At 48.3% G+C, this 131225-nt stretch overlaps 2 protein-coding genes and 2 pseudogenes across 4 annotated transcripts; 1 reads left to right on the top strand and 3 right to left on the bottom strand.

The window, feature by feature from the left end:
* Positions 1 to 13331: 13331 nt before the first annotated feature.
* On the top strand, positions 13332 to 55594 carry CDC42 (cell division cycle 42). Of its 2 annotated transcripts, none has more exons than XM_045548466.1 (6): positions 13332 to 13456; positions 41532 to 41686; positions 44507 to 44579; positions 48815 to 48924; positions 49047 to 49244; positions 54067 to 55594. In XM_045548466.1, exons 2-6 carry the CDS (start codon positions 41582 to 41584, stop codon positions 54154 to 54156), a joined length of 576 nt encoding a protein of 191 aa, XP_045404422.1. In that variant the 5' UTR covers positions 13332 to 13456; positions 41532 to 41581; the 3' UTR covers positions 54157 to 55594. The 2 variants fall into 2 exon arrangements, with proteins under 2 accessions (XP_045404422.1, XP_045404423.1); XM_045548467.1 differs by lacking the exon at positions 13332 to 13456 and adding an exon at positions 33277 to 33298.
* On the bottom strand, positions 27794 to 28129 carry LOC123634880 (annotated as a pseudogene).
* Positions 30805 to 31263, bottom strand: LOC123635869 (annotated as a pseudogene).
* Positions 55595 to 83393: 27799 nt separating the features above from the next.
* On the bottom strand, positions 83394 to 107191 carry WNT4 (Wnt family member 4). Of its 2 annotated transcripts, none has more exons than XM_045548463.1 (5): positions 106892 to 107191; positions 92907 to 93142; positions 84839 to 84970; positions 84608 to 84750; positions 83394 to 83966 (listed from the first exon to the last, which is right to left on the bottom strand). In XM_045548463.1, the coding sequence occupies exons 1-5, from the start codon at positions 106966 to 106968 to the stop codon at positions 83499 to 83501; spliced, it is 1056 nt and encodes a 351-aa protein (XP_045404419.1). In that variant the 5' UTR covers positions 106969 to 107191; the 3' UTR covers positions 83394 to 83498. The 2 variants fall into 2 exon arrangements, with proteins under 2 accessions (XP_045404419.1, XP_045404420.1); XM_045548464.1 differs by having other exon boundaries at positions 83394 to 83867; positions 106892 to 107006.
* Between the last annotated feature and the right edge of the window lie 24034 nt (positions 107192 to 131225).

Raw genomic sequence — 131225 nt, 5'->3', positions numbered from 1 at the left:
GAAATGTTTAGGGATAAATCTGAAAGATATGTACTGAGAACTAAAAAATATTACTGAGAAAAATTAAAGAAGACCTAAATAAATGAAGATAATGTATATACCTTATTGGTTGTAAAACTCAACATTGTTAAGATAATTCTTTCCCATATTAATCTATACAAACAATGCATTTCCAATCAAAATCCAAGCAGTCTGTTTTATAGAAATTGGCAAACTGATTCTGAGATTCACGTGGCATGGTTTTGCAGTCAGGAAACCTTTGTCGGTAAGCTGAAAAGTACCTATTTACTTCTATGTCTAGCTAATTTTAGGGGGCCTGCTGTTCAGATAACCATTTATGGGACAGAAAAACAGGAGTTGGTAGGTCTGTACCTGGACTTGTTCAGCAGGTTCAGGCAAAAGGGAAAAGATCTAAGTTTGACCTCTCAGGGAAACAAGGGTGTCATTTGCAATCCTTATGGAAGCCATGAGTGGAAGCGACATTTTAGTCGAATTTTAAAAGAGGAGTAGATCACTGGATAGAAGGCATACCTCAGGCAAAAGCAAGGGAATGCAAAGGTATATAGTGTTTGGGAAGAGTGAACATATCAATGAGTGAATGTTCCTTTTATTAACTGTAGATTAAGGTTTTCTACCTTTTTTTTTTTTTTTTTTTTGAGACAAGGTTTCGGTCTACTGCCCAGGCTAGAGTGCAATGGCATCATCATGGCTCACTGCAACCTCAAACTCCTGGGCTCAAGTCATCCTTCTGTCTCAGTCTACCAAGTAGCTGAGACTATAGGCACACACTACCACACCTGGCTAATTTTTCTGTTTTTTATAGAAATGGGGTCTAGCTATGTTGCTCTGGTTAGTCTTGAACTCCTGGCCTCAAGTGATCCTCCTGCCTCAGCCTCCCAAAGTGCTAGGATGACAGGGTGAGCCATGGTGCTAGCCTTAAACTTTTCTACCCTTAATTGAATAGTAAAATTTAACACTGGCAAAAGAGTAAACCTGAGAGGGTCATAGTATCTCCAATACTTCAGTTTGTTCCAAACATTCTGAAGATATTTTCTTTAACTTGCAGGGGTCAGGACCTCTTGGTGTTCAGGAATTTCCTGGTCTGCACCAGTTTCTCAGCTGCTTCAGTGGTGTAGGATTTGGCATGCAAGTAAAGGATCATGGACACAGATGTTTTCACCTCAGGGATTTTGTGGCACAACAGCTGAGGTTTCCTGAATTAAGTGAACCTAGTTAGTAGAAGGAGAGCTCATCAGGGGCACTTGAGGAGGTCATGGAGTTCAGGTATGTTGATGAAGATTCCCTTTAGATCCCTGGCCTTAGGCTTAATGTTGAATTCAGAATGCTACAGCAAGAGTGATATAAATTGGTTTTTATTTCCATTATGTGTTTGGATAATGCCACCTACTCTGGCAAATCTTTTTATTTTATTTTATTTTTTTAGGTTTTTTTAGGGACAGGGTTTCACTGTGTTGCCTAGTTTGGAGTGCAGTGGTGTGATCGTAGCTCACTGTAACCTCGAACTCCTGGGCTCAAGCAATCCTCCTGCCTCAGACTCCCGAATAGCTAGGACTACAGGTATGTACCACTATGGCTGGTTAATTTTTTGTAATGATGGAGTCTCACTATGTTGCCCAGACTGGTCTCGAACTCCTGGTCTCAAGCAATCCTCCTACCTCAACCTCCCATAGTACTGAGATTACAGGCATGAGGCACCATGCCTGGCTTCTGGCAAATCTTAAGAACCTCTTTGGTGTGAAAATTAATACAATACCTCCCAGAAAAATACAAATTATACACATGTGAACAGATACACATATATATGTATACCTTTTTTATTCACACAAAACATTATGCTGGGGGGGGAGGGGGCGAGGGCAATATATGTAACCTAAACTTTTGTACCCCCACAATATGCTGAAATAAGAATAAAAAAAATTATGCATGTTTAGTATATATTTTTTCATTGCCCAATAAGTCTTAGAGGTCTTCTGCTGTCAACATACAGAGATTTACTTTATTTAAACTTTTTTTTTTGATTCTGAGCATGGTGGCACACACCTTACAGTTCCAGCAACTCGGAAGCCTGAGGCAGGAGGACTGCTTGAGCCCAGGAGTTCTGGGCTGTACTGTGTTATGCCAATTGGGTGTGCACACTAAGTTCAGCATCAATGTGGTGACTTCCTGGGAGTAGGGGACCATCAGGTTGCCTAAGGTGGAGTAAACCAGCCCAGGTCAGCAACAGAGCAGGTCAAAACTCCCATGCTGATCTATAGTAGGATTGTGCCTGTGAATAGCCACTGCACTCCAGCCTGGACAACATAGCTAGACCCCCATCTCTTAAAAAAATTATTTTTAGCAGTTGCATAGTAGCCCTTTGTATGGCTATACCTAGCCTTACAGTTTCCAGTGAGAAGTGTAGGGTAGAGAACTTAGGTATAGAGTCAAACCTCTGAAGTATAAGTGAGGTTTAGGGAGGCCAGTGACACAGCCAGGGCTCAGCCTCCATGTTCTGAACCCAGCACTGTCTCCCAACAATCCTGTGGTACCAGTTCTTTCTTATGGAAGAGAATTTATAGGTGGGATTCCTGCCCCAAACAAACCATGTAAGTGGAGAAGCTGTGGTTCATCTCCATTTCATCTGGCCCCATGCCCTTACCACAAGGTCACACTATCTGAATGTCAAAGACAAGGCCAACTCCAGTGTTTCAGGGGCTCTCTGGGGATTCGAGAGCAGAGGAATTCCCCATCTCTGTTGCCACTCCCTGAGAGGGGCCTGTGCTTTCTCTCCGAAGCTGGGCAGCACTACCCATAGTTACCACCTGTGCCTGTCATTGTCTTTCCTTGACTCAATCTAGACCCCAATTCTAAAGGGCCCTAAAAACTCTTAGTCCTATGAATGTTGAGGAAGGAGGAGGGCAATGTAGAAATACTTCTGTATTGTAATTGTAAAATGTCACGTGTCTGTTTCCCCTTTGTGACTATTTTGACTCCAAGTTCCACAAAATAATAATTTCATCTAGTTATTGAAAAATGCTCCTGCCAGATGGCTGCTGGTGAAAACCAGTGTTGGGACCACAAGGTAACGTGAGATTCCTAGCAACTGGCTGGTGCCATGGAAAAATATGTCATCTGTCGGGCAGCTACTCCCTGTGCAGCGAGTGGGTGCCAGGCCCTGGCTGCCGGAGAGGAGGCCAGCTGCAGGGGGTGTGTGGGGGCCGAGAGGAGTCCACTGTGGTCATAGTGGCGGCGGCGGTGGCTGGAGAATTCCAGTGCGGCTGGCTGTCCTAGGAGTATCCTGTGTGGTCATTTTCCATAGGCAGCTCAGTATAATAAACTTGACAATGACTTGACTATTTTGCTAGGCATTTTCTTTACACCCACTACCATGCATTTATTGGACGCTCTCCCTTGGCATGGAATGCCCCTCCTCCATATCTCCCTCATCTTTGCTTGCCTACTCTTGTTCATTCTTTATGATACAGATAGACACGGTCACCTTCCTGAAGCCTTCTTTGATTTCTGCCTTGAACTGGCACTTGAAGCCCTCCCGTGAGCTCCTGTAACACCTTGGCGTTAGTTCTCTCTCAGCCCTTGTTCATTCAGCAAATAAATATTCTTACGTGCCATACCCTGTGCTAAGTGCACACTGCAGTGCAGCGTCCAGTTTGTGTCCCCAGGCAGATTGTGAGCTCCACCAAGAAGGAATCTCTCTGTTCTTGGCATTGAACACAGGGCCTGCACGTGGTTGACCCTCAAAGAACAATTTGACTTTTGTAAGAGACATAATTGTTCCCTGATTTAAGGCGTTTCTTTCTAGTGAACACAAATAACTAAGGTTCATGGGTGACCATTAAATGTTACACTGGGGAGGGAGCAAGGAGAGAGACTCCTAATTCCTGTGGAAGGACTGGAGATGGAGGTAAAAATAAAACCCACAACAACAAAAAAGGGAAGGCTTCACTAGGGTGTCTGGCTTCCTTCTCTGTTCTGCCCCTGACTTTGCAATGAGGTGAGGTTAACTGCCTGGCTGGCTCTGCTTGAGAGCGCAAGGGCCCCTTTGGTGCCTAGCAACAACCTGACTGCCCAGAGTGGTGATTTTGAAGCTGGGTGTGTCTCCTAGGCAGGAAGCCACCAACACAGCCAAGGCAGCCGGGCCCTCCCCCTCACTTCCTCTGGGCCAAAACTCCGCCTCCGGTTGGGGCCAATACTTAGTGTTTTGGAGCCATGTTTAGGAGCACAAATGAAAGGTTTCTAGCAACAATAACTTCTACCACTTAGGAGATGTGTGATGTCAGACAAGACATGCCACCTCTCTGAGCTTCAGCTCCTACACCTGTCTTGTTCCTGAGCTTATTCTCAGGTCAGGTCACCCTAGCACAGCACCTAAGGCACAGAAACACTCAACAAATGCTATTGTATCTGAATCTGCTTGGTTGGGGGAAGATTCTTGTAGTATTTTTTCTCAGCTGACCTTTTGATCTTGTTCTTTCCTTCTGAGCCCCTCTCTTGGGCCAGTTGCTTCTTCCCATTTCTAATTTCTATATGTTACACATCAAATCCTATTTTTGTTTTTTTGAGATGAGGTCTTGCTATGTTGCCCAGGCTAGAGTGCAGTGGCTATTCATAGGTGCGATCATAGCTCACTGCAGCCTCAAACTCCTGGGCTCAAGTGATCCGCCCACCTCAGTCTCCAGAGTAGCTGGGACTACCGGTGTGTGCCACTGCCATCATGTTCTGCGAAGTCCTGTGCTTACCTTCCTGCTCCTCCCCTTCCCTCTCCTATTTGCTTATCTTTTCTACAGCCACTAAACCTGTCTCATCACCAGACACACAAAAATTCTTCACAAGTGTTTCATCTTTTAGGCTAATATTGCTGCTAGAGTGATATTTCATTTTAAAAATTTCAATATAACATGCATTTATAAAGTGCCCAAATCTTAATTGTACGGCTCAATGAATTTGTACAAAGTGGGCATAGCCCTATTACCACCTTGCAGATCGAAATACAGAATAACACCAGCACCCCAGACGCCTTCCTCATGCCCCCTTCCAGGCATTAACCCCCTGAAAGATTATTGCCCTAGAGTATTGTTGTCTGTTTCTAAACCAAATGGAGTCAATTTGTGTCTGGCTTCTTGTGTTCAACATTATGTCTGTGAGATTCATCTACCCCTGAGCGTCCTGCTTGTCCATGCCTGTGCACCTGGGCATGCCTGTCCTTTCTGCCAGGACAGGGAGTGCCCTACCTTGGCCCAGGCAGCCTGGCAGATCCCAGACCCATATCAAACCTTGCTCCTTTGGGAAACCCCCTGGTTTGAATCCCAGCTCTTCCATCCCTCAGCTGTATGACTATGGGCATATGTTAGGGATCTCTCCATGCCTGATTGTTATTGAATGGTTTCTGTATTTCAGAGCTATTGTGAATTTCAAGTGAGATAATATTAAATACTTAGAGCAGTACCCAGAGCATACAAAGTACTTAATATTAGCTATATCTACTGTGAATATTCTGCCTTTCTAATATCCCTGTCCTAGTACTTACTTATTTATTTATTTTTGGAGACAGAGTCTGGCTCTGTTGCCCGGGCTAGAGTGCCGTGGCGTCAGCCTAGCTCACAGCAACCTCAAACTCTTGGGCTTAAGCAATCCTTCTGCCTCAGCCTCCCAAGTAGCTGGGACTACAGGCATGTACCACCATGCCCGGCTAATTTTTTTTCTATATATTTTTAGTTGTCCAGATTTCTTTCTATTTTTTAGTAGAGATGGTCTCGAACTCCTGACCTCGAACGATCCTCCCGCCTCCCCCTCCCAGAGTGCTAGGATTACAGGCATGAGCCACTGTGCCCGGCCTCTAGTACTTATTTTAATTGTCGTTTGTCCCACTAGGAGACCTCAATTCTTTGAGTAGGGATTTTCTTCGTTTAATGTATTTCTTTAACAGATATTTACTGAGTGTGCACTGTATTCTAGCACTGAGGATACAGTGGTGAAGGAAGCCCTTGAATTTACTTTTTAATGGGAGGAGACAGATTATAAAATAAAGAAGTGACATCATTTTGGTTAAGGACACGCACTAAGAGGAAACTGAAGCAGTGTGGTGTGATAGTGGGTGGGGGGTGCTACTCCAGCGGAGTGGAGGGAGGTGTTCTTGAGAGGAGATGATATTTGAGCAAAGACTTGTGGGGTGAAAAGGAGTGGGAGGGGAACAGTAGGTGCAAAGGCTCTGAGGTAGGCATAATAAATTCAGCATGTCTGAGGGACAGCAAAAAGGGTGGCATGGCTGGAGCCAGTGATGGAGTGCTTGGTCCAGATGAGGCTGGAAAGAGGGACAAGGGTCAGCTGCTGAGGGCCTTGTAGGTTATGGGACTGAATTTCATCCCAAGTTCCAAGAGAAGCCATTGAAAGCGTTAAGCAAGGAGATATCGCTCCTCTTTGCATCTGATGTGCCCCGCATGGAAGAGAAACTCGCTAACTATTCAGTACTGGCCACAGAATGCCTGTGACCATTGGCCCACAGAAGCGATTCTCAGATTGTTTTCAAGTTAAAACTTTATCATTGTGCCACGTGCCTATGGGTTCTTACTAAACTCTACAGGATGCGGGCAGAGTTGCTCAGTTATTTCTACATTTTTCTCTTTCCCCTATCCTGTCCCATCCACCCTTGCTCAGTGACGCAGATTATCTCTGCCAGAGATGTGTCACTAAGGTGAAGGAGGCAAGCCTGGGCCAGTCAGAGAAAAGGCAAGCGGGAAACAAGTTTGGTCAGTTCCTCTGCTTTCTCTGACTCCCAGAGGGGTCCAGGTACCTGGATGAGTGAAATGATGTGGGCACAGGTGGAGGTGGGAGGCTGCACAGCAAGGGAGCAGGGCTGTCAGTCAGAGAAGCCTCTGCAGCCCCATGGAGAGTGGTAGGCGAAGCAGGAGCTCACCTGCAGTCCCAGCAGCTGGGTGGGGCTCTTGGTAGGGGTCGGGGAGGGAGCTTGGGTCTTAGCGATAAGAATGTCCACAACGGCCAGGCTCGGTGGCTCACGCCTGTAATCCTAGCACTCTGGGAGGCTGAGGCAGGAGGATCGCTTGAGGTCAGGAGTTCGAGACCAGCCTGAACAAGATCGAGACCCCGTCTCTACTAAAAATAGAAAGAAATTATCTGGCCAACTAAAAATATATATGGAAAAAATTAGCCGGGCATGGTGACACATGCTTGTAGTCCCAGCTACTTGGGAGGCTGAGGCAGAAGGATTGCTTGAGCCCGGGAGTTTGAGGTTGCTGTGAGCTAGGCTGACGCCACGGCACTCTAGCCCGGGCAACAGAGTGAGACTCTGTCTCAAAAAAAAAAAAAAAAAAAAAGATTTCCACAACAATGTCAACATTTTTGTAATAACAAGAACACTTTATTTCCATTGAATGTAAGTATTTTTAAGTTTTATTTTTAGGAAATATTACACTTGAGAAAAGCACATAAAACAAATATACAGTACAATGAATAATTATAAAGCAAACATCGAAGTAATCATTACCCAGGTCATGAAAGAGAACATTGCCAACACTGCCCTCCATCTCTTCTAAGATTATAGGCCCCTTTAGAGGCAGCCAGTAGCTGGATTGTTATGATACTCACTTCCTTGCTTTTCTTTGTAGTTTTATCCCTATGAATCACATGGCAAGTCTTTTTTTTTTTTTTTTTTGAGATAGAGTCTTACTCTGTTGCCCGGGCTAGAGTGCCGTGGCGTCAGCCTTGTTCACAGCAACCTCAGACTCCTGGGCTCAGGCAATCCTCCTGCCTCAGCCTCCCAAGTAGCTGGGACTACAGGCATGCGCCACCATGCCTGGCTAATTTTTCTATATATATATTTTTAGCTGTCCGTATAATTTCTTTGTATGTTTAGTAGAAACGGGGTCTCGCTCTTGCTCAGGCTGATCTCGAACTCCTGAGCTCAAACGATCTGCCCACCTCGGCATCCCAGAGTGCTGGGATTACAGGCGTGAGCCACCGCGCCCGGCCATGGCAAGTCTTAAGTTAGGATTTTCTCACATAAATCCAGAGACTGAAGACCTCAGAGGAGAGCCTCCTTAATGCAGATCCTCCTCTTCTTCGGTAAATCTTGGCAGGCCCTGGGGAGATGGTAGTGGATTTGCAGACTTGGGCATTGGCAGAGAATGTGGTTTGACGTTTCTGTTCATTCAGCCAGTGTTTAATTGTTCAAGGCGTCTGAAGAGCACTATGAGGGGCACAAAGATGCATCCCAAACTGGGCATGTTCCTGGAAGCTTATGGTCAGGCAGAAGAAGCATGGATAGACATGCTGGAACAGGCCAAGGTCCCAGGCAGAAGTGCTCTGGGAGCTTAGAAGAGGTAGGGATTGTTTCTTGGCAGGGGGAAGCAGATCTGGCTTTGTGGAAGAGATGGCAATATGTTTATTCATGCATCATTTATCAAACATTTTTGAGGGCTCACAGTGTGCCAGGAAATCAGGTAAAAGAGTACAAAAATGGGCCGGACTCGGTGGCTCACGCCTGTAATCCTAGCACTCTGGGAGGCTGAGGCAGGAGGATCGCTTGAGGTCAGGAGTTCGAGACCAGCCTGAGCAAGAGCGAGACCCTGTCTCTACTAAAAATAGAAAGAAATGATATGGACATCTAAAAATATGTATAGAAAAAATTAGCTGGGCATGGTGGTGCATGCCTATAGTCCCAGCTACTAGGGAGGCTGAGGCAGGAGGATTGCTTGAGCCCAGGAGTTTGAGGTTGCTGTGAGCTAGGCTGATGCTGTGGCACTCTAGCCCGGGCAACAGAGTGAGACTCTGTCTCAAAAAAAAAAAAAAAAAAAAAGAATACAAAAATGAGTAAGATAAGATCTCTGTCCATTCATGGCCTAATGGTTTATTTATTTATTTATTATTATTATGTTTAGAGGCCCTGGCCCTGGCGCCCCAGAGTGCCTGCAACCCTCAGCTCCAGCCCTACGGCCTAATGGTTTAGTTAGCATAGATACCTATAATTCCAATATGATATGCTTTAAGTACAAAATATCATAAGAATGTGCGGTTGCCTCGGGTTGTCAGGGGAGGCCTCAAAGCTGAGGCCTAGGCTAATCTTTGAGGGAGAGAAGAACAGAGTTTGGCAGACAGAGAAACAAACCACCAAACCTGCAGAGGCACAGAAGCAAGAAAGCAGGTCAGTTTGTAGCTGGAGAGGTGGCTCATGCCTCTAATCTCAGTACTTTGGGAGGCCGAGGTGGGAGGATTGCTTGAGGCCAGGAGTTCAAGACCAGCCTGGGAAACATAGTGGGACCCTGTCTCTTAAAAAGTAAAAAAATTAGCCAGACAGAGTGGTGCACTCCTGTAGTCTCAGCTACTCCAGAAGCTGAGGCAGGAGGATCGCTTGGGCCCAGGAGTTTGAGGTTGCTGTGAGCTATGATGATGCTATTTCACTCTAGCCTGGGCAACAGAGCGAGATCCTATCTCTGAAAAAAAACAAAAAAAAAAGGTAGGGTTCATGGAAGGAACGTAGTGGGAAGGAAAGTGGGACTTGACAAATAGGATGGATGAGCAGGAAAGGTGTTTTAGGCAAAAGGAACAGCATGAGCAGGAGCAGAGAGGCAAGAAATCATGGTACCTGCCTGCCTAGGTAATTCAGTCTAGCTGCAGCATAGGTGTGTGATGAAAGGTGTGACAGTTAATTTTATCCATCAACTTGACTAGGCCGTGGGGTGCCCAGATAGTTGGTCAGATATTATTTTGGGTGTATCTGTGAGGGTGTTTCTGGATGAGATTAACATTTGAATTTGTAGACTGAGTAAAGCAAATTGCCCTCCCTAATGTGGACAGACGTCCTCCAATCAGTTGAAGGCCTGTGTAGAACTAAAAAGTTGACTCTCCTTTGAGTGAGGGAAACTTTATCTTGCCTTCAGATTCAAACTAAAACATTGGCTTTTCCTGGGTCTTGAGCATGCTGGCCTTTGGACTGGAACTGAAACATCAGCTCTCCTGGTTCTCAGGCTTTAGGATTTGGACTAGAACTACACCATTAACTTTCTTGAACCTCCAGCTCACTGACTCACCCTGCAGATCTTGGGACTTGTCAGCTCCCATAATTATGTGAGCCAATTCCTTATAAAAATCTCTCTCTCTCTCTTTCTGTATATATTATATAAACATCCTCTTGGTTCTGTTTTTCTGTAGAACCCTGAATAATACAGATGGTAAAGGCAAATAACTTTGGAAAGGCAAGTTGGTGCTAGATCACAGAGGACCCAGAATGTGTGGCTAAAAGACTTGAATTTTATTCTGAAGACAAAGGAACCAACACTGAGGGTTTCTGAGCAGGGGAATGACTTAATTGGTGCTGAGATCTGGGAAGATGAATGCTGTGCTGTGTAAAATGAATTTCAGCAGAGTTTCTTAAAGGAAACCTCTAGAAACTGGATGTGAATTTTGTGGGCATAGGATTTGTGATGCAGAAAAGGTTGGCAACCTCTGGACGTACAAGGCTGTGGGGCTCAAGAGCAGATGTAGGTGCCGTAGAAGCCAGAGTAGGTCGGGACTGAAGATGACTTCAGTGGTGTGGTGTGGAGTATCTGGAAATTTGAAAGTGAGGGTGGAAATAGGGGCTGGAAGAGGCATAGATTTGGGAGTCGTCTACACAGAGGGTGGCGACAAGGACCACGCAGGGGCAGACTAGCGTGGGCGGGAGTGGCAGAGTGAGTGAGTCATCAAGAGTCTTGCAGTTGTAAATGACAGAAACCTACCAACCTGGTTCAGGAAGTAGAGGGAATTTATTGGCTAATGTGACTGAGGATTGAAGCAGGACTGGATCCAATGGCTCATGCAATGCCACTGGGACTCAGTTTCATGTCTCCATCTCTCAGCTCTGCTTCCTCCCTCTGTCTTGGTCTCATTCTCAGGCAGTCTCTCTTCACCCAGTGGGAATCTGGCTGCCACCAACGCCATGATTATGTCCTGCCCTCAGCAAATTGATTCATTGAAGTGGAGGGTTCTGACCAAAGTTCCAGAAACGAATCTCATTGGGTCACATGCCGATTGCTGTAGTGCTGTGGCAACAGGGGTCTCTATAATTCTCTGATTGGCCAAGTCAGGGTCACATGTCTATCCCTGTAAATGGAGGTACAGTCATCTTCTTTAGAGTCACATGGTTTGAGAATTGGGGCAGGGGCTGCTCCAGAAGATTTGAAAGTGCTGTTGCCAGAAGGAGGAATGGACACTGCAGAGGTAACCACAGGGGAAGGGGAGCTAGAGACCCACAGGCTGCCCCTCCTGTTAAGCTAAGCCAGTGGGGCAGCAGGGAGAGGCACCAGGAGGCTGCGGTCTGGGCTGGCAGGGAGGGACGGGATTGACTGGGGTCAAGAAGTAATGCCACTGCCCTTTGGGGCTGTTAAAAGATCCGGGAGAGCCCTTCTGACAAAAACCTGACAACATAAGAGACAAAGTACTAAGTGAGTCCTTGTCCTCAGAATAAAGGCAAGAAAAGCTGAGCAGTTGGGTGACACCCCATCAAGATATTGCTGTTGATAGAAAGGGCAGACATTGTCTGGGGACATTCATGGGAGTGTGAGACAGAATGAAGGAAAGGGCACTGCCAACTGGCCTTGTGGAGGGAGAAAATGACCACTTTCTCCTCAAGTTTAAGAAACTAAGCTTATGCATTTTTTACAATAGTCAAAAATTTACAATAGCCCAAAACAACCTAAATTCCAACAGTAGGAGATTGGTAAACGTTGTAATGCCAACACAGTAGAATGCAGACTTTACAAATGATGCTTTATTTGACACGGAAAGATGTTCACAATGTAGTTTGGAGAGAGAAAGGGGATTACAATCTTATTTTTATGCAATAAATGTATATATACATAGCAAGAAGTCTGGGAAGGGGTACACCAAAATGTTAACAGTTGGTGTCATTAGGGATGGGACTACAGCCAAAGCATATCTTTTGATTTCTCTATAATAAACCTTCTGGGTAGTGTGATACTATAATGGTCAACTAGAACCAGCATCCCAAATGCAAGTCCCAGCTCTGCCACTGCCTGCCTTGGTGACCTTGGGCAAGTCCCGTAACACCTCTGAGCCTCAATTCATGCATTCATAAAATGGGGTAATAGTTCTTAACTCATAGGGTGGCTGTGAGTATTAAATGAGCTACTACTACATGCAAAGCTGTTGGCACTATACCTACAGTAAAACTAGAAAATGTAGTTATTATGTAATTTAAAAAATCCAAAAGAAAATATGACTATCAAGTCAAATATTTTGGAATTAGGTGACTTTCTTGTCTTGGCCAAATAGCTGTGGCAGTAATCAATGAAAGCACTATTAAGATAAGCTATGGGCCAGGCGAGGTGGCTCACACCCAAAATCCTAGCACTATGAGAGCCACCTCAAATCCTAGCACTATGAGAGGCTGAGGCGGGAAGATTGCTTGAAGCCAGAAATTTGAGATCAGCTTGAGTAAGAGCTTGACCCTCTGTATTAAAAACAGAAAAATCAGCCAGATGCAGTGGCACACGCCTATAGTCCCAGCTATTTGGAAGGCTGAGGCAGGAGGATCACTTGAGCATAGGAGTTGGAGGTTGCAGTGAGCTAATGATGCCACTGCACTGTAGCCGGGAAAGCAGAGGGAGATTCTGTCTCAAAAAACAAAACAAAACAAAACAAAACAAAAACAAAAACAAAAAAAGCTATGAAACATCTGAGAATAAGAGAGGGAAGATCCCCATTCTCCCGAAGCTTGTACACTAGCAGGGAAGACATGACAAGCAGATGCTGTGAAGTAGGATGACCAGGGAAGGCAGTGACATTTGAGGGCTGAGAGCCAACCAGAAGTCTGGGGAAGAGGAGGCCAGGCTGAGAGAGCAAACAAGTGCAAGGCCTTGTGGAGAGGAGGAAGTCTCTAACCCAAAAGAAGACCTATGTGGCTGCAGCGGGGGACACCGTGTGCAGGCAAGATAAGAAGAGCTGTACTCGGTTCTCCCACCAAGGCTAACTGCAAACAGGCCTGGGGGCGTCAGAAGACCTTCCACTTGCAGTGTGATCTCAGGCAAATCACTATTTGTCCTTAAGAAGCTTCCATCTACTTTGCAAAATAGGGATGTTAATACTTTGCTTCACCAGGTTGCAAAGATTAAAAGAAATGCTAGCGGAAGCACTTTGCAAACTACAGTTCACAGTGCTATTACAGATACAACCGTTGGAAAGAAGTGCAGAGCACAGCCCTGAACACACGCCTAGCGCTGCTCTGCGCGTGCGCCCTAAGCGGGCGGAGCCGGTGGAGGCTGAGGCGCCACCTCCAACCGCCCCAGCCCTGCTCCTTCCCCGTCCCTCCCACTTCCGCGGGCGCCCAACCCTGCGTCTCCTGCGTGCTGACGTCAGGTGCGTGCCCCTGTCCGGCAGCCGAGGAGACCCCGCGCAGTGCTGCCAACGCCCCGGTGGAGACGCTGAGGTGAGTGCGGGGCCCGAGGCTCCCCGCGGGAGCGTCTCCTCACCCGTGCCGTCCCCGCAGTGCTGTCGCCGGCCTCTCCCCGTCCTCGGGGACATCCCGTCTGTGGGATACCGGGGAGCCTGGAAGCGCGGGCGTGGGGGAGCGCCCGGCTCGCTCTGCGCTCTCCGGGCGAGCGCGGGGCAGTGTTCTGTCGGGGAGCCGAGGGGAGGGGTCGCGCGCCCGCCGAGAGGTGCGCGGCCCGGGCTGGGGCGCCGGCCGGGGGGCGCGGGCGGGGCCGGGCTGTCACCCGGCAGCGGCGGAAGGAAAGGGTCACACCCATCTCGGCCGCCCGGGCTCCCCTCCCCCTCCGGCCCGGCCCCGCGGGCTCCCGAGGGCGGGCGACCGGGCCGGGGCGCCGGGGACCGCGGGCCGTGGGGCCGCGCGAGGCGCCTGGGGTGGGCCGGCAGCCGGAGCTCGAAGGCTGGGCTCTGCCCCGGGGGCTCCCGCTTCTACTTCCTGCTTCGCCCGGCGCCGCCGCGGACATTTTGCGGCGGGCTGGGGGAGGGGAGCGGAATTGCAGCCGCGGCGGGGAAGTGGCGGCGGGGAGGGGGCCGCTTGCGGGCTGCTCCGGCCCGGCCTGCGCCGCGCTTCCCTCCGCTGCCGCCCGGCCGGGCGCTCCGGCTGGGCAGGGCGGGTCTGAGCCCGGTTTCTCCAGAGTCCTTTATCCCTGCCTTAGGTTGAGTTCCTGGTATTTCCGTTTGCTTCTCCAAGTCTCTCCTTGCTTATTCAGCTGAAGCTTCCCTTTCAGGGAGTTACCTAACTACCTCCCGAAACTGTCGTTCGGCCGCTTGCCTAATTTCTCTTACCAGGGGGACATTTTCTTTGTTCGTTTGTTTTTTTTCCTCCCCTTTAAGTCCGAGAGAAATGCAGTGTGGAAGATTACGTCATCTCAGTATAAGGGGTGAGAGTTTTAACTCATACAAGTCGGGGACTCACCAAATGAAGACAGCATTTTGCAACCTTAGTCGGTAACCCCGTGGCTTATCCTGCCTGCTTCCCAAAGCATGGTATCCCAGAGATGATTTTTTGAAATCTTACTGTTTGTGTTCATGGCCGCCTTAAATGCATCTAAAAGTCAGGAAGATTTAAAATCTCAGGATTAGCTTGCGCCAGGGAATAAAGTGTAAGACAACACCTTCTGCAACCACTTGCGTAGGCATTAACTTTAAATTTAGGTCCCCTTGCCTGTACTAGAATGAAGTGAACTGAATTGTGGGACCAAGTCTTCGGTCACAAATGACTTCCCAGACTGTTTGAATTCTCCCATATGACTTTTTTTTTGCTGAGACCCCACCTAAGTTGACTCAAATACTCTTTTTGTGGCAACTGTGTTGAAAAGAGGATGAGTTGACTTTACACCTGATCTTTGCTTGCTAGCCATCTTAGTTTCAACAATGAGTTTTGTATTTTTAACCAAAAAAATTTAAGTGTGTAATATTTTCAGACTTTTGGGAACACAATTTTTGTCCCTGGAATGTTAGGTACATCTTAAATTTTATATCCTTCCTTGACTAAGTTGTATGGTAGGACAGAGAAATGTTGACATTGTAAAGCAGATGAGATTAAATTGTGTAATGCATTGTTACAAGGGTAGTTCATGTTGGAACAAGTACTTTCCCATTGTTTTTCATTTGTATAGAGAGAACAGATTGCTTGTTAAGAAACACTTGAATGAGTGATAGGTTCAAATCAGCTTTCTGTAGTATGTAGGCATTACAGACTATTGCATAGGTGCTTAGCTTGGGTCTTCTGAAATACACTTGTTTTAATGGGATGTCTTTAGGAATGTAAAATTGTAACAGTGCCTATTTTCTTGTGTTTTCTATATTTAAGATATTTACATATGTATCAATTTGTATCTTTCCTTTTAAAAATATAACCAAGTAGTTTAATTGAGTATTAAAAATGAGCTCTTTTTCAGTAATTTCTTCAAGACTCGAAAGGTAGCACATCCTCTGTTTATCCTTAAAGTGTTTTCATATTACGTCCAACACTTGTGCTTAAAATTAATTTTTTTGAAATCTAAGGCAATTGTTATAGCCTACAGGAGTAAACCAAACATTGGTGAGATTTTTAAAGCCCACCAAGACCAAATCTTGAAGTTTTCTCTAACTTCAAGATTTGTTTTCCTTTATTAGGGTACTTTTTCTACTTGCAATTTTATGATTTATTAGAAAAGCATTTCTAGTTATTTGAAAAGTGGTTATACTAATAAAATTTTTTGATCCAAGAACTGTCAAATTTGGAAAATTTTGAAGTACGATTTACTGTGGCTCTCTGGGGAGTAGTACTGACAGGCTGTCTGAGAAGTAAAAGACAAATTGTACTTGTATTTGTAGGTACATTTTACATGCATTTTTCTGGTATAGTCTTTGTTTTTCTCAGAAAGGATGAGGAGCATGTAATGAGTGCTTTAGGCTCCAGGGCTTCCTCCCAAGGCTGGGAGGGTGGTGGTGGTTAAGATTGTGTTAACGTATCTCACATAAGCAGATTTATATATCACTCTGTGTTAAAGGGCTTTATTCATTCCGGGCTTTTATGATAAGGCCTTACTCAGTGTTCTCTTCCAAATATATTTGTTGTCAGTTTCCCACATTAGAATGTAAGTTCCACGAGGCAGGACTTTGGCCTGGCATGGTCAGGCCATATCCCGAACACCTAGAATACTGCCAGACACATAGTAGATTTCAAGAAGTATTTGTGGAATGAATTTGATGGTATCTGAGGGTTAACATTCTTCCTTGCTGCATATTCCATAGGCCTTTGTGCTGTGTTTCCTGAGACAACTTTTGTGCTTGATCAGCTATATCTATATTTGGGCTCATTGAAGTGATAATTACTAATCTACTCTTGCTTGACTTTATCCATCTGTTTAGTTCAGTATTTTCTGCAGCTACCCTATCTGGACAATTTATCATCACTTAGAAAATCTTCTCATAATTAGTTTTTATTCTCCAAAAGATAATTCAGACTTAATGTTTGTTTCCTTATCTTCCTTTATCTTTTTGTTTGCAGATAGCAGCTATTTTGGCACTTCTTTCCCTCTACAGTATCGGATTCCTAGTCATGTTATGCTTTGTCCCTTACCAGTTTCTACTCTTAATTACCCATCTTTTTAGTCCTAAATACTAAACAAATTTTCGTTACTTGCTATTTCAGCTGTGTCTGCCAGTGCTGCTATTATAAGCCCTGAATGTCAAAACTCTTCTTCACTAGTCACCTCTGAACATTGGTCTCAAACTGCTCATTCCTTGAAGTGAAACAAAGCGTTTTGCCAACAAAATGGTGTCCCTCCTGGCAATTTTAGAAAATTTTTTTCTTTTGAGACAGGGTCTCACTTTGTTGCCCAGGCTAGAGTTCAGTGGTGTCATCATAGCTCACTGCAACCTCAAACTCCTGAGCTTAAGCCGTCCTCCTGCCTCAGCCTCCCGAGTAGCTGGGACCACAGGCATGTACCATGACATCCGGCTAAGTTTTCTATTTTTAGTAGAGATCGGGTGTCATTCTTGCTCAGGCTGGTCTCGAACTCTTTTGCTCAAGCAGTCCTCCTGCCTTGGCCTCCCAGAGTGCTAGGATTATAGGTGTGAGCCACCATGCCCAGCCGAAAAATATTTTTTTAATCAAATACTTGGCATTAGCTATGATGCTGAAGTCCAGAACAGTTTCTAATATAGCAAATGCCTATATTGTTAAATCATGATATTTACCAGGCATTGGTGTTCTGTCCTTGAAAAGAACCTCTGACTTAGGTTGTTATTCACTATTGTTATTTAAGACTTTACATTTTAACCCTATATCATTTTCTCCCAAAATAAGCCTTTTATTTCCATTTGCCATTTTAATTTTGCTGTGTGTTCTTTAGAGGTATACTGCTACTGTGGTGATTAAAAGCATCGACTCTGGAACCAGACTACCTACCTGGGTTCAAATTCTTACTCTACCATTTATTAGCTATGTGTATTCTAAGGTCTTTGTGACTCAGGTTTACCTCCTGTAAGATGGGGTAGCAGTAATGCCTGCTTCACAGTGTTGTTAGGAAGATGAAATCAGTTAATATATGTGAAGTGCTTAATACTATTCTCTGTCACATAGTGCTATATAGGTGTTTGCTCTTATATGTAATCTCTTAGGACCCTATCCCCCACCTTTTTTTTTTTTTTTTTTTTTTTGAGACAGCACCTCCCTCTGTCACCCTGGGTAGAGTGTAGGGACGTCATCACAGCTCACTGCAACCTCAAACTCCGGGGCTCAAGCGATCCTTGTGCCTCAGCCTCCCAGAGTGCTAGGATTACAGGCATGAGCCACCGCTCCTGGCTCTCCCCACCTTTGAGAAGCTATGTTTCCCCCAAACGCAAACATTTTAATACCATCCCTCTCCCAGACTAATCTCATGAATCCATAAAAATTTCTAAATGAAGTGGAGATTGTTGCCTCCTTTACATTTTTATCCATTATCTTTACCAGCGTCATAGAAGCAAGGGAGGGTGTAAGCATCAGGTATGCAGTGTGTGGTCGGTGGCCCCAGCAGCATAAGCAGCACCTGGGAGCTCATTAGACCTCTCAGGCTCCATCCTAGTCCTGCTGAGTCAGAATCTGTATTTTAACAAAATCCCCACATTATTTTTATACATATTAAGATCTGAAGCACCCTCTTCAGGACTGCTAAGTGATGTTAAGGAATTTCAGAAACAATGTGAATGCTTTATTTTTAGTTTTCCTCTACTGAGGTGTAACCTGGTTTCTTTTAGGTAATATACCAGAATTTATTGCAGAGATCATAATCTGAAAATGAATCTGAAGCCTGTTTGGTTTTTAAAGGAATTATAGTTTCCTGACTATTGTGTAGAATTGCCTCATGTCTGCTCATTATCAGGAACTAATATGTTGCTTAAAGTTAGAGTTATTAAAAGAGCCATTGCCCACTTATTAATAACTAATCTCAAGTTCTATAGCTCAGTGAACTTGGACAAGTTAATAAAAATTTAAGTTCTAGTTTAGTATATGAATTATACATTTGAACTTAAGTGACATTTTGAAAACTAATTGTTATGAAGAGGAATGATCTAAACATATGATCAGGATAATTTATATTGGTTATGAAAACTTAGAAGCAAGAGTTGGCATTTAGGTGGTCAAATGTAAACAATATTTTCTGCTTTCTTTGCTAAAATAAACCATACTTCCAATCTCAAGGGAAAATGTTAATAACTAAAAATCTAGTCTTTGTTAGCTGTCACCCTGAAAAAATTATTGCTATTTTTCAAGGACCAGATTGAATTGTATTTCCCTAATATGTTTCCTTTTTCCTTCTTTAACTATTTGGTATGGGAAAAATTCCACAGTATTATCCCTGTGCAGTATATGCTCTAGAGTAATGCTTCCTAAATCTTCTTAAATCAAGGCAGACATAGAAAAATTTGCCCCCCTGGGAAAAATGGAGACGCTGCTTGACTGGCTAGAGGTGCTCCACATGCCAGATGCCAGGAGATCTGGGGGATCAATGTCTCAGGCACACCTGTGTCCATTCTGTGTCTTAAGTGGCAGTCTGAAGCCATTTACTGTTGGATATAAAGCCACAGTTATTCTTTGCAGTGTGAAAAGATCACTGTTACTCCCCATGGAAAGAGAAGAGCTTACTGAGAACAGATTAAATGAGGGAACAAATGAATCCAGAGGGAGAGATGGAGGCGGAATAAAAGAATATTGTGATAATTAGTGTTAAAGAGTATGAGAACAGAGAATATATTTAGTAAAGAAAGCATAAGCAAGATTGCAACTACAATCTATTAATATTTGCTTTGTCAGTAGACAGGACTATTTGTAATATTTTTGATTTTTTTTAAGTCTGCTTAAAAGCAGATGAAGAGGAGTGGGAAATAAAAGAATAAAGTTTCTTAAATAATTGTTATCTCTGGTTTCAGGGATTTTCATTATTATACAACTTCACTAGAGCTACTAGTGTTTGTTTCACTAGCTAAACGCTGTTTGAGAGGAGCTCAATTTTAGATCACTTCTGAAATGGAATTAGTCCATCCACATCACTCACTACTTTCCTAGAAAAACCATATTTTTATTGTAGAGTTTAAGATTAACAGTAAGATTTTAAAATAAATGATTAGATTTTAAGTGTAAATATTCATTTATCAAATAACTTGAAAAAAATGGGTAGTTCCTATGAATATCAGTGCTAGAGTTTAAATCAGTATGTAAAACTCTCATTTGTTTCAGAACATATACAAATAGTATTCCTAAAATAAAAGCTAGGCAATGTTTGAATTATTTTAGGTCACATTATTTATTTGCTCTGCTCATCATAGGGCCAAAGGGAATGTTAAATCATCCTAACAGTTTATAAGCCAGTAAAAATGGGGGAAGGAGATAATTTTAGTCTTTAGATTAACGCCTGTGTTGTTTAGTGTGTTTCAGAATACCCGAAAGGTGTTTCTGTGGGGTTGGGTGTTAAATAAATGGGAAATTCTGGTTATTATATCTCCATCTTGGAAATCATAATGTATATAATTTATTAAAGGGTCAGAGATGTTAGATCATTAGAGAATCTGTTTAACTCAATTTTTTTTTTTTTTTTTTTGAGACAGGGTCTTATTCCCTTGCCCTGGGTAGAATGCAGTGGCTTCATCATAGATCACTGCAACCTCCAACTCCTGGGCTCAATCGATCCTCTTGCCTCAGCTTCCCAAGTAGCTGGGACTACAGGTGCATGCCAGGACACCTGGCTAATTTTTCTGTTTTTAGTAGAGACAGGGTCTTACTTTTTGTCAGGCTGATCTTGAGCTCCTGAGCTCAGAATTCCTGATTATAGGTTTGAGCCACCTTGCCCGGCCAACTCAATGTTTCTTAAACTTGTTTGATGGAGTTCCCCCCCTCCCTGTCCCCAAACCCCCCAATGGAACAACCTTTAAAGTTTTGAGAAAATGGACTGGGAGACACTGGTGTCTGGTGCTTAGTAATCTCCATTTGGCTCAAGGGCTGTTGGTATATAGCTAAATAATGTTTGCCATGGTAGAAAAATGGGAAAATTTTCTAAGTTTCCAAGACAGGTAAATGGTAGAGACTTCAGCAGTTGTGGATGATTTATTCTTGCTTTGCCCTAAACCCCACTGAAGGGCTATTGTACAGCTACCCTTATTTAGAATTTCTTGGGACAGGACTGAGCATATTATATATAAAACTCATCTTTGGGGTATCCGTGGGGAGCTGCCTCCAGCTTAACATAAAATTGGGCAAGGGATCATGGAAGGGAGAAGCAGACAGATAGGACTGGAGACATGATTGTCCACTGGCTGCAAGGGAAACCTCTGAAATGGAGTCACCGTCTCCAGTTTCCTCTGTTCTTGGATCAGTGATCCTATTTTGAGTATTTCGTTGTTTTCTAGTATTCTGAAAATCTTGCAGCAATTTCAAAGCCAGTATTTAAAAATTATGAAAGTCATACAATTAACTTTTATTTGTGATCCAAAGAATTTCAAATAGTCTTATGTAATTTTTTTCTTAATTGTTCACCTTTGTGAGAAGTTAAGTTTTTTAGGAGCTTGTGACAGTAATCTGTGAGTTCTTTGTACTTTATAATTTGGTGTATAATTTTGCATTTTCTTTCTTGCTGCCCAGACTCCCTTCCCCCCACCCTGAAAAACTTGGGGTTCCATCTTTTAGATTAATTCTCCCCCTGCCCCCATTGCACATATTACATGGAAATAAAGATATACTATCCTTAAAACTTGTCCTTGGTTCTAGTTAAATCAGAGCCAGGAACAGAAAAATCATTTCACATAACTGTTACCAGTTATCCAAGAGAGATGGAGTAGAGAAAGCTATAAGTTTGTATATCAGGGTTGGTGTTAGGGGACTTAGGTTGGACTCTCTTATTTCTTTTAAAAAATAACTATTTTGGTAATTGATCAAAGATTAATTCAAGATCAAGATTAATTCATGCTCTGAATATGACATATGCTGAAGATCCAAGTTTATTTTCTGCTGACAACAAATTCTTTACCTCTTTCAGTTGAAGACATTGGTATCATTTTTGTTCTTATGTCTCTTTTGCTCTCATTTTCTCTTTTTTAATATGACAATCAGATTTTTTAAAACAAATGTTTACAAAAATTTTTTTAACCAAAAAACCCCCCAGAATACATAGGAGCAGCTTTTAAAATAGCAATGGCAAAGATTTTTGTGAGGTCCTAAATTCTGGAGGTAATTCCTTAGCAGTTACACTATTCCTTAAATTCATTATACGCTACTTTAATTGATTTAAATCTAAATGAATTATTCTAAAATTAGAGGCATATTTTGGTTATAAAACTACTGAGTGTGAGAAAGTGGTTACATTAACGATTTTATTCTGATCCAGTTGAAAACAATGTGATACACCTACTTTTTGGGAATACCGCTTTTTCTAGGAGAGGCTTTTGTTTTTGTTGATAGTTTAGAAGTCTGTAGAATTGTGCATTCCTGCAACAGAACAGAGTTGCTCATGGTGATAGAATATTTATCCCCTGAAAATGATGCTGAGTGGCTTTGAAGTTAAAACACTTGGGTGTTTACTTTAGCTAGTTCAGGTTGTGGTCTTGACTTACAAGTTAGGAATAGGATTTTTCTCTTTCAGAACAGCACATATTTCTTTTTAAAATCTTTACCCAGAGAGTAATAGGAGAGGGTTTAGGAGTGTAGAGGACGTTAAAGGGCATATTCTGAGTCCAAAGAACAAGTTTTTGTTGACTTGTTGCATGTATAACCTATACTGTCCTACTAATTTATGAGTTCAACAACCCTTTGAGTGACTGCCGTGTGACAGTCACCATTTTAGGTGCTGGGGATATAGCAGTGAGTAAAATAGACCAAAACAAATCTCTGCCCCATGAAGTTTATATACTACTAGTGTGTGAGTCGTAAGGGAGGAAGCTAAGGGAGGGGTATGGTAGGGTGGAGTGGAATGCCTCAGCATCTAGTAGGTATTGGGTTGCAGTTTGAAATAGGGTAGTCAGAGGAATTCTTACTATAAAAATGACATTTGAAGAATGACCTGTAGGGGATGTCACTGACATCCTGTGTGCAGGCAAGAGCATTCCTGGCTGTTGCCCAGGCTGGTCTTAAACTCCTGGCCTCAAGTGATCCTCCCGCCTTGGTCTCCCAGAGTGCTAGGATTACAGGCGTGAGTCACCGCGCCCAGCCTTGCTTGACTGTTAAGATTTTTTCTAACTTCTCCATTTGTCTGTGGTTCAAACCTGTCCTCTAATTTCTCAAACTAAGAAACTTCCTCATAATTCACTCCGTCCTTAAACAAACCCTCTACCTCCGGTGGGATTACCTGTTTCTTTTTTATTTCCATGCCACTACCCCAGTACAAATCCTCCATTTCAGGCTTGAATTGTTACAGAGGTTGCTTAGCTGAGTTCCTTAACTATGTGGTTGCCTTTGGTATTTCATCTTGGAATACAGGTATGATGTTGATATTCCTAAAAAACTGTTATTCATGGGTATGGAAGAAAAGCTAACTTACTGTTTTCTACTCAAATTAAAACTCTTCTGCCTAGCTTTCAGTGTCTGACTTGAACTCATGCAGTTTTTTTGTTTCTTCCACTTTGCAGGCTTACTTGTGCCCTTTCTCCTGATATTCCATCTAACTAGAGATTTATTCTCACATTCTTCTAGACCACTCTCCCATGTTCATTACACTTTGAAAAGCTGTGCCACCTGTAGTTTATGGTTGTGGTCTCCAATCCCTGTGGCCTGTTAGGAACTGGGCCAGCACAGCAGGAGGTGAACAGTGGGCTAGCAAGTGAAGCTTCATCTGTATTTACAGCCGCTCCCCATTGCTTGTATCACTGCATAAGCTCCGCCACCTGTCAGATCAGTGGTGGCATTAGATTCTCATAGGAGCATGAACCCTACTGTAAACTGCGCATGTGAGGGATCTAGGTTGCGGCTGCTTACGAGACCTTAATGCCTGATGATCTGAGGTGGAGCTGAGGCGGTGATGCTAGCACTGGGGAGCGGCTGCAAATACAGATTATAATTAGTAGAGAAGTTTGACTGCACAAGAAATGTAATGTGCTTGAATCATCCTGAAACCATTCATGGAAAAATTGTCTTCCATGAAACTGGTCCCTGATGCCAAAAAGATTGGGGACCATTGCTTTATAGTATAAATTTGAATAATCTGAGATGACCACAATTGTTAGTCTCTTCTGCTTATAACCAGTAAAGTGTACAAGGTGATGTACGTTGGCCTATCTAGCATAGTATTTGGCACAGAGTAGGCATTCAGTAAGTTATTGAAATGGTTTGAAGGTCTTGGAAGGCAAAGTTTCTGTCTTACTCAGTATGCTGCTATAATAGGCCCTTAAATATCTTGCTTACTTTTGTAATAAGTTAATAGAGTTTATTCTTGGAAGAACAGAAGCCTATTTTAACAGTTTTAGTTTTAAGTCCTACCTTGTGTCCTGATTGGATAAGATCTTTTAGGTGCTTGGGGTCTTGTTCTTTAACCAACACACACACTACAACTACTGTTAAATTCTTTTTGCATTTTTTTCACTTTAGAACAAAAAGGGATTTAACAGTTACATGTTTTTCATAACATTGTGTTATTACCATGTTGGTTGTCTTCACAGCTGTTTTTAAATATGTACAGCATCTCATCCTGTGGTGTATTAGTTAATTATTTTCCTGTTGCATTAGCTGTTTGGATGTTATAGCATTCCATTATTTCTTATTCTTTTATTTTTGTTGTTATTTTTTTAGAGACAGGGTCTCACTCTGTTGCCCAGGCTGGAGAGCTGTGTTCATAGTTCAGTGTAACTTCCAACTCTGTGGCTCAAGTGATCCTCGTGCCTCAGCTTCCCTGGTAGCTGGTACTACAGGCCTGCACCACCACACCTGGCTAAATTAAAAAAAAAAAAATTTTTTATAGGCAGGGCAAGATGGCTCATGCTTATAATCCTAGCGCTTTGGGAGGCTGAGGTGGGATGATTGATTGAGGTTAGGAGTTTGAGAAGAGCCTGAGCAAGAGTGAGACCCCATCTCTACAAAAAGTAGAAAAATTAGGTGGGCATGGTGGCGCATACCTGTAGTCCCAGCTACTCAGGAGGCTGAGGGGGGAAGATCACTTGAGCCCAGGAGTTTGAAGTTGCAGTGGCTGTGATGATGCCCTGGCACTCTGTCTGAACACAAACAAAATTTTTTGTAGAGAAGGGGTCTTGCTGTGGCCTCAAGTGATCCTCCTGCCTCAGCCTCTCACTGTGCTGGGATTATAGGTGTGAGCCACTGTTGCCAGCCTCCATTGTTTCTTTTTTTTTTTTTTTTTGAGACAGAGTCTCGCTTTGTTGCCCAGGCTAGAGTGAGTGCCGTGGCGTCAGCCTAGCTCACAGCAACCTCAAACTCCTGGGCTTAAGCGATCCTACTGCCTCAGCCTCCCGAGTAGCTGGGACTACAGGCATGTGCCACCACGCCCGGCTAATTTTTTCTGTATATATATTTTAGTTGGCCAGATAATTTCTTCCTATTTTTAGTAGAGACGAGGTATCGCTCTTGCTCAGGCTGGTCTCGAACTCCTGAGCTCAAGCAATCCACCCGCCTCGGCCTCCCAGAGTGCTAGGATTACAGGCGTGAGCCACCGCTCCCAGCCCCATTGTTTCTTTTTCTTTCTTTTTTTTTTTTTTTTTTGAAACAGAGTCTCGCTCTGTTGCCCAGGCTAGAGTGAGTGCTGTGGCGTCAGCCTAGCTCACAGCAACCTCAAACTCCTGGGCTTAAGTGATCCTACTGCCTCAGCCTCCCAAGTAGCTGGGACTATAGGCATGCGCCACCATGCCCGGCTAATTTTTTCTATAGATATTTTAGTTGGCCAGATAATTTCTTTCTATTTTTTTAGTAGAGACAGGGTCTCGCTCTTGCTCAGGCTGGTCACGAACTCCTGACCTCGAGCGATCCACCCGCCTCGGTCTCCCAGAGTTTTAGGATTATAGGCGTGAGCCACTGCGCCCGGCCCCATTGTTTCTTAATAAAGTCTTTTTTTTTTTTTCTTGGACAAATTATCTGAAGTGGAATTACTGAGAGAAATGATGTGAATATTTTAATGGCTCTTAAAATATATCTGCAGGGCATTTAAAAAAAACTGCCTAAGGTCATGAAATAGATTGAGGATTTTGGCAAGTTTGGTTTATCAAGACTTGTTAGCTTCTAGCACGCAGGAAAAAAAAGAAAGACTTGTTAGCTCCCAGACCTCAGGTTTACTGATGGTGCTTTTCCTAATTGTTGAATATATCATGGAGATCTTTTCATTTTAGTAGATTTTTTTTATTAAAGAAAATATCACATACACATGGTGAAAACTTTAGTACCAAAAGGAATATGACAAAAAGTGAGTGTACTCATCACAGACACCCATATTCTTTTCCCAGAAGCAGCCACTGTTACTAGTTTCTTATATTTCTTTGTCGATAGTCTCTGCATCTGTTAAGTATGAAAGTATGAGAATGTGTATCGCCTCTCTGTTTAAAAAAACTCATATATTGACAGTTTATACACATTGTTCTGCACCTTGTCTTTTAAAAACTTAATTTATCTTGGAGATTTTCATATTGGCATGTATAAGTTTGTTAGGGCTGACATAACAAAATACCACAGACTGGGTGATTTAAACAACAAACAGAAATTTGTTTCCTTAAGGTTCTGGAGGCTAGAAGTCCCTGATCAAGGTGTTGGCAGGGTTGGTTTCTCTCTGGCCTCTCTCCTTGGCTTGTAGATGACTGCTTTTGGGTGTCTTCACACGATTTTTGCTCTGTGTCTGTCCTAATTTGCTTTTCTTATAAGGACACCAGTCATATTGGATTAGGGTCCACCCATATGACCTCATTTTACCTTTTTTTTTAAATTTTGTGAGACGGGGTCTTGCTCTCTTGCCCAGGATAGAGTGCAGTGGCGTGATCATAGCTCACTGCAACCTCACACCCCTGGGCTCAAGCAGTCCTCCTGCCTTAGCCTCCCGTATACAAGCCACCATGCCCAGCTAATTTTTCTATTTTTTATAGAGATAGACATCTCACTCTTGGTCAGGCTGGTCTCCAACTCCTGACCTCAAGTGATCCTTCTTGGCCTCTCAGAGTGTTAGGATTACAGGCATCAGCCACTGTGCATGACCTCATTTTACCTTAATTACCCTTTTAAAGGCCCTATCTTCAAATATAGCCATGTTCTGAGGTACTGGGGGTTAGGCCTTCAACATTTGAATTTGGGAGGTGGGGAATGGGGATGATACAGAGTTCAGCCCCTAACAGGCAATGTAGCTCATTCTTTTTAATAGTTTTGTAGTATTCCTTTTACTATAACCTATTAATATTTTACCAGTCCCTTATTGGTGCATGTGTAGGCAATCCCCTGTCTTTAGCTCCTACAAGCAAGGCTGCAGTGAATATCCTTATACCTACCTCTTTGTGTACTTGGGGAAAGACTTAAAAATGGAATTGCTGGTTCAAAGAATGTACATATTAACTTCTGGTATATGTTGTTCTCAACTTTGAAGCCTGTTTCTTGCTGATCCTGATATTTTTTGAAAGCAAAAATTTGCCTTGTGAATTAGGTACTAATTATGAGGGAAAATCTTACTGTAATCTTTATTATCTTCTGGTCAAATACTTTATTAGTGATTTTATTTTGTTTTTAGGGGTACATGATTGGCTCTTACTTCATTGGAGTGTGCTGTAGAAGATTGCCTGGAGAAGATTCGGTTCTAAATTGCTTGCTTATCTGGATTACTTCACAATAATAATAAGAGCTCATATTTGAGTGTTCTGTATGTGGAGTAACTCAGTTAATATAAACAACCTATGATGATGATACTATTACCTCTATTTTGCAAATGGAGAAATAAAGGTTTAAAGAGGTCAGGCAGCTTTCCTGCCCAAAGTTACATAAGGATGGGAATATGAGCTTTAGAGCTGCTTGACTTGAAAGCTCATGCTCTTTACTGCTACTCTATATTGTCTTCCTTGGGTATATTAGAGACTTGACAAATATTTGTTGTATGATTAAGTTATTTTGTCTGTTAAAGTAGAGGTGGGTTAGAGCCATTTCTGTAACATAGTGAGTCCCTTGGCTACGAACGTGACATTTAGTTTAAACTGATCTTTGAGATTGGAGTGAGGGGATTTCAGAAAGGAATGACGAAATTAGCAAATAAACTTGTCAAGTAGAATCAAAGTTTTCTGAGTTCTCTTTTTTTAACTTACAAACTGAAATTGAATCGATTTATTTAAATGTATGTTGTACATAAGTTACAGATTCTCACTTCTGCCACTCAGCTAGAGCTTTTCTGTAAAAGCCTCCTATTTCTTCCTTGATCCTGTTTTTTACAAGTAATGAAGTCACTGTGTTTCGAAGTTTATATCTGACAAACACCCATTTGCTGGTCTTCCTGGATAAGCCCTGGGCAAGGCCAGTGGAGGTTGTTTTTGGAAGTGTCTCTGAGGAGGGAGGTGGACACAGCGATGGAGTTTTAGCGCCGGCACATGGCCACAGCATGGTCCCTACCCACAGGAAGTGGATGAGCTGCTCCCATAGCCTCGTGCTGAAGTTATGCAGGGAGACATCCCTGCCCGTAGTGGCCCACAGTCCCTCCATGCTGCTGGGCCAAGCCTCCGTCTCACAGTGTCAGACCTGGCAGGGCCACACCTGAGTGAACAAGCCTGAGTTCCCTCATATTCATAGTGTTTAGATGCTTTCACTTAATGGCAGTGGTTCTGATCTTTACCATAGGGCCATTCTGGTTTCTGCAAGTTTTAATTGGATATGAGGATAGGTGCCATATTAGGTATTTACTCTGTGCCAGGTTGTGTACCAGTTGCTTTATATACATTACATCATTTCTCTTTATAGCAGTTTTGTGAATTAGATGTTAATTTGTAGAGGAGAAAACAAAGGTATAGAAGTGAATTAACTTGTTAGGATCACATATATTGAAGTGGAGCTCAGATTGGAACTCGTATTTCCTTGTCTTTAAAAATCTCATGTTTTTTCATATTATTGCTTCAGTCAACAAAGTTTTAAGAAACATTAAAAAATTTATGTGTTCTTGTTCTTAATATATTGCTCAGTAATGTGTTAGATGCCTTGGGAGGGGAAAAGTATAAACATAGTTCTCCCCCTCCCCCAGAGCTTAAAATCTACTGGAATTAACACAGGCACATGTGAATAAAAATACTCCTGTGATTCATTTATTCTGTGAGTGAGTACCCACTGTGTGGCTGATATTGAACTTTTTTCTGGACATACAACAGAGTCCTTGCCTTTAGGGAGATTTCCTTACTTTTTTACTCATCTTTACTGCCATTTAACAAATAAACAAGATAATTATAGATTATGACTGCAAGGAAATAAACAGGGGTAATATGATAGATTGTAGGGGGAGGGGGCTGTTACTCTGCATAGTGTGGTCAAGGGAGGACTCTCTGAGATGATGATTTGAACTGAGATCTGAAGGGTAAAAAGCCAGTAGCTTTAAGAGCAGGGTCAGGGCGGGGCGAAGTGGTTCACACCTGTAATCCTAGCACTCTGGTAGGCTGAGGTGGGTGGATTGCTTGAGCTCAAGAGTTTGAGACCAGCCTGAGCAAGAGTGAGGCACCATCTCCACTAAAAATAGAAAAATTAGGGGGCCATGTTGGTGCGCGTCTGTAGTCCAGCTACTCAGGAGGCTGAGGCAGGAGGATTGCTTAGAGCTCAGGAGTTTGAGGTTGCTTTGAGCTATGATGATGCCACTGCACTCTACCCAGGGTGATGGAGTGAGACTCTGTCTTGAAAAAAAGAGCAGGGTCAGGAGTGTTGTTGGTAAAGACCTGAAGGCAGGACAGATCCTGGCATATTTGAGGAGATAGAGACTTGTGTAGATAGATCATGGAAAGTGAGGGGGAGAGGAATGTAAGGTAGATTTGAGAGCTAAGAAGGGCCTTGGTTTAGTCCATTCAGGCTGCTGTAACAATACCATAGACTGGGTAGCTTGTAAACAATGGAAACTTATTTCTCATAGTTCTGGAGGCTGAGAAGCACAACATCAAGGTGCTGGTAGATTGGGTGTCTTGTGAAGGCTCACTTTCTGGTACATAGGTGGTGCCTTCTTGCCATCCTCACATGATGGAAGGGGCAAGGGAGCTCTCATTTTCATAAGGACACTAATTCCATTCAGGAGGGCTCTGCCCTCATGACCTAATTGCATCCCAAAGATCCCACTTTCTAACATTATCACTTTGGTGATGAAGTTTCAACATACGAATTTTGGGGTGGAGGCATACACAAACATTCAGACCATACCAGGAAGTTAGACAATTGGGGCAGTTTTTGATAGCTGGAATAGTTAGGGAAGGTCACAGAAGGTGAGATTTTGGGGTGGAAGGTGAAGATAGAAATAGGATGAGTTATAAGGCCATACATCCAAAGTTTGGGGGAATTTATGTGAATAAAGGTATGGACTTTGGATAAGCATCAAACCTGTGTTGGATAATATAAATAGTATCAGGCAGTTAGTTAATTAGAGGCATAGTAAGATGCGTAAATGATAGTTGAGCAACTTCAGTCCTGTTCCCAGATTGTCTAGGTCTTAGAGCTGTGGTAAACTCTGATCTGAGATTTGGGATAAGCCAAATATTCTCATCTTTTGTTAACTGGTCTTTTATATGAAACTGAGGGGAGGTTTGTGTGGGCATGTGTAATTAAGAGAGTTGAATTTTGTTACCCTTTTTTTAAAATGTGAAAGCAGATGTTTATTACAGAGAAATTTTTTCTATTAGCGAAATGCTCTAAAAGAAAAAACATACCATAAACTGACCTGGTAGCATGTGGATACTTCAGGCTTAAGAGGCATGTTTGTTCTTGATGAATTTACATATAAAATTCTTATGACATTTGATTTCAAAATACATGTACGAATTGGCTTGACATGATTAATACTTTAAAATATAAACATAAGGACAATTTAAACATTGATATTTATATGCATCAACTCAAGGTCAGTGACTGGAGAGCTATTAAAAATCTGAGGTCAAAAAATCTTTAGGAAACAACTTTGTACCATGTACATTGAAAGATCAAGGGCTAAAAAATCTACTCTCAATGACTATCATTAAGTAAAGGATGTATAACATCCATCACACATCTATTTCAAAACCAGCATGTTTCCAAAATTATAGCTCTTTACAAATAAACATTGTAATATTAATAACTATAGAGACACCATCAGGATGAGTTCTAAAGTTTGCTGCTAACTTTCACAAGGCATCACTGGGCCATCTCTTAAGGCATTCATTTCAATCTTGGGGCATTAAGAACATCTTTGCTTTAATCAATTTTACGTCTCCATTTTCATCATCTTTGTAATTGCCATGATTTCCCTTGGCAAACTTTTCCCCAATTGTCCCCACCAAGGTCTCATATCTTCTAGACGTTTCTTCATCTGACACATGAAGTTCTACTGTTACATCTTCAGCTTCTTTTGTTTTGTTCTTAGCATTCATCTGAAACATTAATTTCTCAGCCTCAGGATTAAATCCTCTGAATGACATTCTTCCATAGAGAAGATCTTCACGTCATGAGAAATTTTGCCCTTATATTATGAAACTCTTTAAGCTCTGACAAACCTACGTACTAGTGCTTTTCACTAATTTTCTTTTCTTCCTCTTTTAATTGTTGATTTTTCTGTCCATTTGCATGAACTTCATGTGTAGCAGCAAGTTCTTAGGTAACGTGGTCTTGTGCTTGGCTGTCATGCTGGTTCCAGCCTCCACATGCTGCCCTTTCTTATTTAAGAGACTAGAATGAAAAAATTACATAAGAGGATGTCAGTTATTAGTAATACTATGAAGGAAGAATATGTGGGGGGTGATGCTTGTTTATTATCTGTGTACTCCACCAGGATTATTGCCCCAAAGAGGGCATGAACTTTGTTCTGTGACTTGGAGGGTATGGCTATGTATAGGACAGTGCTTGGCACATATTAGATGCTTAATAAACATTTGTTGAATGAATGAATAAATCTATAAGTCTTGAATATTTTGAGGGAAAATCTATTAATAGTAATCTCCATTCTTTTCTAACCAAGTACTTTGTTAGTGTTTTTATACATTATTACACACTTCAGTTTTTCCAAATTACTGTTTTTGACAAGCTTTGTAATGTAAATATGTATTTATTTTTGCATCTTACTTAAATGTTATTTTTCTCATTTCATTATATTTTTCCCTATTTATTTATTTTTAGTGTTTTAGAGATAGCGTCACTCTGTTTTCTAGGCTGGAGTACAGTGGCCCAATCATAGCTCCCTGTAACCTTGACCTCCTGGGCTCAATCCTTCCATCTCAGCCTCCTTTCCAAGTAGCTAGGGCTACAGGCACATGCGGCTAAGTTTCAAAAATTGTTTGTAGAGAGAGGGTCTTGCTTTGTTGCCTGGCCTCAATCAATCTTAATGCCTTGGCCTCCGAAAGTGCTGGGATTACACATGTGAGCCACCGTGCTCAGCCTCATATATTTTTTATTTGTGTTATATATATTCATGGAAAACAGTGCAGTTTTGCTACATTGACATACGGCATTGTGAAGTCAGGGCCTTCAGTGCGTACATCAGTGCAGCCATGCACAGTATACCACTTGTTTTGAAATGCTAGATTTGAAATTATGTGGAATATTTAAATATTTACTGATTGAATTTTTAAGTGGTTTTTTTTTTTTTTTTTTGGTTACAAATATAAATAATGACTCTGGCTAGCATCTTTTGGTTTTTGCCAATTTGAGGAAGGAAAAATAACATAGTTAAAATAAGGACTTAAGTTCTCATTGGATTGGACATTTCAGTCCATTTCCAGAAATGGAGCAGAGACAACAAACTTCTAGCACTGCTGGAAACATCCTTTTCCATATAGAAACATAATCTTTCATTTTATGAGTGCTGTTGTCAGCACTTTTTTCCCCTTCTCTTTTTTGCTCCATTTTTGTCATCTCGAAGGCCTGTAGAACCATGCTTGATTAGAGACCCAATTCTCTACTCTTCTGAGTATGTTGTGATTTGACAACATGTATCAGTTTCTTCTTTCACAAGTGGCAGAAAATGGAGGAATTTGAATAATTGCTTCAATGAGTGTTTTGTATTTGCCATCCAATTTTTGTATATATTAATTCATTTAAATGGCAGTTGGAGATATATAGGGTTTTGTAAACATTTTTGCAGTAGCACCTGTGCTATCCATGAAGAATTCTAGATGGTGTGTGTTTGTCAAAAACCCAAAGATACTTTTGTGCAATGTCTGAAACGTACACTTAAAGGAGAGGGGAAAAGACCTAGTATCCTTCCCAATGATCCGAAGCTGTATTAGTGGGACTACCTCTCTGGTTTCTTTGACTATTTTTTGGTAAAATAGCTACCAGTTTTTCACATATTCACCAGTCTCATGTCAAAAGTCAAGAGAAAGGCAGCAACAGAGCTCTCTGCCATGTTCTGTGGAAATCTCACGCTTTAAGTTTCTATGATAATTTGATACTGGAGGTGAATAAATGGAATTTTGGGGGAAAATGAGGTTAGAGCTATTTAAAGATAGGCGAGAACAAAGTAAGTTTTGTTTGTTTTTTGAAAAATTAATTTATTTGCTTGGTAATTTAAAGCTAAGCATGTTGAAAATATTTACTTAGTCACTCAGTCTTACTCTGTCTCCCTGGGTAGAGTGCAGTGGCACCATCATAGCTCACAGCAACCTCAAGCTCCTGGGCTCAAGTGATCCTCCGGCCTCAGCCTCTCGAGTAGCTGGACTACAGGTGTGTGCCAATAAGCCTGGCTAATTTTTTCTATTTTTCGAAGAAACAGGGCTTCACTCTTGCTCAGGCTGGTCTCAAGTGATCCTCCTGTCTGGGCCTCCTGGAGTGCTAGGATTACAGGTGTGAGCCAGCACGCCTAGTCTGTTTTATTTATTGTTTGTAATTGTCTCTCTCAATTATTTTTATGTGTTCACTGTGAGGAGCCACCTTGCTTATCTTTTTTGATGATAGAATTCTTGCCTTCATTAATGTCTTTCTTGTTAGATTAGACACCAGATACTTGGAGAAGATAAAACATAAGCAAATTAAAACAACCAGTTAGCTCCTAGAGATGTGCTGGTTGGCCTGAGAATGAGGGGGAGAAGGTGGAAAAAAACTTTAAATTGTTTCAGGAACTTTTTTTTCTTTTTTTTTTAAATAGAGACAGGGTCTCACTTTGTTGCCCAGGTTGTAGCTTCAAACTCCTGGTCGCAAGCAATCCTCTTGCCTCAGCCTCCTGAATAGCTAGGACTATAGGTGCACTCGACCATGCTCAGCTAATTTTTAAATTTTTTTTTTTTTGTAAAGATGGGGTCTTGATTTGGTGCCCAGGCAGGTCTTGAACTCCTGGCCTCAAGTGATCCTCTCATCTTGGCCTCCCAAGGTGCCAGGATTAAAGGTGTGAGCCACTGTGTCCAGCCTTCAGGAACATATTTTATAAAGAAAAAATTTGGGTAATGAATAAAATATTTAAGACCAGATATTATTACCTGGCTTCTACTCTGATAATTATGCTAATAAACTTAATTATGCTAATAAACTATCTGATTGCTATGTTATTTATATATAAACTTTATATAAAACTTAAGTTGTTCAGATTATCACAAAGCTTGGCCAATCCAATGAACATGATCTGGGATTTTTATTTTACCCTATTTAGAAGCTAACGCATTAGTCTGATACTGTTGTATTGGTGTTGGCAGAAGATAAGAGATTCCTGGGTCAGAGACAAAGAATTTACTTAAGGCACAGCAAGCAGCATGAGATCAGTGTGTGTGTTGCTTCCTCTTACCAGGAAGGACATGCAGAGGCCCAGGTGGATGCTGTACATGCAGTGGGTTTGCCTTACAGCTGAGGAGCACTGAGTTTGGGGAACCCACTATTTAATAGCAAGCAGTAAGCATGCCTGTCCACTGTCTCAGAGGGAGACGTTACTGTACCCTTCAAGGTTGTTTGCTGCAAACGTAACTCTCTGGAGTGCCATGGTTAAAGAGTGGTTAAGGCCTTGTCTTAGCTTGACCAGCAAGATGTGCAGGAGCATGAGAGACCCATGGGGACTGTATCTCCCAACATGTTTCTTGTGTACTTTTTACTAATTGAAAGATATGTTTACAGAATTCCAATTTAAATTTCCTTTCAAATTGGAATGGATACGTTTATTATTGAAAAGCTCCTCTTGGGTGTTTATTGGGACACATACTTTAAACATTAGCTATGTTACTTTGACTTTTTGATGGAGTGCCAGAGTTTTCTAAGATTATTTCCTGTTTACTGAGGACTCTGAAAATAAATTATAAAGTTCAAAAGAATGTATTTATATGCCTCATTCTGTATTTGCTTGAAGTCTGAAGAGCTGGAAAAGAACACCAGGATACATGGACCCTAACTGGCTATGGGGCAAGTTCTTGTGTTTTGGCCAGAATTTTCTTATCTGTGTAATGAGAGGGTTAAGCTGGTTCATTAAAGAACCTTCTGGTTCTTTAAACAAAACAAAACTACCATCTCATGCCTGTAATCCTGAGTATGGAAATAGGTTACAGTCAGTTCACTTCTGACATTAACTTCCACCTCACAGCTTAAGCTCTCAGTCCGGAAGACTGCCCTCACTTTAGGCACCAGCTACAGATGGGGTGCCTAAGCCACCCACACTGCTACCCAGTTGACTACAAATGTGGGGGTTCCTGAACCCTCCTCAGGTTCGATAATGGGCTAGAACAACTTACAGAACTCAGGAAAACTTTACTTACATTAATACCTTTATTATAAAAGGTTTAACTCAGGAACAGAAAAATGGAAGAGGAGACACATTGGGCATGCTGTAGGATAGGGAACGCTTCATGTGTCAGCCTCCCTGCACCTGCATATGTTCACCAACCTGGAAGCTCCCACATTTCCTTGTTTGAGAGTTCTCAGAGCTCATAGAGCTCAGTCTCCAGCCTCCCTTGCCCTCCCTGGAAGTTGATGGGTGGGGCTAAAAGTTACCTCCCTCTAATCACTTGGTCTTTCTGGTAACCAGCCCCATCCTGAGGCTATTTGACCCCAACCCCCAGTCACTTTTTAGCATAAATTCAGATGTGATTTTGTTATGAACAACAAAAGACATGCCACTCAGGAAATTCCTAGGGTTTTAGGAGCTCTGTGCTAGGAACTGGGGACAAAGACCAAATATGTGTTATTGCCACAGTATATTACCAAAAATTTGACTTGCCTTTGGTATTAATACTAGAAATAATTTTATAAGGGAGATAATCTGATTTTGAGAATATACTTTTTTTTTTTTTTTTTTTGGTGAAACACATTAGCAAAAATAATCTCCATTTTTTCATATGCTGTGTGGGCCTTGGGCCTAAAATGAACCGTGGGGCATGGGAAAATAAGGCTTCTGTAGCTGGGTCCATCTCCTCTTTCACACTAATCTTTTTCCCAGAGATTGTCTAGTGGAGTTTAGTTGGCAGCCAGCCAATGATAATGATAAAGAGTGGTTCCATAGCCTCTTAATCTATAGCTCATAGACTTCACAAAATTTCAGGGGCTTTATCTCTGATATTTTCAAAGATTCTCGAAGGGTAATTGGACTCCCAAAGTGTTAATCTGTAAGATACGGATATTGGTGTGGCTATCTGATGGAGGTATATACTGGGAAGGAAGGTAGAAGATACACCTTTTTTCACAATTTTATTTCCTATGATGTTATCATTATTATTTTTAGAGATGAGATCTTGTGCTGCTGCCCAGGCTCTGTAACCTCAAACTTCTGGGCTGAAGTGATCCTCTTGCCTCAGCCTCCCAAAGTGCTGGGATTACATGTGTGAGCCGCCTAGGTGGGAGGCAGAATTATTTTTTATGCTATAAATTGATCAACCCCAGTTGTAAGTTGTGGTACAAATGAACTACTTGTGAAATAAATTGTATCTTCTACTCTCCTGTCCCACTATTAAAGAGGGATAGTGGATAGTATTTAGTTATTGGTGCAATATAACTTTTCTAGCCACTCTGAATAGCAAAATGGCAATCGTTATTATGTAGCCTCTTTCTTGGCCATGGTAATTTGACATTCTTTCAACAGGAAGTTAACGGGATATATGAACATGCCTGGCCTAATTTCCTCCATGTTGTTTTGAAGCTGGCACTATATACATGTTGTAAAACCAAAGTCTCCCCCTGGTCACTCCTTTTCCATCACCCCAATCTGTGGGTTACTTGGTAACATTTTAATACATGTGTCAAAGGACAAAATTACAACATATTTGAAGATCTCAATTGGCTTTATTGCTATGTTAGAATCTGGCAACACTTCATTCTGTAAAACAGTATTCTAATGAACTGAGCGGAAGAGGTTGGCTTTAGACTGGTAAGAGCTAGAGAAAGTAGAAGCAAAGAACAGAGTGTATTAGTTATTTCAAAGCTTCTTTTCTTCTAAGGTGTGGATTAGAAGAACAATAGGAAGATAATTGATTAATTAACATCAGGTAACTTCAGGTTACCTTTTTTTTTTGGTAAGGATTAAAGTAGAGGGAACTTTATTATTGTGCCAATTTAAGATTGAAATTGGCTTGTTTGGGTAGTTGGTTGTCATCTCTCCTGATTTCTCAGAAGGAACTTTAGCATGGGTGACTCTATTTTGATTTTTAATCTTGTCTTTTGGGGCCTACTGCCCCAAAACAATGGCCTCTTAGAGGTGTTTTTTTTTTTTTTGGGAGACAGTCTTGCTCTGTGGTATCAGCATAGCTCACAGCAACCTCAATTTCCTGGGCTCAAGCAATCCTTCTTCCTCAGCCTCCTGAGTAGCTGGGACTACAGGCACACCACCACGCCTGTCTAATTTTTTCTATTTTTAGTAGAGATGGGGTCTCACTCTTGCTGCGATTGGTCTCAAACTCCTGAGCTCAAGCAATCCACCCACCTTGGCCTCCCAGGGTGCTAAGATTACAGGTGTGATCCACCGCACCCTGCCTGCTCTTATAGTTTTTATTTAACACATGAAATGGTTATTAACATATGCCATATGCTTTATAGAATAGTCTTAGTTAAATTGGAACTTCACTCTAAAATGACCACCTTTGTAATGGTAGCTCTAAATTTGACTACATCTATAGTAAGAACAATGAGTAGGCAGTGGTTCACGCCTGTAATCCTAGCACTCTGGGAGGCCGAGGTGGGCGGAGTGTTTGAGCTCGGGAGTTCGAGACCAGCCTGAGCAAGAGCCTGAGCAAGAGCGAGACCCCGTCTCTACTTAAAAAAAAAAAAAAAATAGAAATTAGCTGGACAACTAGAAATATATAGAAAAAATTAGCCGGGCATGGTGGCGGATGCCTGTAGTCCAAGCTACTCAGGAGGCTGAGGCAGGAGGATCACTTGAGCCCAGGAGTTTGAGGTTGCTGTGAGCTAGGCTGACGCCATGGCACTCTAGCCCGGGCAACAGAGTGAGACTCTGTCTCAAAAAAAAAAAAAAAAGAACAATGAGTACATTTGTCCCCTTGGTATCTCCAGGGGGATTGGTTCTAAGACTCCTTGATATACCAGAATCCCTGGGATGCTCAAGTTCTTTATATAAAATGGCATTGTTCAGTTGACCCCCTATATCTGTGGGTTCTGCATCTGTGGATTCAGAGGGCTGACTGTACTATAATTATTTTGGAAATAAAAAAATTTTATGTGTTTCTCAGTGGTTAGAAATTGTTACTGTTTTAAAACTCCTTTTTTTTTTTTTTTTGAGACAGAGTCTCACTCTGTTGCCGGGCTAGAGTGAGTGCTATCGCGTCAGCCTAGCTCACAGCAACCTCAAACTCCTGGGCTCAAGCGATCCTCCTGCCTCAGCCTCCTGAGTAGCTGGGACTACAGGCATGCACCACCATGCCCGGCTAATTTTTTCTATGTATATTTTTAGCTGTCCATATAATTTCTTTATATTTTTAGTAGAGACGGGGTCTCGTTCTTGCTCAGGCTGGTCTCAAACTCCTGAGCTCAAACAATCCGCCCGCCTCGGCCTCCCAGAGTGCTAGGATTACAGGCGTGAGCCACCTCACCCGGCCAAAACTCCTTATTTTTGACTTAAAGATGCCTTTACTCATTCAAAGCTAATAGTTAACATTTACATTTTCTATATGCCAGGCACTGTTAAGTTCTTTACATGTATAATCTTATTCAATCAATTTATCTTATGGGGAAGGTACTATTATCTTCATTTTTAGAGAAGGGAAAACTGAGCCACAGAAGGGTTAAATAACTTGCCCAATGTCATATAGCTAGAGTGTGGTAGAGCCAGTCTGATTCCAGAACCCAGGCTCTTAATAGGGGACCCACAGCCAGTTTCCAACAAATTGCTGAGCTGCTAGGTTAGGAAGCCTAAGAAGAAGAAGATTTGTGGGTAAATAAAAAGGGGCAAAGCAAACTGTCTTATTCTCTGTTCTTGGCTTCCTTCTCCCAATAAAATTCAGTAATTATCTGCAGAGTGAAGAAACAGGAAGTGACCTGAACTCCTGTTTTTTTGCTGTCTCTTGTTTATTTCTGCCACCTTTGCATTGCTGGCAGTTCTCATGGATATATACTTCCCACTCTGTTAGCAGTGATCATGTTTGTTTTTATTAATGTCACTTCTCAGGAGAGGGAAGTATAGTGTAATGCTTAAGAGTGGGGACTTGAGAATTAGACTGCTTGTCTTTAAATTCCAGTTGTGCCGCTTAGTGGCTGAGTAGCCTCAGCCTAGTTACTTAACTTCACTGAGCCTCACTTTTCTTACCTGTAAAATAGAGGTAATATAATACATACTTAATGGGGTTTTTGGGAGGATGAAATGTGTGAATATGTGTAATGTGTTTGGAACAGTACATGGCACATAGTAAATGCTATTATAAGTGTTGCTGCCATTGCTATTATTATTTGAGAGCACTTAGGTTGAACCAATAATTGATTTAGTTTGGGGATCAGGATCTTTAAACCTTTAATGCTGTATTAGTATGGATACTTCTCTTGTGTGGAATAGGGAAAAGGGTAGGAAAAAGGAGAGAAGAAAGGAAGTTGATTAAAGAAAGAGAGATAATTCAGATAGTTTTGTGGTGTTTTTTTTTTTTTTTTCTTTTTTCTGGAGACAGGGTCTCACTTTCAGGCTGGAGTGCAGTGGTGTGATCGTAGCTCACTGCAGCCTTGAACTCCTGGGCTCAAGTGAACCCCCCACCTCAGCCTCCGGAGTAGCTAGGACTACAGGTGTCTGCCACTGCACCTGGCTAATTTTTAAATTTTTTTTGTAGAGATGAGGTCTTGCTATGTTGCCCAGGCTGATCTTGAACTCCTGGCCTAAAGTGATTCTCTTGCCTCCCCAAGTGCTGGGATTAGAGGCATGAGCCACTGCACCTGGCCTAATGTAAATAAATTTTGATGAGGAATGGGAGAGTGTATATTTCCTATGGGCTACTCACCCCTAATGTAGTTTTATGTTCTTTTGTTATGTGATTTTTGCATCTGTTCTACAGCTTACAATGGGGCAGTCGTTGTGCTCAGTGCTGGAAGTACAGTGGTACATGAGATAATATAGCTTATATATTACATACAGTGAAGTTAGTAGACATTATAAATCTGTATGATGAATTGTTGTGAAGCATGCTATAGGAGCACATAGGCATGGCATAGGTGGTTCTCTATTTTTATGTTTAATAAGATGGCAGCTCTAGCCAACCAGAAATTCAGGATTATAATTGAAATAGGACTTTATCTTAAAATCTAGGTATACGTGGGGTAGTGTTTTTTTAACAGTTTTTCTGAGAGAATGAAGAAGTATTTCATTGAATCTAAGATTGCATTTATATCAATTTGGTAGAAGATAAAATGTGGAGGAAAAATAGCTGATAATGATTGTCAGACACCCTCAATAAAGGCCCATTCTCACTTTAGAGATGTTTAATTGTGAAAAAAAAATTATCTCAATATTGATGAATCTCTGGTACATTTGTAACTGTTAGCTTCTTAGAATGGTGGACTACAGTAAAAGAAGCTAAAGTAGTTACATCTGTTTATGAGTCAGTATGATTTAGAGTGATCTGACCTTTTCCTAATAAAAATGTAGGTTTTGGATGCTACATGCCATGGATATTGATTTAGTAACTAGGCAACCTGGTGCTAAAACAGCTGCTGAGACCAGATATTACCCTGATCTTTGTTCAGTTCCTCATGTTGCTCATATATTATGAGGGGTTGTGGTGATGGTGCTACTGCTTGTTGGTTAGAGCCTGAGTAACTATATATAGTTCAAAAGCCGAGTAATGAACCGTTCTTTAAAGCAGTGGCCTTTGTATTGTGCTCTAGTTCACGTATGTGTATTACACGCACATGTGTGTGCAGAAAAGGCTTCACAAAATAATATTTAGCAAACTGCATGGAATTCTTTCTGATATAGCCTCTTCTCTTTCATTATAAAAAGAAATATGCCGCTCAATACACCACTTCGCACTTTTTAAAAAATAACACTTAAGAAGTCGAAACAACCAGGGATCAGAAACTTAGAAATTGCCTTTTTTTTTTTTTTTGAGACAGGGTGCAGTGCAGGCTAGAGTGCGGTGGTGTCATCATAGCTCGCTGCAACCTCAAACTCCTGGGTTTAAGCAATCCTCCTGCCTCAGCCTCCTGAGTAACTGGGTCTACAGGTGTACACCACCATGCCTGGCTAATTCTTAAAAATTTTTTTGTAGAGATGGGGTCTTGCTATTGCACAGGCTGGTCTCCGACTCCTGGCCTCAAACAGTCCTCCTGCCTTAGCCTCCTAAAGTGCTAGGATTGTAGGTGTGAGCCACCAAGCCTGGCCAGAAATTGATTTTTATTGGTTATTGTGATTTTGAGCAAGTCACTAATTGTCTTTAGGTTCTTTCAGCCATAGTAATTGTACTAGTTCTGTTCTTGCTCTGAATGAATGAACCTGTTGCTAGCTGAAGGAAAAAATATGTGTATAAGTACACATAAACAAATATCTTCAATCTTTTTGCAGGTCACCATCAGATTTGAAATATTTAAAGTGGATATAAAACTATTTCAGCAATGCAGACAATTAAGTGCGTTGTTGTGGGCGATGGTGCTGTTGGTAAAACATGTCTCCTGATATCCTACACAACAAACAAATTTCCATCGGAATATGTTCCGACTGTAAGTATAAAGGCTTCTGTTAGTGAAATGTATTATAATTTGATATCCTTTTGAAAATACTTTCTCTGTATGTACTGAAATTTTTCTGTTGTCTGCCTTTGTTTCCTATTTTTAAAGATCTTGACTTCTCATGATTAAATTATATACACTTTAAAATTAAACAGCTGAAAAATCAGTGGAAAGTCAAAAGGGGTGACACAAGGGTTTGCAAGAAGTGCTGGGAGGCAAAACTCCAGTAGACAAGATTCTAAAGAGTGGTGGTCTCAGTTTGGAGAACTATGCCCTACATCTTGGAATGAGGTGACTTTCTTTTTTGATATCTTGGCCAATGATTGATCAGTGCTTGGAGGTCTCCTGGGATGCTATTTGGGGTTTTGTAACTTCAGAGAAAGTAGTATGTGTCTCTACTTACCTTGTGGAGCTGTTCTCTTAGCAGTAGTGGAGCTCCAAACTCATGCTTAGGGGAAGAAAAGAGAAGACTTGTTTTATTATGAGAACACCAACAGGAACCTTTGGGGGTCATCTCCCACAACTGCCTTTTTTAAATCAAGTCCTTGGAGGGGTAGAGGGAAGATGAAAATAATCGATATTGAAGTGAGAGAGTTATTTGGAGTAACACTCATTTGTAAAAGAATGTTTGGGGATTTAGGGGTTGTCCCAAGTTGTTTGACTAACCCAGTGGTATAATTGTGTTAAATATACTTGCCCATTCAGCATTGAGTGCAGAGTTGGGGCTGGCCTGGCCTGGTAGCCACCACCTCTGTTAAGTGAGCTATTTTAGGGGTTTTGAGGAACTTTCGTATGATTAATATGGAACTAGTAATATTTGGAAGTGAAAAGGAAGAAAACCTATCAGTACTTTGGGTTAATCATCAGAGACATGAGCATTACCAGGAAAGTGGATATGGGGTAAAGGGCTGGTAATTATGTTCACTTGGAATTGATAGTTTCCTGACGTCCCAGGGCAAGTCAAGTGATTGAGCTAGGCCAAGGATATAGGAATAAAGATGAAGTTTTTTGAAGGGGGAGAATTTGAAGGTATAATTAAGTACAAAAATCACATTTTTTGAATTGGCCCATTTAGAGACAATATAAATGGAAGATGTTTTGAGGTTGCAAAGGACTTATAAGGGATTTCCAGAAATACATGGATCTTGTTTCAGAGTGACACTATTAGAATTTTTGTATTTCAGTCTTCATTAAAGATGTTTACTTATAAACATGATTTCTGAGTCTGTTTTATGACTGATCATTTGGTGTTATATTTAATGGGCTTGTGGGTGTTTTGTGTGTGTGTGTATGTAGATTTCTGGGAAAGAAAGGGGTAGGGTGGAGCGGGGAGAAGTAGTGGTAGAACAAAATTTTAAATGAGCCTATTTAAGACCATGGACCTATAAATGGACTATGAGGCACACATAATGTATTCATGGTACTTGTTTAAATTATTATGGAAATTGATTTGGTGTAAAGTGCATTTTTGTTCTCATCTATGAACTGGGAGTTGCCATTTCTAGAATAACAGAAATACAGAGCTGGAAAGGATCATACATATATTATCCACCTCTTACGGATGAGGGAATTCAGGCCCAATTTAGGGGAGAGACTTACACTCTAGTCTAAGTAGAATCTGGATTGGAAGCCAGCTTTTCTGATTCTCAGTTCAGTCCTTATATGTGAAAACCCAGTAAAGGAGGGCTATTCTTGGGTCCTTTAATTTTAAAGTGTGACTTAAGAAAATAGTGCATGTGGTTTGAGAGCTTAGCTACATTCATTCCATTTCTATGTTCTTGTTATCAAGAACTAACTTTCCTTTAACTACCATCTCCCTCATGCCCTTGCTTCCACTCTTCTTTACATTTAAATAACCTCCCACACAGCCCATTAAGACATGAATCAGAAAATTAGAGTCCTTAGCTAAAAGGTTTAAGCAGGGCTAGCCTTCTCCCAGTTGGAAAGCATTGCTTTCCTTTTTTAAAAAAAATTTTATTTATCTTCTAATTAAACATTTTTTATTGTAAATTGACAAATTACAGTTGTATGGGAAAGCATTGCTTTTCAAATGTAAATTAATTCAAAAGAATCCATGGATTAGTGTTGGGTCTTTTCCCATTTAGCATCATTACCTCCCATTTTCACACATAACTTGGTACAACCAATATTAGTATATACTGTACTGATTTTGCTAAGGGTTTTATGGTCTATTTACAAATAAAACATCAGTCAGGATATCTTAGATCTTGTGGTTTGTGCCCAATAATGTGAATTTTATTCATGAGATTCTCAACAGATAATTCTCTAGCCTTTTATTGGACACTTTCCTTGTACTTTCAGGGAAGCTTTATTTCTCTCAAAATTGGCTTCTTTGTAACAAGCCTCTTCCTATCTGGCACCCTGAAAGGAAAAAAAAGATTGTCAGGAATCTAGGAGATTTTAATTCTAGATTAAAAGCAAGTGGTTTATGAAGAAATAATTTCTTAGAAATCAGACTGAACATTGAGGTGTCTCAGAAGTTTCAAACTTGAACAAGGTCACTTTGTGTAGCTAGAGGACCCTGCTCCTGTGATACCTCTAAACCTTCTGTGGCTCTTTATCCAGGCTGCCGGGGTAGAGCAGGCATCCCAGCACACAACCCCTGTCACTTTTCCCAAGAACCACTTAGCTCATACTAGGGCTTAGTTGGCAAGATTGGTTATATAAGGAAGACAGATGGACTAAGGGAAGATTAAGTCTGATGAAGGAAACACTGCCTTAGCTTGAGAGTTGTCCTGTCTGTTTTTACCCTCCCCTTCTTCACTAACAGTGTCATATTTTTGTTTTTAGGTTTTTGACAACTATGCAGTCACAGTTATGATTGGTGGAGAGCCATATACTCTTGGACTTTTTGATACTGCAGGTACTTAATGTCTTTTATAATGTTTTGATCTGTAACTATAACATTTGTTGGTTGTTTGTCTTTTTTGGACATTTTGGGAAACTAGCATATTAGCAAACCACTTACCTTTTGTTGATAGTTAGCAGGATTGAATATAATGATGGCTGTTGCCTGACCATGGAGCAATCCCAAACGTGGGATTGCAGATGGGGGTAAGTGCTTCGGGTGAATGTTGTGGTAGAAGGTAAAGTAGAATGAGAGCAGAGTTCGTTAGACAAGCTCTGAATTGAACCAGAGTCCTGATGTGTGTTGTGTACTTTGCAGAGAATTAGCGACTAGGTTAGTAGGTGGGGAGAGACTTAAGAGAATGAATTCATAGGAAACATGTCTGCTGATTATCTTCCTTCACCCCTGCCCCCCTAACTCCTATGAAAGCCCATAGTTTCCTAAATATCCCCAAGGTTGTAAGTTTATAAACCATGTACTGTATTTATTATTATCACTCTCTGAAATTTGAAGCCTTATTTAGTATTATGCATCTATATAATACATGTTTAGATAGCTTCTTATAATAGGTGGCTTGTTATTTTATGCTACAACTGAAAATATTTTGAGGGTAAACCAATATCTAGCTCACAGCATATTGACATTTGTTGGCAACTATCCAAATTTTAAGAACAAATTACTTTCTTCCTTAAATGTACCTAATTTTCCTCAGTGTTATTTCTTACTTGTTTTTTTTTTTTAGACAGAGTCTCGCTTTGTTGCCCAGGCTAGAGTGAGTGCCGTGGCGTCAGCCTAGCTCACAGCAACCTCAAACTCCTGGGCTTAAGCAATTCTTCTGCCTCAGCCTCCCAAGTAGCTGGGACTACAGGCATGCGCCACCATGCCCGGCTAATTTTTTTTTTTTATATATATATTTTTAGTTGGCCAGATAATTTCTTTCTATTTTTTAGTAGAGACAGAGTCTTGCTCTTGCTCAGGCTGGTCTCGAACCCCTGACCTCAAGCGATCAACCTGCCTCAGCCTCCCATAGTGCTAGGATTACAGGCATGAGCCACTGCGCCCGGCTTCTTACTCGTTTTTAACAGTGGCTGCACATCTTATTAATAATTTCTGACTTCTCTCTGTAGTTTCTTATTATCAGCTCGGTTAGCTGATAGGAAAGGAAAATCTCAGAAAGATATCCTTGAGATCCTTAGAATGTAGGGATTCTAAACTTTTTATGAGTTACTCTGTCACTATCTGCCAGCTAACATATTGCTCTCATCGAGTGTATTATACTGCCCACTTTGAGGAACTATCTGGATTTAAGTGGGAGGGTGTATTGGAGAAACAATAGTAAACAGTTAAGTAGAGAAAATTTTAATGGGTTAAAAATTACAAGAGTAATGCTTATGTATATTGGAGGAAACTTGGAAAATAGAGAAAATAAATTAAAATAATGACCTGTAATCTCATGATAAGCAAGGATTTTCCCCGCTATATTCATTTATGCCTTTGGAGGCAGTCTGCATGCAGAGAAAAGACAGTTTATGTCCACTCGTTGAAAATTAATTTTATTTTCAAATTTCAAAGTTTATTTTTCGTAAGTCTTTACATTTTATTTTTTGGTCAGTACTTTATAAAGTTTTATTGATATGTAATACAATTCACTCATTTTAAGTGTTTAGTTTGATGAATTTCGCTGACCCTCCACCATAATCAAGACATGTAACATTTTTATCACTCTAAAAAGTTTCCTTGTGCCCTTTTGCAGTCAGTCCCCTCCCTTGACCCAGTTCCAGGGTACTACAGATTTGTTTTCTAGGTTTCCACAGTTTTGCTTTTCTAGGATTTCATATAAATGGAACAGATAATGTGTAGTCTTTTGTGTTTGACTGCTTTCACTTAGCATAATGTTTGTGAGAGTCTTCCATGTTGTGTGTATCAGTACTTGTTTCTTTTCTTTTTTTTTCCTTTCTGTAGGCTCCTAGAATAGCAGCGGCATGGCACTTTTTCTTTTCATTGCTCAGTAGTATTGCATTCTATCAATATAGCACAATTTGTGTATCCATTTACAAGTTGATGGATATTTGGGTTCCAGTTTTAAGCTACTATGAATACTGGTGCTATGAACTGCTTCCATGTTTTAGCTATTGTGAATAATGCTGCTATGAACTTGGATGTACAAGTATCTCTTTGAGACGCTGCTTTCAATTCTTTTGAAGTATATACTCAGAAGTGGAATTGCTAGATTATGTGGTAATTCTATTTTTAATATTTTGAGGACCTCCCATATTGTTTTTCCACAGTGGCTATCCCATTTTACATTCCCAGCAACAGTGTGTAACATTTCAGTGCCTCCACATTCTTGCCAATAGTTATTTTCTGTCTGATTGTAGCCATCCTAATGACTGTGGTATCTCATGGTAGTTTTGACTTGGCATTTCCCTCATAATTAGTGATGTTGAGCATCTTTTCATGTGCTTGTTGGCCATTTGTATATCTTCTTTGGAGAAATACTTACAAGTCCATTGCCCATTTTTGAACTGGGCTGGTTTTTTTTTTGTTAAGTTTTAGGAGTGTCTGTAGGTTCTGAACATTAATCCCTTATCAATTACATGATTTGCAAATATTTTCTCCCATTTTGTGGGTTGCCTTTTCACTCTGTTGACACCATCTTTTTTTTTTTTTTTTTTTTTTTTTTGAGACAGAGTCTCACTCTTGCCCGGGCTAGAGTGCCGTGGCGTCAGCCTAGCTCACAGCAACCTCAAACTCCTGGGCTCAAGCAATCCTCCTGCCTCAGCCTCCCGAGTAGCTGGGACTACAGGCATGCGCCACCATGCCCAGCTAACTTTTCTGTATATATTTGTAGCTGTCCATATAATTTCTTTCCATTTTTAATAGAGATGGGGTCTTGCTCTTGCTCAGGCTGGTCTTGAACTCCTGACCTCAAGCGATCCACCCGCCTCGGCCTCCCAGAGTGCTAGGATTACAGGCGTGAGCCACCGCGCCCAGCCAATACCATCTTTTGATGTATAAAGTTTTAAAATTTTCATGAAGTTCAATTTGTCTATTTTTTCTTTGGTTACAAGCTGTGCGTTTGGTGTCATATCCAAAAAAATCATTGCCAAGTCCAGTGCTATGAAGCTTTTGCCCTATGTTTTCTGAGCGTTCTTAAGTCTCTTAGATGTATTTATTTATTTTGAGTTAATTTTTGTATATTGCGTTAGCTAAGGTCCAGTTTCATCTTTCGCATGTTGATAATCTCATTTTCTCAGCATCATTTATTGAAAGAGCCCTTTTATTACCGAATGGTCTTAGCACCCTTGTCAAAAATCATTGGACCATATACATATGAGAGTTTATTTCTGGTTTCTCTCTTTTATTCCATTATCTTATATGTCTGTCTTATGCGAGTACCACACTCTTTTCATTACTGTAGCCTTGTATTAAGTTTTAAAATCAGGAATTGTGAATACTCCAGCTTTATTCTTTTTCAAGATTGTTTTGGCTATTTGGGGTCTCTTGTTGGGATTTTGATAGGGATTGCATTAATTTGAAGGTTGCTTTGGGTAGTACTAACATTTTAACAATATTAATTCTAATCCGCGAACATGGAATGTGGTTCCATTTATTTATGTTTTCTTTAATTTCTTTCAGCTGTATTTTGTAATTTTCATTGTATAAGTCTTTTTCCTCTTTGGTTAAGTTAATTTTTAGTTATTTTATTCTTTTACAGTATGTATTGATTCTTGCCAAATTTTTTTTCCAGGCATTATTTACAGTTTCAAATACTGGTCTTATATGCACGCATTAAACAAACATGTGAACCTGCTTTAGTAGTCACGATGGGCAATGGATTTTGTCATCTGGGTTTCACTGAGATTTTTGTTTCTTTAGATGGTTTCAATGTGATTGTTTCTTTATCAGATCTGACTAGGATTGATTTTTAATCATTTTTGTAGCAGGAGTTTATTATCACAATATCATTGGATTACTAACGGACACAAAGATTGAAAACTGCAAACTGGTAGTAAAAGCAAATAATGTAATAGCGAGTTCATTACTGTTCTGAATGCTTGACATATTAGATAGAATTAGCCAAGTAAGAATATTGTCCACATATTATATTACAAGGCCATACATTTTATTAGATAAATAAGTTGCTTTCTGGCTGATGACCAGTTTACTGTGACTGGTGATTTTAATATCCTCTCAGAGGATACCAAGATTCAGTTGCTGAATTCATTCTCTATAATTTTTTTCTTTAGGGCAAGAGGATTATGACAGATTACGACCGCTGAGTTATCCACAAACAGATGTATTTCTAGTCTGTTTTTCAGTGGTCTCTCCATCCTCATTTGAAAATGTGAAAGAAAAGGTAAGTTGGTCAGATATTCTTGCCTTAAAAAAAGTCATCACAGAATTTCTGTTGACCAATTGTAAATAGCTTTAGATGCTTGTGGATTAACAAAGGTGTATTTTAAAATACCTTTTCTTTAGTGGGTGCCTGAGATAACTCACCACTGTCCGAAGACTCCTTTCTTGCTTGTGGGGACCCAAATTGATCTCAGAGATGACCCCTCTACTATTGAGAAACTTGCCAAGAACAAACAGAAGCCTATTACTCCAGAGACTGCTGAAAAGCTGGCCCGTGACCTGAAGGCTGTCAAGTATGTGGAGTGTTCTGCACTCACGCAGGTAAGGATGGTGTGAAACCCCATGTTTATTTAGGGTGGAGAAATTTCTTAGAGCATTAGGATACAGGGGTTATTTCTAATAGTGGTCAGCAGTGCTCAAGGCTGCCTAGGAAGAATATGGAACAGCTGCATGTTGTGCATTCTTTTGTTAGAGGCTTCTGTGTTTATTGAAGAACATTATTAGTCTCTAAAGCTCTTGTCTTGGTGAGCTCCCATGTTGTTCTGAATGATTTGTAGTGGATAGGCTTGTGTTTTTAATAATAATAATAATAATAATAATAAAATATATCTCTTGCCAGTTGTGACAGTTGATGCTGTACTGTTGCTACACAGTTTTTTGGGTAACTCAACTGGGACAGGGAGTTAGTCAAAATAATTGAGACTATTATGTCAAAGAAGGCTGCCTTGGCTGTTTCTGCCACAGTTCTCAAGCATACTTTATACCACAGTTATAGAGCATGTTAATATTTCCCTCTATTCCTATGTTTTTGGAGGTATTTCTTCCTCATGTGGACCTCTCTTTCCTCCTGGCCATTTTGGAGTGATTTAATTGGCACTCTTGTAGTTTGATGGGAAACTCAGATTCTGAGGACAGGGAGCAATGTTAGGAGCGAGAATTATAAATGACACGCATGGTTTAATCTTCTCCACCTTCACAATATTGTGGATTCCCTCCTTTAAGTACTGTTGTGGGGGCATTTATCATGTACTTTTTCAGGTAATTGTTCATTTTTATTTACTTTTTAAATACTATTGGATTTTTAATTATATGTATGCTAAGGTAAATGGCATATATAATTACTTATTACGTATGTACTAGGTATTTAATATATAGGACCTAGTGCATAATTTAGTAACCTGCAATGTAGTGCTTGGTTGGATATTTAAAGATTAAACTTTTATACTTAACTAGGATATTCCAAAGGATAACTTCAAGGCCTAATATCAGATGATTTAAACACATTCTTCTAAACCCAGTTTTTCTTGGCATTTTAGTGCTATTGTAAAAGTAGGTATTTAAAAGTTCAAAAGAATTTACATCTTCTCACACATAGCACTGATTGAGATTTCAAAAAAATAAAATACCTGGTGCTTCTTTCTGTGTTTTGATACTATCTTCAGAAGAGAGAGAGAGAGAGTGAGTGTGTGTGTGTGTATTGGGGGAGGTGGGGAGGCAGGGAGGGATGTGTGTGAAATATTCGTGTCTGAGTTAGATACTAATTCTGTGTGTTTCTGCTGCATACCCCTGTTCTCTAGGTATAGGCTGCTCTGGAGGAAAGGAGGCAAATAGGCCATGTGGCCCCACTTTTAGGTCCCTTGCTAAAGCTTTAGACAATTATATGCTTTTAATATAAGATTTTTACAGTGTGAGCAGGTGTATATATTAAATCATTTTGCAGAGACTGGGAAATTTAAAAGGTCTTAGCAGGTACATTTTTCTTACCAGATTTTGGAGTGAGGAGAAGATAGAAAATGGGGTCTGTGGTTGTATTTGGGAGCTAGAACTTTTAGGACTCCAGGTTCTGTTTATTGATTTTTCTAAAACTAAAGTCTTAATATAAACAGTGGATCAAACAAAGATGAGTTTTGTTTCATAGAGAATTTGTTGATCTTTGTCCACATTAAGCAAGGAAAGAGTTCCTTCTTGTTAAGGGATACACTCTAGTTTCTAATGGTCCTCCTCCTCTTTTTTTTCCTTATAAAACATATTTCTCTTTGCATACTCCTTCCTTTTATATTTGACTACCAGAGTTTGTTCTTAGATGTGTAGAGAGAATTATAGAGGAACTTTAACTTTTGTATAGCATTTCTGCTTTGAAAATGATGTAGAAAAAAAACCTTTTAACCTCTTTGCTTCTTTTAAGTACGTATTACCATTTCTCGTTTATTTTGTGTCTGATGGAATGTGTGGGTACCATTCTTCTGGGATGCCATGGTTGGGGGTAGGGTGGGGGTGGGAGCACTTGGGGTGGTCTGGTGCTGGCATTTATCATTGGAGCTATGTTGCGGGACTTTTGGGACATTTATACTTGAAATTAAACTGACCTAAAGAACATGTGAAACTATCTTGGGTGGTAAATTTGTGACTTCAGATTTAGGTGAGTTTAGGTGAGTCTATAGACCTGGGCCCAAGGTACCACTACTACTGAGTCACACTGTCACGTTGGAGTTTCTGGCTGAGGTGTAAGTGTATTTCTGTGTCTTAATCTCCGTAGATCTGAGAATATTCTTTGTTTTCACTCCATGCTTTATGCTCTGATATCCATGCAGACATCTGACAACATTGGACTGCTTGCTAAAACTCATTCTAGGACCTCATTCTTTGTTTTCTTATGACTTGGGTGGTGGTTACTTGCTCTGATAATATTGCTGAATAACTGAAGTGTATGCTGTTTCTAGAGTCCCTTCTTTAAACTCCTTGCAGTTGGTACTGTTGCACAATTAACAGTCTTTTTAAATATCTGACCCTTTTTCTGGGAAACTAATTTACTTTGAAATCCTGATTAATCCTATCCAGATATGTCATTGAACCTAGAAACATGTAGCATGCCTGTTACTCTGCTATTTGTGTCCTTCAGTTATTCAGGGGCTGAATTCACATAAGCTTGAAATTATAATAGATTTATTTCTAAAATGTATATGCCATTCTTATCAGTAGAAATATTGGGGGATTCTACAAGGCATCTGTCTTGTAATTTTTATTCATTTTTCCTCTCCTGGCATTATTTACTTTTTTTTTTTTCTTTGAGATAAGAGTCTCACTCTGTTGCCCAGGTAGAGTGCAGTGGTGTTGTCATTAGCTCACTGCAACGTCAAACTCCTGGGCTCAAGCGATCCTCCTGCCTCAGCCTCCTGAGTATCTGGGACTACAAGGGTGTGCCACTGCACCCAGCTAATTTTTTCTATTTTTAGTAGAGACAAGGTCTCCCTCTTGCTCAAGCTGATCTTGAACTTCTGAGTGCAAGCTATCCTCCTGCCTCGGCCTCCCAGAGTGCTAGGATTACAGGCGTGAGCCATAGTGCCCAGCCGATTATGGCTCATTATTTTCATTAAAACGTTGTAATATTAGATTTCAATGTGTGATTATTTTAGAAGTGAACATATTGGATTTTCATAAAAATTGCTTTCTGGCACAGTTAACCTTTCCTGAGGTGAAATTTCTGTTCAGTGATCTATTTACTCTCTTAATGGGTTTAAGATCTAGAATTCTGGCATTTTATTTTTCTTAAGGCACATTGCTTCTGTGAATTCAGCTCATTTAATCCGGACTGCTATTGTATCTGCTAGTCTTTCTAATCCTCTAACCTGGCTGCTATTCTCTCTCCTCCCCTCTGTCTTGTAGAGAGGTCTGAAGAATGTGTTTGATGAGGCTATCCTAGCTGCCCTCGAGCCTCCGGAAACTCAACCCAAAAGGAAGTGCTGTATATTCTAAACTGTTTTCTCCTTCCCCTCTTTGCTGCTGCTTCCTGTCCCACTACTGTAGAAAGATCGTTTAAAAACAAAGGAATAAAATCATCCTGTTTGAAAGCCTCTGCGTCTTTTTACTCACCACCTTAGAGCAACCTCTGTATTAGTTTTTGATGAAGAATGCAATATCTTATAGAATATTTTTTGTGATCAGTAGTCAAGTTGGACCTGTTTAACTTTCTGCTGCTTGAGTTGCCTGATGCTCAGAGCTTTTTGGTTTGGATTAATATTACAAAAGGGAACTTGGTCTGGCATTAAGAATGTCCTCTTGGAGAAAATAAGAAGAGCTTTAACACTTCTAGATCTTAGTTCTAGATGGAGAAAGTAATACAAACATCATTTTACTCTGACGATCAATTGTTAATTGTAATTGCATGATAAACTTTATGGAAAAGGGGTGACCTGCTAGTAGAGTGTAATGGGGAAGGGATGATTCTTTTCTGGTTTTCCTTGTGCGGTGAAATTTTGTGTTGCTATTGCTTTGGCTGTTTGTGCTATAGTGGAGTATTTGTCAGTCTGGGGTGGGGAAGATATCGATGTATCTGCTACTGCTTTATGAGTTCATTTGTTACGTTATCTTTTAAGAATAGCTTCCGTTTTAACAGTTGACTTAAGGATTGTTAATGTTGAGATGTAAAGCTGCCACCTTTATATTTTCCTGCTTCTGATTTTATTGTGAGGGAAACATAACAATTGTGGTTACCTTCAAATTTTGAAATTAAAAATATACAATTGTTTGTATAAATGCCTGATGAAGCTTTTATTCCTGTTGCACTGACTGGCTCTAATTTTACATATGTATCAGGTACTCACATTTTTGCTCCCTTGAATCCCCTCGGCTCTAATCAGGGTAAAGGGAGTTCAAAGTGACTATCTTTGCCGCTACCATAATCGTGCTCTCTCTCTTTGCCTGTGCCTTCCATAGAATAAGGATGCTACTGACCCATGCCCGTCCTCTCAGTCCTGTTTCATATCCAGCTGTTTCATTTGAATGCAGAGCTGCTTCCCTTCTTTTTATGTAAAATGTTTTAACAGCACATTACAAAACTCATATTGAATGAGCAAATGACACATGTGCTTGTTTGCTTCTTGTGACATACATTGGTCTGCACAAAGCCTTCTCAAAGGACCACTGTCTCACTCATGAATATCCACTGCTCTGCTCCTGAATTGCTGAATCCTTCCAGTGCCCTGGACAAAACTTGGTGAAGTGAGATTATTGTGTTGAGATTCAGGGATGTTTTTAATGTTTCTTTCTTTGCCACCTCTTGGGGGTTTGAATGTTTTAAATTTGAACTCCAACTTTATTATACTGAAAATCAGACTGCCCGTTTTTTCTTTCTACCCCTTTTCAGAAAGGCCTAAAGAATGTATTTGACGAAGCAATATTGGCTGCCTTGGAGCCTCCAGAACCGAAGAAGAGCCGCAGGTGTGTGCTGCTATGAACATCTCTCCAGAGCCCTTTCTGCACAGCTGGTGTCGGCATCATACTAAAAGCAATGTTTAAATCAAACTAAAGATTAAAAATTAAAATTCGTTTTTGCAATAATGACAAATGCCCTGCACCTACCCACATGCACTCGTGTGAGACAAGGCCCATAGGTATGGCCCCCCCTTTCCCCTCCCAGTAATAGTTAATTTTGAGTAATTGTGTATTGTCAGAAAAGTGATCAGTACTAGTTTTTGTTTTGTTGTTTCCAAAAAAAAAAAAAAAAAAAAAAAAAAAAAAAATTTTTTTTTTTTTTTTTTTTAAAGCAAGGCATGCTTGTGATGACTCTGTAACAGACTAATTCAAATTGTTGAAGCTGCTCCCTGGTTCCACTCTGAAGAGTAATCTGGGACATGTTAGTATTTTGTTGTTTTTTTTTTTTCCTCTGTTTTTGGGGGGAGTGTGTGTGGGTTTGTTTTTTAGTCTTGTTTTTTAAATTCATTAACCAGTGGACAGCCCTTAAGGGGAGGAGGATGGATTGATTCCACATTCCACTTCCTAGATCTAGTTTAGAAAACATGTTCCCCATCTGGTGCTCTTAGGAAGGAGTATAGTAAATGCCTCATTTAATAACGTACTCCTTTTTGAAAGTTGCCTTTTCTCTCCACCCTTGAGTAGATCCAGTATTTGATGAAACTCATGAAAGTGGGTGGAACCTGTCTTGCCCCTCCTCTTTTCTAGGATGCACTATATATATATGTGACTGTGACTTTCAAGGAAATTTGTTTGCCATTTGCTGATTTTTTTGGAAGTTAATTTCTAACTTCTCTCACTGATAAATGAAGAAAAGTATTGCACCTTTGAAATGCACCAAATGGATTGAGTTCATAATTAAAATTTTTTTTTTCCCTGTCAGTCATTGTCTTATATACTTAGCATAGATTTACAACTTGATAGTATATGGTATATGATATGGTGTTCCTAGAACACAGCTGAAGACCTGGTATGTAGAGATATGAGGGGTGGTGCTAGAAGACAGATGTCTGTGGAATGATTCACATCCTCTCACGTCGTGAGGGTGGAGGCCTGCTTCATGAAGAAGCTGGGGGTGGGGTGGGGGTGGGGAGAACACTTAACAACATGGGGACCAGTCAGGGGACTCCCCTTATTTCTGTTTTGCATATGAGGAGCCCTAGAGCAGCCAGATGAGGCTCCTCTAGTTTAATAAAATCACAGAAAGAGTCTTATGAAGACTCTTCATAAGTGTTAATAGGGATTTTATCAGCTTATTTTGGTTGCAGTTTCCAGTTTTTAAAAATGTTTAGGTAACCTTTTCCACCTTCCCAAAGTCCTAATTCTTGTAGATTCATTAGTGTTGAACCAGTGCTTTCTCATGTCTCAATTCTTTGTATATGCATTCTTTTCAGATGTATTAAACAAACAAAAACCCTTCATGAGCCAGCCTGAGGGTTGTTATTTTCCCTCCGCCTCTTTACTTTCCAGGTATTTAGGAGTGGGAACCTGACTTTTTTGATAGCATCAATTTCTAATACATTTTGGGATAACATTTTAAAGCTTTATTATTTTTATTTCTTTTCAGGCATTCAGTTTGAAATAATGTTTTTTCCTCCATAAGTTCAGATTTGTGCCTTCTCTCCCAAGTCTGGCAGGCACCAGAAACTTCCCTTAAATACCAAGTAGGTCCATAACAATTCTTAGTGAAGATACGTGCGGGAACCTCACTGCTCATGTTGGAGGGAAATGTCAGCACACCTCGAATCCATAGATTAGTTGAAAAGCAGTCACTTTCCCCTCCAAGTTTTTTGCATCAGTGGTTCTCAAACTTTGCTACTTACTTAAGTGCAGCTTGAGTAAGGAGATTTTTAAGTTTTCCAGGTATTTCTGAAATGTATCCAGGTTTGAAAACCATTGCTCCTGGTTTGTTATCTCAGACTAGTTCAATCAGAATACATATTCTGTGCTGTGAATCAGAGTATGTAGGAGACACTTTCTTTCGGTGCCAAGAATGATTTATTTACCTTAAGGGCATCATACTGATCTGTATGAGAATCTTAGAAACTAAGAACCTTTATTCCAGTTAAGGTTGATACAGTGTAGCATCATTTTTATGGTTGTTTCCATGGAGTCATGTTTGGTGTGATTCCATACTGTGCTAGAATTAAGCTGGATTGGTTGGGAAGGGGGTTAGGAAGAGGCAGATAGAAGTTTTACCAGTTCTAACCAATAAATGTATTTTATTTATTCCTTGTTGGCCATACTAGGGGAAGAGACCTGGATCATTGTGTGATGCCCTGGAAAGTAGACATGTGTATACCTACTTGTTAGTTCTGTCAGTGGCATATAGGTCCTTGATTATTGCTGCATCCCTGTCCTAGAGCAGTACTTGACACATGATGTGCTTCTAGAAATAGTCATTGGATGGGTACATTATTTTAAGAATTAAGTGAAATAAAGCAGGTCACATGGTTGTGCTGATGAATTAAGCACACGTCAGAAGAATAAGGATGACAGAGAAATTGGTTGAAGTTAACTTTTTTTTAATTTAAATATTTCAGTTTGACTTATGCATATCAGAAGAACATTGAGTAGCAAATGGGTGCAGCTAACATTGTTCCTATTTATTTATTTATTTTTTGAGACAGTCTCACTCTGTTGCCTGGGCTAGAGTGCCGTGGCATCAGCCTGGCTCACAGCAACCTCAAACTCCTGGGCTCAAGCAAGCAGTCCTCCTGCCTCAGCCTCCTGAGTAGCTGGGACTACAGGCATGCACCACCATGCCCGGCTAATGTTTTCTCTATATATTTTTTTTAGTTGTCCAAATAATTTCTTTCTATTTTTAGTAGAGACAGGGTCTCACTCTTGCTCAGGCTGCTCCTGAGCTCAAATGATCCACCCTCTTCGGCCTCCCAGAGTGCTAGGATTACAGGCGTGAGCCACCTCGCCCGGCCCATTGTTCCTATTTAAATATTGTTTTCTATTTGACTTAACAAACTTGTTTTAGTCATGGCTTAGTAGGTGAATGATACTGCCCAGGTAGTATGGTTTAGAGTTAGAAAAGAATTATTGGAAATAGTTCTTAGCAGACTTAGCTTGTGTCAAAATTTACAATACTTAGTCTAATACAACATTAATACATCACAGGAGCTCTAAAATATGTTTTACCGAAGATCTTTCTAAATAGGTTCTGTAGTTTGTTAAAGCTGCATCCTTCAAGCTGCACTTTATGCCAGTAGGGGAGTGTATTCTAAGGGGGAAAAAGGATTGTGGTTTGAAAGAACAATTGCAGCATTTCCTTTATTCTTAGGTGTATTTTTCTCACATTTTCATGTTATACTCAGAATACCTTTTAAAATTTGAGCACATTTAATGTAGAAGTAATAATTTTTTGCTTTTCTTTGGAAAATTTGTCATTAAACCAATCATGTCTTTTTTTTTTTTGAGACAGAGTCTCACTCTGTTGCCTTGGCTAGAGTGCCGTGGCATCAGCCTAGCTCACAGCAACCTCAGACTCCTGGGTTCAAGGGATCCTCCTGCCTCAGCCTCCCGAGTAGCTGGGAGTACAGGCATGTGCCACCATGCCCGGCAAATTTTTCTGTATATATTTTTAGCTGTCCATGTAATTTCTTTCTATTTTTAGTAGAGACGGGATCTCGCTCTTGCTCAAGCTGGTCTCAAACTCCTGAGCTCAAACAATCCGCCCGCCTGGGCTTCCCAGAGTGCTGGGATTACAGGCGTGAGACACCGCGCTCGGCCAAACCAATCATGTCTTATAAATGTTACCTTCGTAGAATGGATAAGATAGTGGTATTTAGGTTTGGACTATTTTCCTTTTTTTCCTCCTTCCATTTTGAGGTTATTAGTGGTTATTTTGGGGCTGGATGCTAAGAAGCTCGAAATACGAGGTCCCTGCTCAAAAAGAATTGAAACTTAGTCCCTGCTGGGCACAAATTTAGAAATTTTGTTATATAACAGTATGGGGAAGGGACAGCATTTCTCCAAGAAGTAGCAAGTTCTTATCTTTCAAAAAGGGCTGAACTCTTCATGATTTGGGTATGTCTGAATGATTTTATGAGGGAGGTAGCTTTAAGTCACACTCAAATTTTAGTTTTCTTTGTTCTCTGTAAGTCTTACTCTCCATTCACCCACCTGAGCATGGTGATTTAATTACATAGACCAAGAGAACACCCCACCAATCATGTTATTTTTTTTCCAGGGCTGTTTGACTACTTTAAAGTACTACTTTGAGTCTTTTTTCCAGAGTGCCTCTGCCTCTTTTTTTTTTTTAAAGCCTCATTTTATTAGATATTGCCACAATAATGTTTTGTTAGAAACCATGCCAGTAGTAGCTTACTACAATAAGTGTTTGTCCCCAGGCTTCACATTGGGCTCAGGTGGGCTCATTCTGGTGCCCTGGCTCTAGAGAGCTGTGGCTACCTGAGAGTGGACTTCTTATGGGTTGAGGGGGGCAGACAAAGAGGGACAAGGTAACACATTTAAAACTTCTCGTGTTCCATTGCCCAGAGGATGCCATATAGTCATCCCAAAGTCAGTGCCACCCATCCATTCTTAATAGTCATTTCGTAAATTCAACATTTTTTTTTAAATGTTGCACTTAAGGCACCAGGGATATAGCAGAGAATAAAATAGATGCCTTCTGGCTTCTAGTTGGAATTTTCTTCCCTTTACAATTTTGATACCTTCCTCTTCTTGAATAACCATGTGATCTCATCCCACTTTGAATTTCTCTCAAGAGAGTAAAGTAAAAATCTTGTGTGTGCGTGTGCATATTCGTGACACCCGTTTGTCATTACTTTATAAAGCATCTGTTCCATACTGGGCACGGGAGACACTGGAAAATGACAGTGTCAGGCAGTGCAGATGTAAGCAGGCAGAGGTAAGGACTTCCCTCTGAAGTACCCTGTAGGGCGCTCTGTGTGCTGTGTTCTGTGTGCTGCTGTGTGGATGGTCAGCGGGAGCCCCTGATGGGTGTTTGGCCACTGCCAGCCCACGTGGAGCCTTTATGCTAATTAGAAAAGGCTTTTCCAAAGACACTTTATGGATGTGTTGTAATAATGTACTGATATTTTTTTTCCTGTAAGGACCAAGCCATTTGGCTGCTATCTGTTGGGATTGTCCTAGTAAATATACAAATCTACTTTGTGAGGCCAGTAATACTGTCTTAGACGTGGTGCCCCTGTGTAGCGCACAACTTGCAGTTTTCATGCAGTGTTGTGATCAGGTGATTGTTACTCTCTTGTACTTAGATAGTGGGATTTAAGATAGGCTAAAATAGAGAACTGGGTGAGGGAACAATTTTGTAGTTCTTCGTTCATATGCTCCCATCACAGAATTGAGAATAGCTAGTTTAAGCCCTTCGTTTTGCACATGTTGAGGAAAGGTGAGGAAATTTAGATGACTTGCCTATCATTGCACAGCTGTGTAGTAGCAGAGCTAGGTTTGGGACCCACGTTCCTGGCTGCTTTCATGGCGTTTACAGTGCTGTCTTACTAGGTCCAGTTTTCTACCTTATGTATGCATCCTTAAGTCTTCCTCTCAAAGGTGAGTACTGCCTTCCTTTTCCATATAATTTTTCCTAGAGTCTTTCCATACTTCTTGTTTTGCTGCCTTCGGGTAACTTGTGCATTAGAACTGGCTTGTGACAGAACCATTAAACTTCTGTGAAGTTAGACACTTGACTATTAGAGGCATTCCAGTGAGTATTAAAGCCTTATGTTGTAGTGAAATGTGAAATATGTCTAATAAAGGAGTACAATGGCAGGTTTAAAAGTACTTCACTGATAAGTGGGGTCAAGATGGGAGGAAAGCCCTGGATTTAATGCAATGTTGTAGTTACATTGGTGATTTCCTCCAAAGCAAATAAATGCTCAGTGGACTTTGGGTTCATCATTGCATTCTTTTTCAGAAGTAGAAGTGACAAATTTTCAAGTCAAAGGTAAGGATAGCATTTTCTGAACCCTGTTCTAACGGAATGGAGTATAGGATCACATCTAGCTGTTTTTTGCTTTGAGGCGTGCTGCAGGTTGTGCTTTTCTCAGTGTGAACTGCAGACTTCACGTCTCAGTCGCCAAAGTGGACCCTGTAGGACTCACTCTATCTGAATCTCTGGAGCTGGAGAGTTGGGGGCCTTCATTTTAAACAAGCTTCCCTTTATGGTGATGAAGTGTGCAGTGCTGCTCCTAACAATGTACCTTTTGGCTCATAGCTTCCCCTTTCTTGATCTCTTTATCTGTGAAATAATTGTGTACTTATATATTTACTTTTTTAAAAGCCAGAAGCAGAGTTTAATGAGCAAGAGCAAGGTATGTTTGCCACAGACAGCGAGTGGGCCCCTGTTGCTACAGAAGGCCTGTGTACTTAGTTATTGAGGTCTCAAATGCAGTTCATGTTCTCAGTTAGTTAACAATTACATAGGAAGATACAGAAAAATTCTTCTGAGATTCTGAATCTTTAGGTATGGGGTGGGACCGAGGAGTCAATCTAGGTTCTACAAGCTTCCCAGATAGAACTTTGATTAGCTATGTTTGGGGACCAGTGTACACCTTGGTGACAGAACCCTTAAACTTTCTGAAAGTTTAAAGGTACTGGTGGTGTGAATGTCACCTGGGGAGCTTATTTTTTAAAAAAGAAAACAATGTGGGATCATTTTAGTCAAACTTGGAGATAGGATTGGGGCATCAATTAAATTTTTTTTTTTTTTGGAGACAGAGTCTCACTTTGTTGCCCGGGCTAGAGTGCCGTGGCATCAGCCTAGCTCACAGCAACCTCAAACTCCTGGGATCAAGCAATCCTTCCGCCTCAGCCTCCCAAGTAGCTGGAACTACAGGCATGCGCCACCATGCCCAGCTAATTTTTTCTATATGTTTTTTAGTTGTCCGGCTAATTTCTTTCTATTTTTAGTAGAGATGGGGTCTCGCTCTTGCTCAGGCTGGTCTCGAACTTCTTGAGCTAAAACGATCCTCCCTCTCGCCTCAGCCTCCCAGAGTGCTAGGATTACAAGCGTGAGCCACCACACCCGGCCTCAATTAAATTTTTATAAAAATTGTTTTTAGGGCACTTCCCTGCTTTAAAGCCCAGCAGATAGTGTTGATGTGCCATCAGGTTTGAAAACCATGACATTAGATGATCTCTTAAGGTTTCCATTATATGTGACATGAATTTTAGAGTAGTTCTGGGCTACAGGTCTTTACAGCTTTATCTTTGAAGAATAAGGTTTTCCAAACTTATAGTTCCAAACCAGCATTCAGTTCTTGACTGTTAATCAGAAAGAAGGTTTACAAAATTTGTAGTCATAATCCTATTGGTGAACTGGCACTGAAGTAGTTTAGGTAGACTCCTAAGTAGTTAAATTACTCAGTCAGCAATTTGAGAAAGGGCAGCTGTTTGAATTGCAGAGATCCGCTAAGGTTTTCCAAGTCAAAGTTAGAATGTAGAAGAAAGCTGTGTTTCCCTAATAACTTGAAGACAAGCGTACCATACAAGTTTCACTGGATATCCTTTCCACTCTTCTCAGGAAGATTTTCGTTCATCTGCAAAGGGGACACAAGATAAAATTCCAAGTAATGTAAGTGAGTACTAGAAATGAATATGAAATTGAAGTTATTCCAGCAGAGTAAATTGGACTTCTATGGAAATGAAGTCCCTTGCTAACTTAAAAACAAGGTCTACATTGTTCCTTTGTTACAGATTGCCCCTCGCTCCCCGGTTATTTGTCAGACCTCTGGGCATGGTGTTGGGCCAGTGTTAATGGGCTTTGTTTCCCCTTCTCCTGTCAGTGGATGTGTAGTTTCAGGAGGATTGATTTTTAAGTCTGAATGATTAAACAGGTAGCTGCTTCTTTTATTTATTAGCCTGGTAGTGATGGATTAATGTTTGATTGGAATAGGGTCTTAGTTTTCTTGTGTCTTGATTTGTGGTTTAGCTATAAATTAGTGCAAAGTCACTCAGTCTTCTCAGAGGCAGGAGCTGGAGAGAGGGTGCCTGTGTGAGTTTATAAATACTTAATGTTCTTGAGCCTTGAGTGGAAAGAAATTCCCTCTTAACTCTCTGATCATGGGCTATTGGAGCTTAGCCTTATGAAGGTGGGAAAGCTTGTGCCAGCACCATGCTATCTATTTCTTGCTTTTTTAAAACAATTTGTAGAGCTGATTTTAACTTTGGCCCCTATGTGCTCCTTTTCCCAATGAGCTTGCCCATGAGCTTCTTGGATTGTTGAGATGAGCTCTGCTAAGTGATAAATTTAAGTTAAAACTTTGATGGTTGCATCCAAGGTGCATGCTATCTAAGTTCTGGATAATATTTCCTCATGCAGTTTTGATGGATGGCAGAAAGTAATAGAGGCTGAGTACCCTGGTGGATTGGGGAGACTTCTGAATTATTCCAGAGAGACTGTTAAGAGTCAGTCTGAGAATTCAGCCAATCAAATTTAAAGTCCAAGATGTTTTCTGCTACAGAGAAATAACTGCCCAGACTCTGTCTTTACTAGCTGTGTAATCTTCGAAAAGTCTACAAATGTTTCTAAGCTCCATTTGCTTCATTAGTAAATTAGGAATAATGGTAATATCTGATAATGTCTCAGGGGTGAGTGTGAGAATTAGATCATATATGAAGAAGTTTATTTTATAAACAAAAGTGCTATGCAAATACTAGCAATTACCAGATTTGCATTATAATAGGAAGAATTTAGGTTATATGTGAAGAAGTGTTTACTGATATTGTGATATGCTACTGGATGTATATAAGAGATTTTGTATTTTGTAGTACGGATTCAGTATTTTCTAGAACATGGATGTACAGCTCAAGGTAGTTTAGAGCTTTCTTTAAGAAGAATCTAAGACCCACAAATGGAGTTTCACCTAAGCTCTTTAATTTTATAGAAGGACTTCATGTACACGATATATTGTTTCTAAAGAGCTGTAGAGGATTCACCTTTGAAATTGTTTTTGTCTTTTTGAGAACCTTGTGAGTCAGGGAAACAAGAAACCTCTGAAGAGCAGGTCAGCTGTGTCCCAGGATTACCAGCACTGGTTATCTTAGGTTGGCCAAACATCTGAAGCTAGTGTGAGGATCTGCTGGTCTAAGCTGATTTACAAACATCAAGAGATAAGAAATGTTTAGAAGGCATTATGTTAAGAACTACAAATCTCCCAAGTGCTCTCATTTTGCATAAAGTCAATTTAACAGATGTTTAGTTAGTATTGAGATCCCTCTGTTATATAGCAACATGGGTAGGATGGTTCTAATAAGAATGAAAGCAAGGTCTCAGTAACTGAATACAACAGGAGGAATAGCAGTCATTTAGTTGTGTGTGTGTATTGGCAGGGATAGAGGGAAGAGAGAGAAAAAGAAATCAGGAAAGACTTGAAAAAGGTGACATTTTAGTTGTATCTTCAGAGATGGGTCTGATTTGGACATGCGGAGAGAGATGGGAATAGGGGTGTGTCAGGTGGATGAGTTTGGATTTCTGGGTGGGAGGAATGTGAGTAAAGATGGGAGAGCCCTGGCATATTTGGGGAGTAGCCAGGAGCCTCACCACCACAGCACTGGGACAGGTACAGTGGAAGAAACTAGCTCTCGAGGCCGCCACAAACAAATGAGTATGTTGAATAGGGAACATTAATCACACTCCAGCAGGGCTCTGCCCTAATTACTGAGGATAAAAAGAGAAATGGAACATATTCTTCAGTGAAATAATAGCTGTATGTTAGTAATACTGGGCACTTACTGTGTGCTTTGCACGATGCTAAGTACACAACGTTATCACACTTAGTACTCACAACAGCTCTGTGCAGTTGATACTGCATGTATCTTCATTTTATAAAGGCACTGTAATTGCTTAATATCTGCAGCCAGAGTTGAAACTGTCTGATTCTGGAACCTGTGTGCTCAACCATTACATATCTTTGTGTTGAAATAAAATGTATGTGACTACAAAGCTGAAAATTGTAGCTCACGCATTGTGTAGTACACAGGGCAAGTGAAGTGGTTATAAAAGGCTTTATCTACAAGGGCAGGTTCATTGGGCAGGAGCTTTTTGGGGAAGGTGAATTTAGTTGTAGCATGAGAATGATACCCTTTTTACTGTGTGTAGCTTTGGAGGATCTTGAGGTGTGTTTGCCTGTTGTGTCATTTGGTCTTAAAACAGGCAAAGACACTCGGCGTTCTTCTAAGCCCTGTGTGAATTAACTCAGTCCACACAGCAACTCCCATTTTTCACATGTGGAAACTGAGGCATGTTATGATAAGTAACTTATCCAAGGTTTCAGAGCTAGTGAGGGGACTGGGATTTGAATTCAGGTAGTCTGCCCCTAGAGTCTGCTCAGCTGCCCTTTTTCTCATTATAGCACCCCTGTGAGTTGGACAGGGCAGGGTTGGTTTGGTGAGAAAGCTGGACCTTAGTGAGTACCCAAGGCCTGGGGGATGCTAGGAGCCAGCTCTGCAACCTGGTTCCCTTGTCATTCATTAACTTCACCCATATATAGATAGGGGGATGATTAGGACTTGAGCTACATCTCCTCAGTAGCCAGGGGTCCTCACGAAGTTTGAGTTTAGGTAGTAAACTTACAAACTTCAAATCATGTCTGTATTAGTGATTGATTACACTCAACCCTCCATGCAACCCTATAAAAAGGGCAGGAATAGATAGTGTCATTTGTCAGCTGGCAAAACTGAGGCTAAACAACTTGGCATTGTGGTATTGTGCAAAATGCGTGAATGGACTTTGGATTTGAGTTTGGCTCTGCCATTAACTTGATTTCCCACTTTAGGAAAGTAACTGAAACATTCTGAGCCTTGCATTCTCCTTTGGGAAATGGAAGTAGCTGTACTTTGCCTGAGTTGTGAGGATTACATGAATTGCTGTGTGTAAAGCACTTAGCACAGTACCTGGCAAGTAGTAGTTACTCAGCTGTAAATGGTATGGACAGGAGGTATCATTGTTGGCTCATGTCAAACCAGGACCATGAACCCTGTTGACTTCTGAGTCTTAGGCTGTTACATGAGTGGGAGGCCCTTAGGCCCGCTGCTAGCAGTGGGATAAGGTTTTCAGGGAGCTTGAGACCATATCATATTCTCTGTTACACCTCATCTTTCACCGACTCTGATAAGGCTGGAAATGTGTCTAGACCTCCAGACCTACCGTGGAGCCTCAGTGCCAGCTTCTTGGGCCTGCTTTGTAAAGCTTTATAAGGTTTGCACTGGTCTGATGGGAGAGAGATTTTTTTTCTTGATTCTGAAGCTCTTACTGCTGAAAAAACTGCCCCCTTTTCTCCATATCTTAAGGACTTTATAAGTGCATGGTAGTTAGAGGTGTTAGGGAGTTAGGTACATCTCTTGGCAGCTTGTGAAGGGTGGGCAGGCACTGGTTCATGTGAGAATGACGTCACTGCAGGATGCCGAGTTTGTGGTTATCTCCTTTGCGGCTATAAAACTCCCTTGTCTTGGTTGCCAGTTTATTCCCGACCAGGCTTTCCTTAGCTCCCTAGGGACTATGAACCCTGGTAGATATAGTGTGACTAATAAAGTCCTGTTTTTACTTTTAGCTTACATTATGGTATTTGATGATGTTATCTCTTCCTTTCTCCCATGGTATTAATAATACTACTACTGGAAAAAGCTCTGGTTAGGTGTTGGAGACCCAGGTTCTTGTTGGGGCACCAGAGTTGCCCTGGGCAAGTTGCTTTTTGGGCCTCAGTTTCCCCAAGTGTTAATAAAATGGTTTTTGATTCCTTTTTGGTTTGGGTCTTTTTAGCAGTAGACCTCTTTTTTCTAAACATAATCTTTTTCATAGAGCCTTATTTTTTGTAGAGATGGGATCTCACTATGTTCCCCAGGCTGGTCTTGAACTCCTGGCCTCAAGGAATCCTTCTGTCTTGGCCTCCCAGAGTGCTGGGATTATAGACATGAGCTGTGAGCTGTGGCACCTGGTCCTTTAGGCATTTTTAAAAACTAGGATAACAAATCCCCGTTCAGTCCTGTAGAAAAGAGCACACAGTTGGAGAGCAAGGGTCTGGTAGAGAATGGCACCAGCGATGCAGCTAAAAATTTAGCAAGTACCTGGTCTGACCCCAACAGTGTATCTCTACTCTCTGGTTACATATCTTTTCAGCTTCATTTAAGTGTTGGTTTTTTACACAAATCAATGTTAGCAACTACAGGTTTTAGGGGAAGGGGTCTTGTATACCTAGAAGAAATCTGAGATCATCTTCAGTCCCTCATTCTACACAGGGAGAAGGGGGATACTTGCTCACAGTCACATAATGCACACGTAGTGGCAGAACCAACTTGGATGATATGTACAACCCAGGACTTTGTCCGTGTTACACAACAGAAGGTACTCACTTTTTAAAAAGACTGGATAAACAGTTCTTGCTAGTGAAGAGTAGGAGAACTTAGTACTTAATAAATTATAGGAAAATAGGAACTCTGCAGACATAGGGAAGTTCCCTGCCCAAGGTTACTGGCCACTGGCTTCTACCTAAGTGCTTGGAAGACTGAAAGTGAGGGGGAAACCCGTGAGGTGGTACTGTAGGAGGGCCTCTCCGAGAAGAGAGTTCTTGAGCCAGGGCTCAGAGGAGAGACTGTGTTCCTGATGTCTGGCACAGTGGACCAGGCTTTTTGAATATTGTCCCCAAATGATGCATGGTATTTGCATAACAGGAGCTTGTTTGTAACCATTTTACAGGAAATTTAGGCTCAGAGTAGCTAAGTAACTTGCTCAAGATGAAGCTTCTAAATGTTGAAACCGTACTTCAGCTCCAGATCCGTCTGATTCTAACACACGTTCGCCGCAATACATGCTGTCCCCCAAAATAGGGATGAACGTTCTCAGAAGGGTTGAACTCAAACTGGATCCACACTTTAGGAGGACATCTGTAAAAACAGGGAGCTGGAAGTGGGGTGCACTGGCCCTGTTTATCTTTCCTGGAGTCATTGGGTATGTAGGTACAGGTTGAGTGTTCCTATTCTGAAGATCCAAAATCTGAAGTGCTCCAAAGTTCAAACTTTTTGAGTGTCAACGTGATGCCCAAAGGAAATGCTCATTGGAATTTCTTGGATTAGAAATGTTCAAGTAATATGTATTCTACAAATATTCCAAAATGCAAAAAAAAAAAAAGGAAAACCAACCACTGAAATCTGAAACACTTTTGGTTCCTAGCATTTTGGATAAGGGGTACTCAATCTATATCTGAGGTTTGGGTTCTTGAAGGTAAGAAGAGAGGCATGTACCTCTTGAAGGCAGAGAGGGTGCTCAGGGTTTGGAAGGAGGCCATGGAGCAAAGTTAATCAGGTGGCCCTTGAGCCTGATCTTACCAGTCTGAGTTGGTTCAGGCCAAGCTGTCAGTGCTGGGAGTGACAATGATAGACACATCTCTCAACTTTTAAAAAGACCGTTGGAGAGATTTCTAGAGGTTATGTAGACCAGCCCTCTCACTTTGGTGAGGTCGGGTGGGTATAACGGCTTTATTGAGATATAATTCATGTACCACATAATTCACTTATTTAAAGTGTATGTCAGTGGTTTTTACTTTATTCACAGAGTTATCCAACTATCGCGATGGTAACTTTTCAAACATTTTCTTTACCTCAGAAAGAAACTCCATACCCTTTAGCTATCACCCCCTACCTCATCCCCCCAGCGCTGACCACTGATCTACTTACTGTCCCCATAGATTTGCCTATTCTGGACATTTCATATAAGTGGAGTCATATGTAATCTTTTGTAACTGGCTTGTTTCACTAGTGTATAGTGAAACATTCACTGTGTGTATAGTGTATATGAAATATATTCATTAGTATATATTTTCAGGGTTCATCTGTATCGTAATATGACATTACATCATTCCTTTTTGTGACTAAATTGTATTCCACTCCAATTGATGCTTATTTATTCATTAATTGATGGACATTAGGGTGGTTTCCACCTTTTGGCTATTATGGAGGATGCTCTAGTGAACATGTGTGAATGCATATTTGTGTGGCTTCTCAATTTTCAGATAGAGAAATGGGGTGGAATGATTTACCCAATTCCCAATGCTGTGGCCATTGTTTTGTGGGGCTGCAGGAGGCTGTGATGACATCTACTTGACTAGGATGGTAACTAGCTATGAGGAGCTTGGAGCTTGTAGGGATTTGTGGAAGAATTGAAATTATCTTTGGTTTTGGGGCCTTATGTTCCTTCAGGAATGTTACAATGACATGAGGATGGACTTTGGCATCACATTTTCTATTGACCCTCTGCGACCTGGGACTTAGGACTTCTGTAAGCCTTGGTTTTCCCGTTTGAAAAACAGAGTTAATAGCTACATTGCAGTGTTGTGGAGAGTAGCGGTAATGTAGGTAAAGCACCCAGCAGTATGCCTGGCTGTCTACGTGATGCTGTTATTCAGGATGATGTTGGAGAGGCCAAGGAAAATGACCGTAGGATAGACCTGTAATGATCCAGAACAGCCACTAGATGGCAGAGAAACAGCAAGAAAAGTCTAGCTGGTTGTGCACCTGGGACTTAGCAAGGTTTCTTGAGTTTGTCTTTTTCGTTGCCCCTGAGCAGAGAGTACAGGTTCCCAAATTGCTGAGAAAAGAGCTCACTGCCTATAGAATCTCATCATCCTGTACTTGCATCCTGTACTTTTCACTTCTGAGACCTGCTGTTACCTTCCAAAGCCACGGATCTTTCCATTTCTTAAATAATTGCTGCCAATTTCCTAGAACCCAGTCTGCTTGATTTTCATGAAATTGCCTTTCATTCAGTTAACCTTCAGCCAAGCATCAGTCTTCATTTTCCTTGTTTCTTTTTTTTTTTTTTAATTTGGTCATGAAATCAAATCTCCTTGGTGTAGACTCTTGTCTTTGGGGAGCTTGCAGACCAAGCCATCCTCTGTTATAGACACACATGTTCCGTCCCTACAAGCAGTGTCAAATTTGGGTTGTCATGGAATAGTGAAATGTCTGTGTGTGGGATGGGGCTTAGAGGAAATTGGTTGATGTCAGGGCTGTAGAGCAGTCTGGGCTGGTTGGAGTGTCGCAGTCAGAGAACTCTTAAGGGCACACGTGGAGACTGCTACACTAGATGACCTTCCCGTTCTTACAGGCTTCTGAGCCTAGGTGGCCAGAATGGGTAAGTAAGGGGAATGTTCAGGAACATTTCCCACCACCTGTTTTCTCTCAGTTCCCTTTTGCTCTCTAGCAGGACAGTTGTGTATCTAATAGAGTTGAGGCTCCCCAGTTCGTAAAGGCCAGTGAATAGAGGATGGAAAAAGCAGGTGAGTTAGGGGCATGTTGGTAGGGTCCTGGGGCTGGGAGTAGCCTTGATGTCCAGCAATGTATGTCCGAGTTAGGGGGAAGGTAAATCTCTAGTCCCGAGGCTCTGCAGCCAGGCTGAGGGGTCCTTGGGCAGGCCTGAAGCCTCAACAGACAGAATTGAATGGCCAAAGTCTGTTCCTGGGCCTTAGGAGCTCTGGCCCTTCAGTTGGGAACTTGCTGGCTCTGGTTTCTCACTGTCTGATTTTCTTAAATGTTTTGTTTTTTCTTAACCTATGTTTGAGCCTCTTCTTGTATCTAGCATGGTGTTGAGCACGTACTGGGTTCAGATGTTTGAACGGAAGAAAGGCAGGGAGAAGGGGGGGAGTCAGGAATACAAAAGAAACCAACAGGGAGAAAGCATGCATGGGTCACTGTTCCCTCTATTTATAAAGCTGTTGGTAAAATGCTTTTATGTTCATCTTCATAAAAGCTTCTGAGGCAAATAGAACAGGTGTTTATTTTACAAATGAGAACACTGGCTTAGAGTTGGGCTTCTACAGGATTTCACAGATTGAACCAGAGTCTCTTGATTCTGAGGCCAGTGCTCCCTCTGTGTGAGCACCTTATTTTTGTGTGGGTGATGCCCTTTTTCCCTCTTCTGTGGTTAGGAAGGCTAGGACTGGCCTTTGCCTAATTCACAAAGTAGATAAGGTTCATCCTTGGCACCCCTCATGTCCCTGTTTTCCCTCCATGAAACCACACACCCTGTTGCTGTCACTTGGTCAGATTGAGGTAGAAGTGACTTATAGAGACCAGGCTGGCAGCTGCTGGTTTGGATTCTAGATTAAGAAATCTGGATTTTACCTCCCTCATGTGAATTTTTCCCTCTCCTGCCACCGCCCCTGCCCCAGGTGAGGGTTGAGAACCTAGAAATTAGGGAAGAAGGAACATTTTTGTTTCTTTCTTTCTTTCTTTTTTTTTTCTTTTTAAAGGCAGTTTTAAAGTTACCGCAGAAGTTACAGGCTTTGGAGTAAAAACAGATCTAGGTTTCAAACCCATTTGTGCCATCTAATCTTTGGACACATCCATTAACCTCCCTCAGCTTTAGTTTCTTCATCCTTAAAATGAAGTAGTTCTTATGTTGTAGGGCTGGTGAAAATTAGAGATGTATGCACAGAGAATGGCATGTAGTGAGTGTTCATTACATCCTAGTTACTCACATTCTCTTCTGTGTGCTGCCAAGGGGTGGACCATTGATTACCTTCTGCTCTGGGGAGTTGAGAGCAGGAATCCCGGGTCTAGGCCTGGTTCTTGGGAAGCTCACCCCAGGGGCTACAGAGTCTGGTGCATTTGTACTTTCCCAGGAGAAGGGGGAGGATGTCTTTAAACTTCTTGCTGGCTGCTGGGCCCTGGGACAAAGGGGAGACAAGCCCCAGGGCTGAGACAATCATGTCTTTATTATCTCAGATGTCTCAGGCCTGTCCCCCGCCTGGAGATATATGGCCGGGAAGGCTAGCTCCATGGCCTCGGCGCGATTCCAGGTCCTAGGAATGTCTGGCTGTTTTATAGCAAACAGGATCACGCACAACAGCCCAGCATCCAGGCATCTCCACCCCAGCAAGCTCATTCTCTCCGCCAGCTTGTAAAACAGTGGGACCTACAGCAGTGTGACACAGGCCCCATGGCTCTTGGGGTCCCAGCAGCCTGGCACAGGACAGCAATCCTGGGTATTGTCGAACCCATCCAAGGCTCCGGGCACTGGGCCAGCAGTGCAGGCCTGGCTGTACCCAGGGACCACCTTTCAGACCAGGCCCCGTCTGGTTCAGTTCTCACTTGCAAGGTCTGGGCTGCCCTGATTCTAGCCTGTTTCTCTCCCTTTTGACCTCTCTGGGGAGCAGCTGCAGGGAGCCATTGAGAAGGCTTGTTTACAGATGCACTTGGCAGGGGATGGGGAGACCAGCAGTGATGAGTCCTGAGTTCCAACTTCCAGCTGCTCCCAGGTGCTGAGGAGCCTTCTACTCTGAGCCCCGAAGAAACAAGTCCACACTGTTGTCTTTGGCTGAGGCTTCGGGAACTTAGAGATGAGGAGACCAGAAGACAGTGGGTCAGATAGCCGTCTGGGGCATCATTTATAACAAAGCTGTGTGGGCTGGCCCTCCAGGGAGGCCTTGTGCAAGGTCTGGGGTGATGGACCCAGGCTGCGGCTCTTCTCTGGGGCCCTGAAAGGGAATTATGGGGTCCTGAAATCCAGGGATCATAGTGGTTACTGATGGCTTAGTCCATTCCCCTCACTCCTTTATTCTGGAGAAGTCCAGAGCAGGAGCCGCAGAGCTGTAGCATTTTAGAAAAAGGTTGAGCCCACTCCTGTGTTGCCCTTCAGGGAGTCAGTCTGTCTTGCACCTGTCTAATGCTTAGTAGGGGGTCACTGGTTCTTGAGAAGCTCACCCCAGGGGCTAAAGGATCTGATGCTTTCCTGCTCCCCTTAACATGCATGCTTCAGTTCATTTGACATTTATTCAGTGCTTCCTTTCCCTGTCACCCACACGAAATAGAAGTTCCAGACCCCGCCCTGAAGGTGCTCATGGTTTTGGGGGCTATGGACGTGTAAGCAGTTGTGTGTGTGACGCAATGTGGCAGGTACCTTGGGATGCACAGGCCTGTCAGATGGGCACCAGCCCGTTTTCTGTAAAGTGTGTTCTCTGCCCAGCTGAAGTCTAGGGGGGCCCACTGTCAAATACCTGCTGGCTTAGGGTCTTAGGATCGGGGGTGGGGAGAGGAACATTCCCTAATGTTCACAGCAGCAGTAATAACTAATGACTTAGTCCCGGCTGTGTCACCGGCAACGTGTTAAGTGCTGTTACATGCTTTATCTTCATGGTATTTCTGTGAGATGGTACTCTTCATTGCCAGCGTGTAACTGAGGAGACAGGTACAAGGGCTTGCCCACGGTACAAAGCCAGGAAGTGGTAGAGCTGGGGTTATTTAACATCAGAACTTTGAACCACTAGCTCCCCTTGGGGGCAGTAATAGAATAGCTGGGGAGTGGACGAATGGTGTATAAATTTGAAATGCTTATTTTAAAATCAGTATTGCTTTGATTCGTTTTTAGTTACAAGATTTATTTTGAAATGTCATAATTAACAAGGCAGGAGTTTTGTCCCTTAAAGGCAGGGGACATAGGTTAAAAGTTGAGGCAGTTGCCAATGTGCAGCTGCCTTTGCTGGGTGAGCTGTGTGGAGCTCTGACCCTCGAGGGCACATTGGACGGGAGTGACTTGCCTTTCCCCTCACGGTGCTGGGGTCCTCCTGTCAAACCGAAGCCTGCTGTGGTTGAAGTGGTTGCCTGAGCAGCTATGGACCAGGAATCAGATGCCATATCGAGTGGATCCTAGGTTCTGAGAGTGTAGGGTTGGGGTGTGTGTGTGGGGTGCTGTCATTGAGCATCTGTCTGTAGTAATTAGCCCAAGTGGGAAGGGTGAGGACATGTCTCAACGCCAGAAGTGAAGGGAGTGGGAGAGGGACTATTTATTGGACACCTACCTGCATTATGGTTCAGTTCTACAGTAGAACTTTGAGATGGTGCCGATGGGGAAGCCGAGACTCATGGGGTTAACTGTGGTCACCCAGCAGGGAGGGGGCAGAAGGGGTTCAAACCCAGACCTACACGGCTTCAGCTCTCAGGCTTTTCCCACCACACCATGCCTGTTCTTTTGAAGAATGAGTCTGAAGTCCCCTCTCCTTGTGCCCTTCTGGTTTGGATGATTGAGCTCTCCCCTCTCTCAGCCTCCCTCCACTGAATCGAAGTAAACTGAGTTCATAGCAGCAGCCCGCATCCTCCTGGTCACTTCTGGATCCATGCCAGCTCCTTGATGAATCAGGGGGGCAGCAACTCGCCCTGTCCTGACTGCGATAACCATCAGCCATTCCTGAAGCTTCCCAGGTGGCTGTAGCTGCTGTCCAAGAAAGGGATGGGGGAGGAGGCCCAGGCTGCAGGAGGTGCTGGAAGGAGGGAGGAGGAGAAATGGGGAAGACTCCAAGGAGAAGAGAGATCCCGCAAATTCTAGTGTCATCTAAACCTGATGGGACCAGGGGCCTACGATGCCTTTTCCAACACACACTTTTCTCACTCTTAAGGAAGGAGCCAGAGTGCTGGCCAGTGACTACCATCAGCATTCCTCATCAGCCTTCCCAGTCCAGGAAGCACTTCCCCATTCAGTGTTTCACTTGGTCCTCCAACAGCCATCATGGTGGAGAGGGAGGGGGTGCGGGGGAGGCTTTGGAATTAGACCTGGGTCCTGTCCTGGCTTGCAGTGTCTCTATCTCTGTTTTACAGGAGGATGGGAGGCCTACTAACTTGTTTCAGATTCCACAGGCTGCCGGCAGTGGAGCTAGAATGAGACCCCAGGTCTTCTGATGCCTGGAAAGAGGCTTCCTGAGGAGAGAAGAGAAGCAGCATCTCTGGGGCTCTGGTTAGGTGCTAGTTAAAGTTCTGCTTAGGAATCTCTTTGTTTCTGTGTACTAACGATCTGTTTGTTTTCCTTCAGTTTCCTAGTAAAAGATCTTTTTGAAAATTACCTCCCTGTTTGGCTGAATTGAAGGGGAAAAGGACTCATCAGCTTGTCTATACCTTGGTCCAGGCTAGATGTTCTGGAGCCAGGTGTGGGAGCAGCCCAACATGGGTTTGGATTGTGGACTGTCAGCTCCTTCCTGTGGTGAGCCGAGCCTGACAGCCTATCTGGCAGGCCTGGAGCTGGACTGCAAGCTCTTCTGTCACACCAGCCAGGCCAGGGGGTTGAGGGAGGGCCGCTGTTTCCAGCTAAGGCTCTGTCAGCTCTTGCAGGGCCACTCCAGCCTTCCTCATCCTCTGCCCTAACGAGAAAGCTACCTACAGAGCAATGTGTAGGTCCCAGCAGAGTGACAGAGTTCAGCTTAGCCCAACCAGAGACAGATAATGCTACTGTGTGGGGAGGAGGGTGGGCTCAGGGCTCTGAGGCCCTGTGGCCAGGAAGCATCAAAGCTACGTGTAGGCCAGCAGTGCAGTGAGGGATGTGGAGAGCTTGTGGGACTGGGGAGGGGCCCTGGTGACACACTCCATCCTGACCAGAAGGCTGAAGTCTTGGGCTCTGGCCTTAGGTGAGTCTCTTCCCTTCTGTGGCCTCGGTCTCATCCTTGCAGGGGGGATAAAGCATATACCTGCTTCTTGGCTGGTTTATCCAGCAGCAGATACGTATTTACATTCACTCACTTGCTTGTGAACATGACGGGATAATGCCGGCAGGTGGTGCTTTAGCGTGGGCCTGACCCGCAGCCCATGAGGTGCTCAGTAAACGGGGTTGAGCAGGGCGGGGAACCTTCGGCCTTAGGTCCTTCCATGGCCTTTTGACTGAATCCCAATTTTACAGAACAAATCCTTTATTCTTACTAACACATTTTTGTTCTTTTATATTATATTTTATTTTTTAAAATGACCATATTTAAAATATTAATACCAAAGAATAAAATAAGTTTCAATGAAATAATCCCAGATTGACCAGCACAATTAGAACATTAGTAAGCCATAAGGGCTAAGTTGACAGCTGCTATGCTCATGATTTGGTTCTAACTTCCCCTGCCTGATTGGCACCACTACCACACGAGGCTGGTTGGTGAGTTCATGTAAAGAGAAGATGATTTGGTTGCTTTGTGATCCTACAATATCAACCTTGAAGTAATTCCATGCTCATCAGCATTATAACACTCATAAGGACCGCAAATATTTTAAATTAGAGGAAGAGGTGTGAAAGGTTGTATTGTAGAAATTAAAAGATGAAAAGCAAAAGCAAAGATAATTCTTTAAAGCAGTAATAAGACCTAGAAATAATGCCACTGACGCAACTTATAGTTTATATACTCAGGAAAAAAGGGAAGCCATTCAGTGATGGAGAAATTGTGAAAGAATGCATTTTCGAAGTTAAGGATGCTTAGACCCCAAAAATGTTTGAAAGTATAAACAACTGCCTCTTTCAAGGAAAACCATAACTGATTGACAGCATGAATTAGACTTCAACTCAACAACTCATGCAATACTTTAAAATGAAAATAAATATCATTCAATCGCTTTAGATGAATCAGCTGATACTACTGACTTGGCACAGGTTCTATACTTCATTTGGATCATAACAAGCTTTGCTATGGAGAGTTACTCACTTTGGGTACTCCTGTGAACAGAACACGGGAAATGGATATCTTAAACAACATTCAAGATAAATGTCATGAAGTTGGACTGAATTTGGTAAATTTAGTGAGTGTATGTATAGGTGGTGCACCTTCCAAGACAGGAAAACATGAAGGATTTGTTGCACAGATAAAAAAAAAAAAGTATTTATTTATTTTTTTGAGACAGAGTGTTGCGTTGTTGCCCGGGCTAGAGTGAGTGCCGTGGCGTCAGCCTAGCTCACAGCAACCTCAAACTCCTGGGCTAAAGCGATCCTACTGCCTCAGCCTCCCGAGTAGCTGGGACTACAGGCATGCACCACCATGCCCGGCTAATTTTTTCTATATATATTTTAGTTGGCCAGATAATTTCTTTTCTATTTTTAGTAGAGACGGGGTCTCGCTCTTGCTGAGGCTGGTCTCGAACTCCTGACCTTGAGCGATCCACCCGCCTGGGCCTCCCAGAGTGCTAGAATTACAGGCGTGAGCCACCGTGCCCGGCCAAAAAAGTATTAACAGATCCAGATGCTTTCATTTCTTTTCATGTATCTTGCATCAACAAAATGTCTTGTGCTAAAGCTCCTATTTTAAGTGACACTGTGCCACAAGTTCTAAGTATTATTAACTATAATGCATCCATGCAAATGCAACACGGCACCGTCAGTTTAGTAACATGCTAAAGTTGAACAATGAGGTATTCAGTGTGGATTTGCTGTGTCATTCTAAAATGTGTTGGCTATCACAGGGGCAGGTGTTAGCCAAAATTTTATCTCTGGGAGAACAGATAGTTAAATTTTATGAAGAACAGTATCAGCAGTGTGAATTATTGAAAGAAGATTTCTGTAGGAATGCAGCATTTCTGTGTGATACCATGTCAAATCAAAACTACTTGAATATTTCTTTGCAAGGTAAAACTAAGTCTATATATGATATGTGGCAAAAAAAATCCAAGCATTTTGAAAACTGTCTTTTTTCAAAAAAGTTCTTCAAAAGGAAATTTTGGATGAACATTTTCCCCAATTTGCAAAGGTCATTGATGAGCAGGGCAATATATGCAAATCATTTGAAGAATACGCAGCTGTTACAGACCTATTAATTGGAGAATACAGTGAAAGGTCCACTGACTTTGAAAATCACAACACAAATTAGCATTTCAGCTTCACCTAGTTGCTGTCACCAAGGCACCTAAAGAACTACAGGTGGAATTGATTGAGGTCTCAGTAGATGACTTTTTCTTTTTTTTTTAAGACAGTCTTGCTCTGTCACCCGGGCTAGAGTGTAGTGGCATGATCATAGCTCACTGCAACCTCAAACTCCTGGGCTCAAACAATCCTCCTGCCTCAGCCTCCCTAGTAGTTGGGACTACAGGTGTGTGCCACCATGCCCAGCGAATTTTTTCTGTTTTTAGTAGAGATGGGATCTCCCTCTTGCTCAGGCTGGTCTTGGGTAGATGATATTTTAAAGTCATTGTTTGATGCTAAGAAAGATTCAATTGAAATATGGCAAAATGCCCACGCCTTCAGCAACATGCTTCTTGCTTTTCAGCCACTTATTGCTGCAAATCTACATTCTCCTACCTAACCCAAACAACACACCCTTAAGGTCATAAATGACTGATACCCATCTAGAGAATCAGCTGAAACTGCGGACCTCCATGTTGCAACCAAATATTCAAATGCTTTTCAACAAAAAGCAGACACAACAAAGTCATTAAAAGGTTAGTTAACTTTAGAATTAACAAATAGTTTTCCATTTTTGAAATTGTTAAGTACATAGTAGTTAGACTTTTACAAAATAATGTACATTTTTAAGTATATCTAGTTGAAGTTTCTTGAATGTGACCTTATTTGATTACAGCTAAATTAATGTGGCCTTCCAACATGGAAATGGTCCCCACCCTGGTGTTGAGTATTGATCAGCACAGTGTCCCGAGGGGAACTTGCCCACTCAGGGAAGCCGGGTTTGTTGCTTTCCCAAGTAGAAGCTCCAAGGAGATGACAGTTCCTGATATTGCTGCAAAGTCCCTTATCCCTGGCAGGAGGCCTGTAAGGACTTGGAGGGTGAGGAGAAGGGGTTACCTGGGTAGGTGAGGAACTAAATTGAGGGTTGAGCCCGGCCTAGGGCTGATGAAGGTGGAATTGGTCTGGAATCGAGAAGGGGAGGGGTGCATGAGAAGGGCCTTGCCTGGGCCCTGGGCTCCCCCTGTGGCTGCTGAGTTGAGCCAAATTATTAGCCCAGAGGAGCTGCTTTCTGGTCCGTGACCAGTCTGTTGCAAAGCTTATCCTGGATCCCTCCTGACTCCCTTGGCACCAACTTCCCTAATTACCAATCTCTGGGCTACAGTTTGTTCCTTCCCCTGGGTCCCCCTTTGCTGTCTTTGCTTTGGAGCTTCTACTGTAGCCTTTGCAAGTCTTTGGGGTGTTAATGGGGCTAGAGCCTGGCCCAGCTCCAAGTCATGTGCACAGTCGATAGTCTCTTGCTTGAGTGTGAGCTGCTTGAGGGCAGGGGCCAGGCCTGAGTTGCCTTTGGGCTTCGTGTCCAGCACTGAGCCTGTAATCCTTGGGTCCGACCAGAGGGCCCAGCCCCTTCTGGCCTCACTCACTGGGGTGGCCAAGGTGGCACAAGCCTGAGCTGGGCCTTTTCCCTCACAGGTGGCATGGGTGGGGGCGAGGTTTGTGCTAAATCAGAATACATGGCTCCTTGTGTCCAGCTTCCTCTTCCCTGCTGGCCCAAGGCTTGGGAACAGTGGCTGCCTTTCTGGGGCAGCCAGGGCACCTGGCCAGCGTATGCTCTGTCGGGCACTGTCAGCTCTTCAGCAAGCCCCAGTCCTCCTCTTAACCTAGAGAAGGCCCTGGGTTATTGGTGTTGTTCTTGGCGGACCACCGGGCCCCTCAGCAAACAGGGAGGCGAGTGTGCACCCGGCCTGGGCCTGTTTGTGTTGGCCTCGCCAGGCGGGGGATTAGCTCAGCTGGGCTGCTAATTGCCTCCGAAGTGCCGGGCAGGGATGCTGACAAGGGCTGGGCCGCTAGTCCCCTCCCCCCAGCAGGCACTGTGCCAGGCTTGGGGGCCTGGTCCAGAAGGGCCCCTTCTCTCCCCTGTCAGCGCCTGCTTGGCCTAGACCCTTGAGATGCGGGCAGGGGGTCACCAGGACTGGCGGCTCAGGAAGGAATGGAGGAGATGCCTATGAAGTCATCGCCTGGGCCAGGCCACGCTCCACACACCCCTCCCCCCTGTGCCCCAGACACCCCCCACCCCTTCTGAATCACACACTCTCTCCTGAAGCTCAGCACTTTCTCCTCTTACTAGGAAGCTGCTGGGTTCCTCTGCCCAGACACCCTCACCTTGGTCACTGCCCGTAGGCCCCGCAGGGCACCTTCTCTTTCTGTGTCTTCCTCGTGTCTGTCCTCCCACCTCGCCTTTTCCTCACTCTGTCTCACTCTGTCTCACTCTGTCTCTAGCCTTTCTGAGCCCTGCCCAGTTGCCTAGTGCCCTAGACTTCACTGACGCCCTGTTTGCCTGTGTTTTCTGGCCCTTGCTTGGCCCATGATGTGCCTTAAACCCTGCCTGTGATGCTCCCCAGCCTTCCTGTGGACTGCTCGTTCTCAGCAAGAGGCTGAGAAAGAGGCCCACTTGCTTGCTGCATTTTCACAACTCTCCAAGAGACCTTTAGGCCTGAGCTCTGAGGGTAGTTACCAAGGATGGAGCCTAGACACGGCCTCTCTGTGAGCTGACCCAGCCTGGGAGCCCGAAAGCCTGCCCTCCGTCCCCACAGGCGAGCTCTGGGGGCCCTACCACATGCCCTTCCTGCGGCCCTGGCACTCCTGCCTGCACTCCTGACTGTGCCCTCCTTGGCCCTGCTCCCCGGTCTCGCTCTGCTTCTCCCCCACATCGGGACCTCGGTTCAGCCCCTCCCGCTGGTGCCCGGGGCAGCTTTGCCGTAGCCTTGCTGGCTGCTGCCTGGGTGTCCTGGGCCCTGGGATTCCCCGCTGTCCTGCTTGGGGCTGTCTACCTTGGGTAGAGATCTCCTTGCTTCTGAGCTGTGGGATGGGGCCAAAGCCTTGGGGGACCAGCCTCAGCCCCAAACCTCTTCCACATGGTCTCTGTTTCCCTGTTTCATCTTCCCTTGCAGCTCCCTTCTTCTTATAACTACTTTAACTGCCTTGTACGTTCCTGAAGAAGGAATAATAACATTTATAGTAAGAGTTATCGTTTGTTGAGCTTTACATATGTTATTTAACATTCCCAAGAAGTGGCTTCTGGTATTATTTAGCCCCATTGAATGTGTGTGTGTTGGCGGGGGGACGGGGGAGCAGCCCCATTTTACAGATAAAATGAGGCCTGGGGAGGACAATGAATTATCTAAGTTTCCATCTACTGAAGAATCAGCAGCGCTGGGATTCAAACCCAGGTCTGTCTCATTTCAAAGCCTGAGACTTTCCTAGTTGTAGAAGATGGCTGGTCACAGACACCGCTGCTTCTCTGCTCTGCCCTCTTGGGCCATCTATGTCACCAGTTCCCCTCTCTCTGCCTTTGGCCCTGATTTGAGAATGAGGTGTCTCTTTTTAGCCACCCGTACTCTAGACCCCAGGCCCTCCCTTTGTCATCCTCCTGCCCCTGATTCTTCACAAATCCGTGTGTACCCTTGCTGTCCTGAAAGCACTTTCCTTCAGCACTTTACCCTGCTAAACTTTTGGAAAGCCAAGCACAGAGCAGCCAGACCGGTGTGCAGTTGCTGCATTAGGGTGGGGCACAGGCCGTGGTCCCTTTTGGTAAGAAGGAGAGCTTCACTCAGCTAGAATGCAGGTTCCTGAGAAGCCAGCCTGGGTCTCCCCATCAGCAAGGCGCTCCCTCGACTGTGGCATTTGCCTTGAGATATATGAAATTTTCCATCCAAGCCTCCTTATTCTGATTGGGTTCTAATCCTGGAGTTCCCCTCCAGCTATACATAGGAATCCAATGTCCCTGGATAGGAAGTAAGTTCTTCTCCATTGTCCCCCACCTCCTGTATCAGTACCTACTTCCCCCCGGAAGATCCGATCAGCTCATTCAGGCCGAGGTTTAAGTAGCTGGCTGTGGCTCAGTGAGATGTGATATGCCTTTGTGTGTTAGTGGTGACATTTCAGACAGCAAGCCTGCGGGTCCTGCTGGCCCTCACACTAGTTATTCAGAAGAAACAAGGCAAAGGGCATCCCCATATCTAGAATTTGCTACTATTTACCTGCTTTTCTCATGCCCTTCCCCAAGTCTCTCGTCTCCCTATTCTATAAAAAAAGTCACTGCCACAATTGCAAGATAAAGAAATAATCATTTTATCGTGCATCAGACTATGTCACAATGGCCAAGAGCCTAGTATAAAAATTGGAGGGTGAGGTGGGGGTGGCAGAGTGGGGTAGCAGCATCCAGAGCTGGGGTGTGTCCAGCCCTAGGCCTCAGGGACATCACCTTTGCCTTGGGACAAGACTGCTGGAGAGCGGTTTGGGCAGGATGTGGACCCTCTGGCTAGTTTCCAGGCCAGGTGGGACCAAGAGTAGGGGGGCCATGTCAGGCCTGTGCCAGTTCCTCTTTTTTATTTGGGACAGTTTGTCCAAGGAAGCTCCCTTTTTCTATGGCTGTGGATTCCTTTGGCCTTTGTGGCACTGGTGGTGCCAAGGCTGGGCAGTGGTTTCTAGAATCTGGTCTGATTCACCTAGGTCACAACCTCAGAACCTCAGGAAGGTTGGCTTTGAGGAGCTGCCTGGCAGGGGGAAAGGCGAAGCCTGTGAATGCCACAGATCTCACTTCCCGGGGCAGTGCCCATCACACCAGCATCCAGCCTGGCCCCGCTGCTCCCCCGAAGCGGGAGAGAGGCTCAGCTCGCTCTCTGGAGGGGCGGGATCCTCACTGCCCCCTTTGTCTGGCTCTGGCCTCTGCTAATGAGGGATAGTATTTTCTCTGGGCTGAGTGGACAGCTGAACAAAGCCTGCCAGAGGAGCAGTGGGCCCAGCTGGGCAGCTGTGGTGACACTTGGTCGGCTCAGCTTTCATCCACATCAGAGCCGGCCTGCCCCAAGATTATCCCCACATTTGAATGTGGCTCCAGCATCTCACTTGGTTTTGGCCTCCTCCTTGGATGGACACTGAGCAGAGATGTTGGCTGGGGGCCATGGGTGTTGACCCTCTCTTCGTGAGGGAGCCAACACCCGGAGGCACGAGCCACGAGGCCTGGAGAAGAGTTTCTGTAGGTCAGAGCCCACATTCTGAATCTGGGATTTTGAATTCAGCCACTGAACCCAGAAGCCAAGAGCTTGGGGTCTGGGAACCCCAAATGGGCATCCCGTAGCTCAAGACCGCAAACCTGGAACTTACAGCTCCAGTGTGAGGGCAGCCTGGAAACTAGGCTGACACGTTCCTCTGGTGGTTGGGAGCCCAGCTGAGAAGCAGCTGGGTCAGGGCCTAGGTCTTGCTGTGTGTGTGTCCTGCTCACAGGTCTGGGCTGGGTTTCTGATGGTTTGGCTGTTGCACAGGGCCAGGACCAGGTTGCTGGTGCTGTCTCTTGGGAAATCTGTTGCAGTATCTATGGTACCTGGGACCTCAGACCTGGAGATCCTGGGGCGGGGGCACCTAAGCTACTGAGACTGCACTAGTCAGCCGTCCAGCTGGTCACCTCTTGCCTCAGAGCCTGTGCCCTCAGGAGCACATGGGCTCCACTCAGCCCACGGTGTCTGGCTCCTGCTGCTTCCCTGCCCCTTTTCCTCCAGCCAGAACCCCCCTCCCCAGGGCTCAGACCCAAGAGACCTACAGTTCTGTGCCTTTGGGTACAAGAGCCAAGCAGGAACGTTGGCTAGAGGGCTCTTCGGGCTCTGGCTGCGCTTCCAGCTCGCCGTGGGGCCTCGTGAGCATTGCCCTGTCTGCCACAGAACGACACAAGCGGACCTGTTTTGTCTGCATCCCAAGACTGCTGTGACCATCAAGTGAGACAGCCCGTTATAGGGCCTAGAACATAGTATTGGTATTTGCTCAATAATTTGTGTTATTAAGTCAGATAACGGGAGAGGACTTTATTGCACGGCCCTTTCCTCTCCGGGTGTCTGTGTGATTTTCCTTTTCAGTTTCACAGGGGAACAGCACTGTGAGGAGGTCTGTCAGACGGTGTGACTGCAAAGGCCCAGCCGGGATCTCTGTCCAGGATGGCAGCCTGCACTCCTGCCTAGGAGGGACTGGGGCGTGGGGCAGTTTCCTACTCCTCGGGGGCAGGCCGGGCTCTGGGGTGGGACTGTAGCCCTCTCTTGCCCCCAGCTTGCCTGCCCTTCCTGCCTGGAAGGACCTGCAGAGATTGAACATCTAGCTGCCCCTGTGAGGGCTGAAGTCAGCCCTTTGCCCTTGACCTGGTATCTGCTCATTCCCTTTCCAGGGGGTTTGAGAGACAAGGCTACCAGGCCCAAGCTGCCAGGAGTGTGCGCGTGCGCGTGTGTGTGTGCGTGTGCGTGTGTGTGCTGGAGAGCTGTGAGCTCTTTCTTCCAGGGGCTGTGACTTCCATCGCGATGGCACCTATTTTCCCTGCCATGGGGCCACCTCTGATACTCCTCATTACCCACCTAAGTCTGCAAGTAGAAAAGTGGACACAGATAACATCCGAGTGGTCAGTGGCAGCCACATGTGGACAGCCAGAGGCACGAGCCAGGTCCCTTTGGTCAGTGGCAGCCACAAAGGCCCAGGCTTTGGGGAGGCCCCAGTTGGTGCCCTTGGGGTTGCCTGCCTGGTTTTGGCAATAAATAACATGAGGACCCAAAAACCAAACCAAAACAAAAAATACAACCAGTATCTCTTGGGGGAGGTGGTGGGAGAATGTTTAAATTATCGGCCTTCCCCGGGCCACGAGGTGGTTGTTGGGCGCAGGGCGGGGCAGGCGGTCACCGGCACGTGTGCAGCTCCACGAGCCGCTGGCACTGCCGGCATTTGACGAAGCAGCACCAGTGGAACTTGCAGCTGCAGCGTTCGGCCAGCTCTACCTGTGCTGTGTGGAAGCCACGGCCACAGCACAGCAGCTCACAGCCGTCGATGGCCTTGGACGTCTTGTTGCACGTGCGGCCCCTCGTGCCCAGCACGCCGCTGCGCATGTCCTGCTCGCAGAAGTCTGGGCTGGGCTCCAAGTACACCAGGTCCTCGTCCGTGTGCGGCTTGAACTGTGCGTTGCGCGGCACCAGCGCCCTAGAGGAGCCCACGCGGCGCGGCTCCACCTCGGTGGCTCCGTCAAACTTCTCCTTCAGTGCGTGGCCCACCTGGCGGAAGGGCGGCACGGCTCGCCAGCACGTCTTTACCTCACAGGAGCCCGACACCCCGTGGCACTTGCACTCCACCCGCATGTGTGTCAGGATGGCCTGCGGGAGAGGGCAGCGGAGAGCGGCCGTGAGGGGCTGGTGGTGGCAGCTGGGAGGGGCGTGGGGGCTGACGGGGAGCACAGAGCGGGCCCACAGGATCAGGGTCCCAGGCTGGCACTGCACAGATGTACCCACTTGCTTCCTCTGTATTAAGCACGTACTGTATGCTGCCACGCTGGGCTGGTAGGCAGTGTTGGGGACAGATGAACAAGATACTGTCCCTGCGCTTGGGGCACTCAGAGTTATTGGAGGAGAGACACGAGGGGCAGCGTCCTATGAAACAGTGACAGGTGGTGTGATGGGGAGGACGCTGCCCTGAACCTCGGCAGGAACCTCGGCAGTCGGCACTGAGGAGGCAGCTGGTGTCACAGGCGCGTGATCTCTGCGGTGGCACAAAGGAGTTCAAACCCTAGCTCTGCTGCTCGTTTGGGGCTTGTGTGTGTGACAGGGTACGTATGGGGCCACGCGCACTGCTGTGTAACACCTGCCCACCTGTCTGCTCCCCCGTCCTGCACCCCCCTGGCCTATAGAAGGTGCTGGTGCTGGTGAGGACCTGAACAAAGTAATGTCCAAGTGGCTGTATGCGGCGGTGGAGTGCCGCGGGGCCCTGCCGCGCCATCCCTACCGCACGGTGGCCCTACCTTTCTGCCGGCCTCGTTGTTGTGGAGGTTCATGAGGGCCCGGCTGGACGAGGCCCCCTTGCTCCTCTCCCGCACGTCCACGAACGACTGCGAGAAGGCCACGCCGTAGGCGATGTTGTCCGAGCATCCCGACCACTGGAAGCCTGGGGCGCAGGGCACAGGGAGGGCCGCGGGTGAGTGAGGGCCAGGCCCGGCCCTGCCCGCCCACTCTGACCCCAGCCCCGCACCTACCCTGCGGGCTGACCCCGTGTACTGTCCGGTCACAGCCACACTTGTCCAGCTCCCCACTGCTGCACGCCCGCGTCACCGCGAAGGCCACACCTGCCGAAGAGATGGCGTACACGAAGGCCGCCTCCCGAGTCCCTGTGGGAGGCAGAGGGAGGGCAGGGCTGGGTCCCAGGCTCCTCCCCGCACCCTGCTTTGCAGGAGGAGGGCCCCCGGGGCCCCCTGTGCTGGAGGGAGCCAGAGGTGGGAATCACGTGCCAGGCGCGAGCTAAAGCCACTTCCTCCACCCCCGGCGCTTCCCACGCGCTCGCTGATCATTCCATCCTCACAACCACTCCGTGAGGCCAGTGCTGTCATTATCCCCATTTTACAGAGAGGTTAGGCGGCTTGTCTTGTCCGAGGTCACACAGGGCGCGGCTGAGACAGTGTCGGGGTGAGCGCCTGCACTCCCAGCTCCTGTGGGGTACTGCGCTCACACTCTGTCCAGAAGGGAGTGATGTTCACCGCATGTTATGGAAGACCAACAGGCTTGACGAGGTGAAGTGACAGACTGGGGGGCTGGACTGCACACCCGGGGGTGGTTTCCTCTTTTGGCTTGTTCCCTCACTGGCCCCATTGGGTCCAGAGGGGGTCCCCATCTCATGAGCCTGCCCCGGCCCTTCCTCGCAGGCTGGGCCCGTTTTTGCTCCCACTACTTAATCCCTGCTGTAGCTGATTAGGGGACGCCTATTCTGGGTAAGCTCGGGGCTTTCTTTGTTCCCTTTCACACGTGTCGAACTGCAGGTTCAGGGGGGAACCGATCTGATCCCAGTGTCCCAGCCAGGAAGCGACAACCAGGCCTTAAGCACAGGCCTGTCCACCTCTGCCCAGGCCGTCTCTGTTTTGGTGTGGCCCTCAGGCCCTCGTGTCCTGCCTGAATGGATGTTTTTATCCTCCTAGGAGCTGTGCCTCGGGGTGTAGCTGTTGTGGACTCTCTTTCTGGGGGCGGGGAGTGTGTGAGCAGAGCGCGGCTGGCTGGGTGTGCGGCGACCAGACAGCAGCCCCTGCTCCTCTCCCGGCCCTGTGAGGGCCTCTGTGTGCTGTGACTGTCCTTCTGTCTCTCGCCGGACTGTCTGTGTCCGCAGGAGCGGAGGGGGCAGGCTTTGGCCCCGTGGTTGGCAATTACCTCTGCGACACCCAGGCCTGTGCTCTCGGCTGCCCCGGGGAGCAGTCACCGTGGTCAGATGGGAACAATCACCTCCTCTGTGCCCATGTCTGTGGACAGAGGCAGCAGAAGCCGAGCACTGGGGTGGAAGGCGGCTCAGTCCCGACCACTCGGGACGCCCTGGTTCGGCCTTTGAGCTGGGGATAACGCCCACCACCCACTCCACTGCCCACTCACTGCCCTCGGCTTGGCCATTTTGGGCCAGCGTTGGGGGGCTTGGCTGGAGCAATGGAGCCTCGACAGCCTGAGATGGAATCTTATCCAAGTTAATCGAGGTTAATAGCAGGATCGTGTTGGTTGGTTTTATGCTGTGGCCGCCCAAAGAGAGACGACTTCGGTTTCTGGTATTTCTGGTATTTCCAGGCCTGAACCAGCACAGATCTTTGCCCCCAAGACCAAGGGGGAAGGGAAGGCAAAGCAGGAGATGGGGCAGATGGGACTGGTGGTGGCCTCAGCCTGGGCGGGTGTGGTCCCTTCTCTGCTGCTCTGGGCTCTCAGGCCGCCCCGCCCGACCCCAGGTACACGCTGATCCCCACTGTGTACTGGGGGTCCCTTGGGTGCAGGGCCCCTGGGAACATCCATCCACAAGACTCCAGGTCCCTCTGCCCTGGCCTCAGGGGAGCAGGACACTGGTTTTCTCAGCTTGGGAGTGGGCCTGGAGGAAGAGATTCTGGAAGAAAGATAATAATAACAAGAGCTAAAGCTTGCAGAGAGCTTACTACAGGCTGGGCACTTTACATATATTCATTTATATACCTGTCAGAATAACCCTATGAGGTAGATACTTTTAATCCTCCTTTGACAAATGAGGCAACTGAGGCACTGAGTGGTGAAGCGGCTTATCTGACACACCCAGCCAGGAAGGGTGGAGCCAGAGTCTCAACTCAGTCTGGCCCCAGAACTCTCAACCTGGACACTCTTCTGCCTCACAGAGTCCCCGAGCCCTGGGCACACACATGCAGGCAAACTCCCACCTCCCATGACGAGCCTAGAAGGGCATCCTCAGGTCTACCCCAAATATCACAAGCCCAGTTTGTTCTTTCTTTCTCTGTTCTTTAAGAGACAGGGTCTTACTCTGTTGCCCAGGCTAGAGTGCAGTGGCGTCATCACAGCTCACTGCAACCTCACACTCCTGGGCTCAAGTGATCTTCCTGCCTCAGCCTCTCAAATGGCTGGGACTACAGGTGTGCCCCACCACGCCTGGCTAATTTTTCTTATTTTTTTTATAGATGGGGTCTCTCTATGTGGCCCAGGCTGGTCTCAAACTCCTGGGCTCTAACACTCTTCTTCCCTCAGCCTCCACAGTAGCTGGGGCTACAGGCTCATGCTATCACACTCAGCTAATTTTTAAAAATTATTTGTAGAGATGAGGCCTCGCTTTGTTGCCCAGGCTGGTCTTGAACTCCTGGCCTTAAGTGATCCTCCTGCCTCAGTCTTCCAAAGTGCTGGGATTATAGGCGTGAGCCACTGCGCTTGGCCTCTGTGGGTTCTTTAATGGGGGATGGTGAGCAGTTGGCGTCTGTGCTCAGCACAGGAGGCCCCAGAGGTCCTGGAAGGTGTGGGCAGGCCTCTGTGCCCCTAGCGCTGACGACAGCGGCTCCTCCAGCCTTGTCTAACTGGCCCTGAGTTCCAGCCCTTTGACTGTAGTGCCATGGCCCTTCCCAGCTGCTCACCTCTGCCCGGATGCCCAGGCTGGAGCCCTGCTTGCTTGTGGAAGACCTAGCAGGGCCTGCTCTCCCGAGGGGCCACTCAAACACGGAAAAAGAACTATGGTGTGCCTGGGAGTGTGGCAGCGGGGAGTTCCCCAGCAAGGTGGCAGATCCTGCGCCCTGGTCAGGGGCTTTGCCTGCTCCAGCTGTAGGAGGAAGGCAACCCTCACCTCGCCTTTTCCTGGGCCAGGGCAAGGCAGGGCTCTCTAAGGTGCCAGCGACTGCCCTGCAACCTCCTTCCTTTTCCATGCAGCCATTTGCCCTTTCCCACACCCAGCTCCTTGCTTCCTGCTAGTTCTCCTTCCCAGAGCGGCCCCATTCTCTGACTCCACAGGTCTAAATCCTGTATGTCCTCTGGGTCCGGCCTCCACGCCATCTTTCCCAAGGCTGCCTGTGGTTGGGGATTCACAGTTGTCCTGTAGATCCAGTAACAGCTACTCCTTTTGAGGGCCTACTGAGTGCCCGGGCCTTCCCCTAAGCTGTCCTGACAACCATAGCAATCAGGTGTGTGCAGCTCTGCTCTACAGAAGAAAAAGTCGGGCTCAGTGGCTGCCCGAGGTCCCTCAGGCAGTAAATGGCCAGGCGAGGACTGGAACCGAGGCCTGTCTGACTCAAGGCTCCTCAGAGCACATCACTTGCCATGTCTCTCCCAGGTGTTGGAAGGAAGGACGCTGGGCAGGAAGGGTGTTTGGAGGAGAAACAGCTGAAGCTGAGATGGGCTGGCAGGGAAGCCCTGGGCATGGTGACCTCCTGGGCGCCGGGGTGGGTGTCCTGGTGGCGGTGGGGCAGACAGGCACCGTCTCCCAGAAAAACCTTCCCCCATCTTCCAGCCTCTCCCTTCCCCAGTTGCCTTTTCAGTTTCCTTTACTCTCCCTGGATCTGCAAACGCCTGCCTTTTCTTGAAACCACCTCCAGGAAGCTCTTTGGATTTAAGAGACAATGTAGGAAGGAATAAGGGCTTTGGAGCCAGACAAGGTTGTGTTAGATTCTCACTAGTGGTGTGACCTTCCTCTCCGAGTCTTGTGTCCCCAGCTGTAACATGGGGGTAGTAAAGCTACCCGGCAGCCCAGACCTCGCGCCTATCCACGTCCCCTCCCACCATCGTGAACTTCCCGGGACTCCAGGCGCTCCTGTGTGTTTGGCCCCTGCAGCCTCCAGAAACTCCTGGTCTGAAAGTGTCTCTGGGGTCCCCTCCTGCTCAGATCTCCTGTAACTTGTCTGATGGCATCAAAAGGCTGGCCAGAGAGGCAACCCAGCAGGAGGAATGCTCTCCCCCTCCTCGGGTCAACGTGATGCCAATATTGAGGATAAAGGTGGGAACAGGGGTTTCAGTGAGGCGCCGCCCAGGACTGCAGAGCGTCTGCGTCCTATGTCCAGCCTGGAGCTTCAGTCAGCAAGGCGCCCTGGGTGGTTTGACACGTGGGGGGCGACAGACGGGCCTGGGCGTGAACCCTCACTTTGCTACGGCACCACGTGGCCAGCGTACCACTCGGCCTCCCGACCACGGCAGTCAGAGCCCGACGGGGCCTCGGGGCTCATCAAATCCCCTCTCGGGACAGGGACTCGCTCGAGGTCACAGAAGGAGGTGTGATAGCCAGGAGGAAGCCCGGTGTCTGCAGGTGGAAGAGAGCAGGAGGGTTTTATCGCCTTCCCTACCTCCCCGACCCTGCTCAGGCCAGCGCGCCCCTGGCCTGGACATCGTCGCCAGGCTCCGGCCTCCTCCCACCCAGGTATTTATCGGTTGCCCACAGGTGTATGTGCTGTTCTAGGCCCGGGGATGAAGCGGTGACTAAAACATACAGAGGCTGTCCCGTATCTGGCCCTGAACACCGGCTCAGCCGGGAACTGCCACCTCCTGCCTTCCCAGCTGCCCTGGACGCCACCTTTACCAAATTTCTGGTAGATTTTCAGCCTGGAGCACACAGTTTGGCCCTAAATTACACGCTGGCCTCCTTGTCCATCATCGTTTCACCGTCCGTCTTGCCTTTGGAGGCCAGCAGCGGGGGGAGTGCAGGGTTGAGGCCATGAGGCCTGGGGTGACGCCCCCGCCCAAGCCCTGTGGGCCCACTCAGCCCTTCAGAGAGGCCTAGGAGGCTGGTCCTGGGATTGTCCCCATTTTGCAGGACGAAGCACACAGAGATGGCATGGGCCTTGCCCCGGGTCTCACAGCCCAGGATGCGGGGCTGTTGCCCTCTGCTTGCCGAGCCTCCTCTCTCAGCCGTGGCCCGAGGACGGCACTGCAAACTCAGAGTTGGCGTGAGGATGATGTCACAGGAGCCGGCACACAACAGGACCCCAGCAAACGGGGCTCCTTCCTGCTCTGAGAATGGCCTGGAACCTGGGTGGGAGCTGTTAGCTCTGTCCTGCTCCACGCCCGAGGCCGTGACCCCAGCCCGGCAGCCCACGCATGCGAGCACCGGCCCAGCCCCCCAGTCCTGAGAGCCGGGGGTGTGGGGGAGGCCTGCACAGGCTGCTGCACGTGACAGCAGCTGGTGACAGTGGGTGCCCTTCTCAGGTCGGGGTCTACACGAAACGCGTCCCACACACTAAGTCACGGGACCTTCGTGACAACCCAGGAGGTAAGCACGAGTGCGGTGTCATTGGCAGGTGAGGACACCAAAGCTCACAGGCGTGAAGTCACTTGCCCGAAGTCATGCTTGCCCCACGCGCCCCCGTCTGCCTCATCAACCCACCCGGAGTTCCTGAGCGCGGCACTGTGCTCTCAGCCTCGGCACGGACAAGCGCCTCTGCCTCTCGCTCAGTGCAGTCAAACTAAGAGTTTTCCAAGAGGAGTTTCACTGGGGAAGAAATCCAAAAATACAAAGGTGAGGAGCTGGGTGAGTGGGAAGAGCTCAGACTCCCCCTGCAAACATGGCAGAGGTCTGCCGGTGTGACTGGCCTGGTCTCGGGGTCCCTTGACTCGGCCCCAGGGGATGGGACACTTGACCACGCCTCTCAGACTTTAGCTCAGAGCAGGTTCCGCCCAGGCCTGGTAGGATTCTCAGTGTCCCCCAGAACTTGCTCAGCCAGAGCTAGGTCCCCTCCTTGGCTGCTGCCCCCCAGGTTACGCTTGTCGACGGGTCCAGGGGACCCGTGCTGGCTTCAGGCCGGCATTGCCTCTGTGAGTCCTCGCCCCGACCTGCTTTCTGTCACTGGATGACATCAGCTGACCGTCACCTCCGTGCAGCTTCGCCATGTGCCGGGAAACAGGTAAATGAGCCCTCACTGTTGCCTTCGAAGAGCTCAAGACTTAGTGATGGGGGAGTGGGGTGGGAGGGAGATGTCACATTTCAGTCTAAAAGGTGTGACAGCAGCAGTACGAACACAAATGGTCTGGACAAAACTGTGTGTGCATCTAGATTTCTAGATCTCTGTATAAACAGAGAATAAATAATAAGGCAAATGGCTGGAAATGGAAACCGGTGGTGAATCTAGTAAAGAGGATGTAGGAGTTCCTTGTACACTTTTGCAACTTTTCCATAAGTTTGAGATTATATCAAAACAAAAATTGGCAACACAAAGGAACCCCACCCCCTCCATCGAGAACAAAGAGCTTTAGAGCCCATAAGGAAGACCTGGGAAGGCTTCCTGGAGGAGGGGACTGCTGAGCCCTTGAGAAGGGGCTTGCAGGTTTGGGGTAGAGGAGATAGCATGTGCAAAGGCGGGCTGTGTGCATGTGAGAGGCAGGTGTGGCACGTGAAACCTCGCCGGTCCATCCACCAATCCGCCCCAAACGCACTCTCCGAACACCCACTGTGTGCTGTTTGAGGCTGGCCCGGGGCCGTTGGCAGTGGCACCACCATCCCGGGAGACCCTCACTGCCAGGCTGCACGCTGAGTCTCTGCTGCTTTTCTAGAGAGGCGATGTTCAGCAATGCCAAGTGTGACCATGCCTTTTGGCCCCCGCCAGCTCCCAGGAGAATGGCTTCCAAATTTCTATCACAGTTGGTTTCCAACAATATCCAAATGGTTTGCCACAAGCCCAGCAGCCTTGGCCGTCCAGGACCATAGGTGCCAAGACAAAGGTTGGCCCGGCAACCCCCTCCTGCTGCCTGATCAAGTCAAAGGGCCCTGCTGACGGTTGGTGGCTCAGAAGTGTCAGTTTTACGCTCAGAAAGTAGAAGCAGAGGCAGCCGGTTTAGAGCACTTCCTTGAGGGCAGGGGCTTGGCTGGTGACCTCTGAAGGGGCCTTCTGGTTCTACAGAACACTCTCTGTGCCCTGGGCCACCTTCCTTTGGCTTAATGCCTTCTCGTGTCCCAGTCTCGGCGGAGGGCCTGCCTCCTCGGGAAGGCCTTCACTAGCACCCCGCCCTGGCCAGGGAGGCGCCCACAGACTCCCCTGCCCCCTTCGTCACGGCGTTTCCTCATTGTGGGTAAGAGCAGGATTGCTTGGGCGCAAGTCCTGGCTTTGCCACTTTCTAGTTCTGCGACCTTGGGCAAGTGACCTAACCTCTATGCGCCCCAGTTTCTTCATTTGCAGTATAGAAGCCCATTTCAAGGGGCCGGATGGGTTATTGTTACTTAAACCACTTAATACAGTGTCTGGCCCAGAGTTAGTGGCACAGGTGTGCAAGCTACCACCTGTGCTGTGGTTGTTTACTTGCCTGTCTCCCCACTGGACACCGGGCCCGAGAGGGTAGGAGCTGGGGGCTGTTCCTCCCTGACTCTCAGGGCCGGCCGTGCGGCAGGTGCTCCACGTGGTTGGTCAGGTGTACGAGTGCGGGAGGGGGCTCAGGTAGGAGGCTGAGCGCTAAGGTGGAAGGAGCACTAGGCTGGGGGGCTGGAGCCCCAGGTCCGAATCCTGCCTCTGCTTCTCCCCCTCTGAGGAGCCCTGGGCAACTCAGCCCTGCCCCTGCCCAAGCCTCGGTTTCCTCCTTCATCAGAGGAGGGTGGTGGCTCCTGCCCACTCTCCCACGGGACCAGCACTGACAATGCTGCACGAGCACAGGCAGCCTCTCGTCCCGCCTGGAGGAGCATCTGTCCCGGCCTCTGTCCCCCATCCCAGCCCGGCGTCCCCGGCACTCTGCGTTCTTTATGCCCTCGCTGCTTGGGCCCCGTGCTGTTTTGCATCAGAAATCACTTAGAACGGTCCGGCCACTCACGAGCATCTCATCTCCCTGGACGGGCCCTCCCCACGCAGCCCCCGCAGGCCCGGCCCTCACCTTGCGTCACCACCTTGCCGAAGACGGGCAGGGAGTCGAGCGTGGAGCAGTTCCAGCGCCGGTTCCGGAACTGGTACTGGCACTCCTCGATGGCCAGCTGGGCGCCGCGGCGCACGGAGTCCATGACCTCCAGGTTCCGCTTGCACATCTGCACCTGCCTCTGGATCAGGCCCTTGAGCTTCTCGCACGTCTCCTCCTCCGAGATGCTCCCCACTGACGACAGCTTGGCCAGGTACCTGGGGAGAGGGTGGAACGCGATGCAGAGCCCACCGCGCCTCTGCCCAGGCTGGGCCTCCGGGAGCTGCCTTGTCCCAGCGACCGGTCCTGGCTGCCGTCTGGATCCAGTGACGGGCCCTCCTCACCCGTTCTGGGGGGACCAAGAGCGTGGAAGGACGGTCTTCCACAAAAAGCCTCCGTCTCAGGTCAGGCAAAGCAGGCAGCAGCAGTGGGAGAGGAGCCGACAGAGCCCCTAGGGGGTCCCTCCCTGCCCTGGTGGGCCCTGCACCGGTGCCTGTGCCCCGGACATCGCCCCAGACCTGGCTGTGGGCCCCGACTGTTCTCAGTCGAGGAGGGGGAGGCTGGACCTGCTGTCTGCCCAGGGTCTCTCTCTACCCCCAGCCCCCGCCGGGCAGGAGCCCCAGGGACCTCGGTCCACCTTCGGGCTGCAGGGCCAAGATCCTCACTGCCAGCCACATCCTAGGGGCACCAGATGGAGCCTAGCATCACTGCTGTGGCATTTTGGAGGTGGGACGATGAGGGCAGGGAAGGCTGGGGGACAGAGGATGGTCAGGACGTGGGTGGTGGCTGGGTGGGGTGTGTCACGTGCTCCCCTATGCCCCTAGCGTTTTCACACCCTGAAGAGGTTGCCCCTCACAAGGTTATTGTTAGGGCCACAATCTAAACGAGGGAATTTACATGCAAGGGGTTGGGACTAGGTACACGTGGGAGAAGGGGTGGTAAGTGTTTCCACGTCAGTGGGGGACAGGAGAGAGCCACTGTTCACCGACCACCTCCTGAGTGCTGTGCACTGTGGCTGCGCTCTGTCCTGCTGCGTCCCCAGCCCAGATCCACGAGGGATCATCTTTACGCCCATTTTATGGATTCCAAAAGGAAGGCCAGGAGAGTGGCATGCCCAAGGTGACACAGATAGCAAGTGCCAGAGCCAAACTTCAAAATCCTCCAAATCCGTGCGTGGGCTTCCCCCTGCCTGTCCCCCTTGGCGGCATTCAAGGGGCCCAGGCAGGCTCTGCCCATCTAAGGACAGACGCTCTGTGATCTGGGCCAGGAGGTCAGGGAGCCTGGAGCAAGACGTTAAAGTGCCCATGGGGCGGGAGCAGAGCTGGGGAAAGGCGGTCCCCTCTCAGGGGAGGGGAACTCACATTCACTGAGCACTTACTAAGTGCCAGATACTGTTCAGAGAGGAGAAGTGACTGGCTCAAGGTCACCCCGCTCTTAAGGCCACACCTGGACTGGAGCCAGGTCTGGATGACCAGAGGCTTGTGCTCTAGCCCCTGCCCCTCGCCCGCCCCACCTTCCACCAACATCCCCGGCCAGGGCCGAGTGTGCCTGGCCTGCCCGGGAGGAGAGCTCGGTGTCGACTCTGGAAGGCCCCCCTTTCCGGTCAGTGGGAGACGCGTCTCGTCACCTCCTGGGCGGGGCTGCCTGGGGCAGGTTCTTGGGGGAGCTGCAGGGTGCGGAGAGTCACACGCAAGGAATGCTCCCCGACAGGTGGTCCGGTCCAGACCCCTCATTTTACAGGTGAGCACACGGAGGCCCAGGGGGGAGCTCCGGCCCTGGCTCCACCTTCAGCCTCGGCCACACAGGTCCGGGGCTCTGGACAAAGAGAGCAAGTGTCCTGCTGCCCTGGGCTCGGCAGCCCGCCAGGCCTCCCCTGGGGCTTGCTGGGCATACTGGGTCTTCCGAGGGCAGGGCTCTCCGGGGCTGCGGTGAAGCAGCTGTTGCATCTCATAAGGGAAGCTGCACAAACTTCTTGTCTGAGGAAGGACACGGGGAAGGTCACCGCTCTCTGGGCCTTGGTTTCCTCATCTGTAACACGGGGAAGGTACAGCTGGTTCTAAGTCCAGGCACTGGGTTCAGAGGCAAAGGGTCTGAAAGATGGTCTGACACGCGCCTGAGCCAGGGGGGCAGGAAGTCACCATTTGTTTGCTGAATGAAGGAACGAATGACGGTGACCAAATTGAAAAGTACCTAGAAAGTCTTATTAAAATATGGGAAATTTTTATGACGGAGATAATAAGAATAGTTAACTTTTATGGAACTTAGGAGTGGGCTAAGGACATTATTGCATTTAATCCTTCAGCAAGCCAATGAACCCCCATTTTAAAGAAGAGGAAACTGAGGCACAGACTGGTTAAGTAATTTGCCTTGTGTGCAAGGCCACACGGCCAGGGAGGTGGAGCAGGATTTGAACCTGGTTTTGCCTGACTTCACAGCCATTGGTAGAGACAATATTCTTTGTGTGGCTCAAAGACTAGAGTTGACGCCATGGGCAGAAGCTGCCGGGTGCTGGGTTCATCCAACCCAAGGATGCTGGCCGGGGCGCGGAGGGTGGGCCGCCTGCCTCCCCTGCCCTGCTGGTAGCAAGCAGCCGCGGGTTCCATGTGTCAGGCACAGGGAGGGCCGGAGTGACGGTTCTCAAATCTTGCTGTGCATTGGAAACGCCTGTGGGGTTTGTTGAAAGCAAAGGCACGTGGGCCCCACTCCAGGTGGGGCTCGGTGGGCATCAGAGTTTTAACACTCCGGGTGCAGCTGGGATGCCAGGCTGGCAGCAGCCGGGAGAGACTGGTGATGTTTCCTGCTAGCAGGGAGGCGCAGTGACTCTGGGACACTGCCCTCTCACTGCGGCAGCACCATCAGCCCCCCGAGACGGTCCCTGTCCCCTGGCAGAGTGGCCTGCACTGGCCTTCCCTATCTGTAAGTGGGGCGATGGTCCCCACCCCAGAGGGCTGCTGTGAGGAACAGATGTGATTTGACGTGCGATGCATCTGGCTCTCGGCTGGGCACGTCCCAGGTGCCAGGTAACTGTGAGGACCTCTCCCTTCCCTGGCAGCACGGGTGGGCACGTGGGAGGTGGGTGGTCTCAGGCTGAGGCCGTCCAACCTGCTCCCCCTGGCCTCCTGGGCTCCTTTTCTCCCAGGGGCCTCCCTGCCCCTCCCTTTCCTCCCCGCCAGGTCCTGTCCAGGGATGCACAGAGATGGCAGTGTCCCCCCCGCGAGCCCGAGCCTCCTGGGGGCAGACAAGGGTGGGAGGTGGCCGAGGGGCGGGGGAGGCCGCACCTAGAGGGGAGGGTGCCACCCTGCTCCTCAGCCCTCCTGCGAAGGGGTCGCCTATGGAGCCAGCCCCACCTGTCGCTCTTGGCCTGCAGGGGGCGCCAAGAGCCAGGCTACTGGCGGTGGGCCAGGCCCGCATTCGGGAGGCCACAGGTGTTCCTCAGTGGGGGGCAAAGTGTTGAAACGAATGTCGGATCCTTTCCTGCGCAGACCTGGGCTTGGCCTCTTGGGGAGAGTGGGGGACTCTATTCCCTATGGGACGTGAGGCACAGAGCTGGCCTGTCCCCAACTCGACTTCTGTTCCCTCTGCGTCTGGCCAAGGGGCCAGGTCTGGCTGTGCTGCTGGGCCCTGTCCTCTGGCGTTCAGGGGACCCCCAGGCAGGGGGAGCAGGCTGGGGGGCCTGGCTGAACCCCCTACCCACTGTGACCCTGGGCCTGTGTCCTCACAGCCCTTTCCCACTGTCAGTTGGGGGTCTTCCTTCCACCGGGGCCGGGGGTGGCCAGGCTGAGGGACGGAGCCCCTGCCGTTGAACAAGGAGCAAGATGGACCAGGAGAGCCGCCCACCCCCGCCCTAGGCTCAGAGCAGAGCGGGGGGAGCCGGGCTGAATGACAGTCGCAGGGGCTTAGGGTGAGCTGCTGGGCTGCCGTGGCCGTGAGTCACTGGGCCAGCTTCCAGGAAGGAGCTGAGCAACCTCTTCCGCTGGCACCAGTGCCCACCCCCCGCCCCTGCCTTCATCTGGCACGACAGCTGTCCCCTTCCGTGCACACGCGGCCCGGCCCCACCCACACCCCTGCTCCCCCAGACCCCGGGGGCTTGCCCGGGGACGGCTGGGTGCCGGGGCTGGGGAGCGGTAGGGACGCAGGCATCGCAGGCCCTTGCCCGCACGGTTGCTGCATGCGTGTCCTGGTACCCAGGCAGCGCCTGGCCACTTCACAGACGGGCAGGCTGAGGCCTGCAGAAGTGGAGCATGTGCCTGAGGGCAGCGCAGCCCAGCTCTGTCTCTCGGCTCTCTTCCCCCCAACTCAGCTGCCGACCAACCCTGTTGCAGGACAGGGGGGTTGGACTACCCTCAGCGCCACATCTGGCCCACGGCCTCCTCGGTGCCTCGCACAGGCACGATGCGGAGGTGTCCAGTAAATGCTCCCGGCATGGACAGAGCGCTCTGTCCTGCTGAGGTCCCCTCTGCTCACCTCCGGCACCGTGCTCAGGGCAGGGAATCTGGGGTGAGGGAGGGAAGTCGGGGCTGCCTTGCCTTTTGGTCTGCCAGGGGCTTGGAGACCTGCTGGGACGAATCGCCCCCCAGCGCCGTAGTGTGGCTCAACTTTTTCCCCAGAGACACGGGTGCTACTCGCTGACCCTCGGGCTGGGCCAGGCTCAAATGTCAATTGCACAAGCCATTTCTGGGGGTGACAGAGAGCCAGGGCAAGACGGGTGGGCCCGGCTTGTGGAGGGCCTTGGCCATCCTGCTGCTTCTCCTGTCCTGGACGCACTGCCCCAATTTAGGCTTCTTCCTGCCACTGCTGAGCGCAGGCTTAGCGATTTGCCACCTGCTGCCCCGGCCACCCAGGACTCTAGCCACGGCCATGCCATCGATCGAGTTACCCCACCAGCCCCTGCTGCCACTGCCAGCCAGCTCGTGCCCCGATCTTCTCAAACGGGGGCTGTGGGTCCTTCAGGCTCCTCCCAGGAGGCCCTCCCCGAGCCGGCCCGTGCCTGCAGCCTGCAAGGCTGGAGGGCCCTGGCCCTGCCAGGGAGATCAGATCCTCTCAGCCACCTGCTGTTTTCATTAGAAACTAAAATTAGCTGGGCTTGTCCCAAGCTTTCCCAGGTTTGCTTGCTTTTTTAAAAAAATATACAAATTCCTAGAGGAAAATCCGCACCTCTGCCACTCCTCTCGGCTCCTACTCTGCGCGTCAGGAGGAGAGGGGACGGGAAATAGCTGGAGCGTTTGGGAGGCCAAGCAGATCAGTGTCGTGGGTCCTGGCCCTGCGGGTGTCCAGGTGGGGGCTGGGACGCCAGCCCAGGCCTCTCCGCCCCCTCCCTGTGGCCTCCCTGCCTGCCCGGGCCACATTTAGAGCCTCCTCAGGAGCGGTCGTGCCTGCGATACCAGGGAGGAAGGAGGCCAAGTGGGCAGGAGAGGGAGCCGGAAGGAAATAGCGTCTGCTGAATACAGAGCTGCCTTGGGAGATGCGGGCCCGGGGGAAGACAAGTGACCACAAACCCCTCCAGGACTGTGTCCTTATGGGGCTGGGGCTGGTGGGAGGGGTACCTGTCCCCCAAGATCCTTACCACACCTCCACTGGCATTCAGGCCTTTGAACGTGTCTATAGCCACAGTCTTAGTGTCCTGCTTTCCTCCTTCCCATTGAGCCCCTGCCCCAGAGACCCTTGTCCTTGGGCATGGCAGGGACTGGGGACACCGGCAGACTGGGTTGGAATCCCGCCTCTATGTTACTTGAAGCAGGTGAATGGACACTTTTGAGCCTCAGTGTGTTCATCTATAAAATGGGGAGACTAGCAGTTCTCACCTAGGGAGGATTAAGTGAATTAAATGTGCACACGGTAGATGCTCTTCTTGTTGCAGAATTACTATATGACATCATTGTTAAGACCTTTGCCATCATTGTTGTCATCACCACTTTCTTCTCAAGGCCACTCTGCAGTCCCTTGAGCTGCACCCTCTGCTGGACCCCGGACCGGACCAGCGCTGGGTTCTGTTCATTTGTTTTGTTTCTGCGTGGCTCTCCCAGCCCTCTTAGGCCGCGGTCCCCAACATTTTTTACAGCTGAGCACACCAGAGAGGTGGGACATCCTCCTGTCGAGAATAGCGGGTAGCTTCAGCAGCTGTCCTGACTGCAGCTGTTTGACACTCTCTAGACAGTTTGCAGAGTTAGAAAGGTGTTTCCTGGTGACTCCGGCCTGTCAGTCGGACGCGGTGAGGGCTGCAGTGTGGGAGGTGGGGTGGAGGGGGTGGTACTGCTAGGAGATCAACAGCTGGGGACACCTCAGTGAGAACAGCAGGGACAGTGGCATCCAGGACAAGCTCAGGTGTGCCCAGGGACTTGGAGACCATGTGTGGGAATGGTAGCTGACCAGCAGCAGGGGACCTTATCGTCCCCAGTCACTTGTGCCATTCAAGCAATAGTCACATGTCTCAATATGTCCTTATTGCAACAACGCAGGGTTGGCCGGGCAGGTATTTTCGCCTCCATTTTACAGATAAGGAATCTGAGGTGTGTCTTTGAGGTCATGCAGCCTGTAGGGTGGTCAGGATTTGAAACCAGGTCATTGTGTTTCCTCAGCCTGGGACTGGTTGGTGAGGCTCCAAAGACCTGAGGAGGTGGCCCGATTCTTCCCTGGATGGTCTTTCTAGAGCCCCGTGTCTTTTCTGAACTACCGTGAGGGTGTCTGGGCTGCTTTCAGGAGTCCAGGCTGCGGGGGAGAGGATGTCTCCGTGGTTACGTGGCTGCCTGGACGGTGTCGGGGCCTGTGGTCTCTGTGGCTGTCAGAGCCGTGGAAGGTGTTGCTGCCCCTGGCCTGAAACCCCTGGAGGGGCAGTGGGTGGGGAGGGGCTGGCTTTGGAGACACTCACGGTGGGTCCTGGCTCTGCCAGGTGTTTGGGGGTGGGGGCTGCTGCCTTCACCCTTCTTCTTCCCAGCCTTAGCATGGTCCTCGGGCTCCCAATGCCCAGGTCAAGTTCTCTTGACCCCAAGTGCATTTCCCCAGCTGGAGAGAAACCATGGCCTCTTTTGGAGCCCACACCCCCACTCCTGCTCCTTGGGGGTCTCTTCCTCCTCTTCCTGTCTCCTGGGACCTGCAGCCCCTTTTACCCCTGTCCCCAGAAGCAAGCACTCCCATTTTCTGTCTTTTGGTTTCCCAGTTTCCATTTCTTCCCATATCCTGTGCCCCAGCCCCCCACATTTCACTCCTGAGGGTCTCCATGTCCCCCCCTTCCTGTTTTGGAGCCCCTACTCCCATTTCCCGTCTCTCTGCATTTGTTCCCAGGGAGCTGGTGGCCAACTCAGGGCCACCTCGGACCTGAGCTTGAATGGCCCCAGCACTGTGCCAGGAGGTGAGAACTCTCTTCCTCTCCCTGAGGCAGGTGCAGTCGTGGGGGTTGAGTGGGTGTCAGATTTAAGGCACCTCCTGACCTCACCTTGCCCCCTAATTTGCCAGCAGAGAGCTTTTCCTTTGCAAAGACCCACCCGATCCTTGTCCCCAGAGAGCCTTTCCTGCCCCGTGGCCACTGAACCATTGAACCGTCCTCCCAGCTCAGCTGAGGGAACCTGGGGGTGGGGAGCCGGGAGCGACGGTGAAACCCCAGCCGAGCTGTCCAGAGCCAGCGCTGGCTTCCAGGTTTCCAGTGAGTTCCTCGGCCCTGGCGGATCCCTTCCAGAGGCCCGATCCTGGAAAGCCCGTGGCTGAACCCCCAGCTGCACCCCAACCAAGGCAGGTGGGCAAACCTTGGTTCCTCCCTTGCTCCCTTGCTCATGGCCCCAGCAGAGAACGACTGGCTAGAGGCACAGGGCTGCAGGGCTGCTTTCATCTGCTGCACGGAAGGTTCTGGGAGGATAGTCAGGAGACCTGGGATGGAGTTCGGTTCTACCACCATGTGCCGTGTTGCCCTAAGTGTGGTAAGACCTCGGCATGTTCACATGGGGCATCCCAGCCACTCCCCTGCGCGGAGGCTCAGTGTCCCAGGGAGTGGGGTGAAGCTGATAGTCCCCGAGTACCCCCCTCACTCTGATGTCCTGAAGCCCAGGGTGCCAGGACAGCTGGGCGTCCCTGACTCAGGAGGGAATACTCTGCTGTCTGCAGCCCTGGGGGAAGAGTTGCTGCGATCCCAGGGCTTGCGTGTGAACAGAGTAGGCTCTAAACGGACCGTTCAGAGGCACCGCAGGAAAGAGGCCCCTCGAGTCCCTGCTGTCCTAACGGGCCTCCCAGAGGATCCATGTGAGCTGTCAGGAGGCTTCTTTGCTCTGAGGACATGTCCCTCCCTCCTTCCACCCACCTCCCTGCCGCTCTCTTCTCAGACCAGGTCCCCTCCGCTGCAGGGGTTCTGACTTGGCAGGGAACTTTTAAAACAGTTTGGTTTCAGTTTGCCAGGAGATGGGGTGGTGGGGAGGGCTTTGGATGGGGGACGGGGAGCTGGTGGGGTCACCGCAGGGAGCGAGCCTTCCCGAGTTTGGCTGAATCGCAGAAGATGCAGTTAAGGACTCAAGAGATAAAACCTGGCAACCCCTGTGGAAATCTGGAGAGCAACCACGGGTTGCGGCTCTGCCTTCCAGCTGGGCTTGCCGAGAGAACCAGCGGCAGCTCTTGCAAGCCCGCTGCAGCGGAGGGGTGACTGGAGGGGCTGCCACCCCCACCCCGGGCTCCCTGGCTAATCTGTGCCTTGTCGGCTCAGCCCAAGCCCCTCTTCCCAGAGGGAGGAGTGAGAGGAAGAGGCTTGGTGCAAATGCTCAGCTTTCCAAATGCACCCACAGGGCCGGACTTGGGCGAGTTTCAACAGGTTTGGGGAGCACTGTCTTGTCAGATGCTTGCTGAGTTGCTCAATTCCTAATCCAGGGTTGAGGGAAGAAAGTCAAACCATAGCAGACAGCTGGGTCGTGACTGCTGCCTGGGCAAACCCCTCGGGCACAGCCTGGTCCCGGGGCGCAGCGGGGGGAGTCGGGGTGGTGAGAAATGCTCAGCCCGGCTCTGAGGCTCCGTCCTAGCTGAGGAGGAGCAGAGCAGCAGATCTGCGGGTGACAGCCACACTTCCTGACAGCCACGGCTGCACCTTTAGTATCACCTGCACCTCAGGGCGGTCCCTCCTGTCCCTCCTACTCCAGGTCTTTGAAGATGGGCTACCATTTGACAACTTAGAACGCTCTGTAGTGAACAAGCCTGTCTTTCATTCATCCATCAAATACTGACTGAGCACCTGCTAGACGGCAGGCATGTGCCAGGCACTGTGAGGATATTCGGAGGTGTTTATGCCACAGCCTCGGCCTCCAGATGTTTATAACTTTGTAGAAGCAGGAAAGAAACCACCCCACTGGACTACAGCGATACAGAGTATGAAGCAGTTCTATGGGCAGGGGATGAGAATCATGAGATTTGGACATGTGACAGTAATTCAAGTTCAAGTCCTGCTTCTGACTTGCAGAATGACCTTGGGGAAGTCCCTGTACCTCTGGGCCTCTGAAGTGGGTCTGAAAGTATGTACACACACTCCTCTCTTCTGAAAGGTGGTAGGACGGGGAGATTGTGTGGTTCAAGCAGGATAATGGGGTGGAAGATCTTTGTAAACCATTGATTCTCAATGGGGGTAGCAGGTGATTTTGCCCCCCAGGGGACATGTGGCAATGTCTGCAGACATTTTTGTCACCCGGTGGGGGATGCTACTGGCATTTAGTAGGTAGAGGTCAGGGATGCTGCTAAATATCCTACAATGCACAGGACAGCCCCAGAACAAAGGGTTATCCAGCCCCAAACATCAATGGCACAGAGGTGAGAAGTCCTGGTGTGAACTATAAAGTGCGTGGGTGTGCTAGTGATTGCAGTTCACTGCCCAGAGCCCTGGAAGGAGCTCCAAGGAGATAGGTTTTCACTATTTAGAGGGGAGAGAGGGATCCTTTTAAGCTGGGGACCAGGGAGGCGATTCCTGGGGGAGACGGGCCACACCTTTACCTGTGGGGCCAGCACTGCACATCTGGGCTGGCTCTGCCCCACCCCTGCCCCAGACAGTTGTGTGCCAAGTGCCAGGCCGTACTCCGCCCACGACCAAGGGAGTCAGAAACCCCCGCTGGGCGAGCAGTCACACACCTGCGGGGACTCCGAGCCAGCACGGCGCGTGATGCCGCCTTCGCCTCCCCCACGGCGCTGAAGGGTGCTTTCAGCACCTCCTGTGGCCAGCCGGATTGGCCAGCGAGCCAGGCTAGGTTCTCCTGGCTCTGTGGGCTCTTGTGAGCAGGGAGGTGGCAGCCGAGGTCCCTACCTGTGTAAGATCACAGGGTCTGGGCAGGACAGTCTGGGATAAAACCGGGCTTGGGAGCGGCAGCCTGAAGTCCCGTTCTCTCCATCATTGCTATAAACAGGGACACGACCCCACAGCTCACTGACAGCAGCACTTGCTTATAGCAGCTGCCACAGCCCCCATTTCCAGCAGTGTGCCTGGCACCGTGCCAGCATGCTACCTCCAAGGGCTGACTCTTTCCTCCCAACCACCACTGCGTGCCATTTGCACCAATGGGCACCAACGGGTACCATTTTACAGATGAGGAACCTGAGGCTCAGAGAGGTTAAGTAACCTGTCTGAGGTCACTCAGCTGGGCAGTAGCAAAGCTGGGATGAGTCTCAGGGCTATCTGTCCCAGAGAGCCAGTTCTTAGCTACTCTGCTGGCCTGCCTTTGAGTGTAGCAAGGGCGGCTCCTCTCCCTTGCCTAGTCAGCTTCTGCTAGAGCCCCAGCTCAGCACACCATTGCCTTTCTCTGGGAAATCCACAATAATGAAACCTCAGCTTGTCTGTTCCCTAATTCTTCTCAGCACTTCCATCTGGGGTTCAGAACAATCTGTTGAGGACTGGGGCCCAGAGGGAGGAAAAGGCCCACCCAAGGCCACCCAGCATGTGACGCAGAGCTGGGACTGGAATCCATGTCTCCTGACTCCTGGCAGTTTCAGCGCTGGGGGGAACATTCAGACACATTTCTGAGCCCAGGTCCGTGGCAGGGCAGCCCCCTTGAGGGCACAGTCTAGGCTTCCACAGAGGGACTATTTCCATCCAGCCAGCCCTCCTTCAGTGGTGGGAGCTGCCTCAAGCTGTCAACTGGCTCCTGGTGCCAGATGAGAGTCTAATCAACAGCTTCCAGCTTCCCTGGGCTCGCCCAGGCCTCAGGCTGCACTCTCAGCTCCAGGCTCAGTCCTGCTTAACAGCTGCACGCAAGGACACCTGGCCTCCCCGCCAGGCCACCCGCCCTTCTAAGACAACAGACAGCACTGGCCTCTTGCAACCGGCCAGCCGACCCACCCTGGACCAAAGCCCACCTCCAGGTAGTGGCAGGGGAGTGGCACCCGGGCCTTGCCCCTTGGCGAGTGTGGCCAGCCGTCCTCTTGGGGCCAGGCATCCGGCGCGCCTCACACTTGAGAAGACCCAGCACCAGCTGCTACACCTGAGTGGACATCTGCCTGCCCAGAGCTTTTCCTTCCAGAGGCAGCTTCCGGGTCAGACTTTGGGCAATTACCTCTGTGCTCCCTAATCTTATATCTGTAAAATGGGATTTAAATATTGTCAGGATTTAGACAGTACAGTGGGAGTTGTGATAATAATTGCTATTGTCACGGTTCTACAACCTCCAGGCCAAGTCCCCTCTATGACTGCTCCGGGTTCCTGTCAACTCCCTCTCCTCTGACAGGGCATGCGCCCTGTCCCGCCCAGGTGTGCTCTTGCTTCTTATCCTGTCTTTCTGCCTAGACTTCAGGCTCCTTGGAGGCCAGGCTATGACATCTATTTCCCCCAGAGCTGGCTTGTCCCTGGCCATCTGGAGGTTGGATGGAGATTGATAAATACAACACCCACCCTTGACATGTGCCCGGAGTCTCCATCACAGCCTCTCTGGTTTGTGGGGTCCTGGGAAGCCCCTTGCTCCTCTTGCCTTAGGTTGAGCGGAGAGACCCTTGGCTGGAAGTTGGGGGTGGAGCAGGAGTGAGCTGGGTCATCCAGAGACCTGCTTCGTGGCAACCTGAACCATCACTGTTGCAGAGAACAGGTTTGCCAACCTCTCTTCTCCCTCCAGGCCGCCCCTCCTCACCCACCCCCCGAGACGAGACGCAGGCACTGAGAAGGAGCTGCTGGAATTCCCCACGGTTTGCGTGACCCTGAGCTGAGCCTGCCTTCCTGGCTGGGACTCTGGGCTAAAGGTGGCTAAAGGTGGGTCCCAACTCCGGGATGGTTTCAGGGAAGGGGGTATAGTGTCACTTCCTGGGAGTCAGAACACCTGGGTTCAGTTCTCAGCTCTGAGTTTTGGGCGAGTAGCTTCCCCTCCCAGGGCCTGTTTCCTCATCCATAAAATGAGCCATAAGACTAGATACTCCTGAAGGACTTTTCCACTGCAGATGTCGCTGTCTTCCCTAAGGCCTGTGTCAGACACTTTGATTGCCACTTTCTCCCCTGCTTTTTTGCAGCTTTCCAGGTGCTGGGCAGGGAAGACTCAGTTCTTGGTTCTCCTCATGCTGAGCCCTGTTTTGGAGACCCCAGCTCTGAGCCCAGGCTTGCAACAGTCAGCTCCAGGGATCCCAAGCTCCCCCAAGTCCAAACCGGCTCCCCTTCTCGGCTCTGCGAATCAGGCCCTACTCAGGGGGGTGGCCTGCAGGGGGCAGTGGGAGGAGGTGGAGGTATCCTGGTTTCTGTACACTCTACCGCCGCTCCTGAAGTGTTAATCAAATTAAGGCTCCAAGAAAAACAAAAGCTCCGCAGCCACTTTGGGCTGCCTTGGAGTCACTCGCTCTCAGAACAGCTGGGAGAATTCCACATCACCTCTGTCCCCCAAGCCCTGGGTGGCTCTGACCCCAACGAACACACACCCCTTCCAGCCTGAAGGGCCCCGGCTGGCCACAGTGACCTCATAGCAACAGCCATTGGACACTCTGGGCAATTTCATGGGAGATATTTGTTCTTTGGTCTTGATGCACAGAGAATTTTTTCCTCTCTCCCTGTCTCCATGGAAACCCCAGCTACACTGTTGGCGATCCCCCTTCCCACCCCATGCTTTTCAGATCAATATTGGAGCTTGGCTCCCCACTGGCTGCCCACAGCGGATGGCGGCAGAGCTCTGGGCAGGAGGGATTGGGGCCAGGGTTAAGCCTGGGGCTTGGGGAACCGTCACTGAAGGGGATGAAGGAAGGGTCCTCTTGCTCCCTGTTCACCCACCCACTGGAGCTCATCCCTTTAGCACTTCCGCCCCCCACCACTATAGCCTGCGTCCCCCCAGCGAACCTCTGCCCCTTCCCAGGAAGCCCCCCTGAGCACAGACCAGTCGAGGAGCAGCAGACAGGTCACCAGCGGTTACCACCCCGACCTCCTTAGGCGAGACGCAGGGAGGTGGGGGGCTGTTGCCCTCTTTAAGGTCTGGACGGAGTTTCTTCCTGCTCCAGGGAAAACCGAGGCCTGGCCAGCGCCAGTGCCGTCTCTGGGAGGCCCGGCGTCCTGGTCCCTTCCCTCCTATCCCCCGCTCCCGCCCCCCATGCAGAAACAGGTCCCTGCACGCCTCCAACCCAGCCCGCAGCGCGGCGCAGCTCGGCGCGGGGAGCTCGATCCCGGACTTCTCCGGATTAACCTGCTATTATGTCCCGGAACCCTTCCCTGCAATGGGCTTCCTCGGCGACCTGTCAGTCCCGCTGGGCTGTGCTCGGCGCCCAGCGCCCCTCCCGGGCCACCGCCCCGCGCTTGCACCCCTTGCGCCCTCGAGCACCCCGGGCCGCCTATGGGTGCGGACCGGACCCCGGCAGGGGGGGACCCGGGGTCTTCAGAGGGAGGCTCGGGCAGTGGCGGCCGCCGCGGAGCGAGCGAGCGAGCCTCCCGTCCGGCGGCCGAGACACCTGCCGGGCGCCCCCGCGCCCGCTGCCCCGCGCCGCCTGGCACCGGCCGCTGCCCCCGGGGCCTGCCCCGCCCCGCCCCGCCCGGCCCCGGCCCGCCCGGCCCCGGCCCGACTTACAGCCAGTTGCTCGCGGCGGCCGAGAAGACGGCGAAGACGAGGAGGCGCAGCGAGCGCAGGCACGAGCGGGGACTCATGGTGCCGCCGCGGGCGCCCGGCCGGGGGCAGCGGCTGCGGTCGCGGGGGGCCTCCCGTCGGGGCGGCAGGTGGGCGCCCCGCGGGCGGGCTGGGGCGCGGCGCCGGGCGCGGGCCGGGGCGCGCGCGGCGGGGCTCTGCCTCCGTGCCTGCCGGCCGCCTGCCCTGCCCGCTGCTGCGCCCGCTGCCCGGCGCGGACCAGACTGTCAGCGCCGCCCCAGAGCCGGGATGCGGCGGCGGCGGCGGCGGCGGCGGCGGCGGAGGCGGGCGGGCCGCCGGGGGGGCGGGCCGGGGGCGGGCCGAGGATGGGGTTACCTGGGCGGGCCCAGCGGCCCGGGACACCCCCCGGGGGCGGGCCGGAGCGGCGGCCGCAGCGGCCGCCCCAGCCCGCGGGACTGGGTTGCTCCGGGGCCTCCCCGGCCGGGCGCCCGGGAGGACTCGGGGCCGAGCCCGCTCCGGGCACGCCCGGCTGCGCGCCGCCTAGTCCGGCCCGGATAGAGGCGCGGCGATCCAGCTGCCCGGTCCCCGCCCGGGGCTTGGGGACAGGCGGGCACAGCTCCCCCAGCCCGCCGCTGCGGGCACTGCACCGCGGCCCTCGCTGTCCCCCTTCGCCCTCCGCCGGCGCCTCGGAGCCCAGACCCTGGCCCGACCGACCCGAGCGTGGCTGCCACTCGCGCGCACCCAGGCGCTTGCGCTCCAGGCACCGGGGAAGCGCGCCGGGACTCTCGGTGCCGCCGGGTCGCCCCCCCCGCCAGGCCCCTCCCTGTCCCCTGACCCGCGCGTTCTGCAGCCCAGCTCCTCCCTGGCGCTCACCTCCCTCCAGCCTTCCGGGAGCTGGACCGGGCCTCCCCAGCTTTGGGCAGCTTGGGACAGTGGCCCGAGACTGAGGGAATCCGAAACCTCGCTTCTGGCTAGCCACAAGATCTGGGCGCGCCCTGAGCAGCAGGGTCCTGACTCTCTGAGCCTCTGTTTTCTCATCTGGGAAGTGGACTTACGACGCTGGGGTTAGGGGGATGTAAGGAGCTTAGGGAAGGTCTCTTTTTAGCACACCCACCAAGTCTCGCTTGGCTTTTGGTTTTCTGTGTGCTTGTTTTATTTATCCTCCCATACCGGACAGATTCAGCCTCTTGCTGGTCTTTGGCACAGAGGGGGCGGCTGCCATGTTTGTGGAAGGAATGAATGAGTGGAATGGAGTGGGCCGCAGCGGGCCTGTGCCCCCGGGTCCTGAGAGCTGAGTCCATGCCACAGGAACGGTGATAGGAGTCTGCCCATGGCCAGGCCACACCCTCTCAGGTCACTGACCTGATTCCCTGTTCCCCCTCACCCTGACTCAGGCGACATACCTTAGCTACTCAGAGCTAGAAGGATCTCTATCTGAACTGGGAAACTGAGGCCCAGAAAGGGGCAGGGACCTATCCTACTCACTAAGGCCTGGGGACAGAGCAAAGACCAGGCTTATGACCTCACCCAGACACCGTGCTCTTCCCTGTTTTTGAAGCATGAGGTTTGCTCCCCAAGATCACCATGCTTGGGTGCTGGGATGGCGCCCTTCACCCCATGGGGTCCCCCGGGATTCAACACAGAGGAGAGGCTCAGTAAACATTTGGTATTGGGACTGGGCAGAAGGTGGCAGGGATTTGTGGGCTGGGCAAGAGTACAGATGGAGGTTCACATACCATATGTCTAAATATTTGCAGGTTATAAATCAAGCTAACAAAATGCGGAATAAAATATGCTCTATGGCCTCAGAGAAAGCAGAGGGTAAAATCCAAGAAAAAAAAGAAAAAAAGATAAAAGAAAATATGCTCCATTCTTCTACCTTGACAAATACAGTTTCATAACAACGTGGAAGGCCAACTTTGAGTGCAGAATTCTCAGACTCCTCAGACCCTGCACTGGAGAGGGTGGCATAGGGGGAGGGGTCCTAGTGCCTGCCTGAGCCCCCAACCCCTGCCTTTTCCCACCTCCGCCTCTGTCCTGCCCTTCACAGCGTCTTGTGCAAGCAGGACATCTCAGCCTGCACTTGCAAGCTCCGTCCACCCCTCCCATGCCCCACCCCACCCTGAGAGCTGCCCCTTGGCCACCCCTCTGGCTTAGGGCTGGGTATGCCAGGGGTGCACTCTGTCCTCTGGTGCTGCATCTGGGGAAGAGACCCATACAAGTCCTGGAAATGGGCCAAGCGCCATCTGTGCAGGAGATGGCAAGGGCCTGGGGACCCAGAGTGTGCTCTAGTGGAGGCGGCACAGGCTGTGGGTGGGCGTGTCCATTTGTGCCGTGGCCTCCCCTCCCTGTGGTGAGAGGTTAGCTGGACGAGGGCCAGAGTGTGGGGTCCCCAGGGCAGGGGCTACGCTCTCCTGGGTCTAAGGGTGGTGCTGAATTGCTGAGTATTTTGAGACAACATATTCACTTCCTGGAGACTCAGTGAGGTATGGTAGGAAATAATAATAATAACTTAGCAATTATTTTAGGATGGCCATATAATTTTCTTCCAAAACAAAGTGACAGGGCTCTAACTGGAAGGTTTGCTGGTGTATCAGGCAAACAGCAGGACTGTACCAGACCACCTAGGATGTGTGGTCCTGCTCACATTTTGAGCCCTTGTGTTTAGGCATTGTTCTCAGTGCCGGACGTGCCTTCGCTCATTCAGTCCTTGCAGCAAATCTAGGAAGTAGGTACTGTTATTGCACCCATTTTCACGGACATGGAAACCAGGGTGACTTCCCTAAGGAAAGGGGTGGACCTGGCACTCCAGAGCCATGTCCTCAGCCCCCATGCCACCCTGAACCTGGGACTGTGGTGTTTTGGCTTGAGTCTCTGTCCCAAAGCATATGACCCTTGACCTTTGCGAAGCTACAGGACCTTCAGTGTCTGTATCCATTAGGTGGGGACGGTGTTACCTGACTCCATGTGAAGCAGTGGGTGTGCGTGAGCCCAGGAGGGAGGGGCCTGGGGCCGCTGGCCAGAAAGTCAGAAAGTCGCCCTGATTGTGATAAGGAAGAGGAGGAGCCCTTTGCTCTGAGTCATTGGAAAGTCTTAATGGGAAAGTCTCTTTGAGGAAATGCTCTTCTAACTCTTAAGAACAGCTCAAAGGTGGAGATCTAAATACAAATTAACGAAAAGCGCTATTGCCAATAGCTCTTTAGTATCAGTCCTGAGCACACGTCTCGTGCTTCCCATGTGCCAGCCACCATTCCGGGTGCTTTGCCTGTGGGTATCAGCTCGTTTAACCCTGGCCACAGTTCCAAGGTGCGGATACTGTTATTAGTCCCACCTACAGGTGGTGAAGCCCAGCTGCTACTCTAAAAGTGCTTTAAGAGATATTAACAGCCCTATGACATTAGCACTATTATTGTTATTCTTGCTTTACATATGGAGAAACTGAGGCACAGAGAGGTTAAATGGATTGCATAAAGCCACATAGCTAGTAAGTAGCACAGCCAGAGTTTGGAAGCAGGTGGTGTGGGCGCCGAGCCCCCGCTATGCTGTTCAGCAGATGAGAGTCTTACACGTGTAAGGATTCAGGTCTGGTCTGGAAGCGGAAGGTCAGGCAGTTTCTCTAGGCTCCTCCTGGAAGTGACTGCCAGTCCTCAGGTATGAGGTAGAGCCGCTCCCCTCTGCATCCCCCGCCCCATGCCCAGCGCCTTGAGTGCCCTCTCATAGTGGAATCTGAACACAGCTTTCCTGAAGGGACCAATTCTTTAACTTTCTGAGTGGTCCATTTTTGGAGTGAGTTCTCCTTCCTCATTAACCACAGAAATTCACCAAGGAAGGAAAACCTGGCCAAGTGTTTTTTTGTTTTTGTTTTTAGAGACAGAGTCTCACTCTGTTGCCCAGGCTAGAGTGCCATGGTGTCAGCCTAGCTCACAACAACCTCAGACTCCTGGGCTCAAGCAATCCTCCTGCCTCAGCCTCCCGAGTAGCTGGGACTACAGGCACACACCACCACACCTGGCTAATTTTTTCTATTTTAGTTGCCCGGCTAATTTCATTTTTAGTAGAGACAGGGTCTTGCTCTTCCTCAGGCTGGTCTCGAACTCCTGACTTCAAGCGATCCTCCCACCTTGGCCTTCCAGAGTGTTAGGATTACAGGCATGAGCCACTGTGCCCACCCCCCCCACCCCAGCCAAGTGTTTAATCAGAAAGAGTCACATACAGCATGCCTAAGTGATCACCAGCTCTCAGGAAATGGGCCCAAAGCAATGTGGTTGGACGTGTCCCCAGCCCAGTCCTGGAGGCACCTGGTAAGGGAGTGTCTGGTCAGCTGGCGACTGGGATTTCTAGTCCAACTTCTCAGATTTTTGAGGTAGAGAAACTAGGGGCCTAGACTTGGGATCTAGAACATTCTTCATGCCTATACATGCGTTTTTCAAGGAGATAAAAGTAGAGGTTCTTCCCTTGTTACCGTGGCCTGCACTGTCTCGAGCTTGGCTAGGCGAATCCGCACAGCCGTCTCCTCCAAGCCATTCGTGCATGTGCGGCTCTGGGCAAGTCCCTGTCCCTATCTGGGACTGGCATGTGCTCCTTAAAGACCCTCGTAGGAATTTAGAGAAGCAGGGAAGTGGAACGTCACGCTCTGGGGAAGACCTGCATTTGTTCCCAGCCAGGACAGACCTATCCCCCACTCTCAGCCTCAGTTTCCTCCTCTATTCCAGGGGATCGTAGAGAAGTTGTGAGGAACCGGTGAGATAGTGCATGTGAAGGCTTCAGGGCACAGGGCCCGGCTTCAGGGACTGCTGAGTAAGGCTCTTCATCTTGTTCTACGGTTTAAACCAGACCACACACCTGTGGTCTGCAGAGGTGTTTTGCTTGGCCTGCCCAGTGTTTGTTAATACATGAATTTGTTGATAATACTTCAAGATTGGGGATTTCACTTAAGAAGTTGGATCCCCGGCTTCTCTTGAAAAATGGGAGATTGGGCAACATGGGATGTACATTCTCGCCTGAAGAAGAGCAATTTTTGCCTTTCGAGGGAGACCGCATTTTTAACAGCTCACTCATCATGTCCCTGCAGCCCCTGTCAGAGCCCGGGGGAAGGAGGGAAAGCAGTGTTTTCTAAGCATCTTACTGTCCCGTGTCACGGCACATGCCAGGAGCCGTGCCTACATACTGCAGTTAGACTTTACCAGGAGTTACTAGTACCCTTATGTTGCCAGTGAGAACACAGAGGCTCAGAGAGTTGGGGTAAGTTGCTCAAGATCACAGATAGCAGATGGTACAACCGGGACTTCCAATAAGGGCCCAGGTGACTTTTTCTCTTTTGGGCTGTCTTTCCACCTCCGCCTAGCACAGGGTCTGCGGGGAAACCTTGGTAATGACCGATGGTGGCTCGGTGAGTGGACTTCGGCAGGTGATACCAATGCCTGTGTTCTCATTCTTGGCTGTCAGCCGGCCGGGAGGCTGTGGAATTAGGGTAGGGGTCTGGGAATCAGTGGGTCCAGCTAGAATTCTTGGAATAAAAGTCTTCCTCCTATATATAAGATGATTGCAGTTTTAAATTTTTTATTATGAAAATGTTCAAATACATACACCATAAGAGTAATAGTATAATAACCCCCATATATGCATCACCCAGATTCAATCATTATCAATATTTTGTCCCATTTGCTTCATCTACTTTCTAAAATCGCTACTGAATTATTTCAAAACACATGCCAGACATCTTGTCGTTTCACCGGTACATACTTCGGTGTACGCCTCTAAAACCAGCTGTGTGCCAGAGCCACTGGTTCTGGTGGCTAAGACCTCACTGTGCACCTCTCTTGCCAACGCTGTGCACAGTGACATCATGTTGGTAGCTTGAAGTCAACCATGATGGGAGTATTTGCACCATGGGAATTGGCAGACACTAACAAACCAGGGCTCCCTTCCACCTCCCCAGCCCAGAGAGCTGGCTGTCAAACTGTTTACCGGAACACCACTGTCTAAACCACAAAGACAGTTTCTGACACGACCACCATCTTATTATCACACCCAATGAAACTAACACTAACATCCTAGTTGAATTCCCCCACTAGTTTCAAAAACATCTGTTTACAGATGGTTTGTCCAATCAGGACTTCTATTTGGATATAAAGATATTTGGTTGTTCTGTCTCTTAATTTTCCTTACTCTAGAGCAGTGCTCCTTTATCCCCCACTTGTGGTTTTTCTTTAATGCCCTTTACTGCTGAGACATCAGGTGGATCTGTAGTGGGTCCTGCCTTCCGCATCGCCTGTGTGCGCTGTCACTTAACATGTCCTCGGTGCCTGCATGTCCTGTGGATGCTGTAAAGTCTGAACAGATTACGGTGGCTTTTTGTGATTTTACCATCAACACATACCAAGCGCACTCACTGTGGAATCCTTTGCCACTGGGGAGGGGTCATCAGACCGAGGAAAGACGGCTCTCGTGATTGGGCCTCACCAGTCAGGGCAGGTCTTTCTACATTCCGTCTGGGGGAACCTGTAGCTGCCTTCGGGAGTTCATTCCAGGATGCCATCACTTGGATGGGCAGTGTTCCTACCTCCTGTCTAACTGCAGTCTCTCCTGCTTTAGGTGAAGCCCACTTTCTCTACCTGGGACCCTGGGATTTCTCAACCTCCTCTCTTTCAAGTCTCTTCTAGTGTCAGGGAGAAAAACAACCCCAAACATCTTATGGCTCCCGGATTTTGAAGCCCTGCACTTGAAGCAGTAATCATTTCATGCTGGAGTGGTTATAACCTTGTTATGGCCCCAGCTCCTGCCCGGGAGAAGTCGTGCATGCCTTCTCCGCCCACCTGAAGGCTTTGCCCTTTGCCTGCTGTCCTGGGTCCCTCTGCGCACCCTGGCTGGCAGCGCTGGGTCTTGTCCACTGACCCAGTCTCCAGTCGTGGTCCTGACCTCCTGCCAGAGCTCCTGTCCTCTCCTGGTCTTCCCACCTGGTTGAATCCCGGAAGCTGGTTTCTCTCAGCCGTCCTGCTCTTGTCCCCTCACCGAGTCACCCGGGAACTTGCTCTTCCCTTGCAGAGACGAGAGCTCTGGGGAAAACACTTGAGCTGGGAGGGCTGCTGGCTCCTTTGGGAAGCGAAGTGGCGTCTGGGGAGCACGGAGGCTTTGCTCACACCGTGCCTTGCACCGTGAGTTTGAATCCGAGCCTGTGCCGAAGCTGCTGCCAGGAGAACAGCTGTATCGGGCAGGACACAGCCCAGGACACAAGCTGCTGAGGGGTGGGAAGGCCAGGTTAGTCCCACCCTCTCCACCCGGCAGCTCATTGCCCTGAGGGGCGCTTGGGGGTGGGCAGTGTGCGCTTGGCTTTTCCTCAAAGGTAATTCACGGTGCCTTCAAGGGCAGAAAGCGGAGGAACCTGGAGGAACTGAAATCTGCTGCGGCAGTGGCTGCTGAGAGGCAGATGGTCTGGAAAGCCGTGGGCCCCTGCCGTCCTGGCGTCTCACCGAAACGTCTCCCTTGTAAAGAAAAATTCAAGGTGAGTTGGGGGAGCCATTCCGTCAAGTTCCTGGTAACAGAGACTGTCACCGGCAGCTAAGGATTACTGCCACATTGTTCTTGAACGTTTATTGTCTTGGCTTGTTCTTATCAGAACCTTAAAAACATGGATTGCCAAGGTGTTTTAATAGAGGACTTCATTTTTCTTACCCATCCCCGGGTGGAATGAATGATGCTGATGTTGGTCATGCTTCTGCCTGAAATCCAGCCTGCTGAGCAAGCAGGCAGCTCCCAGCCGTGGTGTCCCCCTGCGCAGCCTGACCTCATGGTGGGAAGGGTCACAGGCATGGGCCCTGGGCTCAGCCAGCCTTGGGGTCTGACCCAGGCCTGTCCCTCATTAGCTGTGTGGCTTTGGGTGAACCATGTCATCTGCCTTCTCTTTCCTCTGCAGACCTTTGCATGTGCTGTTCCCTGCGGGGAACCTGCTCTTTAGTGGCCCAATACCCCGCAGGGCTCGGCTTTCACAGCATGTCTGAGGAGGCTTCCTTGGGCTCCTGGTCACATATTCTCTCTCAGCGCCTTGGACTTTTTCTCTGAAACACTGTCAACCTAGTAAAAATGGTCATTAGTTACTAGCAAAATTATCTGTTTAATGTGTCTTTCAGGTGATTATGAACCCCCAGGAGGGCGGAGATCATGCCTGTCTTGCTCATTGCTGCGGCCCTGGTGCCGTGGCATGCCCGGCACACGGTGGGCATCAGTGAGTGCAGAATGAATAGATTATAATTCTCGAAGCCAGTTTTTTCATCCAGAAAATGGGCCTATGACTATGTTTCCTCCATCTGGGAATAGACATACCTGACAAACATTAGTGCCTTTCCTATCCTCATCCCTGGCAAAAAACTCAGGAGAAATAAAATGATCTTTTGAATTGGTAGCCTGAGAACCCCGCAACTCAAAGGATCAAACACAAAGTTGGAATTATAGTTCTGGAATGATTGCCGGGCATGGCAGCTCATGCCTGTAATACCAGCTACTTGGGAGGCTGAGGCAGGAGGATCACTTGAGCCCAGGAGTTTGAACTTACAGTGAGGTTATTGTGTCACTGCACTCCAGTCTGGGTGACAGAGACCTCATCTCTAATAAATAAGTACATTAATAAATAAATAGAAAGTTCTGGAATGATTGAGGTGTCCTTGGTTTCTGCAACAGAGGGCTGGACGAAATGGCCCTCTCAGGCAGGTACTGGGGAGAAGGACCGCGAGAGAGCTGGTTTGCCTGCATGTGCAGGGCCCAGAGCTGGGCTGAGGAATTCCCGCAGAACTGTGGGGACTCCATTCCACCTTGGGTGTGACTTCCAATGCTTCTCTTGGCCTTTGAGGTGGAATGTAGGATGGCCCGGAACACCTGCTCCCCTATGCTAGATGGGAGGACTTCCTGGAGGAGGTGACATCTACGTTTAGGCCTGAGGGATTAGTAAGATTAGCTTGGCAAGTAGTGAGAGGAAAAGTGTTCTAGGCTAAGGGAATAGCACGTGCAAACGCCTGGAGGTGAGATGGCACCGTGTGTCTGAGGAATGAAAGAAGTTTCAGAGTGGGGTGGGGGAGCCAATGAGGAGTGGGTGGGTCATGTGATGAAGCAGGAGGAGGCCAGCAGGGGCCTGGGTGCGAGTGGAAAGAAAGAGTCTGCCCAACACTTAAGGGAAGGCCTAGAGGAGACTGAAGCTTGCGGGACTCTGTGTGCATGGACGTGCATGCGTGTGTGTGGTGCATGTGTGTGTCGGGGGGGAGACGGAGGGGCAGGGGGGCGGCATCTTCAGCCTCCCGGCAGCAGCCATGCACACAGATGCCCAGCCGGCGTCCCCACGGATGCAGACGCCCCGGCACTGAAGTGTAAGAAACCCGCCAGGGCAGCAGCAGCAGCTGCTTCTAAATCAAGGCCAAAGGCAGCCGCGGGGCTGGGTTGGGTTTGGTGGTTCTGCTGTACGGGCCGATGTGGGGGCAGGGGCTGCAGGGGGCTCTCAGGCAGGGATTCTGGGCCAGAATGAGCCTGGCTGGTTTGGGGAAGTTTATTTTGGAAGCTGGGATGATGCAAAATTAAGTGGGGAGGAAAAAATAGATGAGGCGGCCACGAGGGTCTGTCTGTGGCTGGCGGGGCTGTAAGCGGCCAGCGAGAAGTGCGTTGTTGGGTAAACAGAGGGGGGTGGCAGCTTTTCTGCACGCCCGCTATAAATATCCCCAGCTCGCCGTCCCTGCTGGGGTTTCCTGGCACCGTGGGCGTGGAGATCAAGGTACAGACACAGGGCACTTCCGGAGTGGCAGAGGTGGCCAGGGCACAGCTCAGATCCCAGCCCCCCGGGGGCGGAGCGGGCACTGAGGACTGAGGCTGAGGCTCTGGGCCAGGCGGGAGATGCTCCTTTGGCAAGCCCCACGCCCTCTGTGAGCCTCAGTTTACTCACCTGCAAGGTGGGGAGAGTGAAATGAGGCCAAGGAAGGGACAGGCACCCTAGACACTCAGGAAGTGCTCTCCCATGTCAGATCTCCTTCTGTGTGACCTGGGTGAATTCTCTCATCTCCCTGAGTCTCACTTTCCTCATCTGAAATGTGGGGAGAGGAACCCGTGTCTGGAGGCTGAAATGGAACTACGGGCACCGGCCGGCTGTGTGGGTTTCAGGGCAAACCGGGAGTCGGGCTGGGGCCCTCTCCAGCCCCCACAGCCCCCACGGGGTCTCTGTCATCCCTAGAGCATCACAGTGCTTGGAAATGGTCACGATGCTGGTGGCAGCCATGCCCACTGCTGGCTTTGACGACCTGGAGCTTTACAAACAGTTATCTCGTCCCTTTTCCTCACCTCCCCGTCTTATAGATGAGTCCAAGGCTCAGAGAGGAGGGGCTGCTGGAAGGGACAGAGCTGGGGTCCACAGGATTCTTCATTTGGTCAATAAATAGTCACTGAAGATCCACCACACGCCAGGCCCTAGGCCAGGTGCTGGGGATTTAGCGGAAAGCAAGACAGCCCCGTTCTCTGCATCCACGGAGCTCCCAGGCTGGTGGGGGAGATGGGCTATAAATTGGGGAACTGACTGATACACAGACAAACACCACGTGTCTGGTGTGGCCCGGCCACCTCTTGTTCTCCTGTGTCTGTAACAGATGTGTTTGGGCTCCTTCTAGGACCAAGGGACTTTGTTATCCCGTCATCCACAGCACTGGCCCTGAAGGTGGCTGATACCTGCTGAAATGAATTAGGAGCATATAGATTCAGTTCATCAAAACATTCCCTGAATTCTACTCTGTGCAGAACTTGTTCTAGTGTCTGGGGACCTAGAGCTGGTCACGCTGGCCTGGAAGGAAGGGATGAAATCATGGCCTTATACACATCTGTAGGATGTGTCATGCTGGGAGAAATATTTACACACCTTCCCAAGAGCCCAGTGAGTTAGGCAGGGCAGGTATCATTGTTCCCATTTTACAGATTAGGAAACTGAGGTTCACTAAAGTGAACTGTTTGGCCCAAAGACACTCAGCTGGGGTGTGACATTAACGCAGGATTGCCTGACTCCAAATCCAGTGCTGCTTCCCCTGCAGGTGGGAAGGGGCCTCTGTGCCAGTGGGAGAGGTCCCAAGGGTCCCCCAGCGGCCCCTGACCTGAGGACCATGTCAAGCTCGGCAGTGGCATTCTGGCCAGGGGAAGGGCAGGCACTTTTCCCTGTCTCTTGTGTCCCAAGAAGGTGCCTGCCTGCAGGTGGAGGGGGGAGGGGACTCTGGATGGGGTTTCTAGAGCCCCAGCTCTGCCTTTTGCCAACGGGACCGTAGGAATCCTGCTCATTCTCTCTGAGCCTCAGTTTTTCTCTCCATGTGAAAGAGCTGGGCTTGATGACCTCTGGGGAGCGTTTCAGGCCTAGAGGGCGTGTCCATGGCCCATGAGGGCACAGTTGGGAGCAAGGGTCCTTCGGAGACTAGGCCAGGATGAGATTGATGCTCCAACCCCCATTGGGAGACTCGGGCTAATGGCCGATCCTGAAGTCTCTACCCACCACTGCAAGCCGGGCCGGGGAGCCGGGGAGTGAAGACGCCTCTTCAGACCACTGGGACCCCTGGAATGAGGAGATGGGGCCAGGGCCTTAATGCTGTTTCCCTTCCCTGCCTGGTCACCAGCCCACTGACTCGGGGACAGTGGGACATAGCATGTGTGGCAGCAGTAGGGCTATTCACAGATATCCAGGTTCTCTTCTTCCCAGATCCACAGTAGGAGTGCACATCCCACCCACCTCTGAGGTGAGGGGCAGCCACGTGACTGACTTTGGCCAATGGAACGTGACAGCAGCCAGCGACTAGCAAGGTGGTGGTAACTTGGGTCCCAGGGGAGGACAGCGTGGGGCAGAGCCCCTGCCAGCCCACAGGCACGGAGTGTGGACAAGAGCTAAACCTTCACTGTTTGGAGACACTGAAGTTTTGGAGTTGTTTGTTACTGTGGCATAACCCAGGGTGTCCTTGCTGACAGATTCTGCAGGAAGGGGCAGATGGGGACAGCAAGAGAGACTGCAGCCTTGGGGTTAGCTAATGAATCCAGATGAATTCCTTCCTTCCTTCCTTCCTTCCTTCCTTCCTTCCTTCCTTCCTTCCTTCCTTCCTTCCTTCCTTCCATCCATCCATCTGAGGATTCAAACTCAGGTCTGCTTGACGAAGACTGACCGTCTCCATTGTCCAGGACTCCTCTTTGGAGAGGAAGCCCTTCTCTCTGCCTGCCTGAGTCCTCTCTGTCTGCAAAGGCCTGCTCAATCCTCCCTCCTCCAGGAAGCCTTCCCTGACCACTCTTAGGCCCAGTTAGGGTATCCAGGGGGCTGGAGAGGCCCATAGGACCCTGGTCACCATGGCTGGCCCACAGATGTGGCGAGTCACAGTCTGGTGGCACAACCGCGTTTTCCCAGAGAGAGCTGAGGCATCCTGGGAATTGCCAGCAGTGGCCCCGGGACCCTGACTGCCCACATGGCCCCAGATTCACACATCTGGGAGCCCTCATCCTAGGCAGTCTTGCCGTGTCCATTTTGGACTTGGTGAACATGACCAACCTAGAAATGGGTTTCCAGCACCACGGTCCCTCTCTTGGCCCTTCCAGAGTTCAGAGTAGCTTTGGGGTCCACCCTGAAACCCAGGTCTTCTTTTTAAAAGGAGGGAGGAGCCCGTATGTGGGGAAATTGGGTTTTAGTGAAACTGTCAAATGCTGGTTGGTTGGGGGAGCCACTCGGGCCCCTGCTATTTCCTTCAGCCACTCCCAGCAGGCCTCACCGGGGTACTGTGAGAGCAGAGGCTTCTCTCAGCCTTAAGAGGCAGGGTAGCCTAGTGGTAAATGCATGGGCTTTGTAGGCAGACAGTGGGACCGAGTCCCTTTCCACCTCCGTGTGGTTCCTGAGCAGGAACTTCATGTCTTTGAGCCTCAGTTTTCACATCTGTAAAATGGGTGTACCCTCAGCTTGAAGGCTTGTAGTGAGAATGTGACAGATAGTGAAAGTGTGTGAAGTACCTGGCACATAGTAGGTGTGCAATCAGTTGTGCTTATTTCCAGTGGTTTTAGCACTGTGCACTGGCAGAACCTCACAGTGACAAACATACAGAGATCTGGTGGCGGGAGTTAGGGTGATGGTGGTGATTATGTTTCTAAACTGCATAAATCCATTTCCTCTCGTGGAGGAAACTCTTAGCCCTTGGGTTGAATGTCAGGACCAGGATCAAGTATACAGTTCAACTTACATTTATTAGGGGAAGGGAATGATTCTTTTCTAAAGCTCCTACTGTGTGCCAGGAGGTGGGCAGAGTAGGGGCATGGTCTCTTGGGATCCTCACGTGGGCTGTCGGAGGGCTCATTAAACCCATTCTACAGACGGTGCAGCTGAGTCTCGGAGGGGCCGAGGGACTGACTGGTCGAGGTCGCACAGTGAGTTAAGGATGGAGTGTGGGTTCCAGCCCAGGTCCCTGCCTGCCCCAACTCCTGTGCTCTTTCCTGCATGGACAGGGCCTGGGTCTCTGTGCCGGTCACTTCCTCCACCGCCACCAGAGGTCCAGAGCGACGGGCTGAGCAGCTTTGGCAGAGCCTCTCCCCACTCCCACAGAGGCTGGCCTTGCCCGGGGATGAGGCTTTGGCTGCCACCCTGGCCGAGTGTGGGCTCAGCTCTGCTCTGGGGCAACAGGGGTGAGCTCCCCGGGGGCCCAAGGGTCAAAGGAGCGAGGCAGGATGTGGGCCAGTGGCAGCAGGTGCTGGTGGCACAGGAGAGTCACAGGGTGCATCCTAGCACCCCCTTCCTCCCCAGGGCCCTTCCCTCCTCTCGCCAGGGACACCACCCTTCATTCGGAAGCCCACATCCCTGCCTCTTGTCAGGGAAGAGCTCAGCCTGGGGCCCTGGCCGTGATTTAGGCCGCACTCGCTGTTGTGGAGCTGGGAAGGCAAACTCGCGCAAGCGGCAGAGCCGGAACCCAGGGCTCCCGCTCCCTGCCCGGGCTCCTTTCTACGACTACCAGGACGGGACGATCTTATTTCCCAACAAGGCGTCTGTTGGTTCCCGTGGAAAACGGGTGCAGATGATCTGGAATCGGAACTGTCAAGGAAACTTCGGGACACGCTGTCAGCACAGCTGTGCCACACAGAGCCCTTCCCCCTCCACCCCTGTGTTCCAGACTAAATGTTACTTCTTGCAGGGGTGGGGAGGCAAGGCGATGCCGAACCCCCAGTTCTCATGGTGACATTTCAGGCATGGGGGTGCCTGGGCAGGGCAGAGATTTCGGAGCTGGGGCACCTTCCTGGCTTCCCTCCAGCCCTGCTCCATGGTGACCTTTGGGGAGGGCGGCCGGCCCGCGCCAGGCCCGTCCTCCCCAGAAGACTGTTTGTGTGCCTTCCTGTTGCGGTTTTGACTCTGGAGAAATGCTCCGGCCTTGAACTCATCGAGGGCCGGCCCCATGTGAAGCTCGAAGTTTGTTCAGCCGTTTTGGGCTCCTGGTGGCCGGGAGCTCGGCCTTAAGCAAAGTCCAAGCTGACCGCAGGTTTCCAGGGCGACCCTGGACGGGCCTATTTATATGTGGTGGGTTTTATATCACCACTTCCCTCCATGCTCAGTTGGTGAGGGTTTTTCTCCAGGGGAGGGAGCCTGGCCTTTTTCCACCGTCACCCTCACTTTCCCGGCCCCTCGGAGCTGGGGCCCGACCAGCCCCGGGGAGGCTGAGTCACGCACGGGTTGGGGTGCAGGTGCAGTTGGCGACAGACCTGGCTTCAAATCCTGTAGGTCTCAGCTCAGATGTCACCTCCTCCACGAGGCCTTCCTTGACCACTCTGCCCCATTTTATTGTCCTTGTGGAATTTACCACTATCCGAATGTCTGTCTCCCCAACAGGGGTGTCAGCTCCCTGGGCTCAGGGGCCACATCTGTGCACAGATGTATCCTCAGTGCCCAGAATAGTGTCAGACACACTGCAGGTGCCCAATAAAAGGATTCGGGATAAATGCATGAACAGGGGGTGCGCCTTCCAACGGTGGCTCTCAGACTTCAAGGCGAGTCAGGGCTGGGCTGGAAGTACCCCGAGGGCAGGGACCCAGTCTGTAACTGCCCTAGATCTAGGCAAGTGGGGCCCTGACCTTGACCCTGGACCCCACTCTGGTCATCTTTGGCTCACACCCCATCCCACAGGGTGTGCCCACCCAGAGCCCATACCACACCCCCTTGTGGACCACACCCTGGACAGGGGAATGACCTGCCCAGAGGCCTGAGCCCGCTCCAGGGCCTACGTGGGCCCCATTCTCCCGAGAGTGGACATCACTGCAGGGGTGAGTGCTGCCAGGCCTGGGCGTGGCCGTGAGCAGATGTCTGGGGCCGTGTGGACAGAGCTGGGACACTCAGGCTGAGGTGTCCACACACGTTCAGGCAGGAAGAGAAAAGGGTCAAAATTTGGTCTCGTTTGCAGTTGCCTTCCCAGTGCCTCGCCTGGGGCCTGGCTCACCCACTCCTACCTTGTCCCCGGCTGCTCTGTGTCAAGCCTGCAACCTCTCCCCGCAACCCCCCAGAAAGCAAGCCAGGAAGGGCCGGGAAGAATGCAAATGAGTTAGTTCCTTGCCGCACGTCTTAGTCTGTTTGTGGTGCTCTAGCAAAATGCTGAAACGGGGTAATGAACAGAGTGTGTTTCTCACGGTTCTGGAGGCTGGGAAGGCCAAGCTCAAGGTGCTGGCGCCTGCGCTGTCCTCACATGGCGGAAGAGCAGAAGTCGGGGAACCCACCCTGCGAGCCCTTTACAATGGCATTAATCTAGTCGTGCAGGTGGGGTCCTCGTGACCTAAACGCCTCCCAAAAGGCCCCCTGGTTGCCTTGGGGATTCAGTTCTCAACACACGAATGTTTTTTGGGGACAAAACACTCAAATTATAGCACTGTGTGTGCGCATCACCTATGGAGGGGCTGCTGCTGCGTCCAGGCTTCCTTAGGTTTCCACGTTTAACACCACAGTGTCCCGGGGATTCTGTAATGTTCTCCCCATCCTACTATGCCCAGAATGGCGAGGTGACTGGTCCAAGGCCACACAGCCAGTAGAACACCCTCACTCCTCTGACTCCAAAGCCAGTGCTCACAGGTCGGGGGACTCATTTCTGAGCAAACAGCGCGTGGGTGGGGGCACGTGCTGATGGCAGTGGTGACAGGGAGATGTGGGAGGCGGGGGATGGCTCTGAAGCTTGTGCTGAAGCGGGCAGGACGGGTCCCAGGTCAGACAGGAGGACTGCGGCCACCAGGGTGTCAGCAGTGTCGAGGGACAGCTTGGCAGCTTGTCAGGCCCATGACTGTCAGACCTCCCCAAATAAACACGAGTCAAGTTAACGAAGGGCACTGGCTACGCCCGTGCAGTGCCCCATCAAACTGGCAGCTCCCTTCCAACCACCTGGCTGCCTCTCACAGCCCAGGGGTCCTCAGGCCAGGGCGAGCCCCCAGCCTCCCGTCAGGACAGGGCGGGCCCCCAGCCTCCCGTCAGGACAGGGTGGGCCCCTGAGCCAGCCCCCTGGTCAGTGTTTAATCACACTCCAGGCTCCACACTGATTTCATCGGCATAAGGGCCCAGGGCCGTGGCTACGGCTGTCATCCTCATGTTGCACATGGACTAACTGAGGCTCAGAGAGTTGCAGCGACTTGCCTGAGGTCACAAAGCTGTGAGTGGCGGGGAGGGATTTGGCCTCAGCCCTCTCTGCCTACAGAGCCTGGAGCCTGCCCCCACTGCGCTGCCCTGTGTTTGCTGAGCCCTGGGCAGTGTGGCCGGAGGAGCCGGAGGAGGAAAGTTCTGGGTCCCAGCTCCCCTGGGCTCCCAGCTGACCAGAAGGTGAGTGTGTGGCATCTGGGGCTGCAGGGAGCTGGGGTGGGCAGGGCTGTGTGTCGGATAGGAAACCCCGCCTGGCAGTGCCAACCCCTAGCAGGAAGCACCTTTGCTTGTTTGGTCAGGCTGTGGGCAGAGGGCAGCTGTGTGGGGTGCCCACTGCCACCAGCCGGAGATGGTTTCTAAGGGCAGAGGGTAAACAGTCACCTTGGCTACTTGGGCGTGCCAACGGCAGTGATGGGTCAGCTCTGGAATATTCCAGGAAATGAAGGAGGGAAACTGTAGGCCTCGGATTCCGAGAGCAAGGTGGAGGGCAGGAGCGGGAGGGCTGGGGAGGGCTGTCCTCTGTCGCAGAAGGCCTGCTGTCACGGATGCTGGGCCGGCGGGGAGGTGGGATTACCTGCTCTGCAGGGAGGAGGGTCCCGGCGACAAGATGTCAGGGAGGTTCCTGCTCTGGTCGAGCCGGCGGTGCCCTGTGTGCGGGAGAGAAAGGCACGTTTCATAATCATGACTCTGTTCCCATCCCCTGCCAAGGGCTGTCCGCTCTCTCCATCTAATGCGGAGCCATCAAGCCCGGCCTCAGGGGACACCAGTGAGGACAAACACAGGCTCTGTCCTCACGGAGCTCACCGTCTGGGGAGGTGGTAGAGGTCCCCTTGCTGTTTGTTTGCGAGGAGAAACCAGCATAAGCAAAGCACAGCGGAACGGTGCGGGGAGGGGATCGTGTAACGGGGACATTGAGATGTGACAGGCTCAGCTACTCGCGCTCTGTCTCCTGGCTCTACTTTCTCTGGGGCTTCATTCCCTTCTGGGCATTCTCCGAGGGGCAGGGAAGGTGGCCGCCCCAGCCGGGCTCCCTGCAGCTCCCCTTCCTCCACGAGCACTCAGATACCCACCTTTGTCAGGATCTACCTCTGAGACCACCGGGCGGGGCAGAAACAATGTGTCCCCGACCAGGAAGACAGATAGTCGACGGCCAGCTCACCCAATACTTGTTTAATTGTGATTGTGACTGGCGCTACGGAGAAGTGCAAGGCGTGATCAGTAAATGGGGCATCTGCCGTGGGCTGAGAAATCAAGGAAGGCTTCCTTGAGGAAGTAGCCTTTGAACAGAGGTTGGAAGCATACACAGGCATTGACTGGCCTAGAAAGAGGAAGAGTGTTCCAAGCAGAAGGAATAGAGCAGCCAGGAGGTTGGGCACAGAGGACCCTGGGGAAAGGGCAAGAGGTGAGCGGGTAGGGGCAGCCCATACAGGCCTCTCTGCGGAGGTGACAGTAAGAGTTTTGGAGTTTCCTTGAGAGCAATGGGAAACCAGTGGAGTTTTCACCGGGAGCTGGCATCGCTGCGTGGAGGTTCTATGAAGAGTCCTCTGGCTGCACTATGGAGCATGGATGGAGGGGGCACGAGGGTGCCGGGAGACCAGTCGGTTGGCTACCGTGGTGGCCTGGGCAGGAGAGGGCCTGAACGAGGGAGGTGACGCAGGAGACAGAGGTGGGCGAATTTGAGGTGTATTTTGGAGGTAAAATTAATAGGACTCAGTACCTGACTGGAGGGGAGAGATAAATACCTAAGGACGGATGGCTTCTAGATTTCTGGCTTGTGCGGCAGACCTATGGAGTGGAGATTGTTGGCCCTCATCTAACAGCACTGAAAGCTGAGGCTCAGAGACAGGAGATGACTTGCCCGAGGTCACACAGCACATGAGTGGCTGAGTCTGGATTTAAACTCAGGTCTGCCTATCTTAAAAACATGTTCTTCTTCTCCATGGTCCTCTCTCTCTGCCACTGTTTCCTCCATTAAGACTCAGAAATGAGCGGCAGGTTTAGGGAGGCTCAGGGAACCCGGCTCCCTAGTGAGGGTGCTCCAAAGACAAAAGAGCTTTCCTGAAGGTTCTGGAAAGTCCATAGCCGGGAGCCCAGCTTGGAAGGCCGGTCAGAGAGAAGGCTGGAGGAGGATGACTCAGGAAGGACACCAGCCCCTGCACCGCTGGCAGCCAGGATGTGAAACGGTGTGTATGCGTGTCTGCGTGTGCACAAGCGCCTCGGGAGTTTCGGTGTCTCAGGACAAGCAGGGACTCCGGGGCCAGGCTAGACATTGAATCTCGTCCCTGTGACCTCTGAGCGCTGGCTCTCTCCTTGCTTGTCTCCAGTTCCTACCTCGCCGGCTGCTTGCAGGATTGAGATGAAGACTGGGGACTGAGTTGGGGCCTGCACAGCATAGCCCAGCGTTACAACCCTCTGTGCTAACCTTGGCCTTGAGCACTGCCGAGACAGTCAAGCCGGCTTCCCTGTTGGAGATTCTGCGACGGGTATTCCCAGGGTGGGGATATTGCAAAGTCGAATCCCCAGGGCACTTGTGGGAAGTGGTTGGCACCAGTGCCAGCCGGGGCACCTTGAACTTGTCCTCTCGCTTTCCCGTGGCTCAGCAGAACCTACTGTTCTCCAGGAAGCCTCCTCTGCCCACCCCAGTCCACAGTGTCCCTCTGCTCCTCTAGGCCTTACGTCCCCAGGGAACCTGTGCCTGCCCTGGCTGTCTTCTCACTGATCAAGCCTTCCCCAATGACCCCTCCGCTCCCGGAAAGTGAGACCAGTTGGAGTTGCCCAACCAGCTGTGTGGCCTGAAGTTATTTAACCTCACTGTGCCTCTGTTAACTCAGGGATCAGCTTCCCTAGAAGTTGTAAGGATTCAATAAGATAATGCATAGGAAGCGCCCAACACAGCAGTACATGGTACTTCCTGTTGGGTTGTCCTTGTAGGTTTGCAGTCATCTCCTTTCTAGATGAAGAACCTCACAGAAGGTAGGGATTATACCCCAACAACCTCTTACCTGGGGTCTGGCAGGATGCCTGACACATAGCAGGTGCTCAGCGAAAGCCTGTTGAATGAATGTGCCCCTTTGCTGGCGTCCCCAGCAGTGTCTTGCACGTGATTGAGAGGCAGGACTGGGTGGAGGGGAGGAGGCTGGATGTGGGGGTCTGGTAGACCCGGCTTTGCATCCTGCCTCTGACTCACCCTGCCTGGGATGCTTCAAGTCACTCACTTAACCTGCTTCCTTATCTGCAAAATAGGATTAACAGGCCACCTCTCCCAGGCTCTGTGACAATTCCTGAAATCATATAACTCACGCATGTGAAATGCTTAATGCAGTCCATGAAGGGAACTGCAATTATGATGATTAGTCAATTAACTCCCATGTCCGTGACGGCCCAGTGTGGTGGCCCTGTGGGGGTGGCTTGCCCAGTGTCTGTCCCTCGCCCCTCCCAGATAACCTTGAGTTTGGGCTGAGGATCCATGTAGTTCCAGGGACTGACTCCACCTCTGATGCCGGGCAGGGCAGGACCAAGACATCAAGTGCGTTGCAATTTCTGGCTCAGTAATTGGCTTAGGGTTGGGCGTGTGACCCTGATCTGTCACATCAGCGTGAACTTCAGGACTTCTGCTGGGAATTCCAGGGCAAAGATGCTTCTCTAACACCACACTGAGCACGAGTGAGGCGATCTTTGTCTTGGGCACTGCTGGCAGGTGTCCTGGGCCTACACGGGGAGCCCGTCTTGAGCAAGGCCAGCGTTGAGTGAGAGAAAGGACCTGGCCCTGCTGGCACCGAGCTGCCGGATCAAGCCTTCACCGAAGGACCTTTCAATAATGCGAGCCAATAAATCACCTTTATTGTTTAAGGCTGTTTGAGTTGAGTTTTCTGTTCCGTGTAACCTGAATCATCCATGTTCGGATCCAGCCCATACATTTCCCCACCTTGTGTAGCTGTCACTTCCTTTCTGTGGGTGGGGCGACATCGGCTCAGGCCACATTTCCTCCGTGAGCACACGGGCTCCGTGAGAACCAGCTGACGCTGCTGCCTGTAGGAAACCAGACCACCCAGGAGCCGAGAGATTATAGAAACATAAAGAAAACCAGAGCAGGGAAAAATCCAAGTGAATGCTTCCAGAATAACCAAAAAAAAAAAAAAAAAAAAAAAGCGGTGGCAACTCCAGTCGTGAAATAATTGACCACCACACTCACAGCGGACAGTCTCCGGGTTGAGGAGGGCGTATCCCGGGCTGAGCCACCTGAAGGGCATGTCGTCCCTGCGGGAAGTGTTCTGTGCTCCGGCTCCCAGCGTCCAGGCCCCTGCAGGCCACCGTTCTGCTTTTCTTTCCTGGAATTCTCGCAGGGGTCCCACCTTCCCTGAGCTAAGGGCAGGCTAAAGAGAAGTCCCTTCCCTGGAATCAGACCTTGAGCTGAAGAGACTGATCTGTCCCTTTCCGAGGGAGGATCCTCCCTGCGCTATTCTGGTCCCTTCTTCTTTGTCACCTCCATAGTGGAACCTGGGAGCTTCCAGCAGTCTTCCAGTAGATTTCCTTTTGCTGCAGTGAGCGAGGTCATTTCTGTTGCTTGCAGCCAGAGTCCTCAGTGACACACCTGCTGAAGGGGCTGTGACAAGGTGGCAGAGGGGTCTGTCATTCATGGAGAAGGCTTGTCAAATGCAGGTGGGTGATTTCCCATAAGGCCCTGGCGATGCACCCAACAGGTGCTTTCTCGGGAGGCCAAGTGGAGTCATTGTGAAGAGTCCTCTAACTCACACACTCAGAGTGATTCGGGCATTGTCCACGGGCCGAATGCAACCACGCATGTAGATACGGATGCTGAAGTGGTGAATAAAATACAAATTAGTTTCAAGGAATTCCTGAATTCACAGTAGTTTTCTTTCTTTCTTTTTTAAAATTATCAGTAGGTAGTTTCTCATTTAACCAATACTGAATGTACAATCTGGAGAAATGTTCCCGTGGAGAAGGGGTGCTCCTCTTGAAAACGTTGGAGCCACAGCTGTGTGCGTGTCATGAGCAGGGGACATGTCTTGCAGGACCACAGTGTGCATCTGTCTTTGTGTGTGGGGCGGGCACCCTGTCAGGGCTCTAGAGACCAGCTCCTCCCACCGGCTCCAGGTGACTCAGATCTGGCCAAGCAGAGCGGTGAATTTCCCCGGCCACAGGATTGGTTCAGGGATGGGGAAGTGAGCCAATCAGAGCCAGCGGGAAGCCATGGGCATGGCTGGGTGGCCCGATGAGATTTCACTTCACAAAGCTTCAGGCCCACCTGTGTTTCAGCTGGAGATTTGAATCAGAAGGAAGTTTCTTGTGTGGCTTCTTTTAGATGTTGCCTGGAAGGGCTCATGGAGGACTGGGGGCCACTCAACTGATGCGCACTGAACTCCTGCCTGTGATGGGGTCCTAAACTAGGCCTTGGGGCTCCAGTGATGACCATAGTCTTGAGAGGCCCCCAATCTGGTGGGGAGCAGATCACTAAGGAATGGATACTGTGTCTCTGTGAGGCATCGGGAGAGGCGTGAGATGTTCCTGAGACATAGAGGAGGAAGACTCCAACTCTGCGTGGCAGATTGAGAAGGGCTTCCTGGAGGAAGTGGCCGTTGAGTAGAGCCATGAAAGGATGTGTAGAAGTTTGCTGGGGAAGAAGTCAGGACAGGCAGTGGAGGTGAAGGCACCAAGAAGCAAGAGTTCCTGATGTGCTCAGAAGGGGACAAGGTTGGATTAGAGATGAGGACACGGGAGTTGCCCATCTTGAAGCAACATACAGATAAGGCTTGGCCAAGGAGTGGGCAGAGACTGGGGTCACAGGCTGTTGCTTTTGGGGGCCAAGACAGGCACTCAAATGAGCTATGTTGGTCAGGTGTAAGGGTGATCCCATGACCTTCTGGGTCTGGCTTCTCTTGCCTTTTTTTTTTTTTTTTGAGACAGAGTCTCACTCTGTCGCCCCGGCTAGAGTGCAGTGGTGTCATCACAGCTCACTGCAACCCTGAACTCCTGGGCTCAAGTGATCCTCCTGCCTGTAGCTGGGACTACAGCCACATGCCACCATGCCTCGCTAATTTTTCTATTTTTGTAAAGACGGGGTCTTGCTCTTGCTTAGGCTGGTCTCAAACTCCTGGCCTCAAGTAATCTTCCCACTTTGGCCTCCCCAAGCACTAGGATTACAGGTGTGAGCCACCTTGTTCGGTCATCTTACTCACTCTTAAAAGGACAGGGATCCAATAATTGTTCTCTAATTAAACGAAGCCACAGTGCAGTGACAAAGGGCAAATGTCACTGTGGCCAACTGGAAAGTCTGCAGTCTGCCAAAAGCAGCGGCCCTGGCTCCCGGCTGAGACTGGCAGGAGAACTTTGACAACACAGGCCACCTGGACCCTACCCCTAGAGGTCCTGACTGCCCTGGTCCAAGGGGTGCCCAGCAGCAAGATATGTCAATAGCTGCCCAGGTGGTTCAATTTGATTCTAAGGTACAGCCTGGGCTGAGAGCCACTAGTCCAAAAAGATCGCCAGTTGGTGACTTGCAGGAATGTGTCTTCTCAAATCTTTTGATTTTTCAAGAAAAGACAAAAATCAAGATTTTCCTGTGAAATCTCCTTATCTTTAAATGTTGGCTCAACTTGGAAAAAAAGGCAAAATTGGGGAGTGCTTACGATGGCTCTTCTAAGCCCCTTATCCTCACAATAACTCTGCGAGGCACGTGACTGCTATCTTTATTTTGCGGATGAGGAAACAGGCCTGGAGAGGCTGTGCAACTTGCCCAAGGTCACATAGCGACAAGGTGCCAGACCAAGACGCAAGCCCAGGCAGTCTGGCTCCAGAGCCCGAGCTTTCACCCACAGAACCCATCTGCAGCCGGGGTCTGGCCCGCGGCCCAGAAGTGTGTGGCCTCTGGCAGGTGAGGAAGAGGAGATGAGGGCTTGGGGCAGAGTCCTGGCCGTTGCGGGAGGCAGGGTGGACGTGCGGACAGGCTGGGAGGGGGCTGGCAGAGGGTGGGCGTGGGCAGCGCGTTGCCATCAGGCACGAGCTGATGAGCGGAAGCTCGGAGCCCTTCGCATCTGTAACGGAAGCCCCACGTGGCCCTGCCCGGGGAGTAGAGCCCAGCGACTCCGCTTCACACAGGCCCGGCAGGTTCGGACTTGAGTCTTCATCAAATGCCCTGGCGGCCCTGGCGGCCCTGGCTTGGCCAGCAGAGATGCTTCCGATAAGTGGGCCTCGCCTGGTGGGGGCCGCTGCTGGGGGCGGCAGCAGGCTTTGTTGGCTGCGGTGACTCAGGGAGGGTCATCACCTGGCACAGCCATCACGCCTCATGCCCGGCGGCTCCAGGAAGGGCCCCGGAGGCGGCTCCTTCTGAGGCTGGTCCAGACCCACCCGGGGGAGTCTCGCTTCTGCGGTCGCCACGGAAGGGGACCTTCCTGCAGGCTCTGGGGCTGGGGCCAGGGCCCTGTGGGTAGTGGGCAGGAGAAAAGGGCCCACCAGCCCAGTGGGGCAGTTCCAGGCGAGGAAAGGGGCCATTTTCTGTGGGCCCAATGTGTGCGCTTCACCATGTGCTAAGCGTCTTTGCGTCTGGTTTCTTAATTTTCACGGTTCTGTGGGGTCAGCATTGTTATCTCCAATGGACAGGTGAGGAAGCTGAGGCTCAGAGAGGTCAAGTGACTTGGCCAAGGTCTCATGGCTTGTAAATGGAGCTGGGATTTAAGC

This window comes from Lemur catta, chromosome 3, assembly GCF_020740605.2.
Source record: "Lemur catta isolate mLemCat1 chromosome 3, mLemCat1.pri, whole genome shotgun sequence".
NCBI classification, from domain to species: domain Eukaryota; kingdom Metazoa; phylum Chordata; class Mammalia; order Primates; family Lemuridae; genus Lemur; species Lemur catta.
This window is presented reverse-complemented; position numbering and strand designations above follow the sequence as displayed.

Excerpts from the sequence above, each read along its gene's own strand:
- WNT4 (XM_045548463.1), bottom strand. The coding sequence starts at position 106,968 with ATGAGTCCCCGCTCGTGCCTGCGCTCGCTGCGCCTCCTCGTCTTCGCC. Across the intron at positions 93,143-106,891 it reads GCCGCCGCGAGCAACTGGCT|GTACCTGGCCAAGCTGTCGT; the intron begins GTAAGTCGGGCC and ends CCCTCTCCCCAG. Across the intron at positions 83,967-84,607 it reads ACAACGAGGCCGGCAGAAAG|GCCATCCTGACACACATGCG; the intron begins GTAGGGCCACCG and ends CCTCTCCCGCAG.
- CDC42 (XM_045548466.1), top strand. The coding sequence starts at position 41,582 with ATGCAGACAATTAAGTGCGTTGTTGTGGGCGATGGTGCTGTTGGTAAA. Across the intron at positions 41,687-44,506 it reads CATCGGAATATGTTCCGACT|GTTTTTGACAACTATGCAGT; the intron begins GTAAGTATAAAG and ends TTTTGTTTTTAG. Across the intron at positions 48,925-49,046 it reads TTGAAAATGTGAAAGAAAAG|TGGGTGCCTGAGATAACTCA; the intron begins GTAAGTTGGTCA and ends CCTTTTCTTTAG.